General features: G+C 38.5%; 2 protein-coding genes and 1 long non-coding RNA gene across 11 annotated transcripts; 2 read left to right on the plus strand and 1 right to left on the minus strand.

Moving 5' to 3' along the window:
- The first annotated feature begins 1,589 nt into the window (after nucleotides 1–1,589).
- Nucleotides 1,590–6,032, plus strand: EVX2 (even-skipped homeobox 2). The gene is made up of 3 exons (XM_058176548.1): nucleotides 1,590–2,013; nucleotides 3,351–3,601; nucleotides 5,358–6,032. The coding sequence occupies exons 1-3, from the start codon at nucleotides 1,590–1,592 to the stop codon at nucleotides 6,030–6,032; spliced, it is 1,350 nt and encodes a 449-aa protein (XP_058032531.1).
- A 38,307-nt stretch (nucleotides 6,033–44,339) lies between these two features.
- Nucleotides 44,340–66,043, minus strand: LOC131201842 (uncharacterized). Its single transcript, XR_009156019.1, has 3 exons — nucleotides 63,766–66,043; nucleotides 50,725–50,829; nucleotides 44,340–49,352 (listed from the first exon to the last, which is right to left on the minus strand). It is a non-coding gene; the product is annotated as an uncharacterized LOC131201842 (long non-coding RNA).
- Nucleotides 63,234–119,714, plus strand: LNPK (lunapark, ER junction formation factor). 9 transcript variants are annotated; one of them, XM_058190083.1, is made up of 15 exons: nucleotides 63,234–63,409; nucleotides 66,472–66,608; nucleotides 70,850–70,974; nucleotides 71,632–71,722; nucleotides 75,328–75,372; nucleotides 76,663–76,850; nucleotides 80,215–80,273; nucleotides 86,429–86,469; nucleotides 97,233–97,316; nucleotides 97,397–97,448; nucleotides 99,161–99,388; nucleotides 105,728–105,833; nucleotides 107,251–107,321; nucleotides 113,247–113,417; nucleotides 118,752–119,714. In XM_058190083.1, the coding sequence occupies exons 4-15, from the start codon at nucleotides 71,696–71,698 to the stop codon at nucleotides 118,949–118,951; spliced, it is 1,272 nt and encodes a 423-aa protein (XP_058046066.1). In that variant the 5' UTR covers nucleotides 63,234–63,409; nucleotides 66,472–66,608; nucleotides 70,850–70,974; nucleotides 71,632–71,695; the 3' UTR covers nucleotides 118,952–119,714. The 9 variants fall into 9 exon arrangements, with proteins under 9 accessions (XP_058046066.1, XP_058046104.1, XP_058046041.1 ...); XM_058190121.1 differs by having other exon boundaries at nucleotides 75,331–75,372; XM_058190058.1 differs by lacking the exon at nucleotides 70,850–70,974.
- The last annotated feature ends 24,465 nt before the right edge of the window (nucleotides 119,715–144,179 follow it).

Here is a 144,179-nt window from a genome sequence, read left to right on the forward strand (position 1 = left end):
TTAAGCAAGTTAATCCCGTTTCGATTGAAAAGGGAGGAGAGATTGAAGAGAGATCTAGGCAGGGGATAAAGGAGGGAATGAATGAAAGCTTCCCTCCTTGCCACAGCTACATTCAAACAAGCCCACACACTTCTCCGCTGATTTAAATCGTGTTTTGAAGGCTCGTTGCCCCCTCCCCTTCCTTCAGCGAAAGGATGTTGTGCCCAAGGCGAAGGAAACACTTTAGGCAGACTTCCGTCGTTAAAGGGGTGGGTAGACCCGTCCTCTCTCAGAAAAACTTTGGAAGGGGAGGGGGAAAAAGGGTTTGTGGGGCGCGCTAAGGAAATGTAGGGAACCTGCTGAGATGACGCTTTACGGAGCCGTTCCCCGGCTGGGGGTTGCGCCTGATGCGGCCGGTCTGATAGGTAAGCATTTGCCGAGAACGTCTGGAAGGCTGAAGAAGGGGCGGTTTCGTGGCCGGCGGCCAGGGCGAGTCAGTTTCTTCCAGGAAAACCCGTTTTTTTGTTTTTGTTTTTTTTTAGGACACCGGGGAAGAGGGTCAAAAGCTAGCAGGGAGATGGGTGGGGGTTTAACAATCTCCGCCTCCCTCCTCCTTTGGGCAGGTTTTCTTCTCCCGGGTTGTCCCCAAAACCCTTTTTCTCAGGAATCACACGGATCTGTTTCCGCCGTTTATCCGGCGTTGCTGTTGGAGGGGGGAAGAAGAAAAAAAAACAACGAAAAAGAAGCGGCGCCCTTTAGGAGCTTAAAAAAAAAACGGGGCACACATTTACGCGGGTGCGTACACACACACACACACACACACACAAGCTCACGGTCTCCTCTCTCTCTCTCTCTCTCTCTCTCTCTCTCGTGCACAAAAGCAAATGGGGTGGGTGGGGGCGAAAAGGGGGGCTGGAATCAGGGCATAATGATTCACCTAAATGAAGGGGGAAATGTTGCTCAGTTCGTTTATTAATCAGGCTGCCAATTTCACCCCAGAGGCCAGATCTCAGCAACCCGTGCAGGTTCTGATCGACCGCCGGACGAGGACTCCTCTCTGCCGCCTTCTCCTCCTCCTCCTCCTCCTCCTCCTCCTCCTCCTCCTCCTCCTCCTCCTCCTTCTCTCCAGTCCTGGTCTTTCCGCCTCCCTTGTTGGATCTATTTGTCTGCTCTGAAGCCGCCTTCATTATCCGCTGACAGGATCTTGTATTTATTTGCTTATAAACCTGTTACAATAAATGATTATTCGACCAGCGTCATTCGTACCTTAATGACGAGCCCTCCTTTTCTGTGATGAATGACATTTCGTGGCTAGAAAGGATGTATAGGTCATTTTGACCAGTCATTCCCTTCGCGTTTACATCTCGCTCCCCTTTCTCTTCTTCTTCTTCCTCGTTTTGTGCTACCTCCTCCTTCAAAAAAAAGGAAAAAATATTTAGAGATATTTTCCTGGGCCGAAAGCGAATCGGCCCTTGTTGCCGTGAGCTGATTATTAGAAGGACCAACCATATATTTTTACACAACACACCTACAACCACGGACACTCAGGCACGCACGCCTCCATACACACTCACATACAGGTTTTTTTTTCCAGTGTGGGGGGAGCTGAGATGATGGAAAGAATAAGAAAAGAGATGATTTTGATGGAAAGGGGGCTGCACAGCCCCACGGCTGGCAAAAGGCTGGCGAATCTGACCGAGGCGGCTGGGAACGCGGTCCTGGAGGCCCTGGAAAACTCGCCCCACGGCGGCCGGCTCAGCCCGAGACTAACTTCCGCTTCTCTGCACAGCTCCATCGGGGACCTCCCCGCCGCTAAAGGCAAATTCGAGATCGACGCTTTATTCAGCCTTCAGCACCAGAACAGCGAAAGCGCCGTAGCGGCAGAACTGCCTCCCGCCGAAAGCCGGAAGAAAATTAGCCATTACTCAGAAGTGGCTGGAGAGGTAGACATGAACAGCGACGTGGAGGTAGGCTGCTCCGCGCTTCGCTCGCCGACCAGCCTGGCCTCCTCCCTGAAGGAAAGCAATAACAAAGGTAACTCTCCTCTCTCGCGCTCCCCATCTCACCCCGAAGCCGGATTTTAGCGAAGCGCAGCAGGATCGAACCCTTATCCTATTTTCTTCTTTTACTTATCCCCTTTCCCCAGTTAGGGAAGACATCCCATAAATTACGAGGGTATTAATTTGGAGATAAAGCGAAGGTGCTAGGTACACACAGCTAGCCTCCCAGCACTCCTAAGGAATCTGAAGCAAAAGGTTATAGAGTTGTGTGGTCGCACACAACTGTCCGCACTTAGCGATTCTCGAGTGGCATTTATACTTTGGATTCTCTGTGTCAAAGTGTGCACGGCAGGAGCGAAAATGTATGTGTACTTATTACACGGCATATCCCCACATCTGAGGATCTTTCGGGAGATCGGCTACGGGATTTTTACATGGCTGATCTAGAAATCCCAATGTCACCTATTTGCCGGCTATGTTTAATAATCTTCTCCCCCGATTTCGCAAGTATAAACAAGTGCTTTTTGCTGGATTTTGATGAAGTGTATTTAGAAAAGGAGTGTCTATACTGCTCAACTCCGAGGTCGCAATCAGATCCTGTTGGTATCATTGATGTAGCTCAGTTTATTCAGAGCGCAGCTGGAGGGGTCCTTTAACTAAATTATCTCCACATATGCCTGATTTTCTCTTCCGGCCTTTCATTGGAAACGCAGCATTTTTTTAAAAAAAGTTTCTTCTCCTCTATGCTCACTTTTTGCCTTCTCCCTCCCTCCTGTGCGACCTACTTAGCCCTGTTAACTTTGGCATCATAATGCCACAAACTCGTCCAATAACTTATTTTTAAAGCAGGGAAGAACACATTCTGTCGGACCCAAGCTGCACAATTAGAACCGTCAGAGGCTATGGGACTGTGGAATCTTTTGGGAAACAGATTTTAACAGGGCATTCGTTTGCAATCCGAATTGGGCAAACCTTTCCATTTATCTTCCTTTTGTATATCTCTGAAAAAAGTAAGGGGGAAAAAATCCAGAGCGTTGGGCCCCAGAAAAGATTAGCTGTAAGCCGCCTTTAACTGTTCCCATCGAATGTGTATTTTAGGCAGCCTGGAATCTTTTTATCAATAGATCGTTTTTGTTTTTAAAGGATGCTTAAATTTTCTTGATGACTTCTCATCTAACTGCAAACAAAAGCTAAAAGGAGAAACTTTCTATTGATTCTATTCGCACCGGCAATTTGTTTCCCCAGACAGCCAGCATTAATTATTGGGGGGCGGGGTGTGTGTGTGGATTGCAGGGGCTGAAATCCACCTGGCAGCACGTCTCCGGGACAATAAAGCAACCTCTTTCTTTTGTTACTTTTTTTGTCTGGAAGGCTATTCGGAGAGCAGTTCGACTCCCAGCACCACCAGCTCGTCCTCAGGATCCACACTGAGCAACTTGCACAGCGGAAGCAGCCTAAGCACTTCCAGCTCCGGGGCCGACCAAGTGAGGAGGTACCGCACCGCTTTCACCCGAGAGCAAATCGCCCGGTTGGAAAAGGAATTCTACCGCGAGAACTATGTTTCCCGGCCTAGACGGTGTGAGCTGGCCGCGGCGCTCAACCTCCCCGAGACTACCATAAAGGTATATTTGCCAAGGAAGAGGGACTCGCGAGAGCCGGGCCGGGCGGGGAGGGTGGCTGGCGGCTCAGGACCCGATTTGAGGGTTTGGGTAGCCACTTCCGTGTGTGTGGCTGCCCAGGCGATAATCCCGTTTCAGCAGGGCTTGCCCAGAACTGGAAAAAAAAAATGCCCTCCAGAGAGCTGGCATCCCCAGAAAGATGGAAGGAATTCTGATCAATGTAAAAAAGGGATTAGATAAATAAAAGGAGAGCCGATTGCTTTGCTATTTTAAGAACCTCCTCGATTTAAGAATCTACCGTGAGATAGATTTTCGTATTTTATTTTGTTCACCTTACGTTATTGCTTTTCATATTTGTAGCTATGTACACAAAAAAGAAAAAGAAAAAGCAGAGATAAAAGCAAAAACGGAGTGAATGAAATATCAATAATAAAAATAAAAGAAGCGGGGAAAGGTATTGGGTAATTAGCCAAGTCACTCTAAGAACTGCATATACACATTTTGGGTTTTTTCGTTCCCCTTAGTGTATTTTTATTATTTTTCCCTATAAGGGTTTTCCCTTCCTTTTAAGAGAAAGAGGGTGCTAAGCCATGAGGCCTCATGTAACTTTCTCCAGAAAAATGTAGATTGGCACTACAAATAAAAACAGATAAAAAAAAGAGCAGCATTAAATAATCTTGTATTAAACCTGTCTTTGTGCTTTTATACTTGAAGAACGGGAATCGTGCCTTCAGCCTAACTCTTCAGGAAGGCATTATGCGAATCATTTCCTAATAATAATTGCAAAGGGGACTGAGATAAAATGACAGTGAAAACTATATTCCATTTCTTATAAAGTATTCCCCAGCTCGAATCCCTTTTAAAAAAATATTATTATTTTACAATTTTAGTGGAAACTTATCTTAAAGCAGTTTTCACCTTCTGAAAAATTGACACTGGGTGATCATTTCAGTTCTGTATATGCTTACCTGTCATGGACAGAAACGAAGCTGAATTAATCATAATTGATTGGATTATAGGGCCAGTTCAGAATAAAGCAAAAGTAGAATTTCAGATAACTTGTAAGGTGGATTCTTGAGAATATATTTATACCTTTAAAAAAAAACACCAAAAAATAAACAAACAAACCACCATGGCTGCCCTTTTGCTAAGCTCTGCTGGCAGTGATTGTTCAAAAAAAATATAAAAAGCTTTTTGCGAACAGACATTTATGTACTTCTAACCTGAATTAGAATCAGAGAAGCCAGAATCTTATAGGAGGATCTCGAGTTTATTTATCCAGGATTAAAATGCAGGCAGATTCTTTTCGATTTTGGTAAGCCTTAGCTGAGGAAAACCGCCTCCACCAAGCTATTTTGAAATAGAAGCGCAATTCCGCCTCAGCTAGAACGGATGCGAATTGGTGGCAGAATTCGTCTTGGCCAAACGGCCAAACTTGTGAGTTCTAGTCCCGCCTTAGACATGAAAGCCGGCTGGGTGACCTTGGGGCCAGTCACTCTTCTCTCAGCCCAGCCCACCTCACGGGGTTGTTGCTGTGGGGAAAATAGGAGGAGGAGGAGGAGGAGGAGAAAAAGACTATTTTGTACGTTCAGGCCTTGAGTTACTTATGATCTAATAACGGTGGGATAAAAATCTAATAAGTGTAAAAAATAAAAAAAAGTGAGGACGGGAGGGAGCTGAGGCCGCCATTGCTCTCGCAGTTCTCGCCTCTCCCGCATTTCTGACTCACTCGGCGACTCCCCTTCCTCCTCCTGCCCAGGTGTGGTTCCAGAACCGGCGAATGAAGGACAAGCGGCAGAGACTGGCCATGTCCTGGCCCCACCCGGCGGACCCCAGCTTCTACACCTACATGATGACCCACGCGGCAGCCACGGGTAGCCTGCCTTACCCTTTCCATTCCCACGTGCCCCTCCACTACTACCCGCACGTCGGAGTGACGGCGGCGGCAGCGGCGGCGGCGGCAGCCTCAGGAGCGGCCGCTTCGCCCTTCGCCACCTCCATCCGCCCTCTGGACACTTTCCGAGCCCTCTCGCACCCTTATTCCCGCCCGGAGCTGCTGTGCAGCTTCAGACACCCGGGCCTCTATCAGTCGCCCGCTGCCGCGGCCGCCGCGGGGCTCAACAGCAGCGCGGCGGCTTCTGCGGCGGCCGCGGCAGCGGCTGCGGCGGCTGCAGCGGCCGCCTCTTCGGCCCCTCCCACCGGCTCCGCCCCTTGCTCCTGTCTCAGTTGCCACAGCAGCCAATCGGCGGCAGCGGCGGCGGCCGCCTTGGGCTCACGCTCCTCCAGCTCGGATTTTCCCTGCAGCGCGGCCGGAGCAGCGGCGGCCGCTTCGCAGCGCTCGGAGAGCAGCTTCCTGCCTTACTCGGCGGCCGTGCTCAGCAAGACCGCCGTCCCTTCCCCGGACCAGCGGGAGGAAGCTCCCTTGACCAGATAACCAGCCAACCACCACCACCACCACCCCGGCGGCCTCCGAGGGCGCTGATGGGCCGGAGTGGCCCGGGGCTGGAGCGAACCGTTTGGGTCCAAGGTGGGAAGGGAAGGAAGCCCCAGAGCCGAAGCTGTAAAAACAGAAGGCGTTTTTTCCCCCCCTAGTGCTGTTGTTAAACGATTCTGGCTTTAGGACGGCTCCGGTTTAATATGGAATCCCCACCCCCCGAAAAGGAGCGGCTGCGCTGTTGCAAAAGTTGTAATGGATGGATTTGGGGCCCCGGTAGACCAAAAACTATAAGCCCTCCTCTTTTCTCAGTGGAAGGACTGTGTGTGTGTAGAAAGAAAAGGACAAACAAACAAAACAAAAAAAGCGATTCCTTCCAGACATTCTTTTTAATCTTCGCGGGAGTCTTGGCTCTGCTCCCCCTGCTGATGGCATTGGGAACTGTTTGGCCTTTTTTTTTCCCCCCGGCGTTCAGCTGCCTTTTGTTTTTGTTTTTTGTTCGGTCTGCCTTATTGTTTCATCATCCAAAACGTGGTTTTGTAGAGAGCTTCATATTTTATCTCCTGGTTCCTTCGTCTTTTTTCCCCTCCCTCTCTCTCTGTCTCTTTTGTCCTGAAGCAAAATACCAGCAGTATCCATTTTATAGGAATTTGGTTGAGGGTGTGTGTCAAAGCGAACAAACAAACGCCGAAGGGAACCGGCCGCAAAGACGCCTTGTGGTTCAAGAGGAGTCGAGAGGGGCTGTTTTAAGGAAGGGGAAAATAAGCCCATGCTTTAACTGCCCTTTTTGATTTTTTTCTCTCCCCCTTTGAAAACGGCTGTTGTAGTATTGAGCGGGCCTCCAAAAAAACCCAAAAAAACCCCACCCCCACGCTTCTCCTAAAATAAAGCAAACGGGAGGGGGGGCAGGGGGGCCTTGAATGGATTGGTTAAAGGAAAGGCAGATTGGGACAAACAGAAGGGTAGTTTAGGGGGGGGGGAAACCACAGAAAACGCGGCGTGTTTGCCTCCGAGTCTCCTACTCTGCATTATCTGGAAAATACTTGAAACTTTCTTGGCATGTATCCTATCCTAAAACGCATCTTCTACCTAACTTTTTTTTTTTTTTATAAAAAGGTTAAATTCTTCCCCTGCCCCCCCCCCCAAAGAGGAAAAAAATAATATGCTTTATTTAAGCCCCCACCCAGCCAGCTACCCGCCCTCTGGCTAACAGAGAGCTCCCAATCCTCACAACTTTCCGTGAACTTGAGAGACGCATCAAAAACCACCGGTGTTACTGCGGTGTCAATTTTGATGCTAATAATGTGCAGATTATGACGAAAATTGCCAATCATGTTCTCTGATGGACCCTCCTTTGAATGCAGAGTGGTGGGGGGAGTTTCCCGCATGGAGACCTGCTGTCAAGTACTAACAACCCGCTAAGGGAAGTCATTAGAAGAGACGGATAAGAGGCTTGGTACATAAAACATTGTTCCTGGTGCAAAAGGCGGTAGGTTATTTAACGTTAGATCTGTTACCTTGGAAGTGATTTTTTTTTTTTTTTTTGCACAAGCAAGCTACGGTTCTGATCATCTCAATTGCCAATTTTCATTTTGGGAACTTGGACGCCCTGGGTAGACTTTTCAGTTGATATTCCACCAATGTGAAAGAGCCTCATTAAATCAAACTTGGATATTTCCATAATGCTCCTGGCAGAGTCACTTTATTTCTTCTACATAATGAGATTTTTTTTTCCTGAAGAGTTGAAGCTCGCACATAACTAGCTATTGCTTATTTAGGCCCCATGTGTAAGATGTGAGCACAGGCGCGCAGCCCATTCATTTCCCCCCCCTAATTTATATGTATTTCAGATAAGTGTCCTGAAATTTGCCGGTTTCTAAGACACTGGACTTGTTGGGTTTTTTTTCTTTTTCTTTTCCCAACCCCACATTTTGATAATGGACATTCAGGAAATTATTTTCCAGTCTGTACTGTTTTGTTCAGTGAACAAAAACCGTATTTTATTTTTATTATTTTTATTAAGGGGGTGGGAGTCAAAATATAGCAAGAGATTGCTGGTGTGAAGATAGGAGAGGAAGGATTAAAAACAACAGAGGTGGTAAGAAAAGAAGAGTAGATTATGTTAACAATAACATGAGATATATAGAGAACATTGAATTAAGGACTTAATCCTCAAATAATAAATATTTTTTTTAATGAAACAAGGATGAGACTCCTTATGCATCAAAAGAAAAATGCCAGCTATTGTCCACTGACTTTATATTTAACTTTTAAATTAATATATAATTTAATGCTAACTAATTTAAAAATGTGGCATTCTTTTATCAACATTTACTTTTTTTCCCTAATTCTCTAAATAGTTTGGTAATGATGGCCCTTACTAGATATAGAGAGAACAATTTTGGCAATAATGTTTACATTTTCCAAAATAGAAATAGATAAATTAAATCTATATATCTTGGAAGTGGTTGATAGGTTTGCTGGTAAATAAAATTAAAAAAAGAAACAAAATAATTTTATGTTAGGTCCAATGGATCTAGTTATAACGAAAAAATTGTGAATAAGTCCTGTGCTTCAGATATTCACTGGCTGTATGAATTCACTGTAAAATATTTTACAAATGTGCAATAACAACAAAGCTTTGTATATTATGTTATTTATTGTGTTTGGTCATGTAAAATAAATGTTATTTAAATCAAAAGTTACCTGATTTATTTAAGATTTTGGGGTGGAGGGAAAAGTCTTCCTGATATTTAGTTTGTTTGCTATTTTAATACAAATATATATTAAAATGTTACTCAGCCTTATGACAGCTTCTTAAAATAACCACTTTTGCTGCTTTTTCATACACGTATCAGATGGATTAATTCATACTAATTGGTTTTTTTACTGCAAATGCAGCACATTACTCATGTTTATAGCAGACATGCAGTGAGTCCAAACATTGGTTTAAATAATTGCCTGGCCCTATAGATGTGTGTTTACAAACACTATGTGCATTTTCTGTAGGAAAAACAATATTAAACTTACCACACTGTTCATGTACTTTCACATTTTCCTGATATTTTAAGTAAATATTAGTCACATCTTTTAGGACAAAGTGCAGTTTCTTTAATCTCCAAAGAGTACCGTTTAACAAAAATTAAAACCAGAGATAGTGGTTCTTACAGAATCATGCTGAAGACAGGTCCTTAAGACAAAATACAAGTCTTCCTTCCTTCCTTCCTTCCTTCCTTCCTTCCTTCCTTCCTTCCTTCCTTCCTTCCTTCCTTCCTTCCTTCCTTCCTTCCAATTGATATTTTAGTGAGAACATGTAAAAAGTCAGTGAGGTGTATCAAACAGTCTATTTCTGTTCAATTAAAAACATAAAAAAAACACCTTGCCGATGTCCCTTGCACAAAATTCACCTTTACCAACTGCTCACCATGGCATTAATTACAACGACACAGAAGCTATTGGGAATACAGAGGCTGCTATCACAAACCATTTTGGCCTGTAATTTACCATTATTATTGCATTAGCTCTAAATGATACAAGCTGATACTGTCTTTAATTGCAGTTTGGTTAAGTATATACTGGAGTGTTCCCTAGGGTTCTTTGTTAGATAAGCCACACACACGCCCCACTTTCTCTGTGTGTGTCTCTCCCCCCCACACCTCCTCCCGCTTATTTCTCCCTGTCCTCCCCCCTTCTCCTCTTGCTCCCAAAACACCCCCATTAAAGAAATACGATTATAGCAGCACATTTGGACTAGTGATGTATCACCCTGCTTTTCTGTGCTCTTTGCTAACGCGGGGGTTGTAACCCTTAAAAACAAAAGCATTGAGATAGATGGGAAAGCAAACAGGAAAAGACAGTGCCCCCCAAACCCTGTCCGAAATAACCACGTATTTTTCCCCGTGATTGTTGTTGTCTCGAGGGTGCGAAGAATGAAAAAATAATTCATCATAAAATGCAAGAAGACTGTCTGTCATCACCCCTGAATTGTTTCTGACAAGAAAATAAATCTGTAGGTTGTTTAATATATTTTATATTTTCTTTATTTCGGCGCTAATAGAAAAACCAAATTAAATGTCCACCGGCGAGATAGAAATGCAAAGATCGATGATCCAGCCCCCCCTACTGTCCAATCGCCCCTATTTAATTGACTGTATTTTCTGGGTAATTGAACTGCTTGTTGTAAATTGAAGATTTTATAGAAACGACATGAAAACTACATTTACTGACACTCATCGCATCTTTGACATTGATTATCTGATCAACGCATGTCATGCTAACCTCCAATTCTTCATTACACACTGTTTATGAGCTGTTACAGAAGAACTTGCTTGTTCCAGGGTGATTGATTGCCTTATTAACGCGTGTTCTTGTAAGTGTGACCGAACTGATTACGATGCATATGTTTAGAATAATGTTTCATTTAGCTGACTGCGAATAATGCAGGGTGACAGCTGCTGCGGGAGGACAAAAAATCCGAACTACAGGGAGCATTTGGGACCAAAAAGCCCAAGTTATTTAAGGTGGAACCAATCATCCAGAGGGAACCTCTGGAACGACTGAAGCGCTTGACAGGGGCTTCCTCGGCGCGGACAGTCTCTCCCCCTCCCCAATAAATATATCAGCGTGTGTTATGGGAAACAATAGTCAGATATGGAGAGGGTGGGCCAGGGACAAGTGGAACTGGGCTTTAAAGCAGAGATTTTTTGTTGTTCTTTTTCCACCGTGCGTGTTATGTGCCCGATTTACAAATAAATGTCCTCTCTGCTCCCACATATTGGCAATTCCAAAATAAAACCTGAAGTTTATTTGGTGTAGGTTTCCTTTAGGTGAGGGGGGGGGCCATAAAAGATGTCAGCTTCAAGTTATGAAGGGTAGAACCAAGAGTAGTTTGGGTTGGGGGATCTGGCCAGAGAAGAGGACTGGCAAGAGGCAAAGCTTTTGGTTCCTGCCCTTGTCGCTTATGAATGTGTGGCCTTTTGATACATCCTTAGTCTTCATCTGCAGAGTGTTTTTAAAGCCACCATTGATGAAGACACGAAAAAGCAATATACCTAGCTGGCTAAAGGAAACCACTTCCCTGTTCTAGGATCTTTTCCTTCGCTGCACTTAAAAGGTTGACAGGGCAGTGAGTTTGTTTTACCTATCCAATGGTTGTGCTGCAACACTTGAGTTTGTCCTGAAGAAGTCCCAGAAAGTTTATAAAACAATACTTTTCTTGCCACCCAAGACTCTTTCTCTGGCTGGGCAACCAAAACTGAATCCAGCATGACGACAAACATCTCGTCCTCTGAAGGTGGACTATATTCCACGCTTTCCCCTCTGAAAACAACAGCTGATCTTTAGGGAAGCGTTGAAGAGCCCAGATTTGAGTTGCACTGATCTGAGTAGGAAATTTTTGAGGACAGTAGCCCTACAAGCCACTACCCTATATGCTTACTCACAGAACTAAAGTCCCTTCTAGGTGGATCTTATACATCAGGGTGCCTATGAATGTCGAGGCACAATGGGATTCTCTACTACATCCAGTGGTGAAATCCAATTTTTTTATTACCGGTTCTGTGGGTGTTGCGTGGTGTGGCTTGGTGGGCGTGGCAGGGGAAGGATATTACAAAATTTCCCCATTCCCTCCCTACTCTGGGTCCAGCCAGAAGTGGCATTTTGCCATTTCTCCGAAGTACTCAAAATTTCTGCTACCGGTTCTCCAGAACCTGTCAGAACCTGCTGGATTTCACCCCTGACTACATCCATTCAGAAGCTTCCCTTTCTCTATTTATTCTCATGTAGGACTACTGCCCTTGAAGGAGGAAAAGGGAAGGCAAAAGAGCTGAAAGAGAAGAGTGGCAGAACCCTTTCTTGTTTATGTGAACTTTCTTCTGTGATTAAGCTACCCTTTTTTATTGGGTGTGAAACTGAATTGTCTCCATCAGGAATCCAGTATCTGTGTGTCTCTGCGAGAGGACGCATTTCACATGTCTTCAAAATAGCATTTCGGTTATTACCTGGGCCAGAACTCTAGATCATCCATCCTCCAACCGGATGTTGATTAGTGGACATGAAAAGTTCCATTCTAAGTATATGTTCCAAAAGCATCCATTTCACTATGATGTTTATACCAAAAGTACCTACATGACCATTAAAAAGTGTATCTAAAAGATTTTAAAATGTGAGGCAGTTTTCTGAAAGGAGATAAGGGGCTATGAAGGAAAATAATGTCTAGATTAAGAACAGTCACCTGAAAGTTATTGACAGTGTAGTCAAAACCTAAAGCAAGATTTTTTTTCCACCAATAGAATTTATTTTCTCTTAAGGATGGAAGTCAAGACTAAGTCTAGGATTGAAGTCTAAAGTACCTTAACTTGCAAGCCTACATAGAAAGTAAATTAGAAGTAGAACAGACTTGACTCAAATATGATTATTTTCTGTACATCTATTTTGCCTTCGGAATTTGATGCATCACAAAGTGGCTTATAGGTGCAATCATAAAATATAATTACCCCGTAAGAAAAGGAACCACATCCAGTTTATTAAAATAACAGCATAAAATTTCAGCATTAAAATTACTAAACGATAGGCATGGTTTCCTATAAAGTTGTCCAAAGATTTACCAAAATAAAAATAATTTTGAAAGGTCTCCTAAAATCTAGCAACATATATATATGTTCTCTCTCTCTCTCTCTCTCTCTCTCTCTCTCTCTCTCTCTCTCTCTCTCTCTCTCTCTCTCTCTCTCTCTCTCTCTCTCTCTCTATATATATATATATATATATATATATATATATATATATATATATATATATATATATATATATATATATATTTGTTCGGGGGTTTTCTCCCGTGATGTCGCCAAGACACTTCCAACGGGAGAAAACCCGAACAACCAAATACCTACATATATATACCTATATACATATATATACCTATATATACACACACACACACACATATAAATATATATATATATATATATATATATATATAGAGAGAGAGAGAGAGAGAGAGAGAAGGTATTCCTGAGGTATGAGGCCATCACAAAGCAAGCACTGGTATTAATTTCTTAACATTTCACATTGCTGGGGCCCTTCTGTGGTCTACGTAGGTTCAGTTCTCCAAAGAACCCATTCAAAGCTACCAGTATATCATATCAACCCTTCATGTCTATTCAGGAAATTCTCTCATTGAGGTTAATGGGACTTGCTTCAGAGAAATAATCAGTGCAAACCTGAGACTTGAGAACAGGACGGTTTGGGCCAACATCTGACAAGCCACAGATTCCTCTTCTCTGGAAAAGATGGCAGTCACAATGTTCATCCATTCCCAGCACTTTATTTTTTATTTTTATTTATTTTATTTTGTCACAACAATATATGTAGGTACTTTAGACTGAATGAATCCAGTCTTACTGCAGGTGAGGTCTGGATTGTAGGAAATACCTAAGAATTCTTACAGAGATGAACACATGACTTTATTAAGGAGGCCCCAAAACCTCCTAGAGAGACAGAGTTGTGTTTTTGTCTTCTTGCCATGGTTTTTTTAAAAAAACATTGAGTATCTCCCTGGAAGGAACCCATTTTCCTATTTGGGTGGTGTTGGTGGAGGAGATGCTGAGCCTATTATTCGCTGGGCTCCCTTCTGCTACATTTCTCCTGCCCTCCAAAGGCAGGGAGCCAGCCCTCGTCGTGGGGATAAAACGGGTTGCAACGGGTCTCTGCTTGGACAGTGGCAAAGTGGGCCTGAGCGTTTCATGTTCCTAGGAGCCCAGGAGAACGATGTGTCCACACCCTCACCTTGCCCGTAGATGCCTTGGTTGCTGGCTCCCATTCCGACGTGCTTGGAGGAAAACTCAGAAGAAAGAAGGTGTGCCTCTTTAGGGGAGAGGAGCTTCCTTTTGTCATTCTGGAAGCAGCCATCCCCTTTCCCTCTCCCGTCTGTCCTCCTTGCATGATTCCTCATCTCCGCCTCCTCCCCCCGCCCGTCCGTTTTATTTTAATAAAGTCATCCTCGGGCATTATTTACAGGCGCTTATAATTTACCTACGCTATTTGGCAAAGCAGCCGGGGTTGGGGGGAGGCTCCGGGAAGGGGTGGAGGTGGGGGGAAAGGGGTTGTAGAAAAGCAAGCGAATGAATAAAGACTTCATAACTGCTGGTAGAACAGACTGGCTCCTGTAATGAAGAAAAGATTTATGTCACGTTATTTCAAGCCCAAATAGCGGCAGCCTCTGTTTGTCTCGGCCCAGCGCTTCTATTTAAATGTTACTTTCATATATTATGTGGCATTAATTTAACTATAGCTCATTAAGGCAGAATGAAATGGTTAAATTAACTTATCAACCCATAATGATGATGAATGAGGTATTAATTCAGATACAAGCTGGGCAATTTGCAAGTTTACGCATTCTGATGGTTCTCAAATAACATTTTGAATAGCGGGTCAGCGCCTCAATCAATTACATAAGCATGTAAAGTCGGTCCCTCGGAAAAAAAAAAAGAAAGAAAGAAGAAGAGAACCTTTTTCATGCATATGCATTAAAACATGTTCGCAATTACGCTCGGAAATTGCCTTCATTGGATTAAGCAGCAGGTTTGGTCGAGGGTTCTGGGCTCATTCCCTGCACTTCATATTAAAGAGCCGTTTGGGCTGTAAAAGAGCCAAGGATGGCGGGGGGGAGGGAAAGAGGCCTGTTCGTGAGGAACAGCCGCGTTTATCCAAAAGGAAGGGAAGGCGCAAAGACGTGCCAGCTCTTTAGAAGGGCACCATGCAGTCCCCTTAAACCAGCGGGGCTGATGGTTTTTCCGCTGGGCTGGATTTCGTTTCCCATTCAGGACACGCCGAAGGAGATCTGGCAGCGGCCAGCCAACCTGGCATTCTTCCTTGCGGGCACGACCTGCGGAACCCCGCGATCATTTTGCTTTGGCATCCACAGGCCACCCCACTGAGGCCTGGAGAGCGTCGGTGATCTGATCTGCCCACCCTGCCACTGCAAGCGTCGTTTTCTCTCACTCTCCCCACCACCTTGTAAGCTGTTCTCACCGCCTTTTTTTTTTTTTTTTTGAGGAAGAGGGGAAACTCTATTCTGACTTGGGTAGACTAATTCCACTGAGGTACCGGTTTGAGTTGGAGATAGAAAGCCTCCCCTACCCACTCGCAACCTCCCCCCCCCCCCGTATTGGACCCTAGTGACTTTTGGATATCACAACAGGTGGCAGGCTGCAGCCCACCTTCCCTGCTCTTGAGAAAGCTAAGCGGCAGAGCTAGGCTTGGTTAGAGGAGGTGGGCAGGAAAACCCCAGCCCCCCCCCCGAAAGCCAGTATGGGAAAGCCATAGGAACTTAGGAAGCAGACAGTTGCACACACTTCCACATCTGAAAAGCGAAGGTGCCCCTGGGGCCTCGGGCTGGTTTGGAGGAAGCCTTTTCTCCTCCTCCTCCTCCTCTTACTTAGTCCAACAGGCTTGACTGCTTTCAGCACAGCCTGTAGTTGTGCGGAATCAGAGACTGGATTGCTGCTGGGCTCCCAGCCCTGCACTGCCCAGTCAATTCTCCAAGGAAAGCAGATGGAGAAGTGCAGCTGCTGAAAACACAAGGCACTCAATTACAAAACTGGCTGCCAAAGCCAGACAGCCTTGGAGGATGCTTCTCAAGCACTGATCAGCTGCAACGCCCCCCCCCTTGCCCACATCAAGCCAGACCCACCGCCGCCTGTCTGCCAGTGGGAAAGGGGCCACCAAAAGAAGGGCACCTCGCCAGGGCTCTCCTGTGACAAAGGTTCATGGGAAATCCAACAGTCCGGAGGAAAAAAAAAATGAATGGGGATTTGTATCCTCCTCCGCCCCCACCCCCAGCACCTCCAATGATTCTCTTCCTTCCTTCCAGCTTTTCGCTGCTATCAAATCCAAGCATAAAGAATTGTATCTTGAGTTGTTGGTTGTGTGAACCAAACATATCCTGCTGTGTAAAGACAGACTGACAAACGGAGCTTGAGTTGGAGTATGTGTGTATTTGTGTGTGCCCGCACCTGTTTACAAAAAGGTCTGGTCACCTTATGTTTTCTCCTGTTAGGTAATTGTTTTAAAATGTGTGTATGTGTGTGTGTGTTGTGCAAAGTATCCCTTATTAGTGCCTTCTCCATTCAAGCCCCCTCCCCCCACAAAATCTGCAAATATCACGAGCCAAGTACCTGTCATTAGGAACCATACTGGATCCCATGAGCTGTTGCCAGTTTTGCTGAACGAAAAGCCAATGTTGATACTGGGGAGTGAAACCACAGGCCAGAGTCCCTCTACTACTGGTTCTCACCGGATAGGTTAAGGTTTGGGCTGCAAACTCTCATTGTCTTTGCCCCATAGGAGTGCAGGCCCAACAGAACTGGGTTGAACTGTCTCTGGTTTGCAAATTGCTGAGTAAGGCTTTGAAGCTGCAGTTTGGTAATTTCTCCGGAATCCATTCGGCAGCAAAAATTCTGTGTACTAATTTGGAGCCCAGACTGTTCTTCTAATTGACTTCCGCTCTCAGATGCCATGAAGGTAAGTGTGGGGTATCTGCAAATGAGAATATTAAGAGTAAGGGCGCCCTGTAGGACTCCTGTTTAAAAGAAGGGCCATTCAGCATTGTGAACTCAGATTATGTGATCTTTGTACATTCAGGTCCTTGCATTACGCCATTGGTCTTTCTAAATTTCTATTGGTTCCCAGGAAGATAGGCAGAAATAATAGGCTGGAAGGACATTTCCTTTTTCTTCCTTGGAGAATCCGTTGATTGGTTTTGCTTTCTTACCCCAAACTGCCCCATTTCTGTTTTAGGAAACACTGTAGAAGTTAGAGATATAATTCTTTTAAGGATATCAGTCCAACTCAATGGGGAAGATTTTTTTTATCTACACCCTTCAGTTTCTCTTGAGATGCTCACACCCAGGCACATAAACCAGCGATCCAAAACACATAAACCAACCATCTTCAAAATCTCACCCTGCTTGACCAAGCAGAATTTCAAAAAGGGGGGGGGGAAGAAGTGTGGGGGGGATGTACAGTGCCAGAAGAAAACCCACAAAACTTTTATTCCAAGCCAAGCTAAAGACTTGGTTCCAAATGAACTCCTGAGGGAAGGGTAGAAATACTCAGTGCCAGCTGTTTCATTCCTCCTCCTCCTCCTCCTCCTCCTCCTCCTTCTCCTTCTTCCTCTTCCTCCTCCTCCTCCTCCTCTTCCCCTTCTCGTTCCCCCCTCCTCCTCCTCATCTTATTCTTCCTCCTCTGCCTCTGCCTCTTCTTCTTCTTCCTCTTCCTCTTCCTCTTCTTCCTCCTCTTCCTCCTCCTCCTCCTCCTCCTCTTCTTCTTCCTCGTCTTTTTCCTCCGCGTCTTTTTCCTCCGCTCCTCCTCCTCTTCTTCTTCCTCTCCTCCTCTTCCTCCTCCTCCTCCTCCTCTTCTTCTTCCTCTTCCTCTTCCTCCTCCTCTTCCTCCCTTCTCCTCCTCCTCTTCTTCTTCCTCTTCCTCCTCCTCTTCTTCCTCCTCCTCCTCCTCTTCCTCCCCTCCTCCCTCCTCCCTCCCTCCTTCTCCTCTCCTTCTCCTTCTCCTTCTCCTTCTCCTTCTCCTTCTCCTTCTCCTTCTCCTTCTTTTCTGCCAGATCTCATTGAAAAGTAGGAAGAGGAGATTTAAAGCTACCCAGAGAAACTCCTTATTTAAAAGGAACCCTATTTTCCAAAGTACCAAAAGGCAAGACAAGAAACAAGGGTTGGAAATGAACCAAGGAGAAAAGCAACCCCTTATTTTATATATATATAAAATATATATATATATAAACTGTTAATGTTTACAAGCCATCTCAGAAAGTGAAAACCTTCTGAGTTCAAAGAAACCCGAAGGAGAACATATAGACTTTGTTCCTCTTTTGGTCTTGGTTAAATCAGCTGCCATTAAGCAGCTGGTGCTTCCTCTCTCTATCTGGTTCTCTGTGAATTCTTTTTCAATCCCGCTTTGCAAGGGATTCTCACGGGGTCCATAGTGATTCCTGTCCTGTTTGGCCTCTGAAAAGTACTGCAAACAGAATCAGCCATACTTAGCACTTGGGTGGATCTTGCTGGGAAAACCTAGGAAGAGTTGCTAAAAAGAAGTTTTAAAAAAAGGCAATGACCTTTTCCCCTCTTACTGTTGCATGGGTGCTCTCTCAGTTAGCTAGAAGTTGAACTTGTTTCCAAAAGAAAACTGCTGCTTTGTGGGGTTGTTTAAAGCAATGAGATTTCACCTCTGCTAAATATTTTCAAGTGGAAGTGGGGAGGCCTGTATTATCTGTACCTGCACATTCTTGGAATTGCTCCAAGAAGACTTTGCATGATGTGGTGTCAACTCCAACACCAAATGATGGAATGGATGAACTCTGTGGCCTTAAATGCAGCTAATTTTTTTTTATTCCTCACTTTTTATAGATGTAGGGAGCTCAAAAGTGGCAGCAACTCAAGGCCTCTAGAACAGGGGTCTCCAACCTTGGTCCCTTTAAGACTTGTGGACTTCAACTCCCAGAGCAAAGCTGGCTGAGGAACTCTGGGAGTTGAAGTCCACAAGTCTTAAAGTTGCCAAGGTGGAGACTCCTGCTCTAGAAGGCCTGTCCTGTTCTCGAGTCTCTGTCCTTCACATGACCACTTGACTTTTGCTTGGGGAGGGGGCGGCAAAGGCAGAGTTGAGGGAACGTCCTACTTGTGTGAACTGGATTTCCTGGCAGAGAAAGTAGGAAAGAGAATAGCTGTGTCAAGAGGAAGATTACTTGTGGCGATGAATACAATGTGGAACTGTCTTGGGGATTTCGAAAAACATTTGGCTTCTCGGTTGGGTGACATTTCCTCAGAGTGATGTCCTGTGTTTCTAAGCACAGGGTTCTAATTTATTAGGCTTGTAGCAGAAAGGCAGCAGCTGTTCCTATAGTCTGACTCTGGAAGAAGTCTCTTTCCACTAATGGTTCACCGGCCATCATTTGGGGTTTAAAGGAAATACCCAGTTAAAATTTTGAAAGAGGAACTTGTCATGATATTGAAGAGAACTCTGATTAGTTACTACAGGCAAATCAGAAATGCTGTGAATTAACACCTCTGCAGGACTCCAGTTTGGAGAAAAAAAATGAACTGAAACTCTTGTTGAACTACAGTATTTGCTGCCTAAATTATGTTTACAAATGGGATTTGGTAAAATCGGTTTCCAGTATTCCAGTTTACTGTTCCAGTTTACTGCTGCAGATTTTATCCTCACCACCCTCCTTCAGAATGTTATCTTGGCACTGCATAACCCTTCACTGGCTGCCTTCACCCAGTGTAAGCCTAGGTTTGCTTAACAAGGATTCACTGAATAAACAAGGCACTTAACAAGCTAAGCCATAAACTAAAGTTTGCAAATCTCAGTAGCTGGACATATCAGTATATTAACTTTTGATCATTCAATCTGATCTGAGACAGTTGATGTAACTACACACCGTTTATACATATGAAAAAGTTTTCCTTGAAACTTTTGTTTTAACATTTCAGTCCTCTGACTTTCATTCAGTTGGTGGGAACCACATTAAATTAGACCTCGGAATACAGTGAATCACATGGATTTGTGATTAAAGTCATGGTTACTGTGCCATAAGAACCTGCCAAACCTTGAACTAAAGAATAAACCATGCTTGAATTAACTATGGCTAAGCCCATAGTTTCTGTAATCGTAATCACTTTGTGTCTGAATGCAGAAAAACTATCTCCATGTGAAAACAAATCTATGTCGGGAGTCAATTGAGAAATATTGAAGAGAAAACCCAGGACATCTGATGGACTTTTAAGCCAACCAGAGTCACCTTGTAGGGGAGATGAGTGGCATAAAAAGCAAATAGATAAATAAATAAACAAATAATAAATAAGTGCATTAGGAATGAGGGAGTTACTGGGACAATACAGGTGGCCAATGAGGAGCCCTCCAATTGGTTAGATGGCCATTTCTCTCCCCCCCCTTCCCCGCTACTGGAGGAAAATACAGATCCAGGAAAAAAGACTGTTTTCTTTACGTGCCTGCTTGAATCACACAGTGAACAATATTTTTATATGGTGTTTGTCATATTCTTTTTCTAAGCTTGTAACTGATTTTTAAAATTTTTTATAGTATAATCTTATCCCTGCCTTCGGCTTCTTCTCGCTATTCCCACTATCCATTGGGGCTTGTTCTAAGGTAAGTGGTTTGTGTGTGTGTGTGTGTGGAAATGCAGTCCTTATGCCTTAGCCTTCTCCAAATAAGTGAACGTGTACACACTTTTCAGATGCGGTTACATAGAAAGCAATCTTAAAAAGTGTCCTCATCCCCATCCAGTTGTTTGCCCTTTAGGTTCTCTGACTTGTGGAACCAAACCTGTAGGGTCTACACATTTTTGGGGTGGAAATAAGCTCCACCGAACTCAAAGGGGACTTCTGAGTAGGCTTACGTATGTCAGAGTGATTAACTCTGTCTTTCAAAAGGAATACAGTAAATAGTACCAGTATTAATATTGTAGTCTTTCTCAATAAAAGGGGCTTATGAACCTATGATTATAGGCTTATGAGGAGAAATTAAAACAAAAAAACTCTGCTTCATTTCATATTAATGTGAAGGCAGAGGGAGACTGCAGATAGAAGAACGTTAAGTCTTTTGGGGGAGTAGGGGCAGTGGTGAAATCCAATTTTTTTTACTACCGGTTCTGTGGACGTGGCTTGGTGGGCGTAGTGTGGCTTGGTGGGCGTGGCTTGGTGGGTGTGGCAGGGGAAGGATACTGCAAAATCTCCATTCCCTCCCCACTCCTGGGGGAAGGATATTGCAAAATCTCCATTCCCACCGCACCCTGGGGCCAGCCAGAGGTGGTGTTTGTCAGTTTTCCAAACTATTCAAAATTTCTGCTACCGGTTCTCCAGAACCTGTCAGAACCTGCTAGAGTTCACCCCTGGGTATGGGGGTGGGAGGGTGGGGGACCTTCACGGAGAACGGAAGTCCTGCAAAGAACGGACCGAACCCAGGACTGTTCGTAGGATGTGAGTGGTTCGAAATTTAGCGCCTGTTTTCACAAACTTGGTGGAAATTCAGGGGCATTTTGTTGTAAGCGCTATTTGACGAAGCAGTAAATTTCGCCAGAATTCGTAGCGTCTTGTCGTCGCTCCCTGGTCTCGGCGCTTTGTATCCAGGAGTTTCCTTGCAACTTCGGACTCCACCCTCCGCAGCCGACTGCAATCGCACGCTCCCGGACCACTTGGTTGGAAGAAGGATGACCCTTGAGGAAGGCGACCCTTTCCTTATATGCAAACCTTGCCCACCGAACTGTGCCCGTCCTACACGGCTGCTTCCCTCCCTCTCGGCTGCTGCTCACCAGATGGGCTGGATTACAAATCCCACCAGGCCACGCTATGGGGTCCGAGGGTGGGAATTGCAGTCTAGATTATCTGCGGGGCAGGGAAAGGTCCAAGCGAAGAGCCTGGGGGTTACCTGGTGCCTCAACTCCGCACTCACGGAAATAGGAGGCAGTGCGGAGAAGCAACCGCTCCACTGATGAAAAAGCTCCGGACGAGAGTCCACTACGACTACAGTCTGGTGCTCTCCTTGCCACGTACTACTCTTCTTCCTTGCTCCGCTATTTTTCTCTAACCTCCCCCCCCGCCCCCCCTACTCCGTCGCATAAATCAGCGCTTAATGATCCCGCTCGCGACGGTTTGCTCTGAGATTTTTTGCAGCTCGAGCTAAATGCAGAATAACAATTCGGGAAGAAGAAATAACCTCAGTTCACCTTGCTTTCGTCAAGGGCGATTTTGACAGGCCACACAGGACTCACCTGGGGAATTCAGCGGAGGAGGAGGAAGGAAAGGGGGGGGAAAAAGCCAATACCACCTCCTGAATTGTTACCTGTAAAAAACCAGCGTAGCCGAACAGGGCGCTCTGTGCGTGTCTTACCCAAGAGGGGAAAAGTTAAGCGCTGCGCAGTTCGGCTCCCTATCAAATGGATACGTTGCAGAAGCGAGATTCGGGGAAACACACACACACACACAGTAGGATTTTCCAATAGCGTTATGGGTGCAAGAGTGGAGTTTCGTGGGAGAGACGTAACCGAGGACTGTCGGCTCTACAAACTCATTGGCCACTCAGAAGTCACACTTTGTAGGGTTAGCATAGGGTTTATTCAGTCCAATATTTTGAGTTTATGGTTCACTGAACCTCAGACTCTTAACAGCTAGGCTAAAATGTGTCTGACTACTGAGAAAGCCAATGTTCAGGTTGAGCACAGCCTTCCCGGGTTTTTAGGAAAGCCGGCTATTCCCCCAACCCTGTCTGCAGTGGACAGTGAACAGACCAACGCTTTGGGTAGCCCGAAGAGATTTTAGGAATGGTCCAACACTACCACTACTCCTTAAACTTTGGGGTTGCGGCTGGGGAGAACTATTTATAACGTCCATTGGGGGTGGGGGATGCATTCATAGATTCATTCATATAATATTGCTGTAAATTAGGGAGGGCTGCTTGGGACCTTCTGCGAAAAGGGTGCAGGTCTATTTTCCCGGCATTGTGATGAACAATGGAGACGCGTCTTTTTGACGCCCGCCCCCGATTGCATTCCAGAGCCCCCTGTTTTTGATCTGCGGCTGCAATCCATAAAGGCCTCTTTGGAATATTCTCATTGATCGCAAAGGATCCCCCAGAGTAGAAGAGAAGAGATGGGGGCTGCCGTCTGTGTCCAGGGACCCCGTGACTCTCATTAAACATCCTTAAGACAGCGCTTGAATTGGAAGTACCAGAGTCTTTGTTTCAATGGCTGAATGAGCTGACTATTATCTTCCTTTAAAGGGAAGGATTTAGCGAATGGCTCGGGTTTGGAAGCCTGAGAGCATTTTCTTTTAAAGCCTAACGCTCGATTCACACGCGAAATTCGAGGGAAAGGCAAATTAGTAAGGAAACGTTAGCAAATGGAGAGAGGCGGGTACTTTCCAAGTACAGCTGTGCACTCACATCAAAACCCCACTGAAAATCAGTGGGGAGGAGGAATTCCAAGCAACTCTGCCGGGAATAGCTCCCTTCTTACCGCCCTGTTGTCCTTTAATTCGGGGTAGAATCGGAGAGACTGGGATCGGGAGTGACATCTAAACTACACCGAGAAGTACAGTATTACTGTAGGCACTTCCTTCCAATTTCAAATAAATGTGCCTCAAATCGAGAGAATACTTCTCTTAAAAAAATCAGTGGGAGAAGTACAATTAAAAGCCGAGGAATTCACCAGACCGTGAGTTCATTTCTTATGTTTTCCAACTTGATTATCTATTTCCAGCGCTTAATGACTGAATTGATTTCGTCAGACCTCCTTTTAATGATTTTGGGGGGGCGGGGGGCCGAAGAGGCCAAGTATTGGCTCCCGCAAACTATCTTTACTTGCCGAGCAACCAAAGGCAATCCTGCTGCAGCTTTTTAGGGAGGGAGGGGAGGGAGTGGGTGGGTGGGTGGGTAAGGGAACGCGAGTGTTAACTTTGTTTCCTTCTCCTCTCTTGTCACTTTCTAACCTTCCCAACCGCAGGACTCAATTATAAGAGCTTTGATTACAACGATATATCTTTGCAGTCCTGCAAGCGCGCGGATGTCAAGGGTAATCTTTTAAAGAGGAAGCAGGGCAGAGCCATTCGCAAACGAGACGACCTGACAGCTCTTTGATGGCGAAAATGATGCTCGCGCTACTTGGCCGCCAAAGCAGGGACGCCCCGGAAAAACAAAACGAAACGAAACAAAACAAAACAGAACAAAAGCCACAGGACGATGACGTCATTCCTGCGTGGAGAAAGCTGCAAGTGGGAAGAGAGGGGTGGGGGGTTCCTCTCTCCTTTAGCCCCTTTAGGATCCCCACCACCACCACCACCAAGCGAGCCAGTGATGAAGATACTCGGTAAAAACCCACTAGTCCCACTTTAGGCATAAAAAACTGGCTGGGTGACTTTGCACCAGTCGATCTCAAGCCCAGCTCACCTCCCAGGGTCGTTGTGGTGGGGAAATTAGGAGGAGGGAAGGGTATTAGATATGCTTAACTCTTTGAGTTGTTTATAAAAAAACAACGAAGGTGGGCTATAAATAACTATAAATTAAATAAAGGCACAGAGATAATGGTGGTGTGAAGAACAAAATCTGATCAGAGAAGCAGTTAGACACTTTTAAAGTTTGGCCTAGCCTTTGCTCTAGGTGTATGTATTATTTAAAAGAGGATGAGCCAGCCCAGCCGGGACTGGCCAGTTTCTGGTGGGTCACTGCCCTCAAACCTATGTTCCAAAGTCTTTTCTGGATGGCATCTCCTAATTTTTTCCCCTGGCGGAAGTAAGCCTACTGAGATTTATTATGCTTGATGGATCAGAATTGCTATCCCCTTCAACACAGTCCCCATATAATAGAAGAGGGCTCATTTAGAATAATGAAGGCAGTCAGAGCATGGACTTTGGGATGAGTTGACCTTCAGCACCCCTGCTTCTAAACACCAAGCTTCCCACTTTTAATTTCACTCAGAAAGTTTAAATCATCTTATTACGAATGGGCTAAGAAAAAAAAAAAGGACCAGTCTATGTTTTCCTATGAAGCTCTTACATAAGGCAAGGCAGCCTTTCCCAAACTATTTTTTCTGGCGGAAGTAAGCCTACTGAGATTTATTATGCTTGATGGATCAGAATTGCTATCCCCTTCAACACAGTCCCCATATAATAGAAGAGGGCTCATTTAGAATAATGAAGGCAGTCAGAGCATGGACTTTGGGATGAGTTGACCTTCAGCACCCCTGCTTCTAAACACCAAGCTTCCCACTTTTAATTTCACTCAGAAAGTTTAAATCATCTTATTACGAATGGGCTAAGAAAAAAAAAAAGGACCAGTCTATGTTTTCCTATGAAGCTCTTACATAAGGCAAGGCAGCCTTTCCCAAACTATTTTTTTTCTGGAAATGCTGGAGTGCAGATTCTGCCAGTCTCTGGCTTTCCCCAAGTCTCCTAGATGGGTTGGCCTGCCAGTCTCATCACCTGACCCAGCAGCAGCCACAAGGGTGGACATCACCAAGGTACTTAGTCCAACATATCTGGACAGCAACAGCTGGGGGAAAATTGAAGCACAATGCAGGACCACCAGAATATTTCTCTCTCTCTCAATGTCCTTTCGATTCAACTGCTTATCCCTCCCATAAATAATAATAGAGTTGTTTCTATTGTCTCAGCAACTGAGATGAAGTTGTCTTGGTGAACAAGTGCTATAGTACAAGACATCTGGGGATGCTAATTTGAGGAACCCACAGGAAAATGGTACAATTGGTCTGGATTTTAAACGATCAAATTAGACAAGCACATGCTTGCGATACCATTTCCACTGAGTCTTGCACTCCATCCAGAAGAACACGGGGTTGTTGTTTCCCCCCCAACTCTACACATTTTATTGTTTCTTCTCTACCCCCAAGTGAGAAGAAAGCCTCAATGATATCAGAAGCAAGATACAATTCAAGTAGCAATTCTGCTGCAGCTGCTCTCCAAGCCAGCTGCAGGATGTTGTAATGGAAGCTTCACCCACTTTTATGCATACATGTGATGCCAACAAGGCGTGTTCCAAAGTGGCAGAACATGCACTGGGATAATGTGTGATGTTGCTTTCATCATTGGCTCCCTTGACACCCCTTCTGGCCCTGTAAACTGTTTCCCTGAAATTTCTGTGTAAAGTATTTCAACTTTGTCTAAAAAGTGTTACCTCCTACAAAGAGGAGCAGAGGTCTCCATTTCTTCTCATACCTCTAAAAAAAGCTGTGCCACAAGTTACGGTGTTGCTGAAAGGAGCTGAGCTGGAACGTAAGGGGGAAAAAAAAGAATAATGTCTCCTTTGAGTCTTCCTCCCTTTGTATATAACAATGGGACAAAATTGTCTTGATAGCTTGTTTTCTGATATGTCGTATCCCCATGATATTGCTTTCTTCTCAGCCCTAGCTCACCCATGAGACAGCCTGAATTTCTGTACTGGTCTTATTGTAATATTTCCTCCTTTTCCAACACAATCCAAGGATAACCTCAAGGGGTAGGAACTCTTATTGGGTATCGTCACCCATTATCCTGGAGAGAAATCAAATGATTGGCAGGGACTTGGAACAAAAGCCAGATAGGGCTTGGTTTCTTGCAGGTCAAGGGAGCTAAAGCATTTTTTTTTCAAGCTAGGAGTGAAGTAGGCATATTTTATTTATTTTATTTATATTTATTTATCAAATGGAGGCAACACCCATCTCACTATGTATCAAATTTAGGCACCGCCCGTTCTTCACTCTCACTGTGACTCAGAATGGTTTATAGATAAAAAAGTTATAAAATCATAAAAAGATACAGTTAAAACAGAATTAAAATTAAATGACAAATAGATACAAGCAAGGATACAAGGAACACAGTCAGGTCACCAACCACCCCCAGGTTGCATGGCACTCTTTAATAACCACGCAAGTTGGCAGAGCCAGATTTTCACATGTTTTCAGAAGAAGCGATAAGGAAATGAGGTTATATTATTCATTGGGTTTTTAAAAAAAATTTCGTCTTTCCCTGTGAGCTCATGATGGCAGATCCTCCCATTGGATCCCTACAATGGTCCTGTGATCTGGGCTAGGCTGAAAAAGAGTAACTAGCTCAAAGACACCAGGTGAGCTTTATGGTGGAGGGAGGACTTAAATTTGGTCTCATCTTAAAGCCCAGCATCTTAACAGCTGTATGTTACCTCTCCAATGAGCTGGCAAGCCTTTCCAAAGTGAGGCTCTGCAGCTGGTTTGGACTACAACTCCCAAACAAGGTGCTGTGAGTATGACAAAAGTTCAGAAATATGGAAGTTGTTGTCCATAGAAGCTGGAAGATGCACCACTGAGTTAAGTGTCCTCTTTCTGCTTCCCCCTGAATCTTGTTGAAAGAATTCTAGAATCTAGAATCCTCTGTCAACAACAAAATACCTTATCCCACCAGACTTGAAATCCTGGGATTAGAAAACTTAGAACTCCGCCGACTCCGACATGATTTATGTTTAACACACAGAATCATCTATTGCAATGTCCTTCCTGTTAAGGACTTCTTCAGCTTCAATAGCAATAATACAAGAGCAAACAATAGATTCAAACTTAATGTCAACCGCTTCAAACTTGATTGTAGAAAATATGACTTCAGTAACAGAGTTGTTGATGCCTGGAATGCACTACCTGACTCTTTGGTCTCCTCTCCAACTCCTAAAAGCTTTAACCAAAAACTGTCTACCATTGACCTCACCCCATTCCTAAGAGGACTATAAGGGGCGTGCATAAGTGCACAAAAGTGCCTACCGTTCCTGTCCTATTGTTTTTCTTTCAATATATGTTCCTGTATATAATGTTATGACAAAATAAAAAAAAAATCTCTCTTAGGAAGTTTGTCTGACCAATCTCTCCTTATTAGCAGAAGAGTGAAGGCATTTGTACATATCGTACTCAGAGAATCTTTTCTATTGTTCTGAAGATGCCATTTCTATGAACTCGCACACACAATTATAGGCCTCTTTTCTAGGAAATTCAATGGACTTGATACTCAACCATGTAACCAAATTAATCAAATGCAACTTATCTTCAGACCTTAGTTGGTTTATAGTAAACTAAAGCCTGATTAGTTAATTGAGCCATTTTCTGAAGTTACACCACACGTTCAACCACATTGGGCTAAAATATGGTTGGCTTCTTTGCTGCTCAGCCCTTCGGTCAACCAATCATATCTGAGCCTCCCATGTCACAAATGGATCTTCAAATAGATATGGCTGGAAGAGGAGAGCAGAACTTCATACAAGGAGACTGTCAGGTTTCCAAGTGATGAAATCCATTCAAACAAGAAACATGCAAAGTTCATCTTTCAAAACAATTTTTTTATTTAGGTAGGCATCACATTGGCAAAGACTGTTGTAATTCCGGATCTGATACAAACCGGATATGCACCACATAATATTGAAAATTAGAAACATCCCACAAAAGTCACATTCCCCTGTTGTGACCTAGGCCCAAGTAGTTATTACCAGACATAATCAGTCCTAAACAAACATAGTTTATTAGAACAGCTGAAAATTACTTCATTCTCAGTTTAGTCCAAATTAATTAAAATAAAATTCTTCAGAAAAAGTCCTTTGGCCTTATCACAAACCTTTGTCTTCTTTGACATCCTGCCAAAGGCTTTTCTTGGCAAAGTCCCAGAAGTTCAGAAATAAGAGACGCCGACTAGAAATCAATGTAGCAATGTTGCTTTCCTACAAAGAGCCCAAGAGCCGTTGCTGCTCTTTTAAGTCTTATGGGAGTGGCCAATCATCTCCTGACCTTACTCCTGAGTTGTCCTTTTTGCTTTAGCTGCTCTTGCCTTCTGGCAGCTCTTCACATCCGTGCACTAGGAACAGGCTCTTCTTATTCCTCTGCCTCTCTGCTGTCCACCTCTGGAGGCTCAGAGTACACGCATCGCTCCCAGATGGCCCTGGTCCCATCTCTGCCTCTGACATAGACCCCTCGTCTGGGCCTTCCCCAGAGTCCAGGACTGGCCTATGGTCCTCCCCAGCCTCCTCACTGTCCGCTGCTAGGTCTGTGGCTGCTGGTGGACCACAACATTCCCAATGAACGTAAAATCCACATTGCCCGATGTCATCAAACTCCACCTTTAGCTCTCAGCAAGGGCAGCCTCCATTCCCACAGGAAAGAAGATCACCTAGTTAAAACAAGGCTCATTATCTATTCCCGCCTCCTACCTTAAGAATGTGGCAAGCCCAAACCCCCCCCTTACAAAACAGAGAGAAAGAAAATGAATAAATGAGTATAATCTAAAGCTAACTAAAATGGCTACACATATATCAATTTCAAGTTCGACAGAGACTTGGTGCCAAGGCTCTAGTCATAGAAATGAGTCGCTCAGGTCAGTTTGTTGTTTTAGCACAATCTCTGGAAATCTCACTTGGGGACTATTTTTAACAGGACGTGGTTCGGATCTGTACATACTGAGTGAACCTCTCTGAAATGCATTCAAGCCAGTTTTGTTGCAATCCACTGTCTGTATTAAAATTAATTGGACACCTGGCTTAGTGTGTTAAAGGACAGGTGGATACCTGACATCTTCAGTTGAATTCAACGGGATGCAAGGAATTTAGATTAGGGCATTCTTTGGTAGTCATCTGGAAATGGGGGTGAAAACCCAGTTTCTGTCACTTGTTCTTGTATGAATGAAATAATCCAGTTAAAAATATACCTGCCTTTTCGCAATATTTCATCATAACTTATCCAGACATCAGTGGTGGTACATTCATTGAGAAGACTATAGTTTTCTTCTTCCTCCTGTCTTACCCTTTTATTTTAGACCCTGCATAGTGGTTTCTGGGTCCTCATTTTATCGACCTCAGAAGGATGGAAGGCTGACTCAACCCTGAGCTGGTGAGAATCGAACTGACAAACTGCTGGCAGCCGGCAGTCAGCAGAAGTAGCCTGCAGTACTGCATTCTAACCACTGTGCCACCACGGCTTTCTCCCAAATCTGGGGAAGAAGATGGAAAAAACTGTAGCCTCAAGGAAACTCCAAGGCAAGAAGAAGATGAGAAATTTAAGAAGCAGAAGGACAGAGGATACGTTTCCTGTGTGGATTTATGTGCATTTTTCTTTCTCCATATGTAAATAGAGGAAGGGTGGGGAGGGCAGTGCTGGGGGGGGGGGCTGGAGGATTGGAGGAGAAGAAAAACTATTCTATATTGACAATGAGTTGGCAGTCTAGAGAAATCCAAATGTTCTTTAGAAAAAATGCCTTTTGTTCATTAACCAAAGTTTGCTGCATTATAAACTTCTAACCATCTCTGCCCCTAAATCACATTATGTAAATTCTGGTGGTCTGGAAATTTAAGGCCCTTTCAGGCCAGAGCCAAACTTAACTAAATTGATATTTCTGAACCACAACAACTTTAAGATGTGTGGACTTCAGCTCCCAGAATCCCCCAAACCAGCCATGTTGGCTGCAGAATTCTGGGGATTGACGTCTGCATAGAAGATGGCTACTGTGGTGAATCATTGATACAAATTATCAGTAGTGGAAACATGTAAAAAATGCACAGATGACCAATGAATTTCTAGAATGAGTGGACGGACATCATAAAATAAAAAAAATAAGGAAAAGACATAAAAAGAAAACATATAAAGAAATCCATTAGAGAAAAAATTGGCATGCGAAAGAAAAATGGGTGATAAATAAATAAAATAAAACTGAAGTACAGATAGTCCTCAAGTTACAACAGTTCGTTTAGTGACCGTCGAAAGTTACAACAGCACTGAAAAAGTGACTTATGGCCATTTTTCACACTTACGACCGTTGCAGCATCCCCATGGCCATGTGATCAAAATTCAAATGCTTGGCAACTGACTCATGACGGTTGTAGTGTCCTGGGGTCATCCGATTATCTTTTGTGACCTTCTGACAAGCAAAATCAACGAGAAAGCCAGATTGACTTAACAACTGTGTCACTTGCTTAACAACTACAGTAATTCTTTTTAACAACTGTGGCAAGAAAGGTCGTAAAATGGCAAAAAATGTACCTAACAACTGTCTTGATTAGCAACAGTAATTATGGGCTTAATTTTGGTCATAAAGTGAGGATTTACCTGTACTTATTCAATTTATTCAATATAATTGAATATTGAAATTATTCAATATAATTTACTATAATAATAGTAAAATTATTCAATATAATTTTGGATTGGGGGCTATTTTAGGTGATTGGCCAATAATTATATTCCTCAAAACAATGCAAAAATGCAATGGTTACTGTGCAATAAGTTTAATGAGTCATGTTTTTAAAATATTTCTTAAACTAGTACACACAACACCTCTACTGATGTTTTATGTTATACTAGTTTGGATTCAGGTAATGGAGGTGCCTTTTTAAATCTAAAATGTTTAGCAGAATATTATGGAGATATGAATGAGGATGTTGATAAGGAAATGGTCAGGGTAACATTCTATATTTATTAACCTACCACTGGTTTCCGAAGAATCATCTCAACTGCATTAGTAGACTATGTACAACTCTGCCCCCCAAAATCTGGAATGCACCTCCTATTTTCTGCCTAGTGACACAGAGCTTCTTCTAGGGTTGGACAATCATTGTTGTATAGCAGGAATGAACACTAGCTTTATACCATTTTAGTGATGGCTAGGTGATTTTCTGAAAATGTTCTAAGTTACCAGTGTGGAAATGGCCCATGATGGCCATTATCCAGATTTAGATAAAACCTTCCTCTATTTTGAACTTGGTCCACAAAAATTTTGAAGCACTTTGATTGACAAGCAGCAAAAATGTCCTTCAGTTCTGATATAGATAGTCAAGAGGCCTTCAGTCAGACGTATTTTGTGAATATTACTGCTTTTGAAATCCAATACCGATTTGACTGTTTGCTTTATGTGTTTATATTATTGCTTGTTTCTTTTATATTTATATTGTGGACACTTTATTGCATTTTATAGATGTGTGTAAACTGCTGAGGGCTTTTTTTTGATTGCAAGGGTAGATAAGGGGCAGGTATAAATCTAATACATATATGCATACATACTGTAGCACATATTTGACAAATGTGCCCCTTATTTTACAAATGTTCCTCAAAGCTGAATTTCAAAAGGAGAAAAATTAGTGCTTAAACATTGCATATGATTTGGAAGATGAAGACAAACTTTGTTTTCCAGGCCAGATGCTTATAATCCCTGTCTAGAACTCACTTCTAAGATACAGCCAAGAGGAAAGGTCAGATATTACATCCCAAAGCTAAAGAAATGATACAGGTGTCACTTCATAATGTAACTTGCTCAATCAAGTTAACCTTGATTCCAATAACTTTGTGGAATATATTCATGAAGTTTTTTTGGTAATAACACCTGTAGAAGTGGGCTCTTGCCTTTTTCGGGTGCTTCTTTGACTTCCCAGACTAGTTTGTTTAACTCCAATTAAATTGCTGGGGTTTGAAGTAAAGGCCCCATGGGATTTATTAGAATTATCAGTCAGTTTGTATTTGTTTGCTTGAAATAAGCTGCATTGACTCTAAATGTATACAAATTACCTCCTGACACAGCACAGCTTTTTGCAGAGGGATTTATCCTCTAGGGAAAATATGTTCTCTGCCCAGCACCCAGTTCCTACCAGCATTGGAATCAAATGCTGCCTTTACTTACAAATAGAAGAGCAAGAAAATGGTAAGAAAATGGCAGATTGCTGGAATTCTCCCAATTAAATAGTCTCTAGCATTGTTCTTGTTGTAAAAATACGAGTGGCGAAAAAAAGTTGTGCCTTTGAAGACATTTTTATGGTAGGAAGCGGGCAGTGACCTTTTATCCTTTAAAATCTGTTATTTACAAGTGAAGTTGTTGACTCTCTAATTGCAATTTAGAAACCAGCATACAATCTCATTTAATCTCTGACTATTTGCTACATTTCAGTTTCCGAACACATTTTCGTTTCCATAGGGATCGTCTATACTTGCTGGAAGTTAATCCCAAGGTAGATTATAAATGCAAAGTTGAGGGAATTGGAGGGTCTAAATGTAAAAAAGATCCCAAACACTGAAAAAAAATATATGGATGGATTAGATAAAAACAACCCTTCATTGTTTTGAAATTGGCTTTGTAATATTAAATCGAACAGGATGGACACAAGAAGACCGAAGAATGACAAATGATTAAAACTAGAATTCTCAGAGAGCTTGACCAAGTTAGAAATTTGGGAGTTGGGGCTAGTTTGGCTGTTTACACGTGTGTGTAAATGCACCCAAAGAGACTTTAAGAGAATTAGCTATGAATGATACCGCAGTTAAATGCACAAGTATTTACTTCTAAATACAACTTTATATAAGTATGTGTTGAAATCATGCCAAAATCAGTGGAAGCTATTTTGTTTTTAAAATATTTATGTAATTGTTAAATTATCAATAGGCTGTTATTACTGTTAAGCAGGGTGGCCTGCTTAAATGCCCACTCTGACAAAGAGAATAGAGTGGAAAGAAGGCATGGAAAGAAGGTAATGAGCCCTCCCACCAGAAATGGTATTCAGCTGGTTTGGATTGGTTTGGCAAACTGGTAGCGGAGATCGCGGGTGGGTCCGCCCACCCGCTCCAGCTCTATGCCATCCTATTTAGCCACATTTTTGAGGCCGGGCACATGTGTTGAAGGCCAGGCGCATGTGTGAAAGACATGCGTTCGAAGAGACCATGTGTGTGCACAGTGAACAGGTGGTAAAAATAAGTGAAACCCACCACTGCCTCCCACCCCTCCATTCACACATTAACAATGGCAGGAGTTGTAACTAAAGGATGTTGGCAATCCCTCCTTCATTCCTAATGGTCCTTCTGTTCGTTGGTGGATCAGACTGTTAACAGGAATGATCAAAAACAAATTAATGAAGTAGAGGGTGAAATGAATGCTATTGAGCATCAAATAATCTCCAGCTATTGTACGACTATTTAACTTGTTAACCTCATACCAAGCAATCGATATTTTGAATTATTTCCCTGTTGGCAGCTTTAAAGAGAACATCTTGAAAAATTGATTAGTGTCAAAATTACAGCAGCTCTTTCCAAACCATCCTAAAGCCTTTTCTTTCTTTCACCAACTATCCAAATGGTCAATTTCCCCTCCATACAACATTATCAACTTCGCTCTCAATGCAAAGTCTGGGATTTCTAGACACTCTGAGGGAGAACAGCTGCTCAAAATCTTTTTCTTGGTGTTTGCATATGCAATACATATTGTCATCAATGCAAATTCAATATTTTGGTGTTGCCTTACATTGTTCAAATTAGAAGCTTCAGGGCCAGCCACCTTTTAAAAATATATATTGTATTGCTTCTATACTACACCAGCTATGAGTACAAAGGACATGTTTTTTTTTTTTGTATTTTTGCCTTCTTTCTCCATATTCTTGCTTGAGGATAAATCTGGTTGAGATGAATGGAAGTTTGGTTGGAAGTTTGTAAGCATGCAAAGGTTACATACATAAATAAGCAAGGTGGTCTGGTTAGCAAGATGATTTTTTTAAATTTGCATTTATATCCCACCCTTCTCCGAAGACTCAGGGCGGCTTACACTATGTCAAGCAATAGTCTTCATCCATTTGTATATTATATACAAAGTCAACTTATTGCCCCCAACAATCTGGGTCCTCATTTTACCTACCTTATAAAGGATGGAAGGCTGAGTCAACCTTGGGCCTGGTGGGGCTTGAACCTGCAGTAATTGCAAGCAGCTGCTGTTAATAACAGACTGTCTTAGCAGTCTAAGCCACCAGAGGCCTGATGCTCAGAAACTGATGCTTTCCCCACTTCCATAGGATCATTATTACTAATTGCCCAGGATGAAGAGTCTTAGATAATTCTTCCTTATTTCCAAATATTATGTATTGTATTTGTATTTATTACATATTTGTATTTGTATTTATTATATATTGTTATTTTTATTTGCAACAGCTTATATTTTTGAAACTACTTTTAAAAAATTGCAGTCTTGAAAAATCAAGATATTAAGAACTGAAATAAATAAATAGGTGCTTAGTAAGTATTATTCAGTGAATAATGTTACCTTAAATAAGAAATGAAAGAATTCTATTAGAATCACTTTAAAAAGGAGGAGAATGAGTAAGGTTAAGACAATAGTGATATGTATGTTATTTAGAAGGAATTATAATATTTAAGAGAACCACTTCGGTGTAATGGTTAGACTTGCAGGGGTGTCAAACTGGTGGCTTGTGGCCCGGATGCATCACTTTCAAGCCATGCCCATCCCGGCTCCACAAAGGCAAAAACTACTACTACTACAATGCTCTCTACATGGGGCTCCCCTTGAAGAGCACCCGGAAGCTCCAACTGGTCCAGAATGCGGCCGCGCGGGTGATAGAGGGAGCACCTCGTAACTCCCATGTAACACCTCTCCTGTGCGGACTGCACTGGCTCCCGGTGGTATTTCGGGTGCAATTCAAGGTGTTGGTTACCACCTTTAAAGCGCTCCATGGCTTAGGACCGGGTTATTTACGGGACCGCCTACTGCCATCAACAGCCTCCCATAGACCTGTGCGCTCTCACAGGGAGGGCCTCCTCGGGGTACTGTCGGTTAAACAATGTCGACTGGTAGCCCCCAGGGGGAGGGCCTTCTCTGTGGGGGCTCCTGCCCTCTGGAACGAGCTGCCTCCGGGACTTCGCCAACTCCCCGACCTTCAGAGCTTCCGCCGTGAGCTGAAGACTCTGTTATTCCATCGAGCAGGGCTAGCCTAAAAATGTAGTTTTAATGGGGTTTTAGTTTTATTACTATTGTTAGCTTTTTAGTATTTCGGCCACAAATTATATTAATTTTATTGTGTTTTTTAATTTGTATTTATCATGTCTTTTAAACTGGCTGTTAACCGCCCTGAGTCCTTCGGGAGAAGGGCGGTATACAAATTTAATTAATAAATAATAAATAAATAAAAATAAATAAATAAAATAAAAAAATCAAGGTGTGACATCACGTGACGCGATCGAGTTTGACACCTGTGGTTAGAGCCTCAAGCTAGAAACCGGGAGATGGTGAGTTCTTGTACCACCTTAGGCACAAAGCCAGCTGGGTGACCTTGGGCCCTCTCTCAGCCCTAGGAAAGAGGCAATAGCAAATGTCTTCTGAAAAACTTTCCAAGAAAACTGCAAAGACTTGTCCAGGTAATCTCCAAGAATTGGATACAACTGAATGGAAGAAAAAACAAGTATTTAAATAAAAATACTATAATTTAAATATCAAGACAATATGTGTAATGAGGAAGATTGTATCAAGATGGCTTAAGTTAGGTCTGCAGTCCAGATGTTCAATGTGAAATGGCAACTTCTAGGATTCTATTCTCCAGCTTCATGACATTTTAAAATTGGGCACTTTTTTAATACAGCCAGGTAGCTACACCAGGAAAATGTTTGGGATACTATCTGGGATTGAAGAGAGCTGTTTTCTGGCATATTTGGAGAGCATCAGTCTGTTTAACTGTGAAATAAAGAGCTGCTTTCTCGCAAACTTTATAATTAGTGTATAAGTAGAACATATGGTCATCCTTTCATTTTTACTTCATTTCAGCTTCTCATTGCTAAGCAACATTTCCCCAACAATAGATTTTCTACAAAATAAGCCGAAGCATTACTGAGCCATATTGATCACATAGAATGTTACATAAGCAGGGTGCTTCACACCGTGGTAAGTGTTAAAAGTTAAACTGGCAATAGGTGGCTCTCCAAATCTTGCTGAATTTTATTTCTTAGCAATTCTCAATTAATTTTATTTTATTAATCAATTTAGAAGCTGTTAGCTTCAGTGTGGTTGTTGGTGGCTCGCAATACACACACACACAATCACACACACACACACACACCCACACACCTGTATTCTGCATGAATCAAGAAGAGGGCCGTGAAAATATTTGCAGATCACTCGCATCCTGGACATAAACTGTTTCAACTCCTACCCTCAAAACGACGCTATAGAGCACTGCACACCAGAACAACTAGACACAAGAACAGTTTTTTCCCGAAGGCCATCACTCTGCTAAACAAATAATTCCCTCAACGCTGTCAAACTATTTACTAAATCTACACTACTATTAACCTTCTCATCGTTTTCATCACCAATCTCTTTCCACTTATGACTGTATGACTGTAACTTTTTGTTGCTATCGTTAAGGATTAAATTGCAACCTATGACCATCATTTGTGTTGTAAATGTTGTACTTTGATGAAGGTATTTTTTTTCTTTTTCTTTTATGTACACTGAGAGCATATGCACCAAAACAAATTCCTTGTGGTCCAATCACACTTGGCCAATAAATTCTATTCTATTCTATTTTATACAACAAATGCAATATAATTCAAAGAGACAAGGCCAACAAAAACAAATAGGATAAGAACAAAATAAAGAATAAGATGGCAAATCCAGTGAACACACCCACCCCAACACCCACCCCCACATACACACATTAACAAAATTCAAAAGCAACTCCAATCACTCTAGCCCAGGAAGTAAATTATCAACATGACCAATTACTTAGGCTCCCTACCTAGGCCCTGAGAATACTTGCAGTCTCTATCCAAGAAGATAAGATAGTTTTCCTTACAAGGTCGTATATATTTTCTCATTTGATAATGAAAAGTAGGTAGCAGTTCATTGAAACCAATCTCAGAACACCTTATTTGCCTGCCTTGCTGTTCTTTAGAGAACTGGAGGAGTGGCCTTTCAAAAATGGAAGGTTTACTAAATATTCGTGTCAACCAATGTCACCATAAATTGGGGTCAGAGTTCTAGCTACAGCCCATTTTGTGGTCACCATTTGTTTAGATTGGTTTAGTACCTCTGCTGTTGTTTATGTTTTACACAGTGTTTAGGTATTCATTCGTTTTCATTCATTTCATTTATTGACTCAATTTATACATCTGCCTACCACAAATTCATGACTCTGGGTGGCTAACAACAGTAAAAAAAAATCATTAAAACACATAACTGTACTGAACTTGTGGAAGAAAACAGTGCAGGTGTTCCTTCTCAATGCCTAGAGTTGCTATTGGGATATGGGTGGCTACATAAATCAAATAAATATGTAAATAAACAAGCAAATACAAGCTACAAAGCACGTTCTTCTGTTGGACCCATCAGATTTGTTGAACATGTTTTCATCTACTATACTAGTCACTTCATTTACTTGGAAAGTAATAAGGATTGGCAGCAACAACATACACACCAATAGAAATCTAAATGCTTTAAGTGCTATTTGTTATTAGTCAAGAAAGGCACCAAAAGATGTGCAGAGGTCACATGTATCAGCTGGCTTGGGATCTTTTAAGTTTGCAGATCCTGAAAAAGCATTAAACAACCGGAAGAGGGACAAAAAGAGTTCAGTGACAATTGGTACTCCTCCAATGCTGCTGGAAGCCTTGCCCATCACCAAATGGCACTCTATTGTATTACCATTGGTCCCAGTGGTGAAATCCAATTTTTTTTACTACCGATTCTGTGGCTTGGTGGACAAGGTGTGGCTTGGTGGACGTGGCAGGGGAAGGATACTGCAAAATCCCCATTCCCTCCCCACTCCTGGGGGAAGGATATTCCAAAATCTCCATTCCCACCCTACTCTGGGGCCAGCCAGAGGTGGCATTTGCCAGTTCTCTGAACTACTCAAAATTTCTGCTACCAGTTCTTCAGAACCTGTCAGAACCTGCTGGATTTCACCCCTGCATTGGTCCCCAGATTTGGAGAAGAAGTGGTGAAAGGCTAGAAAGGCCTCCAGGATCACCAATCAGTGACCTATGCATATCTCTTCACTTTCATGGCTAAGAAAGGAAAAACACCACTGAACATGTGGGAAGAGCAACAAAATTGTCCCTGTGATTTGTTCTAAAGAAAGGGAGAGGTTGATAAGATGCTATGGCATGTTGGCTTCGGCAAGAAAGAGGAAATCCCAAGAGCAGGCATACCTGAAGACATCACTTTCCCAACCCTCAGCTTCAGAGGAAATATTGCAAAACTGCCTTGCAGCATTTCCTCTAGAGAAGGAGTTGAGTATATAGGGAATAGGGATCTACAAAGTTTCAGATTCAGAGCCAGAAGGTGTTTTGGAGAACATCTCAGTACATGTATTGTACATAGGCAATCTATAAACGCTTAAATCAAAAACACTTCCCCAGGGTTGTGCTGCAGGGATAGAGAAGGGAGTTATATTACGGTGTATTTGGTAGGTCTGAGAAGAGGAATGATTGTTGGGGTGGGAGATGTTAGTGGAATTTAAGTCAATCTGCAATCTAAAAGAAATAAAAAAAATATTATGAACATGAGTCATATGCATACAAATGGGAATAAACATAATACACTGATTAATATTTGAACCTGTCAAGTTAAGCAAAAAATATTTACAGAGAAACAAGCCTTCTTGATTTATTCTTCTAAATATGTGTGTTGGGATCACTGACTAGTTGAATCAATTTTAAATTTGAATAATACCCTGTGTAAATTGAAGAAAGTATTATTGATAGATCTTGAAGGTACAATAAATAATAAATAGGAAAAGAAGGAAGAATATGCCATTTCAAGAACTACACGTTAACAATTTTAATAACAGCTGTAAACAGTGCAACTATAAAATGACAGAATTTTTGATCCTGTGATAATTGAACTTGAGGAATTTTGTTAAAAGAAAGCTTCCTGTTTCCTACACCTTCCTAGGTTCCCTAAAATATATCCCAGGGCTGTCAGGATCCCTCCCAAACAATATGGAATGGACTATGGACAGCTGCTGAGAGAGTAAAGAATCCTTAACTGATTTGGCCTTAGTACCTTGGTTATGTGGCAACCTCAGTGGTGAAATCCAATTTTTTTTACTACCGATTCTGTGGGCGTGGCTTGGTGGGTGTGGTGTGGCTTGGTGGACGTAGCAGGTGAAGGATACTGCAAAATCTCCATTCCCATCCCACTCTGGGGCCAGCCAGTGGTGATATTTGCCGGTTCTCCAAACTACTTAAAATTTCTGCTACCAGTTCTCCAGAACCTGTCAGAACTTGCTGGATTTCACCCTGGGCAATCTCCATTGTCTTTTCTGATCTTCTATAAATACTTGTTAACTTCCAAATCAGTACTAAATGGAAATCTAAATCATTAGGAAAGATTATTTTTTTCCCCAAGAAAACTTTTCCTGATCTGAAAGAAATTAGGTAAAAAGAATCTCGCCATAAAATGGTGCAGGATGGAGTTTGAGATCCAACCAGTTTATCATCTTCCAATATTCTCCCTTTCCCTCCAATAGCCAGCATTCTGTAGTCATGGAGGAGGAACATTCTGTCCTTGTCAGTCAATTCTAGGACTTTTGATCTTCTCCTTGCTTGAACACATGCAGAAGCTTCATATGCATGGGATAGTCCACTGATGTCTCTGGTCATTCTTTCTGAAGGATTTAAAACTGTTTGAGAAAACTCTCAACTGATCAAAATTGCTTGAGATAGAAAGTAGTTCTGCATCATTCATATAGTCTTGCATGAAAAAAGGACAATTGCCGAACACTAAAGAGATTATAATTATTGCCCCCCTATTTTCTACCACAAAAATAGCAGATACATTTAAAATAAAAGGTATATTCTGCATCACTAATTAAGAGGAAACCTAAAGTCCTTCTATTCAAATGGCGTAATGCTCAGTATCTTTCATCATTTTTTTTCTTATGGAGAAAATGGCTCTTAAACGATACAAGTTGTTTTAACATTTACATTTGCTTTTGATTAGCCTTTGTAACACTTCATGTATGGCTGATGTTTGTCCAAGAACTGCAAGTAAAATGACACCCTGAGTCACTCATGAAGAATTTATGGGAAAGATCATGACAAAAATAGTATCCCTGTTGAGTGGGCAGGGACTATAGAATTTATTGGTTTGCCAGAAATACATAGTTAAATTTATCTATAAAACCTGACTTTGATCTTGTTCTTGTGTTCCCCAGCCTTGAGCAAACAGACTGTCCCTGTATTCTACCTTCAGAAGTACTTGGTTGGGGGCTTTCTTTGATGATGACTTAAACTAGACTTCATCAATCTGGCACCTTTCAGATATGTTGGGGGTGCAACTCTCAGAAGTCCCAACCAATGTGTCCAGCTAAAGACAATGCTGATTGAGAGCTTTGGGAACCACAGGCCCAGGGTAGCTGGAGGGAACCAGGTTGGAGAAGGCTAATTGAAGCGATATTTCTTCATTAACCTATATAATTAATTCTGCAGTTGGGTCCACTTCAGCAATTTGACATGATGTTATAAGTTTGTATGACAGTTCATCTCACAATTGGTGAATGGAGACCATTGTTCTACTTTTCTTTTCTTTTTTTAAAAATAAGTTAGAATTTCTTTAAAAAGGAAACCTCCGAGTTTACACCATTCCACCATTGCTATATTTAACTCTTTCTCAAAATTGAAAACCCTAACTCCTTTTGTGAGGGAGGCCTGCGGTTTGAAAATGTGGTTAATAATATAATAATAAAAACCTCCATGAATTCTGGCTATACTATAATCATGACTTTTTAAAAAATTTACTTTTTCTTATGGTCATCCACTTTAGAGAGTCAGAAGACTCAGATCCTGTTGGCCTTCTGAGAGGCCTTTAAGACCTGGTTTTTTCTCTGAGTCCTGGAGGAGACGGTCTATAATTATTGGAATACTGAATGTTTGTGGTTGGTTTTAATTTATATTATTTTTCCCCTCTTTGTTTTACCTTGTTGGTCTGCTTTTGGATTTATTCCTATGTTAGCCACTCAGAATCACAGTTTATGATTCAGGCATCCATATAAATAAAATAAAATCAACAAATAAAACAATCCAGTCTGTCCCCCCCATCAGAGCACTGAATAAATACTTACAACTGCACAATTCATTTATTTCTTATTATTAATTTGTATGGCTGTCCATTTCAAATTCATGACTGTGGTTGGCTAACGGCAAGTAAAACTACATATAAGTAGGTTAAAAAAATAAAACAAGAACACGTATAATCCATAGTCAAGGTAAAAACAAAATCAACTACGACAAATAAATACAACCACCACTGCTATGCATCCAGATCCCCGGCCCAGTGACAAAACTTATATACAGTATACAGTATATGTATGTATGTATGTGTATGTGTGTATATGTGTATATGTATGTGTGTATATATATATATATATATGGTATGTGTATATGTATGTGTGTGTGTGTGTGTGTGTGTGTGTGTGTGTGTGTGTGAACACACATACCAGGAGTGAAATGCTCCTGGTTTGGACAGGATTGTCTGATCTGGTAGCGATGGTGGCGGGTGGTTTGGAGAACTGGTAGCCCAAATCCCTGGCCCACTGCTCATGCCCACCCAATCGCCCGCTTGCCTGCTTGCCGCTTCCTTCCGGCTCGCTCGCTTTTCCTGCTTGAATGGTAGGACTAGGTTGTAAAAATGCTTTTAAAAGGTAAAAAAAGGCTCTGATGATCACGGCTGAGCCGCGCAATTGTCAGAGCCTTTTTTTTTACTTTTAAAAAGCATTTTTTTACAACCTATTTGGCGGAATAGGTTGTAAAAAAAGGCTTTTAAAAGTAAAAAAAAAAGAGGCTCTGACGATCTCAGCTGAGCCGCGGGATTGTAAGAGCCTTTTTTTTAACATTTTAACATAAAAAGAATTTTTTAACAATCTATTCAGCCAAATAGGTTGTAAAAAACTGCATTTAAAAAAAGTAAAAAAAAAGACTCCGACAATCACAGCTGTGGTGCGGGATTGTCTGAACCTTTTTTTTTACTTTTTTAAAGCATTTTTTACTACCTATTCACCCAAATAGGTAGGAAAAAAATGCTTTAAAAAAGTAAAAAAAGAGAGGCTCCAACGATTGAATGCGCGCTGGTTTTTTTTTGTTTACATTTATACCCCGCCCTTCTCCGAAGACTCAGGGCGGCTTACAATGTATAAGGCAATAGTCTCATTCTATTTGTATTTTTTTTTTTTACAAAGTCAACTTATTGCCCCCCCAACAATCTGGGTCCTCATTTTACCTACCTTATAAAGGGTGGAAGGCTGAGTCAACCTTGGGCCGGGCTCGAACCTGCAGTAATTGCAGGCTCTGTGTTCTAATAACAGGCTTCTCTATTGCCTGAGCTATCCCAGCCCAAGTTTTACTTCCTTCCCATGTCTCCTTTTGGCATGCGATGTGCGTGCATGTGTGCACACCTCGCATTTGGTGCACAGTGCACATTTGGCACGCAGAGCGCAGGCACAGCCACCAAACCGGTAGTAAAACGGTTCAGATTTCACCACTGACACACACACACACACACACACATATATACACATCACACACCACACATAGACACTGATTTCTCTTTAGATCAGATACACCTTTCTTTTTTTAAAAAAATAATAATCATGCAGTTTTAGTAAGGGTAACAGATCTTTCAAGAACAATGTAGGGAAGATTTGGGAAGAGAAAAAAGCTATAATCAGAATGAAAAGGGACAACATTATCGATCCAGGTGCAGGCTAAATCTTCTTAGCATGAAATGCTATGTCATCAGCATTTTTACTTAAGCATTTCAAATCAACTGGATAATTGGGTTAGTTCTTTCCCCCTTCCACTGTAGCTGGCATCTTGCCTTTTAAATCAAGGCCCCCTTCCTCTATTATCTGAACTGACTCCAACACTGAACGGGTTGAAACGGAGTGCAGAGCCTCAGTAACAAAAATGTTCTTGCTGTTTTATGATTAGGGCTGTATGCTTTAATCAGTAGATTAATCAACTATAGCATTAGTTAATTAATCACTGGAGGGCAAATCTGAGTCGGTGTGGAAAAATGTTCATTGCTGAAGTCAAAGCTGATGGGCAAGCTGAGGACTTAAAAAAAGAGAAAAAAAATAACTATCATTGATCTGTTGTGGTTCATTCCTTGGGAAAACTGCACACATACAGTACCCACACGTATGTATATGTTACATGTGTTTGTGTGTATGTAGCTGAATCTATATCTATATATCTATCTAGCTACACACAAACACTTATTACAATGCCTCTTTGGATATTCATCTGTCATTTAACTTTTCATTATTTCAGAAAGCTATATTGAGATTTTGGTAATGTGAATTGTGTTCAGTTCTTTATCTTACACAGCCATTTAGAAAGGCAGATGATAAATAACTACATTTTACTTACTTATTATAAGTAAATTTGTTGGTTGTGTGTGTATGCAGAGAAAAGGGGGTTGGAGAGAGAGCCAAAGTATATAGGACATTATGAAACATTTACAATTTCTACCCAAACCTGCTACTTGAAGCAACAAGCCCAGTCCAAAGCTTGAGAGCCTTCATATGTTCCTGATTGCAGTATGCTCATGTAGATGCAGAAGAGATTTCTACTGGGATTTGCTGAAAATTCAGCTGAAATTTCAGTGAAAGTATCTGCAATTGATATAGTGAAGTCCCTGTGTAGACCTTAGTGCTTCAAGCAGCTACACAAAGCACCATGGCGAATGCTTTGCAGAATCCTAAGAGTTCATGTATATGCAAAAATCAGTTAAAAATTCGTTAGTTATTTACATATTTGAAACATCTATTTTATGTCTTCTAGAAATCTGTACATGTGAACAATCCATTACGTCCACTATATTAACTCCATATGCAATTATAAGTACATTAATATGTCCAGAGATGTGAGCAAGATTAGACTGCACTTCAGCCTCATGTATAACTCTCTGCAGTGTGACAACAGATGGAGTAATGATAATATTATAATAATATTAAATATTTATATAAATATACATCTTTAAGTAGAAGAAATGGGGAGTGTTTTATAAATAGGAATCTAGAGCAAGTGTGTCCCATCCATGGCTAGTGGGCTGCATGCGGCCCTGGACAGCTAGTAATGCGGTCCCACAAGATCGTAAACTTTTAACATTACTATGTGATTTGTATACATTAACTATATTATACGGTCTATTTTATATGCGGACCAAGACAATTTCTCTTTACTCAATGCGAGTCAGGCAAGTCAAAAGGTTGGAGACCTATGATTAGAGCAATTAGTTATCTAAGTATAATATTGAGTGTGCTAAGCACGGTATCTACCATCATAATCCTAGTCATAATCTTTTTTAAGCAATGATTTTAATTAACAGAAAGTAAAATAAAAATGAGTCACCAAGCAGAAAACTGAATGAAATACAAAAACTGTGGGCTTTCAAAATGTTTATAGACCCCTCACATCCTGGACATAAATTGTTTCAACTCCTACCCTCAAAACGACGCTATAGAGCACTGCACAGCAGAACAACTAGACACAAGAACAGTTTTTCCCCGAAGGCCATCACTCTGCTAAACAAATAATCCCCTCAACACTGTCAAACTCTTCACTAAGTCTGCATTACTATTACTATTAAACTTCTCATTGTTCCTACCACCCATCTCCTCCCACTTATGACTGCATGACTGTAACTTGTTGCTATATCCTTACAATTTATATTGATTGTTTCCTAGTATGATTCGATTGCTTATTTGTACCCTATGACTATCATTTAGTGTTGTACCTTATGATTCTTGACGAACGTATCTTTTCTCTTTATGTACACTGAGAGCATATGCATCAAACACAAATTCCTTGTGGGTCCAATCACACTTGGCCAATAAAGAATTCTATTCTATTCTATTCTATTCTATTCTATTCTATTCTATTCTATTCTATTCTATTCTATTCTATTCTATTCTATTCTATTCTATTCTATTCTATTCTATTCTAAACTAATACAAAATGAACAACCCACAAGGAAAGTCAAGGAAAAAACTAGAAAGAAAGTAAAAAATGATACGTAGCAGAATAAATTCAATGGGCCCCAAGTTTTAAAACTGACCACATGGAAACCTATTGATCAGATATTCTCCAACATTAATAAAAGTTCAATTTGTGTTGTAGAAAGTGCATACATATCCAGGATTTTCAAAGCAGATACACCAAAGTAAATCAACTTCCTTAGCTGCAGCCCACAATTAATAAATCTAAATGTGTTAGTCTTCAATAGGTTCTAAATTTTCAGAATGTAACTTGATATCACACATTTTTGATCTTATTTTTTTCTCTCCAATACTCTCTTTAAACCACAACGGTGTCTTTGTAGAACTTGTCCAAACATATTTTATTTATTAGTGTCCGTTCCAACATACAGAGATCAAAACCCAGCTATTGTTGCACATCTTATTGAAAAATTCAGAATATTTTATGAGTCTGTAATTTTTAATGAAGGAAATCATCAGATGTATAACCAAAAGAAGTACTGAGTCCCTGTCAAGTTATTAAGAGGAAGAGACAGCAGCTTTCTAGTTGTATCCATAATGCTTTTTTTTTTTTTTTGTTTACATTTATACCCCGCCCTTCTCCGAAGACTCAGGGCGGCTTACAGTGTATAAGGCAATAGTCTCATTCTATTTGTATATTTTTACAAAGTCAACTTATTGCCCCCCCCACAATCTGGGTCCTCATTTTACCTACCTTATAAAGGATGGAAGGCTGAGTCAACCTTGGGCCGGGCTCGAACCTGCAGTAATTGCAGGCTACTGTGTTCTTAATAACAGGCTTTACCAGCGTGAGCTGGTAAATAAATAAATAAATCATTTATTTATTTATTAAATGAAATAAATCATTTAAATTCCACAATGCAATAGAATTCAGAATAGAATCAAAATGGAAAAATTCCCTCTCTGTATAAAATCATAATTAAGGTTTTAAAAAGTAGGGATCTGACTAGCCCTTAAAAACGTATATTTTCAAAGCATTCTCTGTTTTAATGTATTTGACAGCATTTCCCCTTTTCTTTTACAAAATCTTTCACAACATGGAGGTTTTAAGATTAGTATTTAATGCCAGAACATGGCCCTGCTGAGAATATAAAAAGCTTGTACTTTGCTGGCAGGACCAATAATGGCTGGAGGTGCTGATCTTGCTGAAGCCCTGACACTAGCTAAGCTGATAACATTGAAAGTGATTAATGAATGATTGAAAATTCAATCACTGCAGCTCCAGGAAGAATCTCTTATTTAGAGGCTGTGGCAGAAAACTAGGCAGCTTGTAAATGAGCCTCTGATCATTGTATTGATAGGTACGCTACTGTTTTCCAAGGCTAGACGGAGAAGGAAAAAGTATAGGCCAAGCTTCAGTAGGTAGCAACCAAGCTAAGAAATATCTTTCTTACTGCGTACAGAATGCCTGTCACTTTTCACCTCTTCGTTTCTCGGGTCCAGCTTTTGCTAAGAATGTTATTGTCTTAATACCAACATTCTTCACCAGCCTGAAGTTACTGCTGAAAATCTTTCATAGGTTTTCTGCGAAAGGTAAAATGGAGAGAGGAAGCTATGGTTTCATATGATGCCACATGAGAAAAGTGGAAGGGATTGCAGATGAAGTTTAAGCCAATTTACCGTCTTTAGATCTCAAATTGCAATTAATTTTCATATGTGCAAATTCATTTTCAGTATTGTATACCACCTGTAAATACATTCCCTTTCTTCCCTTCTAGAAAACAGGGACCGTAACATTTTTTTAAACAAACAGTTCTCTTGTAATATTATTTTCAATTCCAATGACCTAGATAATTTTTGGAATGTTCTGGCCTCTGTAGGTAATGCTGAGCCCATCTATTGCAAATGAATGTTATAGATCCAATGAAGGTAATTTCCAAGAAAATATATTTTGTAAGCAATTAAATTCATTTTGTTGGAAATTACCTCCACCAGATAATGTTCATCTCGGTTTTAATATCCTAAACCTAAAAATAATTCGTTGGACATAAATAATTTTGTCAATAAAACTTAATACAGTGCGACTATAAACTATTTTGATTTCAATACATTTAACACCTCTTTCCTGGCCATATCAGAAATATGCAAACCCTCATCCCACCATACTGTTTTCTTTCCAGTAATATTAGTTCCTCAGATTGCTATGTTATTTTTATCTTTTGTGTTATTCAAAAAGTATGCTGGGAAGCAGTCAAGGAAGTATAATTTTCCCCAGTGATAAAAATTATCATATTAGGAACAAAGTTATTACTCTCGCTGATGAATTAGTTTACCTCACAAAAAGTATAAATTTCTCAGATGTATGATTAGAGTGGTTACAAATCAAGATTCTATCAATTTAATAGAACCCAAGTTTGCGTGCCAGATAAAACAAAGCAGTCAGTGCTCAACTTGTAACAGTACTCTATGATAAAACATTCCAGTAAAATGAATGCTTATACATGTAGAGAAAGTAAAATGCTACAGTAGTAGCAGACTCCTTAGATTTTATAGTTTGAGGATTTAAAAATATGCATAGTATGGTAGGGTAATAAAGTTTTCTTTTTTACATTTTATATTGATTTCCCCCCTTTGTTGAATACTGTTTTTTTCCCTAAAGTTATTGTCAATAGATTTTTTTTGGTTTAGTTTTTATAATCTCCATTGATAATATTTATTACTGGGAAAACTAAAAACATACAGTACTTCTCCAAGGCATCCAGACAGAGAGATATTTTGATACATGGATGCATCAACTAAATTCATTATATTTACGGTATTTTGAAACAACACGGCTGCAGTAAATACATGACTGCTTGGCATGCTTGGATTAGCTCTGCTTGTTTGGAATCAATTCCTTCCCATGGCATAGATCTCATCTAATTCATTGTGGGTACTGTTCCATTAAGATAGAGGCAGACAATCATTTGGGGCCAGAGATTGTATTTTTCCTTTTTTTTAAAAAAATGTCTTTGGCATCCAATGGTTGCAGCAATCATGGCAGATAACCTATCTCTGTCACGACAGGTACTCCTCAATTTATAACCACAAGAATTTCAGTTGCTGAGTGATGCGTTTGTTACGAGAAACATCACACATTATCTGATTTTACAGCCATTTTATGCAAGCATTAAGCAAATCACATGGTTGTTAAATGAATCACACAGTGATTAAGCAAATCTGGCTTCCCCTTGCCAGAAAGTTGCAAAACACGATCATGTAACCACAAGATGCTGCCACCATCATAAATGTGAGCCCACAGGGCAATCACATGACCAAGGGTTGGTATAACTATTATAATTTTGAGGACAAGTCATAAGTAACTTTTTACGAGGCTGTCATAATTTTGAACTGTTGGTAAACGAATAGTTGTAAGTGAAGAACTACTTGTAAAATGGGCTGGGAGAAATGTTCAATCTTCTGTGATGCTTTTCAAACTGAATATAATGGGCGTAATAGACACCATGAGCCTCACAAAAATTCCAAAATCTTTCCAAAATTTGAAATGCACTCCCCTTCGTCGTCGTCTTCTTCTTCTTTTTTTTTGCCAAAAGAATCAGTTCTGATTTTTGGTTCTTTATTAGAAAATCACAAAAGATATCCTAGAATTTATTCACCATTGCCATAGAAGAAGAAAAATGTCCTGTTTTCATTTTTTACAAAGAATAATCACATGTAATCTTTGGGCTTCAGAATATTAAAGTCTGTACTTATCTTTCATGAAGAAAAATCAACAAGCATATTAAGGTTATCACAGCCCTGCATCTTTTAAATAACCATAGGAGTTCACTATGGTGGAGGGCACAATGGAGAGCTCTTGAACATAACGGTGGAAAATCACCTTAGAAAACAGAGGAAATAGTTTTTCTCTGATGTACCCATTGTTTGCTTTGACCATATCCAATTCTCTCTTGTTCCTCTTGCGTGGAACCGCTTTAGTGTTTCATGAGGTATGCTTATCTCCCGATCACGAAAAACTTGGACTTTTGTGGCAAACATATATTCTTCTCTTGTGAACTATAAATCAAATTCGTAAAAGAAAGTCATGAGGGGAAAATAAACTAAAATTTAATTAAAAGAAACCTTAATGGAGAGTGATCAGCTATTTAAAAATAAGCTACATAAATCATGGAAAAAATGTAGTAATGGGAAGAGTAAAAACAAAGAAGAGGTGAAGTTATCTCTATTCTTTGAAAAATGTGAGCATGTTATAATATTTATATCTAGTCATTTTAAATAAAACATGGCTGCATTGTTTTTAAGACATACACACACTTTTATATTCATTCCTAACCTTTGTTTACCAAATTTTACCAACATGGTTTTTGTTGTTCCTAAATAGAAACTAGGTTGGGGGTTTTGTTTTTGAGAAGAAAAGTCTTTTGACTTTATCTGAATGTAGATATATTAAAAAAGGCATTTCCAAACAAAAAAGGAGTCTTTTATTAAGGTTTCAATGGGAAACAGTTATACTAACCCCAAACTATAATCAAACGTAAAATTCTGATGAGGTTGTTTCCTTGTTAAGCTTGTAACATTTTACACTCCTCTAATGGCCTGAGGTTATAAGCAAAAGAAAGTTCTCAATTAGAGAATTTAGACTGGTTGCCCACATACCTGATGGCAAATTATACTACACAGATGCAAAACAGTACTTATAAAAGAACTAAAAAATATTTCTTGGTTTTTTCCTCTATCTTTTTTTTTGGGGGGGTGGGAAGTGAATGGATTATTCCATGAATTGAACTTTCTTAACCTTTTATGATAACAGTTTTTTTTTTAAGGGCAACAATTTGGTTTCCACTCTTCTACTATTCTGCTGACCCTTAGTTGGCATGTACAAATATAAAAATATAAAATGCTTTTCAATAAGTTTTTATTAAAAACAGTTTCCCTTCTCTTGTCTCAAAGAGCTCAGACAGAGTGAGGTATCCTGTGTTATCATGATAACAGATACTCTGTGTGTGAGGCCTTTCTCAGAGTCCAGGGCTGTCTTTTATCATGGACTTTCTCCTCGGTTATTTCTTTCATTTAAAGGAGGAACTGTTTCTCCCAAGCCATAAACACCTATTAAATATTCCCCACCCTTTCATACTGGGGCTGAGGGTCTTAACAGTCTGCAGCTGGGTGGATCATTTTATCTTCATTTCAAAGGGAAAGCGCTCCAACATGTAAGCCAGCTTATTACCAACTCCCCTTAATGGACATTATCTTCAATAAAAAAAGCATGTGATTATGTCTGCGAAGAGAGAAAGGTTCCTGTCCTGTAATCTATATTCACAAATGGGAAAATCAAGTCCTGGCATTCTGGGGTCCAGAGTGCAATCAAATTGGACCAGCTGGGAAATAGAATCGGTGTCCTGCTAAGTGAACCTCTTGGGTGGCTTACTTTTCACTGGGAATTTGCAGAAGGGAGAAGACATGGTGGATCGGGGTGGCCTTGCTTAATCTGATGAGAGGCTCAAAGGTGCTGACATGGCTGCCATCTCGTGTTCTGGAAAAAAAAGAGTCCTATTTCATTATTTCACTAAGGGTATGTATATATGGGTGTGTATATGTGAATGGATGGATGTAAACTTAGGGGATGGCTTTAAGATTGTTTGACTTTGTAGAAAATAATGCCTTTTCTTTCTTCATAAACTGTTCAATTGGCATATTCATTTGTATGGTCAGGCAAATGGGCATCTTTTATTTCAATGAAAGCCCCATGTTTCTTAAAAAAAACTACAGAGTACCTAAAAGTTTCAAGGAACAGCAAAAATATAGTAAAACTCTTGCTAGGATGACTCAAATAACAAAAATGGAACGGAGTTTAGTTATGTTAACTAAAGTCCAATTGAGTTATATTGAATTGCTTGTCTAGTTTTATCTTCTAACAAATTATAAAAGTTCAGCCTATGCATATTGTGCAAAAGTTTGCCTTACTGAAACCCCCCTCCCCCACAATTATGTAGTATGACATTAAGTTATAAGCAAACAAACCATGTTTAGAGTTAGTGTGATGGTTGAACCAATGAAATAACTAGAGTTAGCTGGGAGTAAGTACAACAAAAATAGTGCTGAAGAAACTGTTGAGAAAATTCTTGTCCATATCCATGTTATCTTGATTTCTTGAGAAGATAGAACAGCACCTTGTGTGTTAGGAATGAGATTTCTGGATTAGCAGGTTGACATCTTGGAAATGAGAACTAAGGTATTAGAAATTGTTGGATACATTATCTCTGTCCACCAAATTGCCTTTTTAATGGTGCTGAATATGTCAATTCCTGTTGGTTGTCTCTCATTTTCTATCTCTCCGTCTGCTGGTCTTTTATCCCACATTGTCAGTTAATTATATATAAATATCTCACTATATTTTTGCTAGCTGAATTGAGTTCTTCGATTTTGTTACAAACTAAACTGAAAATTACTCACAGTAATTATTGAACAAAAAAGTGTGTGGGCCCAATAGGGAGCAAAACTAATCTCTGATCACTCCAGTAATAGAAATATCCCAAATTTCTTTCCAGGAATTTGATATAGCATACAGCAGAACAATGCTTAGAGGTCATAGGTTATTGATTTTTATTAGGAAATTTTTATTAAAAATCCTAATTTTGGAACATTTTTTTAGCCTTACAAATATAACAGATTTTTTAAAATGGCTGTGAATAATGACCAGAAAATCTCATCCTTGAAAATGGGAAAGACTATGGCATCTGGAACATCAAATGGAATTTGAAAAGCTGGACCTCTCAGAAGATGTCAGGCAGCTTCGATGAACTAGAGTGGATTGCTGAAATCTGAAATAATTCTGAGGTTGAATTTAACAAACTGTAAGCCGATTGTTAAACTGTACTTCAGGAAAGAAAATAAAACAGATTAAAATGTTTTTACTAAAATAACATTTCAAAGAGTATATATACAGTTCTGATAAAGGATACATCCCTTTTAAGTCCTCTAATAACATATATTGATCGGAATGATTGCTATGGTTTGGCTAAAATGAAATCTTTGAGAGGCTATAATCTTTATGGATTAAAATATTTTTATAGTAATAGGGAACCTTTCGATAAAGATCAGATTGAGTGACAAATAGATGATCAATTACCATGGCTCTTCTGGTATCAATTTAAATCTCTTTTGGGCAATAGAAATATCAGAGATTCAGCAACATGGATCTACACCAACTTTGAGAATTTAATACTTCATTATTTAGAACCACCAAAAGGAACAGTTTCAAAAATTTATAAGTTATTATTGCAATCAGAAAAAGGGGAGCCACCATATGGTTTAAAAGAAGCTTGGGAAAGTGATCTTTGTAATTCCATGGCAGAAGTTGTGGAAACTGGGCAGATTTCCTTCAACTTTGATTCAAAAAATATAGCAGAAGATTATACATCATTGGTATCTGACTCCTGTTAGGCTGGCATATATTAAACAAAATAATCTTGCCAATGTTGGAGAGGATGAAAAAAAAAAAGGAGATAAATCCCCCCCCCAATTTTTCATCCTACAATAAAGTTATAGCCTTTTGATATAACAATTTCGAGAAGATAAGCACCGTCATTAATCAAAGAATTGAATGTTCCCCAGAGCTAGGCTTGCTACATTTACTTATAGACCCAAATCCTAAGATTAAAAATAAAGAACTCAAAATTTATTTAATCTTAGCAGCAAAATTAATAATTGTGCAACATTGGAAAACTCTCGATAATATAACAATTGAGTTGTGGATTACTAAGACCTTTTCAATTGCTACATTAGAAAAAATTACAAAGTTAAATTAATAAGACATCAGAGGCAGGAACTAACAAACTTGGATGACTTTTATGGTCTAATTTATTAGCTATAGATTACAATCTGGTATTACACACACACACAAACAGAGCATAATTTTATATGTATAGTACTTGTTCCTTTAGTCACATTACAGTAGATCTCTTTGGCATTTTTAATATTTTTTTCTTTTTGATTTTTTCCCTCTATATTATCTTGAATTTACATAAATGTAATACCTGATTTTGTTTGGCAAAACTAATACAGATAATTTAAAAAAAGAAATGGAGATGGTTGGTTAAACAGACAGGCATGTTCAGAAATGAACAATCATACTTTCATGCAGAAAACTCATAAATCTTAAATTACTGGGGAATTTAATGGAACATGCACCAAAATATCTCTCTATTCCGGAGGCATTAAAAATAGTGTGAACGTTTCTAGTGATTTAATCACGAAAGTGTTATTAAAATCATGACCAGAATATTATATATACAGTACGTATTAGAGTTAATCAAACTTCATGATGAGATTTCTCTTGGGAAAGTAATTGCAAAACTGGAGGCATAGAGCATATTTGAATAGTTTGCAACTGTACAGAATTCCTTAACAACATAAAAGAAAGAAATGGAACATGTCATTATTCTAATAAAAGATGACCTATTAAACGAAAATGGAGATTTTACAGAACTAAGACTCATATAAGAGAAATGTAATGAGATCAAAATGACTTTTCTAAAAGAAAAGTCAAGCCTGTCCAAGGATTGCAAAAACAAAGTATATACAAATAGAGTATTTATATTCACATACTTGAAATTGGCTATGATTCTGAATTTAAAAAGATAAGACAGATTTTTGTTGGATAGTGGTACATCATCAATTTGTCTGTAACAAATATATTTTTATGAGCATTGACAAATTTTACTGTGGAAAAGTTAATTGAGTAAATGGAATGTTTATAGACATATGTGGAAAAGGCAGCATTAAACTGCAATGCCTGCTAAATCATAATGAAAGCAGAGATACTCTAAGAAACATATTATGCACCTGAATTGGACGCAAATATGTTATCTATGTAACATGGTTGTAAAATAAATGCTTAAAAATAGATTTTGCACTGTTACAAAGGACCATGAAATAATATTGGTGGGAAAGGAAATTGAAGCTAATTTGCTAGAACTATGCTTCCTGAAGCAAACAGTTCCAAGATATATGCATAATAATAAAATGGCACAGAATATTTAATCATAGAGATGAATCTGGTTTTTAGAGAATAAAGGATGCAGACTATTGGAGAAGAAATTCCAGAGTTTCTTAGCATTCTACTTCCTTCTCAGTCACCCAAGTGATGAGGTTCAAATCTGTTCCTTTTATTCAATCAGGACAAATTTGTAAAGACTCCATTACCTTTATTAAGAGTGCAGAGTTTGGTCAAGCACACAAAGAATATGTTTCACAGGATCTTCTTGGGCAAGATCACAAGCACACATATCAGCAAGTTTTTATAATCATTTTCACACAAAGAGTTAAAGACGGTATAATTGCATTGGCAATACATAAATTATTCCATATGTGATCATTTTCAAACTAATTTGGAAGTTCCCTGCTTATAGTTTATCTAGGGTATGCATAACTATGTGTAATGCCTTTGCAATATACAGCGGATAACAATGGAAATTTTTCTATTCTGTGTTGATAATACCAGTGGTTTTCTACGACTATGACCTTTTCATGGAAGAGGGGAGCTTGTGCATGCTATTATATATGATTTTTTTAAAGATATTCTGTTCCTTTCTGGTTGTCCTAGTTTTGTATTTCAGAACAGTTACTTTAACCATCAGTGTCAGCGCAGTACTAAAACATTATGGCAGCTTTCTTGCCTTTTTATTCCATACATCCCTTATAGGACTGGACTCTATATTTGTCCTTACAAGAAATAAAAGGAATCAAAATGTGATTGTTGCTTAAAAGCAAAAAGAAAAAGAACAAACTGAATTCAAAGAATTGGACCTTAGTTTTTTAAATGATTGTCAAAATCAAAATGAAGGACAGTTAACAAAGCGTAAAGTGTTTAGTAAAGTGTTTAAGAAACTCCGATTGTAGTTTAATAGAAAAATAAAGAGATCGAACTCTAATAATGGAGAAGAATATTGCAATCAAGATATTTTGGGAAAAAATACAGCAGAAAATTATAGTCTTGAACAAAGCAAGGCTTCAGAAATAAAAATAAAAGATTGCTAAGCACAAAGAGGTGTTAATTCAAGGTTACTAAACAATTTTGAGAGAAAGCAACACAGTTACTTAACACTAAACCATTTATGAACAAAACAACCAGATAAAATCCAACATGAAATGGAATTATGGAATAGGGACCATTTCAACTATGGAATGGAAGCAAATCCTGTCTCTCATGCCTCAAAGTATTTGGGTGCAAAGCTTATGCATATATCCCTGAAGAGAAAATGAATAAACTAAATTGTCTAACTCAAATATAAATAATGCTGAGATAGCAAGTAGGAACAAGAGGCTGTAGAGTTTTGCTTTTAATAATTAGAAAACATATACAGTCATTTGAATGATAAAGGATAACTGCAGTATTTTGATATTAGAACAACCCAGTTGAGTTTTACCAGTATGTAGCACTTGAATCTATTAGTGAAACTTACAAAGAGTAGCAAATAACAACATTGTGTGATTGGAAGAGGTTACAGAATATTAGTCTAAAGAAACTGAAATAGCAACAAATTCAGAAGGGGCCATGACCCAGGCCCAGAATTACATTAAGAAGATCCAAAAGATCTAATAAAAGGAATCCTTCTCAGGAGAATATATTGCACAAATAGAACAAGGGGGGTGCCAGATCCCAGTTGATGAAAAGTTGTACAGAGATTGCCAGCAGCCAAGGCACAAAAGTAGAAGACAGCTGCAGGGGAAGATATGAAAACCTTGCCTATACTTTGCCTGCCTCCACAAGGTGAGAGAAGTGTTGGGACCCAATGCACAAAACAATTTGTGGTGTTTTTTTTAATCCATTATGGCACACAGTTCAATGCGCAAAGCTGTCAAGGATGAGAATATTGTATACATCATCCCTGTCCATCAAATTTCTTTAATTTCTTTAATTTAGTTGTGTTCTTTCTTGTAGCTGTGATGTAATTAATGCACTGTAAATCCATGCTTGTTCTTTGTGTCTCTTTCTCAGCAGTTCTTCCTTTTGACTTTGCCAGTTAATTCTTTTAATGTTTGCTGATAAACATCAAAACACTCCCCCCCCCCTGTGAGTGGTGCGTGTGCTTGCTTTGATCTGGATATAGAAACTAACCTGGAGTGTGTTGGTTACAAACTAAACTACAAATTACCCACAGAAATGAAGATCCACAGTATGAAGTAGATGTACTCATATAACAATATACAAATTAGTATTTGGCATGGTGAAACTGTTACTCAGGAAACAGCCTACCATAGCAAAGCATTGATTATATCAGAGAACTGTAAGACAATATCCATATTTCATAGTGTTTTATCAGGAGAAACATTTGCTTTAAGTTAGTTGCACAAATAAGATTATCAGCTGCTGTAAGATATTTTATTTTACCCTTCCTAGTGTTTCATTTATTTTTTCCAATAGATGGAATTATTACCATCTAAGGCTACTCGTCTCCATTACTTTTCATGTTTCTCCATCCTTAAAAGGATTTCTTTTCCTCAATAATATTATGGATAGAAAAGATCTGCTAATACAACCACGAGATGCATGACTGTTTGAATTCTGTCCACAAAAAATGAGCTGTTTTTTTAAAGAACATGATCTGTGCAAATAGCTTCTTTCAGATTTGAGAAAAATACACACTAGCATTAAATACTACAACTTGCAATCTTACTTGTACAGACATTTTCACTTACTGCATAAATTATTTAAGAGGCGTTAAACAATTATACCTATATATTTTTTAGAATATATCAACACAATACAAAATCAAAACTAAATTATTATTAGAGATTATCTTTGTTAGGGGGCTGGTTATTAATAGCCCAGGATGGAAATGGATTCTTGTTCATATCCTGGTACTAAAAAATCTGCTACATTTGATGTTGACTAATTTTATGGTGCTTTAACTTTTCCTGAGGGACGCGGTGGCTCAGGGGCTAGGACGTTGAGCTTGTCGATCGAAAGGTTGGCAGCTCAGCGGTTTGAATCCCTAGTGCTGTAGTGTAACGGGGTGAGCTCCCGTTACTTGTCCCAGCTTCTGCCAACCTAGCAGTTTCGAAAGCACGTAAAAATGCAAGTAGAAAAAATAGGGACCACCTTTGGTGGGAAGGTAACAGCGTTCCGTCGGCAATGACTAGCACGTATGTGCGAGGGGAATCTTTACCTTTAACTTTTCCTGATGGCTTCAACCTTGCAGATACCAGTTCAATATTAAGCATCAGACATTTTGGGGACAGAAAGAAACAACAAAGGTGTAGTTCATTGAAAACAAGAGAAGTCTGCTTTTCACTACATTTTCTTGGACACACATAATCTGGCTATTGTAACATTTGCATTGGTAATCTTAAAATCAGATTCATTTCATCTGATCTGGTATTTCAATGGACCCAGAGTAGTGCAAATGCTGACTAACGTATTGTGAATATGAATAGATCACCTGGCTAGCATGACTATATGCCGAGGCGTTTAGAATGCCATTACCTTCCCACTGAAGTGGCACCTGTTTATATGCTTTCGACTGCTAGCTGGGCAGGAGCTGGGGCAGGTAATAGGAGTTCACCTTATCACATGGTGCTCGGGTCTTGAAACCCAGGCTGTTGGCTTTCCAGTTGACAAGCTCAGCCATTGAGCCATTGTGCCTTCTAATCTTTCAATAAAGCATACAATAAAGCAATAAACATATGGCATACTTTTTCTTCAAAACTCACCAAAATGAAGATACCTGCTTGTTGAACTTAAAATGGGGAGGGAGCACCTTGTCAAAGAATAAGTCCTTTTCAGATTGTAAAACATCTTATGCAGTTTTTTAAATCCAGGCCAATATATTTATCATTCAGAATGTTAAAAGACCAATCAAAATGCAATACTCGGTCTGTGTGTGTTCTGTAGGTTGTGTATCCTGTAAGTATATGTATCTTTCTGTGCATATGTATATACACATTCTCACACATAGAATAAGAATGGTAAACTCAAATGTGTGGTAGAAAGTAGAATATCATCTATAATTTTTTTTTTTTTACTATTATGGGAATTGAGAGGCAGCCTTCATTTTTTCTTAAAGTTTTATGTTGACTAAAAACAACAAGACACTTTCTGAATTAATATACTTTTTTCAAATAAGGAAAAGTATGTGGTACTGATTAATCATTTTGTAAAAATTCATAAAACACCAAGAAAATAATGAAAGTATTTGGGGACTTATGCTTTGGTATAAATGGTAGGGGGAAATACACAAAACCAAAACTCCAGTTTTCCCCATGCAATTTGATTAAAGGTTATTGGCCTTAAAGCAGAGTTTTCAATTTTATGAGCCTACTAAAGCTAAAATTGAATTTCATATGGAAAGTATATACAGTTCTGTTTGATATTTGCGTTGTCCCCTCTCCAGATTTATTTCCATTTTGTTTAATTGAAAGATGAAGCAACTTAAATGTCCCTTTGCATGTCTTAGTCCTTTATATGAAGGATACTTACATTATCAAGATATTTAAATGGAACAATATTCTTGGGTAGTTTGTAGAAACTTTAATACATATATTTTGGATATATGAAAATTAGGCTTTTGTTTTGGGCCAATTTATTACTGGCCTAGTAATAAAAAATACGATACATATCATTTTAGATTGGAAGAGTTTAATGCAGGGCCTACAGTCTTTTCTCTAATAATTACCAAGTTTGACTTCTAAAAAGCTTTTCCCAGTTTGTAAGAAATTAATAATTTACAACAAAAGGCGTATAGATTATGACAACAGTTTTATTGTCTTGGACTTCTTATGGTCTTATATCGGTGAAATTTAAGTTTTAAAGATATAATGAATAATGTATTTGATGTAACAAATGATACAATGGAAATTAGTATTTTAATTTTGTATCATGTGATAATGCAATTCCAAAAAGTTTAATCCCAGTGGTGAATTGTGTTAAACTTTAGTCTACATTTTTGGTGTTATATACAGCATATTTTCCAATTCCTCATATTTTTTTACCAGTGTGTATATTTGAGCAATTCTAAAAATTTGCTGCAGGAGAAAATATGTAATTCCTCTAAAATATTAATGAGTTTTACCTGGATTACATGGGTTTTTTTAAAGCCAGAACACAATTGACTAGACAGAATAGGTTTCATCGCATGGACATGGGCAGGGGAATTAAAACAGAAGTTCAGTTCTCTACTAGGGGAATGGATAGACTTGAGGTTTCTCTCTCTGTGTGTGTGTGTGTGTGTGTGTGTGTGTGTGTGTGTGTGTGTGTGAGAGAGAGAGAGAGAGAGAGAGAGAGAGAGAGAGAGAGAGAGACGGAGGTTCTTACCATAAATGAGATCTATCAGCTATTACAAGATCTACCATGCTGGATCAGGAGAATCAGTAATCCATAAAATACATCAAAGGTGCTAAGGTAGACAGACAGTCAGTCAATCAATCAATCAATCAATCAGTAAGTAAATAAGTTTATTATTGTAACCACTGGTCATTACTGCCTCCCAAATATAGCATATTGGAAACCCTACAGCATGTTGGAAGCTAGAAGTTAGCATTTGTAAAGGAAGACATTGTCAACAAAAGTACAGGCTTTCCCTATGACTCAAGAACAGAAGGAACCTAGAGATGATGGTCAGAGACATATGGCCAGATTTTTTTTTTTAGATTTTAGTTTTTTTAAAGATTTTTTCTACCTTTATTATTTTTATAAGTAACTCGAGGCAGCAAACATACTTAATATTCCTTCCTCCTCCTGTTTTCTCTACCTGTTCTACCTTTCACTCTGTGAAATGATTGGGCTGAGAGAGAGTTACTGACCCAAATTCTGATATGTTTTTCATGTTTAAGGCTGGACTAGAAGTCTCCTGGTTTCTGGCTTGGTGCCTCAATCATTAAACTGACTCACTATTTGCTCCTTTTCTGCTACAGGACATACTGTAGCAGAAGAAGGAAGATAGCAAAGCCAGAAGAATCAACTAATGTTTTATCATACATTCCAGACAAAATTAGGACAACACAATTTGAGATCATCCAATACCATAGGATGAGATATTATCAATATGAAGATGATAAACTCTATTCCTGGTCATCCAAGCGATGCTGAGGCTGCCCTTTTGTGGTGCCTGGAGATTATAGGGGGCTGTATGTGGGACAACAGGCTTCAGTTGAAGACAAATTTGCTGTGATTCAAGGGACCTCAGGATCTAGTTGTTTATTATTTGTAGTTCTCGATGGGGTTGTACTATCTCAGACACACCTGGTGTGTGAATTGGGGGTTCTCTTAGACTCACAACTCCTGCTTGAAGAACAGGTAGCAGTTGTGACTATGAGGGCCTTTGTGCAGCTTTTGAGTTGTGTGTCAGTTGCACCCTTATCTGGATCACAAGGCTTTGTATAGAGTCACTCATGCCCTGGTCACCTTTCAAATTTGTTTTTTTTGTTTTGTTTACATTTATATCCCGCCCTTCTCCGAAGACTCAGGGCAGCTTACAGTGTGTAAGGCAATAGTCTCATTCTATTTGTATATTTACAAAGTCAACTTATTGCCCCCCCAACAATCTGGGTCCTCATTTTACCTACCTTATAAAGGATGGAAGGCTGAGTCAACCTTGGACCTGGTGGGACTAGAACCTGCAGTAATTGCAGGCAGCTGTGTTTTAATAACAGGCTTCTTACACGGGACTACACTTTGGAAGCTACAGCTGGTACAGAAATGCAGTGGTACACAGTTCTGGAGGCCCCTAGGGTGGCACATATAACATTACTGTCGTGCGAGCTGCATTATTATTTATTTATTTATTATTTATTTTATTAGATTTTTATACCGCCCTTCTCCCAAAGGACTCAGGGCAGTGTACAGCCAAATTATAAAACCACACAATATACAAATTAAAACAGAAACTTAAAACCAAGCATATTACATAAATGGCCGAAATTTAAAACAATCAATTTAAAACCCTAAAATTCATAAATAACCCCAATTAAAATTTAGTAAACTTTTAAGCCAGTCCCGCTTGAATAAATAAATGCGTTTTCAGCTCACGGCAAAAGGTCCAAAGGTCAGGCAATTGGCGTAAACCAGGGGGAAGTTCATTCCAAAGAGTAGGAGCTCCAACAGAGAAGGCCCTTCCCTTGGGGGCCGCCAGCCGACATTGCTTGGCGGACGGCACCCTGAGAAGACCCTCTCTGTGTGAGCGTACCGGTCGGTGGGAGGCATAAGGTAACAGCAGGCGGTCCCGTAAGTACCCGGGCCCTAAGCCATGGAGCGCTTTAAAGGTGGTAACCAAGATCTTAAAGCGCACCCGAAAGACCACAGGAAGCCAGTGCAGACTGCGCAGGATTGGTGTTACATGGGAGCAACGTGTGTCTCCCTCTATTACCTGCGCAGCTGCATTCTGAACTAGCTGAAGCTGAATTAGTTACCAGTTTGCTTTTGAGTCCAATCCATGGGTCCAGAACATCTAAGGAGCCATCTCACCCCAATTCTATTCCACCTCTATGGGCAATCTACTAAGGAATTCTGGTAGGTAGTCAAGAGTCTTTTCCATTGTAGCCTCTCTTATCATTGGAGGTGAGAATGGCTCCCACCCTTCTAGCTTTCTAGAAGGGTTTGAAAACTTGGTTTAGCCAGTTGGCCTGGGCCCCTGAGGAGGGCATTCACTGCTGGGTAGTTGATGGGGTGAGAAGATTGTTTGTTTTCTTGATTCTAGTTTATATAAAGCCTTTAAAATTTTCATTATTTTGATCTTTATCTTTTTACTCTTTGTAAGCCACCCAGAGACATTAGAGAAATGGGTGTCATATAAAATAATGAATGCATGAATGAATTTGGTGATGACTTAAAAGAGAGAGGGGGTAGCACAGAAATAGCCATTATCTATTTCTGCTAATCCAAAAATGTCTCTTTATTTCAATAATCAGGAAAGTCCTTTTCAAGCACCCTAGAATCAGTACCAAGCTAGACATGTGCTTCAAGTCCCCCCCTACCAAGCTCACCTCTGTGCTGCAGTGCCACAAATATTGGGAAGGTATTATGCCCACTACCACTTATCACTGTAGCTTTTATAGATCTATATCCAACAGCTGGATGTGTGCTTCCAACACCCCCTTTGTGTCTTCAATGCTTTAGCACCAAAGACACGGAAGAGGCTTTTTCAAACTAGAGACATAGCTCTTCTGTTCTATTCTAACCTAACCACACCTTATTATTCCTTTTTCCCCATTATATTTGTTTTGATTTTGGATTGCAAGCTGTGTGGCCCGAACGCCTTTTCCTAGTAAAATGTCGTAATAGCGGTCCTCGTAATAATGGGGAGCGATTTTCCACCGCGTCCGCCCACGCAAAAAAGCACATCTACATCTGTGCAAAGGCTTTATAAATCTATGCTCATCGGTTGGATGTGTTCTCTAAACGTGCCCTTGCATCTTCAATGCTTCGGCCGACCAAACGCGGGGTTGCAAAGCCAGGGTCTTCTCCTGTTGGGTCTCCTTTTCCCGCCCTGTTCATAAAAGTCACCGCCGCTTCGCTGCCTGTCACTTTCCGCGCTTCATTCTGATGGTAAAAAAAAACCAGACACACGCAACGCCCAGGATTCTTTTTAAGCCCCGGTACTGGAGGAGTTAATTGTTATCTTGGTTTCTACGCCCGTCCGTTCCGAAAGTCGAGTCTTGGAAGTAAGAACTTTCTTCTCAAATTCAGTACTACACCACTCTTGCTTTCTAAGGCAGGGCGATATACTTTTTAAAGCTCCGCTACTGTACGTCGACTCCCAGAGAGGCAGTCAAAGAAGCCATCTCTTCTTACAGTCGGACTTGAAAGCCCGCCTTAGCGGGAGAGCGGGCGAATCACCAACGCCAACAACGTAACCCACGCCCGAACGACTCGTCCTCTTCCAAGATGGCCGCACGGCGCCCGCCTTGCGTCATAACCGCCTCTCCGCGGGGCGGGGGCGGGGGGAGAAGGCGGGCTTGCCCTTTTCTAGAATGGCCGCACCGCGAGCGTCGCCAGCCTCCTCGGACTGAGAGGCACGAAGGAAGTTCGACGGGAGGGGAGGGTCAAGTAGCCTCCTTTTCCTCCTCCCACGTCGAGCCCGAGCGCGTCGGAAGGAAGTTGCGGTGGGGCGGGGAAGGTGCGTTTCCACCTGGGGGGGAGGGAGGGCGAGAGAGAGAGGGAGGGGGGCGTGTGCTCCTTCTGGCCGGCGGACGGTTGGCGATTAAAAGAAGGGGGAAAAAAAAAAAACTTTATAGAGAAGGAGCGACGAGACAGACAGGGAGGCGTTGCGGCTTAGTGGCGCCCGGAGGGACACCTGCCGGGGCTCTTTGAAGTTTAATGCAAGGGAGAAGCGAGGGAGGTGAGTGAGTGGCTTTGCGGAGTTAAGAGCAGCTTGCTTGCCCGCCCTTGGCCCCTTATTATAAAGCCCCCCCCCCAACCCCATTCCTTATATTATATGACACGATGTTACATAGCCCCACGAGGGTCACCCACCGCGTCCTGCGTTTCCTTTGTGAGAGGCTGCCGTGGGTCGGTTGGGAACGCCGGGCGGAGGCTGCCGAATGCCCTGCAACGGGATGCCAGGCACGGATACGAGCGGCACGAAGCTTTCCCTGCGGAGGCTGCCGCAGTGACCACTGAAGGATGGGCGGAGGGCGTGGAGGCGAGCATGGGGCTCCTCCATGCGCCCAGCTGGGGGGCGAGAAGAAGGAGGTGCATAAGAGCACCAGCGTGCCTACCGTCCCTGCCCTAATGTGCCCTTTAATTGCATTCGTTTTACGTATTCAATTCATGCTTATACTTGTAATATGTTATCTAATATGTACTCGACAAAATAAATAAATAAGTAGATTTAAATAAAGTTGGTGCGCCTAGTCTAGGCTTCTGGAATACATCAGGCCTCAAGAGCCTGAGTATAGATATGTGGCATTTTTAACACTGAACTTGTCGATCAGAAAGGTCGGTGGTTCGAATCCCTAGTACACGCATGAGCAGGGGGTTGGGCTAGATGACCTCCAAGATCCCTTCCAACTCTGTTACTGTTAACCTGAAACTAGCACTTTTCAATCTTATTCCCCTTTCCCTGGATATTATATTAAAGTAATCAACCTCCTTTAAAAAAAAAATGACTCAGGTTGAGAATCAATGGTCCTGGCATGTATTCAGGTATGTCCATATAAAGCCCGAGTATAAGAATTAAAACTAAATTTTTGAGTTATGTCACAGATACATCTTAAATCGTAAAGTTGTTAAGAAAAGGAGAGGAGATGTCAAATAGTTCTCATTGTGGGAAAAGTATGCAGGGTGAGCGGCCCCTCTTGTCTTACTTGTTTGTGAAATTCCATCCAGTTTTGTTGAAATCAAACAGGAGTAAAGTAACTCTGGGATTGTTTTTTTTTTTTTTAGGATTTCAAATTAGGATTTTTAGGATTTCAAGTTTATAATGTTACGGTCGACCTTCTGCAAGAGTCTGAAAATGTGGATTAGTGCAGCTGTGTATAATCTTTTCATTTGAGGTGGCGGGTGATGGAGGAACTAGTTGCATATTGCAGTGGAGAAAGGGAGGTGTTGATTTCTGCCTAGGAACATGTAAATATTATTTTGTTTTTTGTTTAACATTATGTATTACAGAATCTGTTCTCAAATTTCATTTATAGTCACTATATGATTAAGGTTCCACTTACTTACTTACTTATTTATTTATTTATTTTGTCACACAGTATATATAAGCATAAGCATGAAATAACTATACAATATATAAGCATATATATGTATGAGTATGTAATAACTATATTTAATTGGATATAACAAAAGGAAACAGTAGGATAGGAACGGTAGGCACGCTTGTGCTCTTATGCACGCCCCTTACTTAGGATATAAACACGCAGGACCTCATTGCTTGTCAGTATTTGAAAATATTTGGCCATGCAGTCCAGACACTATGTTCCTTCTCTGGAGTTTTAACATTTCAGAATTAAACTATTCTGGCTATAATGCTTTAGCTCCCGAGATGGCAAGGCACCCTCTGCCATAGAGAGAAACTAAGCTAATATCTGCAGCTGTTGCTTCTCTGTGAAGAGAGTAAAAAGGAATGTGTGGGGCCTATGACAGGGAAGCTGGAAACAAAGTTCTTCTATTTTCCCATCACTTCCATCCCAAAGTAGGGAATAAAAGCCTTGAGCTCAGAAGGTTATATACTTTATCTTCTGACCCACTTGGAAAATTAGGCAATAGGAAGAGAAGAAACTAAATTAAAAAAAACCCATCCTACCTTTCAGCTTTCTAATGAAGTTAGTAATTTATTTCTCCTATCCTTTTTGGATTGCTCAGTTAAAGGCATATTCATCAGTCATTGCTTCTTTGCATTAGTCATTTATCTAGTTCACCATTTGTTATCTAGCCAAACTTATTTTGAGGAGTTGTGGCTTGACTGATTTAACTGTGAAAATATTTTTCCAGTATCTCAAGAGTTGTTTCTTGATTTAGGTAAATATAGTTGCTTCTTGAGTTGTTGCTGAAATTGAGTTGTTTCTTCAATAGGTTAAAAACTGAAAGGGTTGTAACGTGAACACAGTGATGCATTCTGTGTGATGTTAAAACAATTAACTCCATTCTCTGCCAATTTCTACTTTTAGTTCCAAAGTAGAAAATATTTTTCTTTGCATGATAAGATATGACAAGAAATGGATATTTAGTAGAAATGCCACCCAGGGCTGATCTTTTATTTTTTTGTGTATTCTGCATTGCTGAATTTGTTTATGTTAGATAAACCATGTTTTATTGAGCCTTGTGTAGAGTTAGGCTCAATAGATATTAGCTATTTTCTCTTAATTTAGTATTTCTCAATGAGGCAACTTCAAGATGTGCAGACTTCCAGAATTCCCCAGCCAGCATGGCCATAGTTAATTCTGGGAATGGAACTCCACACATCTGAAAGTTGCTCAGGTGAGGAAATGTTACTTTAGTTCTTAAAGGTATACACTGCTGGGCCTAAATGACTTAAGATGCATAGGCCTCTCCGGGGGAGACTGAACATGTGATTAGTATGTTGCAATGACAGCATAGAGCTAAAAGTTTGTTTCCAATTTAAGTCATTTTGTATTCTAGAGAGTATGCTGTTTGTGATATATTCTGATAGTCATGGGGGGAAGGTTACCCCGAAATTAACTTTTTTTCCAATTCTGCACTTTTTCTAAATAGGACTTGAAGTTGTAGGAGACTTCTTACTTGGATAACTTCTTGCATTATTAGTGGTTCTTCAGAGAATGATTTCCCCTCTGGTCCAGCAACTAGGGAAACACTTGGATGGAAAAGGAATAGCTGATCAAAAGTACTTGGTAATAACCATTCTAGTGGGCATAGCTCATGTTTTGCATGCCAAAGGCATCTGGATCACACTGAAACATTCAGGGGTTTTATCATTTGCTTGAGATCTGGATTTAGCAGATTTGAACCCACTTGTGCACTACTGTGTATATTTGGATTTCATTTGAAACCTGGTGTCAGAAGCATATTGTAATTGAAATATATTACTTTTAAAAATAATTTTAATACATGTGTTAAAAAAGATAAGGTAAAAATTAAATTTAAAAAGATAAAAAGTAATACAAAATAATATGAAGAAAAAAAGAGCCAGTTGATTAGGGCAGGGGTCCCCGGCCTCCAGGCTGTGGCCTACTACTGGGCTGTGGCCTATTTGGAACTGGGCCATATGGGTGGCTAGCCAGAGTGTGCACGCACAATTCAACTTGCATGAGCAGCAGGCCAGTGGGTACCTTCATGTGTGTTGTGTGTGCCCATCACTCGCACAAGTCAAGCTGTGGCCAGACACCCCCTCGGCCCAATTCCAAATAGGCCACGCCGCTTAGTTCCCCTCTCCCCCCCACCTAGGCTGTCAAACCGCAAAGGTGGGGATTTCTGGGTTAAAGCACCAGGCTAGAAATCAGAAAACTATGAGTTAGTTTATTTATAAAATTTGTTGGCCGCCCATCTTACCACAATTATCTCTGGGCAGCTTCTAGTCCTGCTTTACACATGAAAGCTATCTGGTTGATTTTGGGTCAACCGCTCTTTCAGCCCAACCTACTTCACAGGATATTGTAAAGAAAGTAGAAGTAGGGAGGAGTATTAGGTATGCTTACCTCTTTGAATTATTTATAAAAATAATAAAGGCAGGATATAAATAAGGGAAAGAAAGAAAGAAAAAGAAATCAAAGAGAAAGCTAAAAGACAAGAAAGGAATAAAACTAAAAATAGAAAAAAAAAGATTCAAAGAAAAATATTAATTGAACTCTTTCAAAGCAATTGTAAATAGACTGGTCTGCTCAGAATCAGTTTGGTATATAGTGGTTAAGGCATTAGGCTAGAAACTAGGAGGCTGTGAGTTCTAATCCTGCCTTGGGCACCAACCAGTTGGGTGACCTTGGGCCAGTTAACCTGTCCCAATCTTAGGAAGTAGGCAGTGGTAAACAATTTCTGAAAAATGAAAACTTGCCAAGAAAACTGCAGGAACTTGTACAGGTAGTCTCCAAAAATTGGATACAATTGAAAGAAAGACAACTAAATGTTTTGTTCTTGCTTGGAGAAAAAGCTATTAACTAAATAAGATGCTGAATATACATCCTTTCATTTTTTTATAATATACCCTTTTACCATTTGCTTTTTTTTTTACTAATACATGTTTTCATGTATTAGGATATTATGAATAGTAGCTCATTCTTTCTGTCTTGAGAAAAATCTTTTTCTCATGATACCTCAAGACCTACTTAAACTTCAAGAATTAGGAAGTGAGGCAATCTTAGAATCAATCATTTGTAGCTGAGTTCTAAAAAGCTGATAATCCTTTCTGTGAAAAGTACTTCTGGTTGCAGCCTGGTTTTCTCTGTTGCATTGTACCTTACAATTGTGGCCATATAAATTGTAAGGGGTGGGTAACTCTTGGCCGGCTGTAAATTACTACAGGTTGGCTGTGTTTCAACAACAACTGAAATGATCAGGAACCTCTGGTGCATGTTGGTAAATATAGAAGGTCCTGTTCCAGTTTAGCAGAAGCAGGGAGAAGTTTTAATGATTGAATGACTCAATCAAGACACTCCCAAGAGCTTCTGCAAATATTCTCTTTCTTCTGGTTAGCTCCCTTAATACTTCCCATCATCTGATTAACTTGTAAAATTGCAGACATTGCTGGAGGGGAAAAAGTAATCACCAAGTAATATGCTAATTTGAGCTTTCATATTTAAGCCAAAAGGGAAGAGGATAAGCGTGTGTTTTGTGTTTTATGTTTATGCATGTGTCCATGCATAATTCTCATAGAGTTCTCTTTAGTAAGATTTACTGAGGTAAGAAGTTCCCAAAATTCCAGAAACTGAATTCTTTTCCATTTATAACCAATGTGTGCCCAAGTACACTGGGCTGAAGACTTTTTCATTTCTTTATAACATCTCTCCTATGATCTAGTGGGAAGAATCATTGGGAGTTTGGCAGCATAGAAATATAATAAATTATTATTAATGTCTCTGGTCACAGGGAAATAGCAGCTGGATATTTATATATAAATATTCTAAACCCTAATCAGATTGGGACTTGGATATTGCGCACACACACACACACACACACAGACACAGACACACAGATACATACACACACACACACACACACACACACACACACGTGCATATCATATATGCAGACAGGTTTTTTTTTATCTTGAAGATCAATCTCGAGATACTGGAATAATCTGTAATTTTAGTGTTCAATAAAGTCCTTTCTTAGGATAATAGTGGGCAATATCCTGTTTATCACCAAAAGTTATGTGAAAAGAATCTTGGTTTCCCAGGAAACAGAAGGAAATATTTATTTTCATCTGATGGCTAATTAATTATTCCCCAAATCCTGAAACGAGAATTTGATTTTGGCTTCTTTGAATTTACTAAATTGTCTCAAGAAAAGTATAAACCACTCAATAGTGGCTTATACTAAGAAGAAGAAGAAAACACAGCTTTCTGCTCTGTTGGGAAATTCCTCTCTTTTTTCCTGTCCCTTTATCTAAAAGAAACTAAGCTATTTCTGTCACACCAAGCCAACAAATAGCAGCCCAGTATTGCATAGGAAGGTTACTTTTTTTAAAAAAACTTTCTCAGTTTTTATTTTCTCAAGAAAGCAACTTTTTGTTCTCTTTTTAAGCCAAGCTTTTCATAATTCTGCATATTTAACACGCAAATGTATGTATGAATGCTATATTTCTAAACTTCTTGATTCTTTGTTGTGACAAAGAATGGTGCAACTTATTTTAATTTCCACTTTTTTCTTCTATTCCTAACTCTGTATGCCATTAAAGTGAATCATTTCTTTAAATCCTCCAGTTCTTCCTTGACCTTGTTTTTTGATTTTTTCACTGAGTGTATTAATTTTTTCTTAGATGCTTAACTAAAATTTCTGTATAACTGAATTGTAACTGGTGAACATAATGTACTTATCTGATATCCAGCAATCCCAAGTTTTATTCAATAAATTGAATTGGTTACACTTTTAATTTTTGGATTTTAAACAGCTGTTTAATAACATTTATTAATCTATAATATTCAGAGGATACAGAATTAATACTGGAGGAGGCCCAAGCTTGTAATAATGGAATTATAGAAATATTGGTTTGCGTTTTTAGCCTATCCATATTTTTAGTTCCTGGTAGATGAAAAAAGAAACAGAAGTTTTAAATGTTTATACTTCATGAGGTGAATGAGGGACTTGAGATGCTTTCATTTCTATTTAAATTAAGTATCATTGAGTTAACTAACTAGGTGTCTATATATATGTCAGGGATGGCAGTTTCCCCAAGGGGCCATATGAGAACTGGGACCGTTTTGAAACCAATAGGCTTCTTGTTGCTTTTTGGCAGAGATCTTATTGGTCCCTGTTGTGTCTGGAGTTGAGCTTCTTCTTGGTAACTGTGACAGCTGGCACTGACATGTTCAGGGAGGAAGGAGGAAGGAGCCTCACTTCACCTCATTTTAGACCAACCAGGCCCAGCCACCACTGTTCTGCTGTGGCCACCATGCTCCTGCCATGCTCCTGCTCACTTGCTACCTAGCTCTTGGCTGTGCTAGGCCTGCTTGCCTACAAGAACACGCTTTGACTGAGGTGGTAGTGGATGACCGAGCCCAGGTCCCCTCATATGATGATCACCATCAGAGCTTCCTCAGGCTGCTCTAGGTGAGGGGTGAGCGCTCTGAAGGTACAGAGAAGCCCTTTCTTCCCAGACCTTCTTGTAGCCCCCCAGCCAACTGAAGGAGAGCACAGTGATTGCATACAACTGGACCAGCCCTGTGGGATTCTTGTTTACATTTGATTTCCAATTTCTGACTGACCTCATGCAGATTGGACAGGGACAGTCAAAGGGCTTGGAGGTGCCTTGGGGATGTAAACTGCTCAGACCTTACACACACACACACACACACACACACACACACACACACACACACACTGAGTTTGCTGTTCAGCTTGCAGTAATTTTGCTCAGTTCATAAAATCTATTCCACAACTTGCATTATATGCCCTCACTTGATTTTTTCTTTTGTTGAAGGCATCTGTCAGCAGGAGAGAAAATGGAATTTTCAGTGATTTCCCTGCAGACTCTCCCATGGCCCCTCTCGCATATCTCTACAAGGATCTGAATCTTTGGAACAGATGAGAATGTAGGGGGTTGCAGTGAGTGAGGGAGAAATTGCTGAAAACTGTACCTCCCTTTTGCAGAAGAAACAAACTTGCTTTTGTTTCTGTCCCAGATATTCTTGATTATTATGCCAAGCAACTGTAGCACCATTAAAATATTGGGTGTGTGTGTGTGTAACCAAGTTAATTTGAATTGTTGTATCTTATGCCATATTTGCACGGCTGGAGGTCTTTAATTTCAATAATGCCTTTCTGGGATTTGAATGAAGTTCATAATGTTCACATTGAAATTCTATTGAAATATTAATCAGCTCTCAGACTCTCCATTCTAAAACTGCAGTTGCTAATGATAGTCATCTAATTGGTAGTAAATGTTTTATTTTTATTTATCTAGTATTAATTAAAGAAGGGATGGAACTTTATCTAGTTTCCATGGCTACTTGAAATTTTAGAGTGGATTTCTTTTGGAAAGCTTTACCTAATAATTTAAAATTCACAGACAAATGTATACTCTAGCACAAAACAAATTATATATATGTAAAGTGAAAATGTGGAAGTGTATTTGAAAACTATCCTATGTGGCTTAGTGAGGAGTCATTTGGATGACTAGAATATAGTTTGAAATATCTTAATACTTTTAGAGTTACACTGTGGGTGAATTTTTAATTAAAAACACAAATGCTTTACTTCTAGCTGTGAATTCCATTACAAGATTGGTTATAAGTTACCAAAGCAACCTATCTCCACAAATAAAGCAATGGGTGGAATCATTTCCAGATGGCGGGTAAGTAAATGTTCTCAATTGGAGGTATATATTTTTGTACGGCAGGAAGGAGAATGTCTCAGATGAATTTTTAAGTTGTTCTGTAATGTAGAACAACTTGGTGAGTTTAGCTACAGGAGAATTATATTTATCAGTGTATCGGTTGCTCTTATTTCTATTTGTATGATGAGTCTTCCAATGGAGATAAGCAGCTGGAATGTTTGGATTGCAGAATGTAACCAATCTCTTAAAATCAGAAGGCTATGCATATCTTTTATGCAGAATTAAATTGTGTCTATTTATTGTGGATTAAGATGATCCAGGTCAGTGGTCCCCAACCTGTCTGGCAGCAGGGACCTATTTCGGAAGAAAAATTGTCTTCCATCGACTGGGAGATAGGGGATAGTTTCACTTGCAACCTAGATCCCGTGCATGTGCAAATGAAGCTTTGTTCACTTGCCTGCTGCTTGCGCGGCTCAGTTCCTAACAGACCACAAACTGGTAGTGGTCTGTGGATTGGGTTGAAGTGGGGTGTTGGACCTCTGCCTAGATGATGTAGAAAAAAATATGTCGCTAATAACCAAGGAGCTGTCTAGAGAAAGGGTGAAGACAAATCTGTTATGTTTTAGCATTTTGCAATACGAGTTTTGCTTAATGAAAGACCACGTATAACAGTCAACTTAGTTTATGGAGTTTCTCCCTTTTTCGGAATCATTAACAAGAATAGCATTTATATCCTGCTTCCTTGAATTTGGAGTGCGTCTCATGGAAAACTTTGATAAGAATACACAAATATCAATGAATTTCCAAGTTGGAGATGTAATAAGAATAGTAGCTTGAAGGTATTTGTGGTTTATAATGAACTCTGCCTGTTAAAATGTATAAATCACATATAGGGAATCATGTTTATACTTTAAACATAATTTAATAATCTTATTAGTCCTGCTTTAAAAAATGGATGTCATTAGGTTGTATTTATGTATAAGGAATATGTTTAGTTTTAAATGCAAGCAAATGTTATTTTTCAGATCTGTATAATCTAAGAAAGGGCCTTCTATTAAAATAGTTTCTTGGTACATATAGAAAAATGATTTTTTTCTATTTGTGTGCAAATGTATATGGCTGTGAAGTGTTGAAGATAATACAATAGGATGTATCTGCATATATTTTTTGCTATGTATACATCACATTTATATCCCACCCTTCTTTTTAAAAGCTCTCAGAGCAGCATTTATAGTATTAATGTAATGTATTTGCACATTAATCCTGGGAAGTAGGTTCTGGTTGACAGATACTGAGTCACTGAAGGCCACCTGCAAATTTCATGGCAGAATTGAGATTTTGAACTCAAGTCTCTCTGGCATACTACATCGCCAGTTTATTGCACTGATTGCACTGTTGAAGGAAGAACTTACATTTACTGCAGTTTGATCTACTGCATTGTAACTGTAGAGACTGGAAATTTCTGTGACTGAAATTTGTCCTCCACCTGATACAAATGCACAGAAATCTATCACTAAATAAGTATCCCTAAATACTAGTATTGGAAACAGTTTTCTGTAATCCCTCCCCCCTCTCTTTCTCTCTTTCCCTCCCTCCTCTCCCTTTCTCCAGAGCCTTCAGACAAGGGTTTATATACTTCTTTTCATTGGTGTGCAAGATCACAGTTAAGATTAGTATGACTGGAAAAAACTGGGGCACAGATCGAAATGTATTTTGGCCCCTAGGACTTTATAGATATGTATTAATTATCTAGATATTTAGTGATTAGATATCTAAATACATAGATATCTAATAAATATCTTTAGATATTCCTCAATCCAATTTCCTCTTTCTTTTAACAATTAGAATGTTGAAGAAAAAGATTCAGATTCACATATATATGTAGAAGACTAGGAAACAAGTTTGTATAAGAGTTTCTGTGTAGAGATGCGATGAACATAAATGTTCATTTGCGTTCCCATCATTCTGAAACATTTCCTTTCCATTGTAATTTGTCTATGTGAATGTGAGCGAACAGGAGGGGAGAACTTTCAGGATATATATTATTTATGTGGTTGCATACAATATTTGTTTTTCTTAGGCGGTTAGAGCCACCTCTTGTCTTCTTTTCTGTTTTCTCACTATTGGAAGGCTGGTGTTGGTGGTTGGATCCTATGGCTGCAGGGCTCCTTCAAACCTGTCTTGGCATGACCCTTTTTGTTTCAGCTTCATTGGAGCACTGATAACAAGTGGAGCAGTGACAGTTTTCCTGAGACTTTTGGCCATGTCCTATATTTATAGTTTGCAGGCTTGCAAAATCGTTTTGCTTCTAAAGTGTCCTCGCAGAGATACAGATAAAGAGGACAGATTTTATCTTTAAATAAATTTATTTAATTCTGCATAACTAGACAAACCTGTTCAAGATTCAAGAGGACTGTATCACAATCCTTACAGCAAAGTGGAATCTTCTGTTTGTATTTATGGAAAATATAGAAAGATAATTAATGTCTACATTAAAGTTTACTAAAATTTACAACTTGATTAATTACATTTTTCCATATACTAATTTTTTTTTAAAAAAAATCTTCCATAACTTACTAGTTTTTTTCACTTCTTAAAATTCCTATTAAACTTTAACGTATCCTAGTCAAGGAACATCTCTCTCTCTGTCTTCTCTCCCCCCTCCCTCCCCCCTCCCTCCCTCTCCCCCCAAGCATTCACCAACATTTTAGATCACCCAGAAGTCAAAGTTACTTCTCTACACACCTGGGAAACTGCTTCATTTGGGAGGGTCTCAGTCAAGTGAAATTGTTTCTTCAATGATCTGTCCTTTTACACCGTAATATTGATTTTGAGAATATTTGCTGCTCAAAACATGCAGTGCCAAGCGACCTGTTATGCAGTTTGTTCTCTTAGAAATTGGACCCCCTTTCTGCAAATTGCAGTTTCTGCTTCCTTACTGTATTGCATTTCTTTCTCATGTGATCTGTGGAGGCAGTTAAAGTTATGGGAAAAGTTACAGTGCATGTGCTACAAATGCTTCTTCTTATGTGCACTTTTGGTCACTAGCTATGTATCACCTTAGCCTGAGGTGACTCTGCTAAACAAATAATTCCCTCAACACTGTCAAACTATTTACTAAATCTGCACTACTATTAATCTTCTCATCGTTCCCATCACCCATCTCCTTCCACTTATGATTGTCTGACTGCAACTTTGTTGCTTGTATCCTTACGATTTATATTAATATTTTTTCCTGACTGCTTATTTGTACCCTATGACAATCATTAAGTGTTGTACCTTAGAATTCTTTCTTTTATGAACACTGAGAGCGTTTGCACCAAGACAAATTCCTTGTGTGTCCAATCACACTTGGCCAATAAAAAATTCTATTCTATTCTATTCTATTCTATTCTATTCTATTCTATTCTATTCTATTCTATTCTATTCTATTCTATTCTATTCTATTCTATTCTAGGGAAGTAAGTTATATAAGCAGAGAAAAAAATTACAAGGGAGTCTGCTATTACTCAAATTATTACAACTCTACCCTTCTCCAAATTTCTAACTTTTGTTCGTTTGATAGTATTTATTATTTAATCTTTTAGGGTAATATTTCACAGCTTTTTCCTTTCATTTATAAGCAGGCAAAACCTTCCACTGTAGAAGTGTTGGAAAAACTTGATAAGGTAGGATTTTCTTTTAATACTGTTTTTATGAGCTGAGAGGCTTTAATTATCTTTTTAGGTGTCATGTTATATGTAGTTTAAGTTGGAGAATATAAAAAAAATTGTGGATGATTAATGTGTCTTTTCTATGTTACAAGCATAAACATTCTAGGTAGAAGCAGGCTATTTGAGAATGAATAAAAATGGAAATTTATAAAATGCTGAATTTTAGGAGGAAAGTGCTTTAGGAAGGGGAAATGAAAGAGACTATACATTCTTCACTGTTGCCAAAGACTCCCTTTTTCCTAGAACGGGACAAATGATTAACAAATTTATTTACCTATTAAATTTAGTATAAATACTTCCATGTAAGTAATACTTATGAGAGTCAGTTTGGTTCAGTGGCTAAGGTATCAGACTAGACAATGGGAGACCATGAGTTCTAATTCCATCTTGGGCCCAAATCCATCTAGGGCCAGTCAAAGTCTCTCTGCGCCTTATGGAGGAGGCAATGGCAAACTATTTCTGAAATCTTGCTAAGAAAACTGAATGGATTAGTCCAATCGGTGACCAAGGTGTAAACATTGACTTGGTGCCACAATGTAATAAAAAATAATAATTAAGATAGTAGATTAATCTATGTTGGTGCTTATTCAGAATTAAAGCTAGTCCTTGTTTAGCAACCTCAATTGGTTCCGATGACATAGTCGCTAAGTGAACCACATGACTGAGAGACAGAAATGCTTTGAAGCTTACTGGTTGTTGGCATCTCATTTAGATAAAATTATTCTCACTCCAATGTGTGTTTTTATCAGGTGCAAAAATTTAGGCGTAAATCTGGACATTTATCAGAAAATGATTTTTTTACTAACATTTATTACCATCAGTTGCTATCTGAGGCAGCTGCTAAACATGGACTACCCAGTCAAATGCATTTATTTATTTTTACATAATAAACTATATTTAAAAATAAAACTGTACACTTTTGAGCTTTCTGGTTTCTGCAGTTTCTACAGGTATGTTGGATATTCTTGAAGATAATTCTTCTTTATAACTTATTCTCTTTTAATGTAGGAGAAAGTAAAATGTACCTCATTATTTTCTTCATCTTCTCACACAGATGTTTCTCTATACTGCCTCACTCCTTTGTATATGTATGAAGTGAGGGTTATGCATGTTTTTGAACACAAACCATAAACAGGTTTAGAACGTTATTCAGTACATTATCTCATTCTTAATTTTTCAGATGAAAGTTTTAGAAAGTTAAAATGCTGCCAAGATACTCAAATATAAATATTTTTATATTTACAGGATATCCAGTCACTGGAAGAGTTCAGAGAAAAAAATCAGAGGCAGCAGAAGCTATGGGTTGGAAGATTTCTTCTCTATTCATCTGTCCTTTATCTTTTTATTTGCTTAGTTATTTATTTGTGGTATCTTCCTGATGAATGGACTGCTCGATTTATTATGACTCTTCCACTTTTTGCGTTTCCTCTGATGTAAGTAAAATATTCCTGTTTCATAGCTTTCTGTTATATTTACAGACTTTATGAAGAACGAGTTGAAAAGAATGCTATGGGTTCTCCTTGAAATAGTGTTATCCTGAGCTCTCTGCAGCTATCCAGTACTTGTAAGCAAGGAGTTAGGAAACGGTTTTTTTTCCATAAGCTAAGCAGGACCTCTGAGAAGTTTCATAATGAATATGGAAGCCTAGTAGCCTTCTCTTGTTATTTTTGAACAAGACATGCTCTAATATATAATTTTTGCCACGAGATAGATGGTAAATAAATTTAACAAATAATGATAATTTTATATTCCATTAATTTGTGTATTCACCATCTGAAGTGCTATGCCTGTGTTATGGCAATGAGTATGTCCCATGAAAGTACCAAGAAATAGTTTCCTTTGCCTATCCTGAATTGCCCATTTTACAACTTATTGGATGATCCCAATTTCTAATATTGTAAGAAATAATAATAATAATAATAATAATAATAATAATAATAATAATAATAATAATAATATTTTCCACCTAAATCAAATAATTCTAAAGTTGCAGCTTTTTCTGCATGGTGCTGCTCCGGACTCTTAGAACTCTTTTTTTTTTATTTACAGTAGCCATTCTGAGATACAAAATCCACGCTCTGCATAGTTTTCACAAGATACATCATAGATTTGTAAATTTCTTCTAGGAAGGAAATATTTTGTTCAGGCTTATAAAGTTTTCTGAGACTAAGAAAATAACCTTCCATACAGAATGGGCAACTGTTTGGCCAGAGCATGCATATGATACTAGACAAGGCGGGTCCATGGACTGCATGCAACCCAGAAAGTTAGTAATACAGCTCTAAAACAGCATAAACTTTTAACGTTATTATGTGATTTATATAGATTAACTACATTACATATTGTATATGCAGCCTAAGACAATTCCTGTTCATTCAGTATGGCCCAGGCAAGCCAAAAGTTTGGTCACTTATGTCCTAGACCAGGGGTGTCAAACTCGTGTCGTACAGTGGTGTCATGTGACGTATCACGGCTTTTCCCCTCTTCGTTAAACCGGGCATGGGCGTGGCCAGCGCGTGATGCATCTGGCCCGCAGGCCATGAGTTTAACAGCCCTGTCCTAGACTAAGGTTTGGTGACTCCTGAAACACTCTGGAGTCTCTGACACAGAACTATACTGATTGCATTTATGGCAATCACAATTGTCCATTACTACATGAGAAACTGTCAGGAATGCATGAGGTCAGTGAAATCATAGAGGAATCATGAGTTATAGGAACCCTTGGAATAATTAGACCAAGACCAAGGAACACTGACTCTCAATCCAACAGCCCTGGTCAGGATGGTCAGAGACTTCTTAGAACTCCATTTTCTCTTATCTTCTAATCTACTTGCTCGCCTGCCTTCTCTTAACACATTCGTATAGCAGTAGCAGTAATTGGATAGAATACAGATCAGTTTTCTCACGCTGGTTTATGAGAAGGATTTTAAAAAAAAAAAAAGCCTCTGGAAAGAGAAAGAAAACCCCCAAATGCTACTCCTTTGTTTCTTCTTGTTTCTGTGGTAGTAGGTTACCTACTTTACAAGATCAGATAGAATTAATCTCAGTTGTTTTTCCCCTGCTAGGAATGGCTAGCTGTTGACAACTTGTTTTTTCTTTCAGTCAAAATGTGAATCTATGTGGAATATGTAGTTTGATCTGGTGCTAGTTCTGGAGTCTTAAGCAAAGTAAATAGTGCCTGCCTTTCTTGGCCTGCAGTTCCTAGAAAAATGCTGCCTTGGGCTACTCTCCAAGGGTCTGATAGTATTACCAATGCTGGCAAAGTTTGCTGGTTTTCAGGAATATTTTTGCTGCCTAGCTAAATGCATGCGTTCAAATTAATTTTGAAAGTAAGATAATGAAGGCACTTTCAGTGATTTTGCTTTTTATATTTAAAATGTTCAGCTTAGCTATTTTTAAATTCAAAACATTTATAGAATTGCCAAACATAAATGAGAAAAATATATAGAAATATCAGAAATATTTATATTCCTAATAAACTTTAATATGTAAAGCTCTTTATGTATTGCAAACAGGCAAAAAAGGCCTCGCAAATTATAGAGTAAAATTAGGGCTACTCAGAGATCAAGGTCTGATCAAACTTCAGAAAAGTTTTACAGTTTCAAAATTGTTATTTTTCAAAATATTTTTATTAAACATTTTAGATTTATTTATTTATTTAGTATGGCAAAAATGTTAAAAATCATTTAAAAACATTTTAGAAAAGGTGTACTAAGATTGTATTATGTTTTCATTATTGTTGACTACCATTTCCTACATTCCAATAAAAGCATTTTTTTTCCTCTGCAGAACCTTATAGTTACTTTGATTGTACTGCTTAAGCGTCATAATATAGGCTGGATTTTCACATCAGATAATGTAGCCCAAGTACAGGGTGTGGGCTGTGGATACTGAGATGATTATGCTCACTAGAAGTATACCTATTTACATAGAAAGAAAACTCCAGAACATTTTCTGATGTTATATTTTCTGGAAATTGCACACTTCTGGAAAGAGAATATCTGAGCTGAAAAGTTCAGATGGCTGCAAGATTGCAGCAAATCTAATTAATATCTATGTTTCTGCCATCCAGAGGTAGACGGCTGAAATGATTTGGAAAAGTATTGATTCTGAAAAGCTTAGTATGGTTTTTCTGTTTCCTGTTAATCCATCTGTATTGTGAGATGGTTAAATTGAAGTATTACATTTGCTGACAAAAGCTGTTCAACATTGCCATCTTCTTCTTAGTTTCAAATACAGCACAAGGGTGCTATTTGGTTCATCGTAAACAAAAGTTTGTAATTGTAATTGCATGTTTTGTAACACAGAAATTTCTGTATTATAAATGTTTCCATAAAAGAGAGGAAGAAATATAGAAACTGTATTATACTCCACCAGAACCAAATTCTGGTTTTATTTGACATATAATGATGGAACTTCAATAAGGCAGCATATCTTCCTTCCATAGAGCACCTTAATTGGATGCAATTTTATTAAGATAGGGGATGGATCAGTAGTTGGTTTTTGCTTTCCAATGACAGTCTGCAGTCTTTGCCTCTAATACAAATTTTGCTGTCTTAATGTTCTTGCTTGAAACAAGTCCTCTCAGTGAACTTATAACATGAAATGAAGTGGGTACCTAAGCACATGACTTCCTTGTCATTAGCTTCTTTTATTAAAATTGGGATTAGTTACGATGCATTATAGATAATAGTTAAATTCTTACAAACAGTGACAATGTTCAGTTTGCTCTTGTCTAGATTTTAATGCTGGATGTTCTTTCTCTCTTTTACCCTCTAACTTTTCTCTTCTCTTTAGTGTTTGGTCTATAAGAACACTCCTCATCTTCTTTTTTTCAAAAAGAACAGAAAGAAATAGTGAGTATCTTATTTTTCTTTTTTCTAGATCATGTAAGAATAAACATGGTATTATTTATTTATTTATTTATTTATTTGCATTTATATCCCGCCCTTCTCCGAAGACTCAGGGCGGCTTACACTATGTCAGGCAATAGTCTTCATCCATTTGTATATTATATACAAAGTCAACTTATTGCCCCCAACAATCTGGGTCCTCATTTTACCTACCTTATAAAGGATGGAAGGCTGAGTCAACCTTGGGCCTGGTGGGACTTGAACCTGCAGTAATTGCAAGCAGCTGCTGTTAATAACAGACTGTCTTACCAGTCTGAGCCACCAGAGGCCCTATAATTATATATATTTTATATATATAATTATATATATATAATTATAATATATTAATGGAGTGACATTGTATACAGGTAGTACACACTTAGTGACCCTAATTGAGAACATCAAATCTGCCGCTAATGGTTGCTAAGTGGAAAATTGTGTGACTATGACTATGCTTTCTGGCTGGAAAGAGACAAGACTACTCAGTTAAACATGTTCAGACTTTATTTGCTCCTAACCACTACCCCACTCTTTGGAATGCTCAAGTGCCTGCTTACTGTCTTGTCCACATCAAAAGCAATGCAGTTGTGCCAACTGTCTGGGGCTGGAAGCCATGGATATGCTACGCAAGTGGCTTAATTCTCTTTAAATCTCTTCCTCTCCCATCTCTTTGCTCTGGAGTGTTGGGGGAGGGGAAAAAAAGCAAGAAATTTCTTTAAGAAATATCTCCTTTACCTGACCCTTTCTCTTTGCTGTTGTGAACTCATTGCTTTCAATGTGTGGAAGACCATATTACTCTCTTGAAATCTCTTTCTCTTCAGTATCTCCACTCCACTGTAAAGTTAAATAAATAATGGAAGAATATACGGCCTTGTTTCACTCCTTTGCTAACCTGAAGCTATTCTGTATTCTGGATTATTGTTTCCTGACCCATGCATAGGTTTTGCATGAAGACAATGAGATGTTCTAGGATTTCCATTTTTGTAAGCAAATTCCATAACTTGATGCAATTGACACAATCAAAATCCTTTCTATAATCAGTGAAGCATATGTTGACCTCTTTTGAATATTCTTTAGTTTTGTCAATTATCGAGCATGCATCAGCAACTATGTCTCATGCTCCTCAACCTTTTCAAAATCCAGTTTGAATATCTGGCATCTCTCTTCCCTTGTTGAGTTCTAATATGCTTTGAATAATCCTATTCATTATTTTGCTAGTATCTGAAATTAAAGATGTTATATGATAGCTTGCATATTTTGTTAAGTTTCTTTTCTTTACTATTGAAATATAGATTGATCTTGTCCAATTGGTTGGCCACTGTATTGTTCTCCAGATTTGTTGTCATCGTTTGATTACAACCTTTATTGATTTTTCTGTTTTCCATATTTCTATAGATGCTACCTCAATTCTTTTAATCTTCCAATTTGGTAATGACTGGAGGGCTGATTTGGTTTTGTGGACAGATGTCTTCGATTTTGAGATTTCTATTGTAGACAATTTTCAGCATTCCTCATCTATCTTTGAAATTTAGCGAACTTTGGGAAAACTTCTTGTTTTTCCATGTCTCTTTCCATCTTTACTGCCTTTACAGATATTATTCTTGTCTCTTGTTTCTTGTCTCTTCTAACAGTTTTTTGAATTCTTTGTTAAGTTCCTTCCTGAAATCTTTGGCTTCACTACTTCTTGGCAATTTGCACTGTTTGTTCTGATATCCAGTGTGCTTTTTTGGTTTTTTTTATCTTTGGCAATCTCTTTTCACATTCATTTCTAATGACTTCTTTAAATTCATTCCAGAGTTTCTCTGGTCCCTGATGAATGAGGTTCGAACTTCAAAGTGATTGTTGATGTTCTCCTTGAAAATGTTGGGTATATGCTCAAGATCATATCATGGGAAATGGTTGGCTTTCTTCTTCTGCTTTAGCTTAACTTGGAAATTGCCCATGAGTAGTTTGTGATCTGTTTCACAATCAGTTTCTGGCCATGTCTTTGCTGTTGTAACTAAGTCCTTCCACCTCCCCCTACCATATATATATAGTCAATTTAAGCTCTCTTAACTCCATCTGGTGATGTCCATGTTTTGGCATTGTTTTGGTTGTTTGAAGACCCTGTTAGCAATGAAAAATCATTAGACTGGCAGAAATTATTAAGTCATTATCTCCTTCATTTTTGTGTTTTTAGGCCATATAGTTCAAATTTCCATGTGTAGTATGTGCATGTGTGTGTGTGTCTGCATGTGTGTGCTTGTATGTGTGTATTTAAATATGACGTAAGACAGCCTATTGATCCTGGGGAAAAGGTACAAACAGCTGTAGAATATGTTATTTTCATATTCTTACATGGTCCATACTATTATTTTCTTCTGTAAAATGTATAAAATATATATAGTGCTAAGCATCTTAAATACCAAACTTCACAATATTCACAAACTTAAATTAGGATTAATGAGCAATCAGTGTAGAGTAGGAGACACTGAATGTAATAAAGCAACCTGCTTGTTAAACATTCAGCCATAAAACTGAATTATATTATATTAATTCAAAAATTTAAGAGCAAAATTAAATTCTACAATTATTTTTTTCAATTGAGGTAATTCAAGGAAATTGGGGTTTTATTCTTATATTAATAACAAAAAATAGTGTTATTAAAAATAGAAGAATTCTGCTTTGTTTGTGAGATCCTGTTTATCCAAAGAAAAACTAGTAAATTTGTTGGGTATCAAGTCAGAGTTCCTTATATAGTGTACACCACCAATACCACAATCCTGGTATTTTTCATGGAAGTATCCTAGCATGGAATACTTGCTTATCTTTTGGGATATATGAGAGGATTTACCAAGCTGTTTTCAATCTATTCAAATTTATTATTTACTAGTACATATAATCGTCCATTGCCCATTTGTTGAGGAACAGGAACTATAGGCAATCAAATGCACATTATTTTTATTTTCCTGCACAATAGTTTCTAATAGCTGTTTCTTCATGCATTTTTTTTTAAAGAATTCATAATGTGTGCTCTTTTCTGGATCATGAGATCAGTCACTTACACCCTGCCATTTCTTGTTTGGATTACCACAATGCTCTCTACGTAGGGCAATCCTTGAATAGTATTCTCATATTTGTGATCCTGGGAGGCTTACAATTAAAATATAAACAGTATTAAAAACCACAGAATAAAACAATCATACAAATTATACAAAACATTAAAACGGTTAGAACCATGCAGTTCGTCATCAGGAGATCACAGTTGTTCATAAGCTGGACAACCATTTTCATTCTGATGCTTATTTGTATATATTCTCATATAATTGTCTCATTGTATATAAGTCAAAACTGATTTTAAATTAATTTGAAAGTGATTTGCAATATTTCAGTTTGCTTTCAATGTTCAGTGTGAGACCAAATAAGCTCCATAGCAAACCAGCATATTATCAGACAGAGAAAAAAAATCTGTCTCCTTGAAGTTAACAGCACTTATTATTATTATTTTTTTGACTGCAATTAGGAGACTGTGGAGAAGAAAGGGGATTGATCAGAGTTAACATAATGTGAAGGGGCTATCCTCTTGACAAGCCATAATGTAAACTTCAAACACAGGAGTGGCTGCACTTTATTTTAATAGCCCCTCAGATCTGATTGCCAAAAATGCTTTGGAGAAAGCAGAAACAGATATGTAGCACGTATCTATAGCATCTTAAAGGAACTATGTCTTTTCCCGGGATCCACAGGAAAAGCAGTTTTTGTGTGAAGCATCTTTTGAAGATTAAATTTTACGTGCTACACAGCTATTTTTACTATTACATTATTTTTTAGTATTATTTACTATAGTTGGTACAGGCTAGCATAGGGAGCATGGCATGGGTGTCATGATATCGTAAAGATGGCCAGGGTGATTTTTTCCCCACTAGTGTTGTTTTTAATGGGGTGGTTTGGCTCCCCAAGTAATTTAACATATAATAAGCACTGAATGCATATACATATTTCTTCTTATGGCTACAAGGTTTGAGAGCTGCATGTACCTGATAGGCTTTTGCCAACAGGTTATCTGCTCTTAGATAAACTACACTTAAAATTTACAGCAAGTTGAAATAAAGTACTAGATATTTAAAGGTTACTTAAAGGAACTTTTAAAACTTGTTATTAAAATATATTCAAATGAATTGTTTATAGAACATTCTGACTTTACTTGTAATGACTCTTAGGTTACACAAAACCATTTGGGCATATCCATGACTGTTTTGGGTTTTCTGTTGAAGGCAGCATTCTATTTAGTGTGCATTATATATGTTAGAGAGCAAGTGTGGTTTGTTCTTAATGTATCCAGCTAGAAAGTGGGAGACTGTGAGTTCTAGTCCAGTCTTGCACACAAATCCAGCTGGGTGATTCTCTCCTAGCCCTAATAAGTAGGAAATGGCAAAATCTGGAAATTCTGAAATCTGGCCAAGAAAACTGCAGGGGCTTGTCCAAGCAGTCGCCACAATTTGAAAGCATATTGTAAGTGTTATAAATGTTACTCTTGAACATGATTCGTTTTTCCAAAAAAGATGTTTTGAATCCTTTGTTTTCTTGGTAGTATACATTTTTGAGGTATTTAGATTTAATACAGGTGATGCTTAAATACTTCCAGTTGATGTACTTATTAAACAGTTTATGCAACAATCTCTTCAGCCAAACTAGGTGAGGATAAGGAATATAAAAAATATACTCCGAAACAGGAGTTTTACCATAGCACCAACAATGTTCTTTTAAGCATAATTTGAAATTGTTTCCACTGAGAAATGCGTCTAAGGCATTGGTTTCAAGTTGATGAATGTACTCTTTCTTGCTCATTTAAAGAGAGAGGAATTATTGTTGGCTGAGTTTTCTGCAGGCAAATATTTTAAGACATTGTTGGCAGGAGTAATCTTATTATAGAAAGGAGTTTAATCTGAAAGGAATTCAGCATGTTATTTAAGTTCTTACGATGTGTTCCTAATTCTGATGGTTTAAAACTAAAACTAAAATCTATTGTGGTTTTGGGAAATAGGAAATTGTGGTATTTGTATAGTTCACTAATCAATTATTGAAGTTTAGGTATAGAACAACTCTTTTCAAAGGAATTCAAAACAGTATGCAGAATATATACATCTTTGCAGTACTTTTGTGAGCTCATGGTTTACTCGATCCCATTTCTTGAACTTCTTGTTTAATTGGTGATGTGAAACTACCTTTCCAACTTCATTTAGCATGTAATAATTAAGTTATAGTAGCATTCTTTCTTTATAATCAGTCCACTGCATTTGAATAGATTGTAACAGCTGTTTATTCCAGAATTTGAAATTATGTGGGTGCCCTTGGCATAAACCTTGCATGCATTAAGCCTCTCAGTTCAGTTCTATTTATCTTGACAGTAGCTTTGAAGAGATCCAGGGATGTTCTTGGGCCATCTGTATTAGAACTCTTATTATACTATTTTATTATAGTATTTTTTTTCAATTGCTTTGAGTTAAACATTTATGTTGCAGGGACTTCACAAAAATATTTCAGACATTTAAAGTTATTTTTTTCTTTTTTTCCAGAAGGGTTAAAATATTACATTATTATGCAATCTCTTATACGGCTGCTTCTCTTCCATTAGAATTCTTGACGAATGTTTATTTCTTAAACAAAATTGGCTTATTAATTTTTTATAGCATTGAATATCTGCTTAATTCTGGGATTGCTTTTTAATATTTTAAAACTATATTTTTATTTAAACTTAAGCTTATGTTCTTTTCCCCGTCTATAATGTTTCTATGATAGTAGCTTCATATCAACTTTAATTTCTTGCCTTGGTTATAAAGATATTATGACATGTGAAAACAATATTACTTTTAATATTAGTTTACTTGGTATAGCATTGCATAAAAACTCAAAGTTACCATATTCACTTGCACCAAAATTGATAAGCTGCTGATTATGAATAATGATGTATCTTATTGAATAGCCCATCAGTTAGCCAGAAGAGAATGGGTAATACTCCATTAAAACTTTAACCTGATCAGGGTGTGAAGAAAATACCTTTTCCAATATTTTCTTTATTGTGGGAGTGGATATGTTTGTCCCATTAGTATTAAAAAATTATTGTAAATATTATTTTCTAGATGAAGCCTTAGAAGATTTAAAATCCCAGAAGAAAAAAATAGTAAGTCTCTATATAAATATGTTTCTTGAAATCTTATCTCTGTGTTTTATATAACATTCACTTGGTTGCAGATATTCTTAAAAGATATGTGAAATGCAGTTAATATGTTCAACTGATTGAGCTATTATTGTCAACTGTACATGGAGGAAGAAAAATATCGTCTAATCCACACTATATTTTGATGGATATTCATCAACAGGATTGGAGTGGGGGGGGGTAGAGACTGTACCATTTATGTATTTGTGATTATTCAATGTTTATTACAATCAATATAATTTTAATGAGATTTCTTTATCTGATCATTTGTGCATTTTTGGCACATCTCCATTGAGAGTTGTGTCAGTGACAAGTCAATTGTCAAGCACCAGGGAAATCAGGAGATCCAGGCAATTCAAATGTGTATAAAGATTTATTGTAAGCATTACATTAATCTACATTAATTTGAACTACTAATGCTCAAGGGAAATTTGCAGCAGTTAAGAATAGAAAGGAATTCAAGGTGGGCTGGACTTAGATCTCTTGTGGGCATGAATGACTAATAATGCATTTGACTCCTCCCTCAGTCTCAGCCTGGTCATCTCCTACATCAATTGTGACATATTTCTGTGAGCATAATGTCTTGATCTGGAGCTGTTTGTTCTTTATTCTTTAATGTTTATTTAAATTAATAATAAGTTATAGAAATCTACCAGCATTTTTCTAATGTATTCAGCAAACCATTTTTATATTAGTAGCTTAGCAAGGTTTTGCCTTTAGAAGTGATTAATGTCCCTTATAGTCAAGGAGATATGGACAAAAATACAGAATAATAAGCTCTTTCATTTTATAAGTTGTTATAAATCCATGAGATAAAGATTAAATTACACCTATCATTGCCAATTAGGTCATTATCATCCAGAATTTACTCTTAATATAAAAATGCCAGCCTATTGTGTAATGGGCCTGGCAGAGGGAAAGAATAGGGAGTTCATCTCTTCCAGGTCTATCTTCCATGTTCAATCCCTATCCAGGTTTGTTGGATAGGGAGGATAAAGGGCAACTGTTTAGCCAGTTCTGCTGTTCCATTTAATGGAGAATTTGAGCAGAGTGAACCAGAAGCAGCAACAGCTTGATTGTAAATAGCGGCAAATTCAGAATGCATTGCATTGAACATGAAACAAAACACATTTGGAGCAACATCCCATAGTGTGGCTACAGCTAAGAATGCATACTTCATAGATTTCACTGTATATATTTGTGAAGTAAGTTTGCATTGTTTTTTTCATACCAAGGCATCTATTCTATGAGGATGTGAGAAAGGGGATGACAGAGGAGTTAATGAATTGGTATGAGCAATCTGAAGCATTCCTTGTAGATAAAGTAACTTGGATTAGCTTAACGCCACCTTAACTTGAATTCCAGTGTTGAAGTAAGGTGGGAGGATATAGCAATAGCCAACACTTAACCTATTGTTTTGTATTGTTTCTAGCTAGTAGACTCAAAGTTGTAGACAAGTGTCTGAAAAATTGAGGGCTGCAACTTTTTTGGATAACTCTTGCCCTTTCCAACTCCATTGCTTCCTGGAGAGAGGGGGTTTATCCATCCCTACCTTAAGGAGATAGTAATAAAACTGTCACTTAATATATATTCCATTGACAGATTTTACTTTGCTAGTTATTGCCATCTATTGGGCTGGTGCTCATTTCAATTTCAAGGGTCATTGAGTCAGCGCTGTCTGAAGATGTTTCCGCTGTCATGTGGCCAGCATGACATCACAGAGTGCTGTTACCTTCCCACAGAAATGATCCCTATTTACTTACTTGCATTTGCATATTTTTGAACTTTTAGATTGGCAGAAGCTAGGATGAGGACAGGAGCTCATCCTGTAACGCATTGCTCGGGTCTTGAATCTGGGCTGTCGCCTTTCCAGACAACAAGCCCAGGTCTTATCTGCTGAGCCATTGCATCATCTTAGGTACTATTAGCAAGTCCGAAATATATGTCAGAGATGCATGCAGGTGATTTACGGCAAATCCCTGAATACTTTTAAATAAATGTGTGAGATTGGTCTCAGCTTGAAGAGTGAATATACCGTAGTATACAATAACGTATTCTTGTGCAATTCCTCACTTGACATAGCTAGATGCATATCTTTTAATTAGCAGATATAAAACTCAAGTCAATAACAAGTTAATAATTAGTATCTTTAAAAGTAACCAGAATGATTTTCTTCATTTATAATTTGTTGTGTACTTTCTGTTTTTACATCCTCTTTCTTCTTCATGCTCAGCAAATAAGCACACTGTCAACTCTAATTTCACAATTTCCTCTACTTTCTGCTGTTTCCTGTGCTTTGCCCCAGCTTGACTGATAATTTGTTATCTATTATTTTTCTCTTTTAAATTATATATCATTTTTATTAAAAAATTTCAGTAATATAATCTAATACAAAGTAAATTAAAAGAGAAAAATGTCATAAATTAAGGCAAATATATGTGTCCAAGGATAATGTTTCAGGATCCAATCTGAGTCAGTCACCAGGATTAGAGATTTACTCTTCCTGGCTTGTGCTGGAGCCCATCCTTGGGGAACATCTATCTCTCCAAAATGGATGCAATGGGCTGTTCTATGCATAATATTTATGTGGAGCCTGGTTGTGCATGGCTTTTAGTTGTTAATTGAGGGGTTGTTGGCCAGTTATTAAGTTGTTGATTGTTGTTTCCTTATGCTGCCCTGGCCTCAGTTCCTAAGTACTTGGTAAACTGTTGTAAATCAGCTTTCCTGTTGACTGGCAAAGGACCTGTTTCCCCAACTTCAGTCATCAATGGGCAGATTTCTCTCCCCCACTTCCATCATCAGAAGAATTTAAAATAAATGAGAAAGAAGTACACCCCCCGTTTAAGCAAATCCATCAACTTTTCATTCCTAGTGTCAGCAAAAAGTCTGTAAAAAGTTATCAGAATTTCATTAAAATGTCTATTTTAACTTTAAAAAACAACTTTATATTCTTCTGATTTATTTCCAAAAATATTAAACTTTAGTTCATTTGAATATTGTCATAGGAATTGAGCTCTCTTCAATTCCTTTTCGTCCCATTGCATAGGCTTTTTTCTCACTATTAAGCCTCTTTTGTAAATTTAATGAAAACACCCAGATCATTCTACTGGTTTATCATTTGCATTTCCTGTTTAATTTTTAAAGCCAGTTCTTTTGTATATCCTGTAAAGAATTTTTGTATGGGTTATTTTTTTGGTCTACCATTTTAAATACCTTTGCAATCTTATAATTCCCACCTTTTTAAATCCAATATTTCTAATTTCTGCATCAAGCAAAAATGTTTCATCTATTGTTCCTTCCTTAGCATCATTTAAACTTAGTTTAAAAGCCAACATCATTACTATTGTATATTGTTTTGGGTCATTTTGTAAATCTCAGTCTGAATCCAAATCAAAGGCATTTTTTCTTTAGTCTTTTCTAGTGTCCATTTTAAATAATAAAGCCTCTAATCTCTGTTATGATTTACAGTAGACAAAATAATTCTGCTTTTTACTAAAAGCTATTTATTTTATATAGTTTTACAATAAATCTTACAGTTTCAATATTCCAAATTAGTCTGGATCCTTAATTCATTTATAATACTCTTGGTTCAAAAGCTTATTTAGTCCTTTGCCATTTATTTCAAATTCATTCTTAAATTTATAATTAATTTTTCTTTTGCTCAGAGATGAAGATAGACTCACCAGGTGGCTTTTTAAACTTATTGTTCCGAATATCTCTGGTAACTTCATAGTAACTAAACAGCCAGTTTCTGAAAATGATTAGAAATGATATTAATAAATTTAGTGTTCTTTAAAAGGCTTTATTGCAATTGTGAGCTTGATGATTGATCCCTTTGTCTCCTGGCACTCAAACCCAAGGGATACTGCTGCCTGCAGTTTCTATATAAGGACAGCTGTCCAGTCCACATGTGAGTGATCTCCCATCTTCTCTTTGTCCATTCCAAAGAACTGGTCTATTTATCAGTTCTCCAGTCTCTGCTGTTCATTGAGATATGTGTAACTTGCCATGCCTTCACTGGAAGTCAGGTCTGGCTGTTATCCATCACTTTTCCAGTTTACCAACTTATTGTTGTCCACAGCTTAAGGTCTCATCAATTAAACAGTGTTATCTAATGGAATCCAGGAAGTGTACTTCTCTGCCATGGAGCCTGCCCTCTGGAATTATATCCCCTAGAGATCTGGATGGCTCCCACCCTGATGATTGCCAGGAAGCTGTTAAAGACCTGGCTCTTCTCCCAAGTCTTTGGGCAGGGGAAAGGTTATAGGACCCTGTTGAATTTTGATGGGAGTCATTGTTTACATTTTTTTTTGTATTTGTATTTATTTGTCAAACATGTATTTTATGACAGATACAAGTGTAAACATAATTATACATACATGAAAAGGATACAAATAAAAGAAAACATTAGGACAGGGACGGTAGGCACGCTGGTGTGCTTATGCATGCCCCTTACCCACCTCTTAGGAATGGGGTGAAGTCTACAATAGACAGTCTAAAGTTAAAGTTTTGGGGATTTGGGGAAGAAACCACAGAATCCGATAGTGCATTCCAGGCATTGACAACCCTGTTACTGAAGTTTTATTTTCTGCAGTCTACTTTGGATCGGTTTACCATGAGTTTGTATCTGTTGTGTGCTCTTGTATTGTTTTGGTTGAAGCTGAAGTATTCATTGGCTGGTAGGACATTGTAGCAGATGATTTTATGTACTATGCTTAGGTCAGACCGAAGACGGTGAAGTTCTAAGTTGTCTAAGCCCAATATTTCAAGTCTGGTGGCATAAGGTATTTTGTTGCAAGCAGAGGAGTGGAGGTCTCTTCTTGTGAAATATCTCTAGACTCGTTCGATGTTGGTTATACAGTGCGGGTTCCAAACAGATGAGCTGTATTCAAAAATTGGTCTGGCAAAAGTTTTGTATGTCCTAGTTTGCAGTTCAATATTACTGGAGAAGAAGCTACGCAAGATTAGATTAACAACTCTTAATGCTTTTTTAGCAATGCTCTTACAGTGAACTCTGGCACTTAGATCATTTGAGATGAGTACTCCAAGGTCTTTGACAGAATGAGGGTCGTCTGTTAGGTCGTATCCATCCAGCTTGTATTTTGTGTTCTGATCTTTTTTGTCAATGTGTAAGACAGAGCATTTGTTGGTTGATATTTAGAGTTAGAATAGAATAGAATAGAATTTTTATTGGCCAAGTGTGAGTGGACACACAAGGAATTTGTCTTGGTGCATATGCTCTCAGTGTACGCAAAAGAAAAGATACCTTCATCAAGGTACAACATTTACAACACAAATGATGGTCATAGGGTACAATTTAACACTTAATGATACAACACTTAATGATAAGCATAGGGTACAAATAAGCAATCAGGAACAATCAATATCAATATAAATCATAAGGATTACCAGCAACAAAGTTACAGTCATACAGTCATAAGTGGAAAGAGATTGGTGATGGGAACGATGAGAAGATTAATAGTAGTGCAGATTTAGTAAATAGTTTGACAGTGTTGAGGGAATTATTTGTTTAGCAGTGATGGCCTTCGGGAAAAAACTGTTCTTGTGTCTAGTTGTTCTGATGTGCAGTGCTCTATAGTGTCGTTTTGAGGATAGGAGTTGAAACAGTTTATGTCCAGGATGTGAAGGATCTGTAAATATTTTCACGGCCCTCTTCTTGATTCGTGCAGTATACAGGTCTTCAATGGAAGGCAGGTTGGTAGCAATTATTTTTTCTGCAGTTCTAATTATCCTCTGAAGTCTGTGTCTTTTTTGTTGGGTTGCAGAACCAAACCAGACAGTTATAGAGGTGCAAATGACAGAATCAGTAATTCCTCTGTAGAACTGGATCAGCAGCTCCTTGGGCAGTTTGAGCTTACTGAGTTGGCGCAGAAAGAACATTCTTTGTTGTCCTTTCTTGATGATGTTTTTGATGTTAGCTGTCCATTTTAGATCTTGCGATACGATAGAACCTAGAAATTTAAAGGTTTCTACTGTTGATACTGTGTTGTCTTGTATTGTGAGAGTGGAAGTATGGAAGGGTTTCTCCTAAAGTCTACCACCATTTCTACGGTTTTGAGTGTGTTCAGTTCCAGATTGTTCCGGTCGCATCACAAGGCTAGTTGTTCGACCTCTCGTCTATATGCAAATTCGTCATTGTCTCGAATGAGACCAATCACTGTTGTGTCATCTGAGAACTTCAGTAGTTTAACAGATGGATCGTTGGAGATGCAGTCATTGGTATACAGAGAGAAGAGAAGTGGGGAGAGCACACAGCCTTGGGGGGCCCCTGTGCTAATTGTACAGGTATTTGATGTGATCTTGCTTAGCTTCACCTGCTGCTTCCTGTTTGTTAGGAAGCTTGTGATCCACTTACAAGTCTGTTCAGGTAATTCAGGTAATTACAACTCTGTTCAGGTAGTTGCCAATTGTTTGACCATTCTAACACATAGTCAAGGCCTATGTTTGTGTTTGGGCCATTTCTGATTTCTTTAGTTTTTTTTGTACTTTTCAAAATGATAATTGTAAACCACCGAGAGTCAGTAGGAGTTGATAGCCTCTAAATTATATAAATAAACATGCAGGCTTTATGTTTTCTCTGTAAGACCAGGAGAAACCGTGGGTCTGTCATACTGCAACTGTAGATGCCAAAACCCAGAGCATGACACAAAATTCCCTTATTACCTCTCCTTACTCAGGCGGGGACTTGTAAAATTAAAAAAGGGCTCTTAGGAGAGCACATGCCATCACTGAACTGAATTTGGCTTTATTGCCAACCTATCCTTGTTTTGCTTCCCTTTTGCCCTCCCATTGTCAAAATTCCTCGTTCCCCTTTTCTTAACTCACCCTCTCCCACTTTTTTTCTTTCTGCTTCCTCATTCTTTAACTGTTCTTTTTGATTTTGGTGGTTTTCATCTCTCCCAGCAGTTTACTTGAGACAATTTTAGACGTAGTGAATTACACATTATAGCTTTCTGATTGAAGTAGATTACAAATATTTATCTGTTGTCTTATTGGCCCAGCCTTATATTTAAAATAATAAATTAACATTTTTGGGGGGGGGCAGTGCGTCTTACAGTCTGAAAAATATGGTATTCTTGAAGGTTGGCTGCAAGAAATTACTACAAATATATCTGCTAGTACACGTAGTCCTTGACTTATGACCATAATGGAACCCAAAATTTATGTTGCTAAGCAAGAGTTTTGTCCCATCTTATGACTTTTTTTGCCACAGTTTTTAAGTCAGGATATCCAAGGCGTTATGTAAGAATGTGCAAATCTTTTCACATTCATTTTTTAATTGGGGACAACAAAGTGATTGCAAAAGACACTAAAAATACATTTGCGGGAATATGCAGAAAAATAAAAAAAACAAGAAGTGGATAAATAAGCTTCTGCCCAGATTATCTGTTTCGATAATGCCTGTCAAATATTTTGAGAAGCCTTAAGAAATTTGATGGTTAGATAAATATAGGTGTCACTTTCTATTTGTGACTTCTGATTGTATGGCCTTTTAAGAGGATTAGAGAAACAGTTAGTATAGCCTTTGATAAGGGGTTTTGAAAGGGCAAAAATGTTTTGTGGAAACATTCTCAGTAACTTATAAGAATAAAACCTATGTTAAAAGGTCAAGGAAAATAACAGTATGTGAGCCAATGAATTTTGTATGACCTTTCTTATGTACTGTAGGATTTGACTTCCAAGAAACACTTGCACATATTGGCTAACTTGAGCAACGTGTTCCTTTCTGTAAATAAATGTTACATTCTGGCATTGGCCAAGAGTTCCAGACCAGCACTGGGTTGCATGCAATAGCTGTCCAGTGCTTATCTTGAGGTATGCCTAGAATCCTTTTCTGCTTTCTCCTACCCCACATATGTTTGATGCCATCAAAGCTAATAAGGCCAGCTATATCTTTGGCAATACATGTTCAACATAATGTCAGATTTTTAAAAATTGGTCCATATAGAAAGTTGTATTTTTTTTGAAGAAAAAAAACCATTCTTGCACTCGGAATAATTCCACTTGCATTGAAAGAAAAAGCAAGGAGAAAGTTAAAAAATATGATCCAGGGGTCTGCAGGAAAAAGACATTGACAGAACTTTATCTAGTGAAGAGCCTCATTCTATTCTCTGAATAGAAATAGCACTTCTGTTGGTGAACATTCAAGATGAAACCTACTGTTAGTTGATTATAATCTAGAGTGTGTTCTAATTTTGAGATGCTTAGTGGGGTGAGAAATATGCTGTAGTTATATCTAAATCTTCACCAGACCTTTAAGCAATGAATACTACTTGAATGGTTTTTGTTTATATTTGTCTTTGTATTTTTTAAATTAATGTTATTTTTATGAAGTTCCAGTCTACAGTTTGCTTTCCGTATTTTAATTATTCATTGAGAATCACTTTGAGATTTGGAAAATTCAGAAAAAGTATAGAAGTACATTTAGTAGTAATAACTGAAAAAGAGATGTTTGGGGAATGGTTTAATCAAGGGGAAAAAGATAAAACAGCTGAAGTATGAGAAAGAAGTAGAATCTTTGTCTAAAACTTAACTGCAACTCATCCGTATCCATTAAACTGACGTTATTCCAAAATAACCTTCCCAAACTCCAGATGGTTTGTACAGTAATTCCCATTATTCACAGTTACATTTGGGAGCCATGTTAGCTGAGTTGGCTTCTTGGGTGTTTAGTTAACCGGGTATGTTAATTTAAAATATTTTCAAGACCTAAAAATCTGGAGTTCTTATTCTGAAGCTTTCCTTATTAAATAACAAATTTGTGGTCCTAGCAAACAGATTTTATAAACTTTCATTTCAAAATGTTTTGAACACAATATTTCATGAAATGCCCTAATTTTGAGTGCAAAATGGGCTGTCAGGAATGCTGCAAATATTTTATAATGCTCAAAACTGCCCCCAATTTTTTTTGGCAAATTTACAAGCTTAAAATGAAATATTACATGCTAATTATTTGCAGTTTGTTTTTTAATTTCTAATCATGTCAGAATTCACTGACTATCATGTGTTGAAGCAAGATGTAGTAAAAAAAAAAGATCAGATTATCCGTTATGTTATCTAGATGTAGTAATTTGCCTTGTTACAGAATCTTAGATACTAGAAGGATTTAAACCAAACTTTTGGTTTTAAATGACTGTTTGGAGAATTCTGGCATCTACAGCCGTCTTCTGTAAATTAGTTGATCTTAATAATAGATAATTTTTTCCTTACTTCTTTCAAAGTTAGCAGCAAATATTATTTGCTAAATAAATCCTTGATTCCTCCTTTGGAATACTATCCCTACATACGTTAACATTTAAATAATATAATAAGGTAATATAGGGCAACCTTTCCCGGTCTAGCACCTTCCAGAAATATTAAAGTTGCTAAAATTACTTGAAAGCGTACTGTTTGGGAATGCTAAGCCAATGCATCTGGAGAGTGCTTATTTTGATAGGGACTTGCCAAAGGTTATCCAGTACAGTATCATCTTTTTCAATCTGCATCTTTCCAGTCACCCTTCTACATCCCATAACGAAATCGTTTGATCAGTGTTTACATAGAGTGATTTTGGTGCCGCAATGAACATGAAATAATAGCTTATTTGAGTGGGAGAGGAAAAACTGCTGGATATATAAAGGGGAAGTAAATTTTAACAGTAAGAAGAACCTGAGGAGAGGGGAGCCATCAAAATGCACTGTAAAATGGTTCACATTCCTTGTGTATATTAGTCATCTGTCATAATTTTAGAACACAAATATTCGTAGTTAAACTTCTTCTGATGCTGGCTATTAACTGCTAAAATGATATTTTACTAGTGATTACTTTTTTAATTAAGCCCATGTATTAGCCATAAAGCTGCTTGAGTGCATTGTAAATAAAATGCTGTAATAATGAAGTGCTTTAATTACATTCCCTAAAGTATGCATAGTACTCTGTACATTTTTTATTTAAATTTTTAACATGTTTTATTTTTTTTTCCTGAAAGGCAGTTTGAATCTAGCCGTAAAAGCTGAAGCTTTAGCCTTTTAAAGTCATTTGAGCAATTCCATGGCTGTTCTCCCAGTTAGTGAGTTTTCATGGCATTTGCAGCAAGCTAATTGCTTCTGCTAATAAATAATCTAAAATCAATGCTGACAGCAGTTAATTGGCAGAGAGACTTTATTCTGTAAAGCACTTGGCTAACGACCTCCTTTAAATTAATAGCATTAAGTGCTATGAGGAAATAAATCTGAGGAATTGCCTGTCATTTGCTTGTCATGTCTAATAACTTCCAATAATGATAGCTGATAGATTTTTGCACATTCTATTATTGAAGTTGGTGCATGTAATTATTCTCCTCATTATATGTAAACAATTAGCAATATTTGGTGTTTCCTTGCAATAAAGCTGTTGAATACAACTAGAGGTTAGAAATTCTTTTTGAAGCTAGATTTTGTTTCAGTTGAGTGTAGACATGTGCATGTCTGTAATTGCATGTATTTCCAGTGACTGCAACTGTGGGACTTTTCACTGCTCTCCTCTCCCCTGCATTCATCTTAATGCTCTCTCTCACCTATTCTGGGGGATTCCCCAAGTTTTATGGATGATATTTTGGAGCAGGACAATCTATTCCGTTAACAAATGTTATTTCGTTGTACTCTTAATTTATGCACTAAAAGAAGTGCAATGGAATGTAAAATCTAAAGAGGCGTATCTTGACTAAGAGAACCAAATTTTATTTTTAGCTTGAAGAAGTGATGGAAAAAGAAACATATAAGGCTGCTAAATTAATCCTTGAACGATTTGATCCAGAAGCCAAGAAGGCAAAGGTAGGGTCTGATCTCTCTACTAATTTTCTAGAAAATGCACCATAGAGAAAAACACTTTATAATATTATTATAATTGACAGGATGTTGAGCCGCCATCTGCTGGAGCATCTGCAGTTCCAAGACCTGGTCAAGGTAATAGCTCTACAAAACTTCTGCTTCTCATAAGGAAAATTGTATTTACACAATGTAATGTTTATTCCAAGAGGTTTTGAATAATTTGAAACATTGCTCTGTCAGGAATAGGATCTGTTCCTAAGCAAGAGTTAGAATAGGAGTAGTTCTTTGTGGATGAGTGAAGGGAGCATGGTTAAAAGAAGCAGAAGATTCCTCCCTCTCTCTGATAGGCATGGTGAACCCACGAAATTGGTCGACACAAATATCAAGGGATGTATGTAGGTTTTCCTGCCTGGCTTGACCCTAGATCCCAGGAACAACAAACCCTTTGGCTGCAAATAAAATGACTTAAAACCTTTTTTCTATTAGCCATTTTTTCCTCTCACAAGTCCATAGAGTTGGCAAAATTCAGAAGAGAAATTGTTATACATAAATACAAAGACCCCCTCCTGTTTTTTCAGAAGTGAAACAATATTAAAAAAAATTTCATATACATCCGGCAGAGAAATAAGACAAAGCTGAAGTTGTATTTTGAAGCCATAGAGAAAATATTTTTTCATCATGCCTTTTCCTCTAGTCATTTGAACATATACATGGATCATTTTCTTAAAGAGCTCTAAATAGGATGCAGAAATTTGAAAATAAGTTGGTCTGAAGTTGAATAGTTCAAGGCAGAATTTGAATTGTGTCTCAAATGATACAGAAATCACATAAATTCCTGGACCCGTGGGTGCTAATGCTATTCTTATCTACACTAGGAACATTTTGTTCGGAGATGGTCCCTGCCATAAATAATGATACTGAATTCAGAGCTACTCATTGCAGCTTTGCTGGAAGGGCAATTCTAGTTCCACTTGTATATTCCCATGGTTGTAATTCTGTATGACTTAATACTTTATCAGTAACAAATGTGCACACTATATTCAAGTTGGAGTCTGCTGAACTATCATTTTGGTCTGGTTTTGATTCAATTGGCTGACTCCTATCTGATCCTCAGTCACACCAACAAAATGACAAGGTCAGAGCAGAGCAACATGTTGATGGCATTTCAACACCTACTTCGGAACTCATTATCTATGGCAAATTCCTGCAGAGCCAAAGGCAGTTTTATGTATTAAGGATGATTTAACAAGCCTCCCCTTCCCTTTGAATGAGAGGTATTATGATAACGAACAACTCATTACTAACTAGGTATCTGATCTTTTTTTGCATGGGCTTGAAGTTGCTGTTCAGCCCCCTCCCCCAACAGAAATGTAACCACAGCATCTCACTGTTCCATTATCTAATTAACCAAATATTTCTCTGAAGTCAAAAATTGGAGCAACTTGTTTATTTCTGCATTGATCAGATCTGATAACACAGGAAAATTTCACTGTGTTTGGTAGATTTTGAATAGGGGTATGTTTGGATAATTATCTAGTGGTCCGAAGATCATTTGATTTATACTTGAATATAAGAGATTTGCATTTAAATGTAGGTTATGCCATTTATACACTTCTTCAAAAACACCAAGAGATACATCATTGCTTCATTGTTGTTCAGGTGAGACCCTCTTATACAGTGGTAGGATTAAGTGCAAGAATAGATTGCTGTGCTAACTTTAGTGCACTCTTCTGCTACTTTTGGAGTGCAATTTTCTTTCTTCTGCTTTGGCTAATACAAATATGTTGCCTGTTCTTGAATCACTTGGAATGCTGTTCTCTAAATTAAGTATGTGAATGTTCTGTCAGAACTTCGACATCGGACCCCAGTGCGAGAAAATGTGCCTCCACCTGTCCCAGTTACACCAAAACAGGGATCTCCAAAAGCTATGGGTCTAGTGCCACCACCACCTTCTGGCTTGCCAAGAGACATTTCAGCACCCGGGGGACCTCCGGAGAGAACTCTGTCATCAGCCTCACCGCCAAATATGTTACCGCGACATCCTGGGTCCCGTACTTCTTCAATGCCTGGAATGGGTAAACAGAGCACTTAATGTTGTTTACAGTTTATACTGTTTCCTCTAGTTACCAATAAAACAGGCCATTTTCAGACAGTATGGAAATAGCATTTTGTTGGGAAATAGAAGAGCAGTTATCTGATTAAGCAGGAGTTCCATATTCAATTAGCCATAACTCTTTACAGCTGGCACCTTATGATAGCGAAGCCTATTGCCTGAGCTCATTTAACTGTTATGGCTTCTTTGTTTAAATGGCAATAAAACTTTGCAGGATTCTGTAGTCAACAATATAGCATACCTTTTTATGTTCTTGCTTTAGGCAAGCTCCAGGCTTATATAAATCAGGTACATAAGAAAACACTTTCAGAATACATTCAGTTTCATACAAAGCTCTGGACATATTTTTAATGCATGTTTTGACATTTATTTAAATTTTTCTTCTAAGCAAAAAATGCAGTGCTGTAAAGACTAAACCATAAAATACTCAGGAACTGAAGAGGATTTTCCCTGTTAGCAGAACTTTCTAAAATAACAAGCTGTTAACCAGGAGTTAATATCACTTAGCATCTTATTTGAAACATTTGACCTCAATTTGTTTTAACTGAACTCGGAATTTCTGTTTTGTAGATGCATCTTTTTTCAGATGTGTATATAAAACTTTGCAATGAGTACTTCTCATTTATTCAACAGCATTTATATTGATATTGATTGTTTCCTGATTGCTTATTATACCCTATGACTATCATTAAATGTTGTACCTTAGAATTCTTGATGAAGGTATCTTTTCTTTTATGTACACTGAGAGCATATGCCCCAAGACAAATTCCTTGTGTGTCCAATCACACTTGGCCAATAAAAAATCCTATTCTGTTCTATTCTATTTATAGGCTACTTCAAACTGGGGGGAAGTAGGTAGCAAAAAACAATTCAGTGTATAATAAAATTAAAAAATCATAAACATTACAGTATTTTTAAATTAATCCTTGATGATTCCCCAAACCATACTAAATACCAAAAATGTAGCACCAATTTTACTTGAGTTCAGAAAGCAAGGAAGTTTGCAGTTTCCCATAATTCAGGTATTCCACGGAGTTGGGCTGCTGTTGAGAGAAGTCTTGTCACCTGATTCATAGTTTAGATGCTTCCTGCATTTAATGCTAGTTTTTTTGTTTTGTTTACATTTATATTACATTTAGTTAATTCTCAGGTTGCCTTTGTCCATCTTTTCCTGCTTCTGGGCAAAGTCCAAGTATTAAAGGATGAGATTATTTTCCAAGATGGATAGCTGGCTCTCAACATCCTCTGTACCTTGTATTTTTTTTTGCCTGTCTTGCTTTAAATTATGACCTACTTTGAGCCCTCTGTTTAATTTCAAGCTGTGTTTATGTAGCATAGCTACTCCAGTATTCAGTATGCTTGATTTTCCACATGATTGTCCTGGAGACAAAGTTATTAACTTTACTATATAGTAGGTGACATTGTCTAAGCCTGTCTTCCCCTACATTGCACAAACACAGCTCCACATCTAGGCATGTTTATGTTGTCAGTCTAAATGGTACCTGACTATATCCAAAGAAGCTAAGTTAAACAGGACTTCTTGGTTCTTTATATAGAATGTCAGAATGTGATACTGCAGTGGAAGAAATAAACTGAAAGCACTTCATGCAAGAACATTTCTCCTTGAGAAGTGAGAAGATCTGAATACCAAGTTCTTGCCATCAAGAACTCCCACTATAGAAGTATTTAGTTTGCGTTAATTCTTTGTTTGATTTTACTATAAATAGGAATCATTTTATTGGAGCCAATTAGCAGATGCAAGTCTGCGTATCCACGGGAACGCATTGGTGCAGTAATGGGAAATGGCAGGAGTTGAGTCTGTGAGGAACTCTTGCAGGATGAGTGAATGATTATGAAGCCATGTATGAGGAAACTTTATATTTACTTACTTTGCGCTGTTTTGGGCTGTTGCTGATTTGGAATGGGGACTTTTTAGTTCTTTTAAAAATAATTTTTGTATATGGTGGTGGTTCAGCTCTCACAACCCCAATAATCTGATAGGTCACTTACAGATCGTCATATACTTCATAGCAATATAAAATTATTTTAACTTTTTTAACTTAACTGTATTAATAAAAGCTGAACCATACGTTTAGAGAAAGTGATTATTAATAAATTATTATTGTATTATTAATAATACAATAATAATGTAATATAACAATATAAATAGGTAATGCTATAACATTATAAATCCTAAATGTAGACTGTGAATTCTTTGAAGACAGCCACAGCTATTATTTCATGCTGTCACATGAAAATGGTGGCTCTAAATACAAGCAAAACATTATTTATTTTGGAGTTCCAATCAGCAAGCCAGATTCTGTTGATGAACAGGTCATACCTGTTGCAGAGACCTGTTTTTCAATGAATAGTTTGTGTCTTGTTTTTTTCACCTCTTTTTGGCCTTTGGGCACATTGAAATTTTGAAAGTGTGTTGCAATTGCCCTGAAAGCCCCATTTGCAAAATGACCATTGTAGTGACAGGACTCATCACAAACTAAAAATTCAAGTGTGTTGTGAAATTGGGAGGTTGCCAAGAGAAAGATTCATTGGCACAGTGATGCTAATTGGCATTGCTAAAGCTTCCGGATGTTAATAAAATTATCTTCTGAATTGTATTTTAAAAAAATATTATTTTGAACTTTCTTTCACAAGCCACACAGTGGTCTTCCAGCACATTGGCAATCTTGCTTCTTATTTCCCAGTAATGTCTTTTTTTCCCCTCAGCATTCAGTACTAATTTTGCTACATCTGTGTGTGAGTGTAATACAATTGCTGCCCTACTCTAAAATCATTTTTTGATCTGAAATTTTAAAAATCAAGCTCTGTCCTAAGCAAGTGATAGAAGATTTCCCTATTGCTCTGCTTTGATGTATTGATCCCATGATAGATCTAATGTTTGTCTGTGACAGACAGAGGCTAACCTGTGCTTCACTTTGGAGGCATCCAGCAATTGATTCTTTCCAGGATTCTATACAAGTTGGCAGTTCGAATGGGTGCAGCTTATCTTCTATGGATTTGGGGTGGGGGCAGTATATGCCAAAGATACATTTGAGGCAGGAAAGAAGAAACCTTAAATGAAAGGGAACGGTTGATAATGTTGTTATGTGGAATCTATTTGTCTTTAGTCTAGTAGGGTAGGACTATGTCTACTATGTCCTACTAAATTTCTGAATACTTTGTATGGGTAGCTTCAGGTGCCTCTGGCAGACAGATGTAAGACTTAAAACAGATGTAAGACTTAAAACAATGGAGGGAAGAAAAAATAATGCACCCTTCCATTTTTTTTAAAAAAATTACCCATATCCATTAATTGTAATCATTGTTAATGATAATTGTTAAATGTGATCAATTTTAAGTATATCTTTTGGCAATTAGGAAATGAACACCCTCAGTTAATTCAGTTTTGTAGCATATACAATGACAATCCTGGTGATGGTATTGGTACAGGAATTTCATTGATCATTAACACTGTATGTAATATTTAACTTATAATGCATCCTTAGCAGCATAAAAATAATCAAGTTTCTTGAGCTACAATTTCCCATCTTATGAGAAATAGCAGTCAAAGTCCATATGACTGCATTTAATTAGCTTTAAACTAGAAAAGATCATTCATTTTTTCATTACATTATACTTTGTGGAAGAGAATCAATTTAACATGTATTATTACAGAGCTTCCATATGTCTAAAAATTAATAACCAGCAGGTAGTTGAGAGTTTGCCAAGCTTTGCAGAAATAGCCAACCTGCCCACAATTATTGCTTTTGATGTTCCTATTAATTACCGTTGTCCATATCAGCATGAAGAATAAGAAGTGTGCTTAGATGGTTTGTTACTGTGCCAAGTAACTGGAGAGATTCTTGGGGCACATGAGCTCTTGTTTTAGGCTTCCTAATTGTAGTTAGGCTTTACTTTGCAATAGACAGTTCCAGTTGAGATTGCATTCAAAATGTGCATAATAATAATCATCTTGAGTGCTAATTTGTTTTTTGTTTTTGTTTTATTTTCGTTCTCTGTTCCTAAAATTATTTATTTGGAAAAATATTCCCTTTTGTTGGCAATTGGACATTGTTGGACTCTTATTAATCTGTGTAAAATAAAATAGAGTCTTATTCAATTTGTCTAATAATTATAATTAATGTTTGCAGTTTATATCCCTAAATTTGTTTTTTTCTATTTGTGATAGTAAAGTCTGGCAGAGTTTGGGCCTTAAGAATTCTTGACTTCAGGGAGCAAATACTTCAAGCTACTTCCTAATCTGACGTTCTCCAGATATGTTATATTACAACTTCCACAATTTTCAAGAAGTAATTCCAAAATATATTGTAGTCTAACAGTGTCTAAGAATTGACATTGTTGCTAGACCAACTTGCAAAGGAATGTGCCTTCATAGATTTGAATGGAAAACATCATGGGGAACCTAATGGAAGAAAGTCTACCAGTATTGCTTTGCTTGACTGATAAGAAATAACCATGTAATTTAAACATAAATTTTTAAACACTTTCATGATATTTGATCCAAAACCTGTTTCTTCTCAAGAAATCTATGCATGACAAATTTCCATGTATTTTTCATTCAGTATCCATTGAGAAACATTAATATACAGTCACCATAAATAGTTTGATTTTTCTGAATAAATATATTACCTGGTTGGTTGGTCAGGCTCTGGTCCATCCATCTGTCCTCCATCTATCCAGTTTATATTGTAGCCACCCACTTGTCAAAAGACTATATGGCCAACTACGGTTAAAAACATCAGCTACAAAGAAAAATTGTAAAAATAATAGGACATAAAAAATTAAAAGATACTGCATTGGGAACTAGTCAGCTTACTCATAATTGCCACAGCCTTGTGCGCTATCCTGGCTCAGTGTCTAGTTTGAAACTATTAGGCTTCTATTTAAAAATGTGTATGTTATATGTGTTACGCTAGAGCTGGTAGTCCTTTGGGACAAGTAGTAAGGCAGATTGTACCCAAAACAACAGTCCTTTAGAGGACAGCACTTCCTCCCACAAGGCATGGATAATAGCCATCCTTCTCCTCTAAATAAGATGCTTGAGAACACTCTTGATGACATTACAATTTGATTATCAGAGCACAGCATGTTTTACCAATCCTCAACAGCTGAGCCATTCTGTGGAGCATAATGGTAGCAATTGGAAATTAAGCCTCTTCCTTTCTGAATTAACATATTACACATTTTTGATGCTTAATTGTTGCTTGAATTCTTTTTTTTTTAAGTACTAGAGTAGGCAGATCTTGATCTGATCTAATGTACTTAAATACATACTTGCTTTTTTTTTAAAGCTATACTTTAAATATTAAGGTATTCGTTAATGAAACATTCATCAGTGAACTAGTCTTTCTGATTTAAAAAATCCCCAAGATTAAAATCATCACTGCATTAGAGCGTGACACTGAAATGAAATTTGAAAGCAGGGATTTACAAATATGCTGATGTTGTTTGTTAATATTAAAAATAATTATGTTTCATTTGACCCAATAAACCCAGTTCTTCAGGCTGACTACAAGGTGAGCTGCATATTAAAATCACTAAAACAGTAGAACACAATAATAAATACTCTAGGGAGGGAAATAAGAATATATAAAAGCTACTAGTCTAATATGGGCAGTTAAAATCAAAGTTATTTATAAAACACTTAGGAGAAGAAAAATGCTTTCGTTTGTCATTAAAATTTGCCTTGGAATAGGAGGGAATGGAGTCTTCAAGCAGAGCATCCTTCTGGATAGGAGATGGAGAGTGCTGCTCTTTGCAGCCTTATGGAGAGCTTGCCAATGATTGCTGGACTACCTCCTGTGATAATATTGGGGAGCAATTGTTACCTGGCAGTGATTCTACTGTAGTATTGTTAAGACAGGAATGGATGCCAAAGTAAAAGCATTCACCTGAGGTATGGTCAGATGTGTTCCCATGTGTAATCCAGTACCTGGAGTGAGGTGTTTTTTTCTACTCTGAATTCTGTTTTGCTCACAGAGCAAAAGCTGACTTCTTTCTATGTAGCTTCTTCCTGTTCAGGGGCTGTTTCCCATAATTAATGATAAGGAAGTGACCATGGGTCCATTTAGCTCAGTATTGTTGGCACCGATGGTCAGCTGCTCTTTAAGACCTTAAATCGGAACATTATCAATTCTTCCTGAAAAGGCCAGTACAGTGGGATATAATGTAATTTCTAGAATATGTTTGAGCCATTTTCCTATAGTGTGTCTCATATAGACTGAAACATTTTTATTTCCACTGAAGTTATATTAGATTGAAAGCTACTTTTGTCTTCCAGGCCTTCATCCTCCAGGACCCCCGTTGGCCAGACCTATCCTTCCTCGAGAAAGGGGAGCGTTAGATAGAATTGTTGAATATTTAGTTGGGGATGGTCCACAGAACAGGTAAAATATTGCTCATAATATAACTTGTTCTGGCCTATGGCTGTAATAAACTGAAACTGTTAACTGTTAACTCATAATATAATTCATACATTAAATGAATTTTATAGCCATGGCATGAAGTGGTAGCAATTTCTTACCTTACTTTGTAGATAACATTAGAAATTGATGTCTACCTACTCCATCTGAGATGTCTCTGAGACGTCTTCAATTCTTCATTCTTCAATCCTTCTGGTCCTTGAATTCCCTCACCACCATGCCCATTATTGAGAATTCCGGGGGTTGAGACCCAGATTTGCAGAGAGCATCTAGATTGGTGCTGCCAAATAACAGATATTCTTGCTGTGGTTTTTCTCCTTGGTTTTCTTGTCTCTTGTATAAGTTAGGGAAAGTAAAGAAAGCCATGTGGAATCGGGCTCCTTACAGTGTCAACCGAGATACTGTACAGATGGTTCTCACTTAACAAACAGTGGTTTAGTAATTGTTTGAACTTACAGTGGTGCTGAATGAGTGGCAGTTACAGTTGGTCCTGGTACTTAGGTCACTTGCATTGTTTCCACGATCATGTATTTGTAATCCAGGCACCTGGCTGGTAATTAAAAAGTCACAGCATTTCATGGTCCTATGATCATCATTTGCAACCTTTGTGACTGGTTTCTGACAAGCAGAGTCAATGGTGAAACGGGCAGAAGGTCTCACATGGCAACCACATGATATTCTTGCTTAATGACTGATTTGCATAATGATGGCAACTGGAATTTCCATTGCAAAGCAGTGTGGTTATATAACGTGCTTTATGTCTGCACTGCTTAGAGATGGAAATTCCAGTTCCAGTTACCATAGTTAAGTGACAACTACCTGTATACCTAGTCAGAAGTCAATGGTACTAAGTTCAATTAACTTTAATTTGATTGCAGCCGTTGTGTATCTTTCTAATAATATATGTAAATAGTTTCACAGCAGTTTTTTTTATCTGAGAAGAATAGCCACAAATTATAATAATATATAACTGATGAGGCCAGATATGTCAACTATTGCTTAATAGAAACCTTTACAAAAATTAGCATGGTGAGAGTTCAAAATAATGATACTTAAGAAACCAAATTGCAGATCCTAGACTAAAAATATTTAGATGCTGCCCGGAATTTGCAATTATTGTATATTTATAAAAAAAATCTATTCAGCACCCTATTTTGTCATCTGCACACATAACTTAAAGGCAGGAGATGATGAGGCAATAGGCACTTGAGGTTCCTTCAGATATTATACTAAATATGCGGACATTGTGGAGTGGAGTCCAGAGATCAGGTGTAAGTTAGAGGACACATGGGGATAAGCATATTTCTGAATTTTAATGCTGTCTGATGTGAGACTACTTGAATTGTTAAACTGATAATTTTGGCTCTGATCCTTTCTTTAGATACGCCCTGATATGCCAGCAGTGTTTCTCACATAATGGGATGGCTTTGAAGGAAGAGTTTGAATATATTGGTAAGAACAAATCTTTTTAGTCCGCTATATCAGTACTAACCAAGGTGCGCTTAGGCTTATATTTATATATCATATTGGTTTTTCCTTTAGATTAAAAACTTCGTTCTTTGATCTAAAAGTTCTTGAAATTGTTATTATTTTTTTTGAAAAGCTTAAAGAAAACTAATTATTTACCATGCACATATTTACCACACTGTTTGGGGGAGTAGGAGTCAAATCTATCTGGAAAGCACCTGATTGGAGAAGGCAATTTTCTGAGAACTGCAGGTATACAAGCTGGCTATAGAAATGAAGTCTTTTTTTCGTACTCTTAAAACTATTTTGGTATAAATTCCTTGAATTGTTTTAAAGTTTTAGGCCCTTATTTTACCAGAATTTAAACAAACAGCAGAATTGGTGGAAAACACTAGAAATGAAGCAGGGGCAGGCTCCAGGGTTATATTTTAATTTTATGTTAGTAATTTAAGGTAGCATAGCCATTGGTGACAGAGGTGTTAGTTTTGCTTCTTATCAGCAAACACAAATCAGCATGCAAGTAGTGCAGATACAGGGTCTTTTTCTCTTTCATTTGGATATATCCTCCCATGTGCTCTTAGCTTTGTGAGTATGTTCAAGACAATAATCAATGCACTTATGATGTTCCTGCACTATCAAGGTACCAGAATGTTTTGTTGAAATACATCCTCAATCTCTCTTCATGTATAGCTAAAATATTGACTTTTCCAACAGATTTCTTTTTCAGCTACATTGATGTAGGCTTATTAGTTTGTATCAGTTATACTCTGCATATAAATGACATATTAAATTTTATAGGCTGACATTTGCCTGCTTGCTGTAACTCTTTGGTTTGGGATAAGCTGTATTTTTCCAGAAATATATAATGCAGTATTTTCCCAACTTTATCTGAAACCCCACTTTAATTCATGAAATATTAACAGCAATGCTTGGTAACCAAAATTTAACATTTTATAAATATTCAGAATCTGTATGCATAGCAAAAGATTTGTGAATCAACTTATTGTTCCGGTAGGTGTTCCGGTAGGTGGGCCGGAATAGCTCAGGCTGTAAGGAGCCTGTTATTAGAACACACTAGCCTGCAATTACTGCAGGTTCAAGCCCGGCCCAAGGTTGACTCAGCCTTCCATCCTTTATAAGGTAGGTAAAATGAGGACCCAGATTGTTGGGGGGGCAATAAGTTGACTTTGTAAATATATAAATAGAATGAGACTATTGCCTTATACACTGTAAGCCGCCCTGAGTCTTCGGAGAAGGGCGGGATATAAATGTAAAAAAAAATAAAAAAATTGTTGAGTCCATGTCAACTTCAGTTTTTCCTCACTTTTTTAAAAAAATGAGGTTTATTGTGATTGATAGAATTTATCAAATGCTTACTACTTGTATGATTGAATTGATAATTTGTCCTAAAAGCATGTTGATAATCTGTAATCTGTATTCTAAAAAAATAATGTATCTTTTTAACTTTTAAAAGTTATTAAGTTTTAAAAAGATTACAAATAATACTTAAAAATATTTCCTGAAAGGCACTGATTATAATTTGTAACATTATATATAAACTATATACAGCTATCAAAAGGTGCTCTACGCTAAAAAAAATGCAAAATAGAAATTAGTAAATAATCCTAGTGTTATTATGTAACATTATGATATACCATCATCATTATTATAAAATATATATAATCTCAACAAAAAGATCCTGGGTATTGAATCTTCCAAAAAATAAACCAGTATCTTATTAAAATAAAAATAACCAGTATCCTATTAATCTCTTTAAAATATCTAATTGAAACAAGATAGATACATAAAGATAGATACATAAACAAGATAGACACATAAAGATGTTCATTTTTATATTATTTTCATACTAATTTTGTATATATTATACACATACATGCTTATCATGTATGTATGTCAAAAACCATTGTCATCTGGGCAATTTTGAAATGTTCCTATTCACTAAAATGGATATGTTCATGTCATGTAAATATTACATATTTTGGTTTTCTTCAAATATGTAATTTTTGAGCATAATTTTTAGCTTGGAAATATTTTTAGATGGATACTTGCAGATTCCATTTATGTTCTGAATTTTTGCAGAACAGACTACTTGAAGAGAAATACATTACAGATGATTCCCACATGCCTGGTATAAATATTCCCGCAAACACTCAGATTTGAATCTAAACTCCCTATAAAACTACAGAATATGAATACATTACCTGTTGTCTTCAAGATCTGAATTTGCTCTTCTTTAGTCATGACAAAACAGATTACTTTCTTCTTCAGAAGACAACATTTCAAACCATTAAAAATTTCAGGTCCTTTGTTGCATCTCAGAAACATTAAAAATCTCAGATCCTACTGCTATATAAATATAGCAGGAGACCTCAGTTGATGAAGAATGTTGACTTAATAATTTAAATCATCTTAAAATAACTTTATATAATGATCTTTTAGCCTCATGTCTTTATTGTCTGATACTGTTTCAGTAGATCACATAATTCCCTTTTTACCACATTCAATCCAAAGTTAAAATATAAAGATTGATCAGTGCATTTGTCCCACAAAGTAGCTTTTACTGTTTAAGTCTTAAAAATTTCAAGCTGTGGGGAAAACCCCTATTAGGTAGATTGCCATCTTTTTTTCCCCTTGAAGCTCAAAATCCAGGCAACAGTAATCGGTATACATTTGGGAGGTAAGCAAGAAGCAGAATAGGGTTTTCTGAATGAAGTAGCAGCTGTTTCTTGGGACAAAAAGTACCAGGCCTCTAATCAAGCCATTTGTCCTCTTCATCACTACGCCTCTGTCATCAAGATGGCTCCCTCTGCTTATTATCATTCCTATTTTACTCTTTCCCTCTATTTGCAGAGCTTTAAAGGGAAGAGATGCATAACTTTTAAATTTAAAGATAGATCAGTTAAATTCTAACTGCTTACCTATTTCTTCCCTCTGTTGGGACTGCAGCCAACGACTAGTAGAGAATACTGATAAAAGAATCTTTACTAAGTCAATATTTCAGTAGATAGATGGCTTATTAAAGTGGTGGCCTCCAGACATACGGCTGTGCTTATTTTCTATACAAATGGCTTAGCAGAGGCAAACTGCTTAAAACAGTAGGTAAATGTGGCCTCAAATTCAGAATGGATATAAAAAGCTGCTTTAAGATTCCTTTGTCCTTCTGTTCATTCATGGAATCCATACCCTTCAGTTGGACAAAATTGGAAAGTATCGGGCAACAATTATTGAACCAAGATAACTCAGATGGGCTAAGTTACAGAATGCTGGAACCCCAAGATTCCTATGGAAAAAAAACTTGGGAAAGTTGTGGCCGGTTCAGTGCCACCTCAGCTTTTGGCTATACTTCCTAGAAAGTGTAGGTTGCATGATAAAAGGTAAGATGGGAAGACTGTATGCCTGCCCACCTACTCCCTCTGGTCCCTGCACGCAGTTGGATGGTGGCAAGATCTGACAGGCAAATTGGCTATTTTGGAACTGAGGAGGAAATTTGAAATCCCTTACTAGCGGTGGGTGGTGAGAGAAGGATGAGGAAGTGACTTGAATGCCTAATGGTGAGGTAGGGCTAGCTGGAGAATGCCAGCAGTTGACAGCTGAGCCCTCTTCCTCCATGGAGAGCAGGGACATGTTGAGATGGGGATTGGGGTGGGGAGTGGGGCTACAGTTTTCCTCATGGTCCCTGACTCCCTTTGTTCCCCTTCTCCCAGTAAAGTAGCAGGCAGTTCTTAAATTGAGCTGAGGAGGAAGAAGAGTGATTTCTGGTGTTCCCTGCCAGCTTCCCACAAGCAAAGTCAATGAGAAAGCCAGCAGGAAGTCAAAAGTTCCTCTTGCTCCTACTGGTACACGCAGTTGGCTGGTGGCAAAGCCTGATAGGGTGAGCGATGACTGGCTGTTTTGAAATTGAAACTGAAATTTGTAATCTTTAAATGGTGGTACCTGCTTGCAAGTAGGGCTGTTTGGAAACTATCGGCAGTTACCAAGTGAGCTCTTTTCCTGGTGAATGAGGAAGCTGGCAGAAAATTGGAAGTTGATCCCTTTCCATTCCCATTGCTTTTTTGCTCATCTGTGATCACTTTGTTTCTCTGCTTAGGTAAGGAAATCTCTTTGAAAGGAGACGCAATAGGTTACGTATTGTCTAGTGCAGGGGTGTCAAACTTGATTTCATTGAGGGCCTCATCGACCTCAGGGGGCCAGTGGGGTGACACCAGGGTGGGCGTGGCCAGCTCAACGTAACTCGTCAAGGCCCTGTTTTTGACCCCTAAGGTCTCCTAAAACTTTCTGCCAGTGAAAATGGAGTTTGAGGGTCAGGCTCTGTTTTTGCTGGCAGAGGGCTGCAGGAGGCTGTTGCAGCCGAAAATGGACCTCACAGGGGCTGCGAGGAAATAGAACATAATCTGCAGATCACTGCAGAGGTCCTGTTGAAAAATGTAGCTAATGCTTAAATTATTGTCTGTAGGTCCTTTGCTTATGCAAAAGTGATCAGCATGGCAGAGATGTCAGGAAACTTTTCCTCTGACTACATCACAGAAATAATTGTCTGAACTATGGAGGAGGAACCCTTGAGAGGTCTGAAATATTTGGGAACAAAGGTCTTCAGACTGATGAAACAGAAATTGATGCATTTTCTGAACCACACAAGATGCATTTGAAAACAAAAAAGGAAGCATTTGAAGAAAATGCTCAGTGTGGCTCTATTATGCTTTGGGGTGTGTATGTTGCACAGAACACTTACACAGATGGAAGGAAGTATAAATTGAACTAAATATCAACATACCATAGAAGCTAATATAATATCTCACAATTAGTGAATAAATTCAAAATGAAAAAAAGTTTCAGCAAGATAGTAATCTAAAACATACCTCTAAATAAACCATGAAATGCTTACCAAAATTAAAGATATTGAACTCACCTTCACAGTACCAGAAGTTTGAATCTGCTCGTATATCTCAAAGCAAGAAGACCTAAGAATATTTGCAAGCTAGAAAACTTTTGCAAGGCAGAATGGGAGAAAATTCGAAAAGCAACAATAAGCATTTAGAAAAAATGTTTCTTACAAGAAACATTTGAAAGCTGTGATAACTATCAGCGAGGTATTACAAAGTATTGATTGGAGAGGTGCCCAAAATGCTACTCCTACCATGTCTGCCACAATCATTCTTTTCTTGTGTTGAATTTGTAAACGATAGCGCATAAGTTGTAAATATGTATTCAAATTTACATAAAGATGTATACAGTGTAGATGTTTATTTTCTCTTAGGGGTTTATGGAAACATACCATTTGACCAGGACTGTCTAAATGTTTGGGTACAACTGCAGTGTTGGAGCATGCCCAGAAAAGCACTGAGCTCTGTTCTCCCCTTACTTCTACTAATCTCACTTGGGCGAAGCATTTTCAGCATCCCTATTCAGGTTGAACAAGACATGACAAGTTGATTTACCTGAAATGGGAGGAGCTGCAGATACCCTGTTCTGAAACTAAAAAGGCTTTATATGCTAAAGCCGACACTCTGAATTGTACTTGGAAGCTGAACAATAACTAATGCAGTGCCTGCAAAATCATTCCTCTGTGGTATTGGCGATGTTCATTGTCAGCGGACAGTGACAATGCCAATGACAAGTAGAATGCCAATAGGTGCTCCCTTCTGCACTTTCTGGGTAGTCTTCAAAAATAGCAAAGTGCATTGTAGTCATCAGTTGGAATGGTAAATGAGGCCATGGGTGACTGATGTGGGGCATGAAGCTCCAGGAAGGGCTTTAACTAGTGCACTAACCAAAACTGGTGTCCTCAAGAGTAACATCAAAGAATAAAAATAAATTATAACAAGTGTAAACAAGAGCCCTGAAGTGAGTTTGGTGAGTTCATTCGATATGCCTATATAATCTTTTGTGCAGCCTTTCGGTGTGCCTACTGTTTTTTCCTGAATCCTGCAAGAAAAACCAGACCACAAGCTCCACGGCTTCCGGATTTCAACATTGAAAATAAGCCAGCTGCTGTGATGGAGAGCAGGACTGAAGTTCTGCAGTCGGAGGAGGAAAACATACAACAGCCTGAAACGGAAAAAGGTATGTAGATAGGAAACCCCAGTTATTCAATGAAAATAGAATCAGCGTAGTTTGTTCAAGCGATTTGAGGGATTTGCATTTTTCTTGTGAAGGTAACAATGAAAGATTGTCAGTGTATGTATGATACCACATATCTATAGCTAAAGACCACAAGTGGACACTGCAGAGAAATCTTATATATTGCTTTCTTTAAGAATGCTATCTTGGATCATATATGTATGATAATATATGTAGTCTTCTTTATTCCTTACAATTTAGAATTCTTGGTGGAGGGGGGTGATATTTGGAGGCAAAATGCAGCTACAGGAACATCTCAAGCCTTTTCGATTTTTCAGGAATAGTTTCTCTTTGCTATCTGATATTTTATTCTTAAATTTGTTTTTTTTAAAATAAATCTTGGGTTCTTCTGTTAATTAATTACCAATATTAAGAATTATATTCACTTATTAAGGGATTTGGGTCATCATGTGGTTACAGCTCATAGTTTGGGGCACATCATCAGGTTGAGGTGAATTGAAGGTCCAGATTTTATTCTAAATGAAAAAATTGGAATGTTAATTTTGATGTTTCCCCAAAGGATAGAAAATCTAATAAAACTGACTTGCTTAAAAATGGGGAATTCAAAGAGAGGTTGTCAAATTTAATTTACCAAAGTTCCTTTAAAGAAGTTTTATAAATTTGAAATGCATCTTGTATGCAGCTAACAGGAAAAAGAAGCATTGTAAAAATATAATTTAGACTGTTAACTATTGATTTCTTCTGTGATGAAATCACCCTGTGATGAAGGGATGAGGCTTTTGTGAGGCTTTAGGCAGAAGACTCTCTTCAGAATATACTGGAAAACATAACTGGTGATGATTGGTAGAAATAATGATGATGGCCAAAAATACTTTTGTAACCTTTTACAATGCTGGCTGATATTTTTCCATATGGCACAAACAAGCAATTTTTCAAAATCTGTAAGATAACTTACAAGGATGTAGGAAGAGCCCTTTCAGATGAAATTGAAGGAGCATCTGATACACGAACAAGGCATAAAGGAAACACTCCTTTCTTGCTTAAGGAGTGCTTGATTTTTCAGTGAGTAATGTTCAGCAGCAGATTTTATTTGGCCATAGTACTAAGCTATAATATGCATGTTTGATTTTTGTAAAGCCTAGTCTGATAAGGAAACTTAATCCAAAGAACACCGTGATTTCTTTCAGGGCAAGAAAACATACTTTGAAACTATGATTTGCAAATCCTTCTTTAGGAATCCTGGCTTGCAATATCTCTACTCAGAAGTAATCCTTATTTGTTTTTGTGCTCTTCCCAGAGTAGGGAGTCAGTAGAAGAGATGAAGGAAAAAGAAACCAGGAATTGACAAAACAGTCCAGTGCTTATTCTTCGAGATTTTCTTTGACTTCTTGGGGGAATCATCATTAAAACAAATCCTGGGTTAGCGTGTTAGCTATGAAAGCTGCCATAGACTGCTTCTGAAAATAAAGTTGGTATTTAACTGTAATGGCTGATAGCCGTCTACATAGTTTTGTTTGGTGACTTTTCCAAGTTCTTTGGGTTCTTCTGTTCATGTTCACTGCAAACACAAACATATTTTTATGTTAAGTCACTTATCTAGAACAGTATTCTTACTGTTCTTTTGTACCTAAAATCTTATTACTGAGAAGCAAACTTCCATGAATGAGATGAGCCTTGCTGAAAAGAACTAACATGGCTTCTGCAAACGTAGATCTTGTGAACCTTCTGCACTTTTTTTGAGGGAGTCAACAAGTACGTAGACAAAACTTCCCTCGAAGTGACTCTGTATTTCAGTTTTCAAAATGCTTTTAACAAATCCCTCACTAAAGACTCTTGAGCAAACCAAACTGTCATGGATTGGCAGTTGGATTAAAAATAGGAAACAGTGCAGAAATAAATAGACAATTCTCACACTGGCAAGTTGAGCAAAGTGGGGTTCTCTAGGACAGGGGTCTCCAACCTTGCCATCTTTAAGCCTGGAGGACTTCAACTCCCAGAATTCCCCAGCCAGCTTTGCTGGCTGGGGAATTCTGGAAGTTGAAGTCCTCCAGGCTTAAAGTTCCCAAGGTTGGAGACCCCTACTCTAGGAAATGTATTTGTATATATAAATGATCTGGAGTTTGGACTGAGCCTGAAAAGTGGCTGTGTGGTGATGATCTGAAGCTGTTTGGGTGGATGGTAAAATCAATAAGGGATTGTGAAGAGCTCCAAAAGAAATTTCCCATTTTTTTCCAAAATGGCAAATGTGATTTGACCTAAATGCAATGTAAAATGCTGCATATTGATCCAAGAAATTTAGAATCCAGATATATGTTATTGGGGTGGGAATTGGCAGTCACTAACCAAGAAAAGGTAGTATGTTGGAAGGCAGCCCAATGGAAAATGCTTTAAACTGCTGTAAATTGCAGCTGCTATAAAGAAGGCAAACCTTATACCTTATACACCTTATTGCCTTATACACTGTAAGCCGCCCTGAGTCTTCGGAGAAGGGCGGGGTATAAATGTAAACAAAAAAATAAAAATAAAAAAAAATTACACACTGGGTGTCATTAGGGGGGGAATTGTACTAACTTAATGTCCTTGCCCAAATCTGTGGTGAGACCAGAATTAGAATATTGTGTACAGTTCTGGTCACAGCACCTTTTTAAAAAAATGGTATTTCAGAATTAGAAGAAGTGCAAGAAAGATCAAACAGAATGATTCCTCATAAGATACTATAGTTTAGAGCAGCGCCCCCCTCCCAACCTTTTGGGCACCAGGGACCAGTTCCATGGAGAGAGGTTTTTCTGCGGATTGGAGGGGTGTGGTTTCGTGTGCTGCCTGTTTTGCTTGTTTGCACAACCTGGTTTCTGGCATGCTATAGCTAGGTGCCGGTCTACGGACTGAGAGTTGGGGATCCCTGGTTTCAAGTCTTTAGCTTGGAATGGAATATGGTAAGAGAAGGCATGCTAGAGGTTCTGTATTCTGCATGTAAAATACTGCATGGCATGGATAGAATGTGCTTCTCCCTCCTTTACAATAGTGGAAATTCAAGTTTACCTATAGTACTGACAAGCATTAAACAATCAAAGACAATACTTTTCCATACAAACATATTATTAAATAGGAATTCACTGCCAGTTGTAGAAATTGCTATGTGGATGCTTTGAAAAGGAACTAGATGGAATTGTAGACAGGCTATGTGGCCAGCTACTGCTATTGAGGACTGTTGAAATCTGAGGCAATATGCTTGATAATGCTGGTTCCTGGGAAGCAACAGTGAAAGGGGTTATTACCCTCCCCTCCATTAGTGATCAGCTTCTCCAACACATCAGTTGGCTTCTGCCCTCCTGATCGACTGCAGACATTATTTTGCCCATCAAACTAATAAACCTTCCCATTTTCTGAGTCCTCATGCTAATTCTTCAGTGACTGTAATTACTAGCCCGTGAAGGAATGTGGCCCGTGTATGTTCAGTGCAGGGAACAGCACCTACAGAAGAGTATTAATGATTCTGAGAGAATTTCAATACAGTGGAACCTCAGTTTGCTGATACTGCCCTTTGCTGTTTAATCAGCATAATTTATCCAGCTCTGCTCAGCAAGACGATGAAGCTTCACAAAAGGATTAGTTCTGCAGAATACCTTTCTCCTATATTAGGCAAGGCTGGAGGACTCTAAAGAGAATACAAATACTCCATAGGCAGCTAAAAGCAGCAGTGGTGTACGCCAGCCAGCTTGGCAGCTGCTTTTCTTTTATTGTTGTCACTACATTTAAGGATGTTAAAAAGATTTCTGTCCTTTGATTTTAACTGGTCTTTAAACCCCCCTGCAGTTCCCCCCCCCCACAAGCCTCAGTTACAGTATCACCAACACAATTATATTGTGGGCCGTAAATGACACTTAAAAATCCCCTCTGCTTTGAAAAAAGAATTTTCAAAGTTTGCTCCCCCAGTTTGGGGGTGGGGAGAAGAACCTTGACAGTCACATAATTTAGGCTGCTTTGTGTTACATTAAGCTTTTATGTTATGATTGATGATAATGATGATGACTCCCAATCTAGGTTGACAGTGTGATTGTTATTGATATTTTTCATTTAGTACTGTGTACATGTAGTCCTTGAATTGTGACAGTAATTGGGACTAGAATTTCCATCACTAAATGATGAGGTCATAAAGCATGATGTCACATGACCGCATCAGTTAGTAATGGCAAGTTCGGCAGTAGTTGTTGCCATTGTTAACAGAATGCCACCAATTGCTAGCTGAGGACTCATTCTGAAATAAGCCCCCCTCCCCACGCTTCACCCTCTCAGCCCCACGTTTCAGTAGGGTAATAGACTGCCTTCTCTTCAGTTCCCCCTCTCATCTCTGCCCTATTGACCCTCTTGCATTCTGCTGCCTCTGTTGGCCTCGCCACTCTGCGTTCGCTGGCCTTGCTGCCCCAGTTGGCCATCACCGTCTTCCTGATGAGCGCCTGCCCTGGTTGCCGATGAGTGCCTGCCCTTAGCCCTATGCGAGGTTGATTTTCTTCCCAAGGTTGCTCATGCCTGCCATTTTCCAAATAGTGTGCGCCATTCTTGTGGTGCTTTGGAATGCTTCTCAGGCCTTCTGAAGCATCATGAGATTGGCCTATGCACTTTGGAGAACGATGGATGTGGCCTTCTCATGAGATTTTCGAAGGCCTAAGAAGTCTTCCAAAGCATTGGGAGAACAGCCCAAACAGCCTTGAGAAGAAGGCCTAGTCAGTCAGCAGCTATCTTGCATAGGGCCAGGCTGGCCAGGCTTGTTAGCAGCGGGATGAAGACTGTGAAAGTCAGCTGGGTGGGCAGGGCCTGCAAGAGCACGCCTCTATGTGTGTGGTGCTAGGGCAGAAGTAGAGGCCCTGAGGCAGTGATGGCTGGCTGAAAGTGCAGAAGGCCTTGGGCCTTTACTTCAGAACCGTCACCATCACCACCATCAAGGAGTACCAGAGCTACTGAAAGGGCAGATGGGGGAGCTAGGTGCATAGGGGGTATTTGAAGTGCCCTTGTGTTCTGGTTATAAGTGTGGGAGGACTGCCAAATGCCCAAATTTTGATCAGGTGACGGGGGGCGGGCAGGCTCTGCAATGGCTGCAACTTTGGGGACCAGGATAAGCGTCGTTTGTTCAGCACTGCTGTAACTTTGAATGATTGCTGAATGAATGGTTGTACAGCAGGACTTCCTGTAGTATATTATAGGTATTGCACATTATGCTGTAAACTGTCTGGAATTGTATGATTAAAGTGGCACAGAGAGGCATTTGCAATGAATATATAAATAAGTACAATTTATATAATTAAAATCTGTGTCTCATAGGACCTTCAGAAGAAGCTCCCCCATTGACAGAGACAGAGCAGGAAAATAACAAGGCTTTAACAGTCAAACAAGGTGATGACACGGTCGAATCTGTGGAGGAAGAGCAACCAGCAAAGGAAACAGAAACAACGGAAACAACACCTACAACCACCCTCCCTCCTCCAGGTGACCAAAGAGAAGAAACGTCTGAGGGAGAATAAGTGCCTCATTGTTTTAGCTATGTGTATTTTTTTTTTAGAAGTTACTTTTTCAAGGACTGGTTCTGAGCTTAGACTGCCACTCCAATGAATGTTAAAAGCTGTGCGGATTGTATTGCAATATGTTTGAGAGGTGAGTGGGAGAATTAAAGCATTTCGGTCTGGGCTAGTTAGTTGAAGTCTAACTCAAACATTGATTTGTCTTTTTTTTTTCCTTTTGCGTACTTACAAAGAAATGTAAACATGCTTAAATGGGTATTTTCCATAAAGTGATCTGAACTATAGTATTATTTGGTCTTTGAGCAAAGAGTGCTGTAAATGACTAAAAAGATGTGTAAGTTTTGCTTTAATAAATTAAGGATTTTCTTTCCTGAAAATATCTATCTATTAAGCTGAACTAAATCAATTTAAATATCCAGATGTTTACAGGAGAAAGGGTGCTTGGATAATTACTGTACCAAAAGCAGTACCTTTGTGTCGTTAAAACTTTGCCACTCTTCGTATTTTTCCTTGAAAGAATGCAGTTAAAGAGGGCACTAGAATACGATGCCCCCTGTTGGGAGGCTCTGGGCACAGCAGATGAGCTGAAGATAGCATGTGAAATAGAAAGCCTAGTTTGTGTTTACATGAAGTGTAGGAATTTCAGCACTTGATTGTACTTGAATACTGAGCATTATTTATACTTGTACAATAATGATAATAAGTGAATTTTGTGTATTTTGTTAAGAGCAAATAAAGACTATATAGCATTAAGGGCTTCTCCAAAGCATAGTCTCATAATTGACTTAAATCGAGTCTCTTAAATTAATCATTTTATTACACACATTCTTGAATGTAAAACTAGTACATGAAAATGTCAATAGAGCAGCTACTCCACATTCTTGTATGTCCTATTATTATTGGGTAATCATTTACTTAGATTCCTGAAGGTCAAAAGAATTCCAGATTATATCACAATACCATGTTGTTTGCCACCATAGGTTATGTCCAAATCAGAGTGAATATGAACAACTATCTGTGAAGAAGCCTGCAATTACATTTGCCATTTCTGCACATGGTTTTTACCCCATCCAAATATTTTTTAAGGGACTAGATCAGGGGGTCTCCAACAGGGGTGAAATGTAAACTTTGTTACTACTGGTTCTGTGGGTGTGGCTTAGTGGGGCTGGTGGTAACGTGACTGGGTGGGCGTGGCCAACTTTTTTTTTTTTACTTTTAAAAGCATTTTTTCTACAGCCTCTTCAGCCGAAGAGGTTGTAGAAAAAATGCTTTTAAAGGGTTCTGACAATCCCTGCTGAGTTGCCTGATCGCCGAAACCCTTTAAAAGCATTTTTTTATAGCCTCTTCGGCCGAAGATGTTGTAGAAAAAATGCTCTGACGATCCCAGCTGAGCCACACGATCATCAGAGGCTTTTTTTTTACTTTTAAAAGCATTTTTTCTACAGCCTCTTCAGCCGAAGAGGTTGTAGAAAAAATGCTTTTAAAGGGTTCTGACAATCCCTGCTGAGTTGCCTGATCGCCGGAACCCTTTAAAAGCATTTTTTTATAGCCTCTTCGGCCGAAGATGTTGTAGAAAAAATGCTCTGACGATCCCAGCTGAGCCGCACGATCATCAAAGGCTTTTTTTTAACTTTTAAAAACATTTTTTCAGCCAAAGAAAAAATGCTTTTAAAAGTAAAAAAAACAAAAACCCTCTGATGATTGTGTGGCTCAGCTGGGCATGGGTAGGGGGGAGAAGGGGGGGCAGGGATTTTTGCTACCAGTTCTCCGAACCACATGCCACCATTGCTACCGGATTGGACGATTCGGTCCGAACCGGGAGCATTTCACCCCTGGTCTCCAACCTTGGTAACTTTAAGATTTGTAGGCTTCGACTCCTAGAATTCCTCAGCCAGCAAAGAATTCTGGGAGTTAAAGTCCACAAGTCTTAAAGTTGCCAAGGTTGGAGACCCCTGGATAATTCAGAACAGGGTCAGCAGGAAGTAATTTGTCAACAGTGTATAAATGCTAAGAAGAATTGCTGCATCACTATCGCTCTGAATACTTTTTCCACCGCTGTATTGACTCTTACCAGTGGTTAGTCACATCTCTTTTTGGTTTTCCTCTACTGTCAACTGAGAGCTTTTTCAGTCACTTCATCTCCCTTAGCTCTTCAGTAAATCTTTGGGGTTGGCGCCTGGAAGGAGACCATGCTAGTATAATCTTAGTTCACCTCCATATGTCAAAGATTAACCAGGCAGAGGCTAGAACTCCTTGCCAAATTGTCAAGGAAATGCCCAAACACCCTTTGGAAACACGAATCCATTAGATTTCTGGGGCAGATTATTTTAATTGGTACTCTGCTACTTCAAAAGTTTATAGCATCTGTGTATCCTAGCTTGATAAGCTCATGATTGACTCAGCAAAGGACTGATGATAATGACTTCCATCTATAAAACAAATTGTCTAGTTTGAAATAAAAGCCAAATCTAGTGCATGCAATCCTACATGTCCGGAGGTTACTATTTGTCATAGCGCTGGATCCACTACATCAGTGGTGGGTTTCAAAAATTTTTACTACTGGTTCTGTGGGTGTGGCCTGGTGGGCGTGGTTTGGTGAGCGTGGCAGGAGAAAGCTACTGTAAAATCTTAATTCCCTCCACAATCCAGGAAAGGATACTGCAAAATCCCCATTTCCTCCCAATCAGCTGGGACTTGAGAATAGATGGGGGCGGGGCCAGTCAGAATTTTTACTACTGGTTCTCCGAACTACTCAAAATTTCTGCTACCGGTTCTCCAGAACTGGTCAGAACCTGCTGAAACCCACCTCTGCACTACATCCTCCAGGTTATTAAAGTTGAAGTCAACTAAGAATAAACCCTCAGGAACTCCAAACCCCAATGGGGAGGAGGCACTACTAGGCAATTGGTTAGAGCAGTATTCCCTGTCACACAATCACAGGGACTTCTCTTCCCTGACCTTGATGTTGTACTGTTGTAGGACCTGAAACCAAGCCAGGCAGCTTTCCAACAGAGTTATATGTCCCATTGCCAAGTCTCAGTAATACACACCAAGTGCACACGCTCGTCCATCACCATATCATGGACAAATGTGTCTTATAGTACAATAAGGGAGTAGTGTTTATCAGGAACACTAGGAGACCAGGGCTTCCCAAAGTTCAGCAAGTTTGGTCTAGGACAGAGGCCTGTGTCATATCTTGTAATGTCTTGTCCAGTAGATTTGTCTCCCTACCCACCACAATAAAATTTTAATTCTCCTGAATTAATAGCTTGTCCATTAGTAAACATTCTTAGTACAAAAGGTTTTGCTTTAAGATATTGCTCGATTTAGGCCAAGGTTAGACAGAAAATAGAAAATAGCTTGGGATCTGCTGACAAATGCCAGAGTGAGTTGCCATGGATCAATGCAGGGTCCTACTTTATAAGCATTTAATCATAGGATAGGTAGTCCAACTTATGATCACAATTGAAACCAAAATTTTTGTTGCTAAGCAAAGTGGTGGTGAAGTGAACTATACCTGATTTTCTACTACAGTTGTAAAACAACTCACTGCAGGTGGCTGTTCAGCCAATAGCAATAGCAATAGCATTTAGACATATACCGCTTCCCAGTGCTTTACAGCCCTCTCTAAGCGGTTTACAGAGTCAACATATTGCCCCAACAATCTTGGTCCTCATTTTACCCACCTTGGAAGGATGGAAGAAGGCTGCGTCAACCTTGAGCGGATCAAGATTGAACTGCCAAATTGCAGGCAGCTGGCAGTCAGCAGAAATAGCCTGCAGTACTGCATTCTAACCACTGTACCACCGTGGCTCTTATCTGAGTTCTTCCCCCATTGACTTCGCTTGTCGGGAGATGCCTGCAAAGGCGATCACTTGCCCCCAGAATGCTGCAACCACTGTAAATACATGCCAGTTGCCAGGCACTGGAATTTTGATCACATGACTATGGGGATCCTGCAGTGGTTGTAAGTGTAAAGTTTGATTGTAAGTAATTTTTTTCAGTGGCGTTGAAACTTCAAACGGTCACTAAACTAATGGTTGTAAATCGAAGATTACCTGTGCTCGCTCTGTATCAATAAAACGCAGATGAAGCTCTGATAAAATTCAGTGATAAAGTTACACAAACATTCAGAAAAGCTGGAAGGACAAATACTTCATAATCTAAAGTCACATTTAGGAAAACTATTATATTTATTTGCCTACTCATTCGATTCTAAGTGGCTTTATATGGTAGTCTGTATACCTTTGGAGCTTGTTTATTCCATTTTGCCCATTCTAGTAGCCATTTATTCCGTCACTTTTGGCCAATTCACTGCTGCATTTTGCTCTTCAAAGCTGACTAGGGTAAAACCAAACCTTGGTCCATATTCCTGCCATTAGAAACATCATTTAGAATTCTTCTGCTCAGAACAAGCTGCATCAACTTTGTGCTTGATAATTCTGCTTAGCATAAAACAGCAGAAGGCACATCAGATGTTTTTAAAGTTTCATGTATTGACTCAAACCCAAACCCATTGGGTTGGTACAAACCATGGAAAGAAGAGCACAGTGTAATTGGCTTAGTAAAAATGATTTTTAAAAATATCCCCATAAAATGAAGCAGAGAAAGTGATTTTCTCAGCTTGTATGATCTCTAAAGAGGGATTGGGTCACTTAAATATTCTGTACATCTGTTCAAGCTAAATATGTACCAGTAATAAGAGAAGGAGTAGTTCTGTAAGCAGCAAAAGAATCTGTCTACGTGGCATGGGGTCCGCATTTCTATCCCTCCCTTCAGAAGAGTCAGGAATTTTAATCCATAGGATTTTTTTCCTGTATTTTCTTTTGTCAAATGCAATTCCATTTAATTAATTAGAAGTTAATTAAACCTTTTAATCCATAGGACACCTTGCTGTGTTTTGTTTTCATCTGTCAAATGAAACAATGCAATATAATAACAACAATGTAGGTCTCTGGGAAGGACTCAGTAAATGGATAAAAATGCCAAATCCAGGATAAACATCTGTGCAACAAATTACATTAATGCTAAAAATTTAAATCAGTTGATGCCTCCCCCCTCTCAAAGGAACATAAAAGAGAATTTACAAGAAGCAAACCAAAGGATTTTTGATGTGTTACATATAATTCCAACTATCCATAAAGTTAAAGCCTAGTCCAGAGTGATCCATATGCAGGAAATATAGAACTGTAACAATATAAGCAATATTGCTAGTGATTAATTATGTGACAATCAAGTCAAAATAAACTCTTACAAACCTACATAAATAAGGCTTTTTCCATGATGATCTGACCATAACTTGGTCCTTCAGGTCTTCCAATGCTGCACCATCACTTCCGTCCATCCACCATACAACCTCCACAGGTTGACCTGTTTCCTCCCTTCTTTCCTCTGTTCTAATTATTATAGACTTCTCAAAAGAGCTAGGTTTTTGTATAAGGTCCAAGGTATGATTACTGAGTCTTGAGTGAGAACCCTGGGCTAATTTCTTTATAATTCACTTACTTGTTTTCTTGGCTATCCAGGTCGTCTTCAATATCAAAAGTTAAAATTGTCAATACTCTATCCTATTCTGTAACATATTTTTGACTGCTAGTTCTTTCATTGTTAGTAGTTGTTCCTCAAGGTAGAAGCTACCCACACTTTAATATCTTCATTGTCCATTCTAAGGTTGGTTGCTGTACGTGGCCATTCATGTAGTACATTTAATCTTAGTTCCATGTTTTCACTAGTTGTGTTAACTGTCATTACTAAAATTTGCAAGTCATATGCACTTTCAGCTGTCAAGAATAGTGCCATCAGCACAGCGGAGGTCATTGGAATTTCTAATTTTTAAAACACAATCATCCCCATCCAATCCAGCTTCCCTACTTAACATAAAGATTGAATAAATAAATACACTCTACAGCCTTGTCTCACTCTTTTGCCAATCTAGATCCAGTTGGTATTACCATGTTCTGTGCATACTGTAGCTTCCTAACCTGTGTATAGATTTTTTTCATGAGGACAATGGGATATTCTGGGATTGCAGGATGCAATCTGGGTTGGTCATCGGGACCAGAGGTTTAGTCTTTGGAGCTGTTGGACTCATTGTGAAGTCCATCTCAGGGAACTTCTCTCCCACCAGAATGTGTGGGTTTCTGGGATTCCCATTTTTTCCTCAATGTATTCTTAAGGCTTGAGATGATCAACACAATCAACACCTGTTCTATAGTTAGTGAAGCATTTATTTATTTATTTATTTATTTGTCAACAAATACAAGAAAACAAGTAACAGTAGAGACAGACATGGACACATGAAAATTTTCTGGCACAAAAAAAAAGGATATAAATTGGCAAAACATAGCCATAAACACATAGAATGATTACATATAATTGGGAACAGTAGGACAGGGACGGTAGGCACGCTGGTGCGCTTATGCACGCCCCCTTAGGGACTTCTAACACTATATTGACTTACTATGAATAGTCTACCTCACACTTGCATTAAAACAGACTAGCTGTTCTCATTTGAGAAGCAACTTTATTGAATCAGGGAAGAGACGAAAGGAGCAGCTGCTCCTTTTATTTGTGGTTGAAAGCTCTTTTTATGACCGCTCGGAGCACACCGCTCCAGTACACCACCTTCCTTGGTGTGGACAAGAAATATCATCATCCCCATTCTAGAAGCGGATTTGTAAAATTGGAATGATGTTTTCAGTACCTCAAGAAAGGCATCATGCTGGATAGCTGAACAGGTGGGAAAGAAACAAGATGCTTACTTCAATAGTATAAATCATACTGATTCCTTTTTTTTAAATAAATGTCAATAGGTATTTTAGGCCATGTCATATTGTAACATAAATAATATTTAGGTAATGTAAAACTATTTGCATGTCTGTCTCATGATTGTTCTCAAGAACAGGGGTCTCCAACCTTGGCAACTTTAAGACTTATGGACTTCAACTCTCAGAATTCCTCAGCCAGCTTAGCTTTGCTTTGCTGGCTGAGGGATTCTGGGAGTTGAAGTCCACAAGTCTTAAAGTTGCCAAGGTTGGAGACCCCTGCTCAAGAAGATGGACAACATCCAGCCAAAGTTTAAAAAAATGAATTACATTTCAAAAAAAGGTCACATTCCTGCTTCTCCCATTAAAATCCATTTTACTTAAAATTAAAATTTGATTCGCATTAAAATGGCTTATTTTTAAAGTGCAACACCATTATATTTGAAAGCAGACTTCCTTTATTGTTACAGTGCAGCGAAAATATTATTGTGCTATTATAAAAGCCTTATAGTAAGCTGAAGTTTCTATCAGTTCCATGCTGGTTTATTTTTGGACAAGCTGTAGAAGAACACTGAGTTGATATTTCACGTTAAAGATCTAATGCTACTTGATCCCCCAGAGCCTGTCTTGCTGTCATGCTAACTATCACTTTAATAATGCTTCCATGGCTTCTGGGTATTTTCGGTGTACAGAAAGTGTGTGTGTGTGTGGGTTTCTTCCAGTCAATGCAGAAGCAAGCACAGCACAGAATACATGAACAAACCATGCTTAGCATAGCATACATACAGATGATCTAATCTAGTTAAGTCTATTGTGTGAACCAGATAGGATTCTCTTTTTGATTTTCCCTACCCTTTGACCATCTATAAATTCCCTTTTTTCCATTTCCTCCCACTTCAATCTGCTGGCTTTAGCCTGTGTTACAATTACAATACTCAGATTTCCATACTGGCTGGGAATTTGGGTAGGTATAGACAGTGTAAATGTCCCTGAAAAAACATTACACGGGCCAGAATAAATAAATGTGCTGCCATGAGGTGTGTGTGATGGTTTGTGAACATGAATAGATGAGCTAGTGAATTGGCGTGATTCCCTGCTTTTAATTCCCACATGCTATCACTTGAAATATATTGGAGTTTATTGCACTTGGAATGCTAGCAAGTGCAATATAGCAACTTCTAATGATGGGGTGGATCTGCCCTCTTCAGATCCATTAGATTGGTATATGCTCACTCACAAATCAGCTCTTCTCTTGCTGCAGCTTTAACTCATTGGAGCTTTAACTCATTTAGCATCCATGACAATGGTTCCCACACTCACACAGCCTATCATACAGAAAAATCTTTGTGACTGCCATTAAATGACTGCCACACCTACAATTACATGCGCAAGTCAAAACTGATTGTGGGATGCCATCACACTATTTAAATGTAAAGAGTGGAGTACAATAACAATCATCATGACTGAGTTGCCAGCATTATTCATTGGAAACTTTGCCTGAGGTTTGGATTTGAACGTAGTAAAAATTACTGGGACCATCAAACTGAGAAGGTTTTGGAAAATGAGTGGGTTAGGATTTTCTGGAATTTTAAGATCCAGACAGGCATCTTCCTCATAATGTGCCTGATAGAAGAGTTAATGAAGAAAGTCTGCTTCATTGTTGTTGCTATTCTGGATGATGTTAGGATTGAGGAAAAACAATTGGGAAAAATGACAAAATACTGGGTTCCAGATAGAAGTTGAATGCTTATGGAAAAAGGAATCCAGTGTTAAACCAATCTGGATTGGAGCCCGTGGAGCAATACCTAGAGGGAATCCTTCAATCCTTCAATTTCTAGAAATATTGAATTTATCAGACTTGAAAACCTAATTTTACAAAAAACAAAAACAAAACCCACCCTGCTTGGAACTACCTATATTCTAGAGCTGGGGTCTCCAATCTTAGCCACTTTAAGACTTGTGGACTTCAACTCCCAGGATTCCTCGGCCAACAAAGCTGACTGAGGAACTCTGGGAGTTGAAGTCCACAAGTCTTAAAGTGGCCAAGGTTGGAGACCCCTGTTCTAAAGCAATACTTTATTAAGAATTATTAATAAGGTTCATAGTTAGGACTGCAATGATTACAGTTCCATTAGTTTTATACTACGAAGATGTCAATTACCCATATAAGAACATCTGGAGCAGCACCTAAACAGAATCAACACTGGCAAAATAAAATACCCATCAGGCAATTACAAAAGGCAGCTTTAAAGGAACATCTGCAATGATACTTTTAACACCATCAAACTTCTGCCTATCCCAGGGCCTTTGGAAGGAGTCAATAGCTGGAGTAAAACACCAAATCTAGTTTAAACTTGCTGACTGTGCGGTCAACAATGATAACTTCTGTCTAAATCTTGAAAGTTTTCTTTTCTATCACATTTCTGAATTCTATTGTCAGCTCTTATTTTCTATTATGTCTCAGATGACAATGATGAATACGAGTTTAGGTAGTTCAGCAGAGCAACCCCCCCTTTCATACTGGAGAATAGTTACAATTTTGTTTATAAGAATAAAAGGTTTTAATGTAAATTTTAAGATGGAAGTTGCAGTCCTAACACAATCTGAAAGCAGCAGATTGGAGAAGATTGACCTATAATAGTGTGGTCCCTGCAGTTTAAGCCATTTAAAAAACTAATCCATAGTAATGTTTTGTTTTATCATTCCCACTCTTAAAATATAAAGTTACCATATAATCAGCTCAGGGGTTATAATGACCATTAGCCCATTAGCACATTTAGTTTCCAACTGCAGAGTTAATTAAAAGCATGATAGCAATGAAACTGGATATCCACGATTAATGTGTGCTCATAATGACCCCATCTATCTACAGTTTCTGCCCCAAGATGAATGACCAAGGGTCACACATACTTTGTCAATTAAAAAAAAATGAAACTTCTGTATTTCTGTGTTATTTTGGCTCAAAAATGATCATCTTTGATTTTTGTAGGTTTATTAAAAGTTGGAGTATATCCAGAGAGTAATACAAAAATCAAATTAACTCAATTGTGTTGCATGTGTGCACTGCTGCAATTCACATGAATAAATGCTGAATGATGACAATGAGTAGTCATTTAGTCTGTTGTAACACAGTTAGCGGTGACTAATGTTGTCTATTAAAAATTAAGTTTTATAACAGCGTAAGATTTTGTCAAACAGAGTCCATTTCATTAGATGCTTGAAATTTTATTCTCAATTGACATTGCAGAGGGACAGTCAAAGGAAGACTTTGGTACCAATGTTTGTTTCTTTTTTAATATTCATTTGCATTTCCTCTTTCAACCAAATTCTTAGTCTAAGAAGGGTAAAGGATAAAAATTCCCTTGAATCAATACTTGAATCAATAGGACATTTCATGGAACAGAAAACTAAGGGTATGGGGTTTTTTTAGGCGGTCTTAACAATAAGTAGCTTGCCATTGTCTTTTTCTAAGAAGCTGTTTCCACTACTTTATCTATCCTACATCTCTGGGATGTCCTGATGGATTGTTAACTGAGTAGTGACCAGGCTGATTCAGCTTAGTTTCTAATCATTGTTTCCAGGAGTTGTCACATCTAACTGCTTATTGCTCCTTAAATTGAGGAAGGGTCACAGAGCTGCCCAACAATAGCTAGTTGAAGCCCACACATTTCATGTGGGTTTTGCCTACAGCATAAAGTAGAAAACTTAGAAGAGAATGATTTGAGGCAAACCCAAGTCACACACATATTCTTATACTTGTAATTCATTGGTGTAGAACAGAGGTGTCAAACTCAAGGCCCGTGGGCTGGATCCAGCCCCCCCCCCCGTTGCTTAGATCTGGCCTGCGAGGCTGCCCTGGAAACAGAGAAGGATCGACTCTCAGTGTCTCTGTCAGTGAAAACGGAGCTCAGGAGGGCCCTGTGAGGCCCCCACCCAGGCACAGTTTTTGCTGGCAGGGGGCTAGCAAAAGAAACTAAAAACAAAAAAGAGAAATGTTTTCCCTTTTGCATTTGGACATGCAAGAAGGGACAGGAAAGGAGAAAGGGAAAGAGGAAAGAAAAAGAAGGGAAGATGGGAAGAGAGCAAGGAAGGAAAAAGAAGGAAAGAGGGGAAGAAAGAAGAAATGAGATGGAAGAGGGAAGGAAAAAGAAGAGAAGAGAAGGGAAGGGAAGGGAAGGGAAGGAAGGAAGGAAGGAAGGAAGGAAGGAAGGAAGGAAGGGTGGGTGGGTGGGTCTGGGGGAAGTCCTGCATTAGCACTTGGCCACCACAGGTGCCCCCGACATGAGTGATGTCGAACTGGTCATGCCCCTCCCCCCGAGGTCGAACACAACCCTGATCCAGCCCTCAATGAAATCGAGTTGGACACCACTGGTGTAGAATGAGCTGTTCTAAATGGCCACAGGTTTATAAATCATACAATTTTAAAAACGAGTTGCCCTCCCTAATTCTGTTTTTCTACAAGACTATTTCTTGTCCCTTTCAATAAGTATAACCCTATAGCCAAGAGAAGCCAAGTTCTGCTGACCTGAACTAGACTTTAATTCTCATCCTAATATATTTAGGATTCACTACCTGCTGCAACTTCATTAAACAGTAATGCCCCTGTTTTCCTTTACATAATCATGGTCATTATTATGCTGTCTGAGAATTATGGGATTTGGTATAATATCTGGAAGACTGCAAGTTGAAAAACACTAGTAAAAATTAACCCGGAGACCAAATAATCATTTACAACAGTTGAAGTAATTATATTTGGTTGGAATGCTCCAAATTGAAGAAGACTGAGCTGCTTCATAGTAGAGGGCCCTGCATTACCTACACTTGTGAGATAATGATAAAATGTTTGGCTTTCTTCTCAGGCAAAAGACATAATCCTTAGATGTTAGCTACTCCTTGCATAGGGAAGAGCTGCACTGTCCAAGGTTTCTCATGATGCCCAGACACTTCTGGAAAGAGACAACTTGAACCACAAGTGGGAAAAGAAGGAACCAAATGGACCAATGAAATATTATCCTGCAGTTAGAGCACCAGACAGAAAAGGCTCACATTCCACAAAGGAGTTTCAAGGAGCAGTCATAACCCTTTCCACAATATGGAATGGTACTGTTAATCTTTATCATCCATTCAGGTGTAGTTTGCTGTTCTGGACCTCCTGACCAATTTATTGCTAGAGGCAGCTATTTTTCCAGAGCTAGAATAGAATAAAATAATACAGTTGGAAGGGACCTTGGAGGTCTTCTAGTCCAACCCCCTGCTTAGGCTAGAAACCCTACACCACTTCAGACAAATGGTTACCCAATCTCTTTTTAAAAACTTCCAGTGTTGGATCATTCACAACTTCTGGAGGCAAGTTGTTTCACTGATTAATTGTTCTAACTGTCAGGTAATTTCTACTTAACCTAAGTTGCTTCTCTCCTTGATTAGTTTTCACCCATTGCTTCTTGTTCTACCCTCAGGTGCTTTGGAGAACAGCCCGACTCCCTCTTCTTTGTGGCAGCCCCTGAGATATTGGAACACTGCTATCATGTCTCCCCTAGTCCTTCTTTTCATTAAACTAGACATACCCAGTTCCTGCAACTGTTCTTCATATGTTTTAGCCTCCAGTCCCCTAATCATCTTTGTTGCTCTTCTCTGCACTCTTTTTAGAGTCTTTGTGCATTTTGTTTTTCTTGCCTTACTTTTTTCACTACTGAATTTCATTTTGTTAGATAGCACCCAATGTTCTGATCCTTCCCATTTAATTATGAGCCTCTTAATGGTTGGCTGACACCAACCAACATTTCTAGAAAGATCTTTAAACCAATCCTATGTTCAAGGAGCTGAATCCCATTACATTTCCATTTATATGATTAACTTATCCAGCTTTTAAAGAAACCCAGTTCTTGATATGCCTTTCATTCATTGACTCTTTGTGATTAAATGGATGCATCCCTATTGTTGACGCTACTGATCCCATTATTACTGCTCTTATAATTTTTGTATTACTTTACTATTGATATATGTACTGACTTGAAAGTAGGACTATTGTACTTATTGGGAAGATAAGCACTTTAAATTTTGGATAAATGAAAGAGAAAGCCCCAAGCATCTTTGTGATCACCATTGTGTTCTGCAATTGGGCAACCTCAGATAGAAAACTGTTCTTTGGTCTTCAATAAATTCTGATAAACCTGGGTTATCTATAGGCAAGCCTGTTGAATCCTGGCATGGGCCATGAGCTATTCTCTGATTCAAGATGGAAAAGGACTCTTAAGTTGTAAATGGGAAGGTGGGTTGTGAGTCAGGATTATTTCATTTTATGTGCAGAATTGCATCTTTGGAGAAGGGTCTAAAATTGGAAAATTGTAGACTTTTGTCCTGAGATAGCTTATCAGTAGAAGATATAAACATTTCAGGTGAGCTATTATAGCCTTATTGTCTCTAAATAGTGATTTATGTGCTTATTTCTGCATTATTGTCCACCAGGCACAGCCCCATGTCATTTTTCAGTTGCTTTTATTTTCATTAGTATAGCCACTTTAGCTTGTGATCACTGCAATGCATTGTATTAGAGCCCAGCAGTGACATCTAAGCCCTCTGAGTTGACTGGTTGACCCCTCCACTTCCGACACATTGGTTTATCTCTCCCCCATCCTGGCCCATGACTTAAAATTAGAAAGCCCTCTATTTGTTTCATGTACAGTATGTTGTGGGCAGTTTAAAGGCTGATCAGAATCAAATATTGCTCTTTCAAATTTGATAACGTATGACTACAAAACAGTGACCTTTGATACTCAGTAATACATCAAGATGACAAGAGCTGTAAGTGCTGCAATTACCTTTGCTACACGTTGAGATTGGGTGTTAGCTCTCATCTTGCAAGCAATTATTTCCAAAAATAGGAGTGTGGGCATGTGTGGGTACGGAGGAATCCTCTCAAGAGAAAAGGATCTATCAGTTTCACAAGTAATGAAAATGCAAAAATCGGGCACATCTTCATGGCTACAAAATGTACCTTGATATCTGAAATAAATCATCCTCCATTCCCACAAATGTTTAAAACACAAGTTCAAACAACCGCTGTCATAAAATTCTTCTGCGAAATTCTGTTCTACAAAGTTTCCAACACAACAAGAACATACATTCTTCAGTGATTTGGTGCAGTTTTAACTTCTGCTGGTAAACAGCTGACACCGGGCATTACATCGGCATTAACTGGGATGGGATGGTGTGGGGGGGGGGGAAGCCTGTGCTTGCAACTGGGTTAGACAATGCCTGTCTGGAGACTGAGACTTCAATCAAATACCCAAAGGGCTGAGGCTGGCTTCAGCAAAATCTTCTAGGATTTGCAGACATTGAAGATCCTTTAGAATAGATTGATTAATCTTGAGAATTCATGCCTATATGATATTAGTTGATTGAATCCTATCCCGTGGTCAGTGCAGGAATCGAAACAAAAGCATCTTTGCCAGATGACTTTCTGCCCTCTGCTTAAACTCAGCCAGTTATTTTGTATGTTACTGGTTGCACTAAGTTTCTCTTACTGATTCCTGCCCTCTCGTTGGACTAGAAAAATATTCTCCTCCTTAAACCTAAAGTAAGCCAGTTTTAATCAGTTTAGAACAGTGTTTTTCAAACTTGGCAATTTTGAGATGTCCGCACTTCAACTCCCCAATTTCCCTAGCTAATGTGGGAGTTAAAGTCTACATATTTTAAAGTTGCCAAGTTTGAAAATCACTGGTTTAGATCTGAAACTGAGCTCCAAAATCCTGTTCTGATGTTCCACTAGATCAAAATATTTAACTGGAAGTATCTTTGTGTAAAAAATCTTTCCAAATGTTGTCTTTTTTTGTTACTTGTAACTGCCAAGATTGAATGAGGGGTTTTCTTTTTAGTATCCCAAGCTATAGTCCCACCACGAACAGTTAACTCTAGTTGGTTCAGGAGATGACTTCTGTCTGAGAACTTGCCTAAAGGAGGAAGTTAGGAATCATTTTTTACCATTAAATTTCTCCCATAGGTCCCCTCAAAGTGTTGATCTTGGTATGTGATACCAAAGACAAAAGGACATTTATTTTTATTTATTTATTTATTTATTTATTTATTTATTTATTTATTTATTTATTTATTTATTTATTTATTTATTTATTTAGATTTTTATACCACCCTTCTCCCGAAGGACTTAGGGCGGTGAACAGCCAAGTTAAAACAACAAGTACATAGACAAAATTAAAAACATATTAAAAAACTAATTATAAACTGGAATTTTAATTGCAAATGTTCTGCAACCCAACAAGACAGAAACAGACTTCAAAGGATAATTAGATCTGCAGAAAAAACAATTGCTACCAACCTGCCTTCCATTCAGGACCTGTATACTGCACGAGTCAAAAAGAGGGCCGTGAAAATATTTACAGATCCCTCACATCCTGGACATAAACTGTTTCAACTCCTACCCTCAAAACGATGCTACAGAGCACTGCACACCAGAACAACTAGATACAAGGACAGTTTTTCCCCGAAGGCCATCACTCTGCTAAACAAATAACTCCTTCAACACTGTCAAACTATTTACTAAATCTGCACTATTATTAATCTTCTCATCGTTCCCATCACCCATCTCCTTCCACTTATGATTGTCTGACTGTAACTTTGTTGCTTGTATTCTTAGGATTTATATTAATATTTTTTCCTGATTGCTTATTTGTACCCTATGACAATCATTAAGTGTTGTACCTTATGATTCTTGATGAACATATCTTTTATGTATACTGAGAGCATATACACCAAGACAAATTCTTTGTGTGTCCAATCACACTTGGCCAATAAAAAAAATCTATTCTATTCTACCACTGTTTTTGTGCCATAACATTCAGCTGTTTGTCCACTGAAGGACAGCATAAAGCTAAGGAAGAAGGCTGAACTGAGTTCTCGTTGAAGACTCTCTGAAGCTTCTTAGCTATATCATCATTGTTCTCTCAAGCCAAGAGGTAGACAGCACAGGCTAGTCTTGCTGTGAAAAAATATTTCTTCAGCTCAGTGAGGTTGCCTACTTAATCATCTCGAGAAGGGCCATTTTATGTCCAACTAAGAGATCAGTGACTTTAAAAAAAAAGATTAATCTCATGCCAAAGCCACCAAGTTTTTTTTGTGTGCAAAGCTACCACTGATCTTTCTGGCTTCCCACAAAGTTCCTTAATGGTGCCTCCATAGCTTTCCCAAGCCATGGGAAAGTAGATGTTTATCTAGTAGTTGGACAAATAGTCCATCTTTGCATCTGACCAGCTGTTCTAGAAAGACTTCAAATGTCAAGATATACTAAATTGTTAATGCCAGCTGAAGACTGATCTCCACAAGGCAGAAACCACTGCCAAAGTCTCATCTTTCCTAAATTGGTGTCCTCCCAAGGTGAAGTTATCACAACAACCAGAAAGCAGGCAATAGCACTGCCAGCACCTGTGATTCTGATGACAGGGATCAGGAAGTGCCAGGAAATCCTCCACACATCTTCAAGAATTTAAAGGAACTCAAACAAATTTTCAGTCCCTAAATTTTCAGCTGCACTGTACAGAAACAGAAAAGCAAAATGGCTGAAACGGTCTTTGTGGTTTTCCGACAGATATTCTTATCTTGGTGTAATAACACATAATTATATAACATGAAGGTGACCTTGGGTGGTAATCGTTAAAACAGGAGTCATTTTCTGTTCCAGCTCTTTCTTGCAATGTCAGCACATCATTATTACTACCCATCTATTCCTTGGAGATGTGGAAAAAAAAGAAAAACAAACAAACAAACAAACAGGAGACATAGGCTGGTAATAGAATACCACCATGGCTCTAAATAAGGCCACTGAAAAGTATCCCAATATGAATTCTTGCAATGTTTCAGATTTTGTGATGGTTGAGTTTCATTTGGCCCTTTAAAAAAATATTCTGGCCCTTACTTTACGTGCCATTTAATGTACTTTCATAGAAGAAAGATAAACCTTCACTATGAATAATATGCAAAAATGAATAACTGTGAATGGCCACTTTGTCCATAACAAAGGAGAAGCAAGGTAACATATCTTAGCACTCTGTTTCCTCAAGTTGCAAATTAGTCATAGATACAGCTCTGTCAACTGTACCTGTGTTAACTATGCACTGATATGAATCTTACTTTCAGCATGCCCAAAAATGGAATACCAACTAGAAATTCTGCTGATCCTTGAAGTGATTGCTATTCATCTAAATAAAGTTTATAATTTCCCCAGAAAGATTACACTACTAACCAAAGCATACAAAACATTTGCTAGACCAATTCTTGAATACAGCTCGCCTGTCTGGAACCCACACCTTATTTCAGACATTAATACAATTAAGCGTGTCCAGAAATATTTTACAAGAAGAGTTCTCCACTCCTCTGATCACAACAAAATAGCTTATGCCACCAGACTTGAAATCCTGGGTTTAGAAAATTTAGAACTCCGCCGCCTTCGACAGGACCTGTGTTTAACTCATAGAATCATCTATTGCAATGTTCTTCCTGTTGAAAACTTCTTCAGCTTCAATCACAACAATACAAGAGCAAACAATAGATTTAAACTTAATGGTAACCACTTCAATCTTGATTGCAGAAAATATGACTTCTGTAACAGAGTTATTAATGCTTGGAACACATTACCTGACTCTGAGATCTCTTCTCAAAATCCCAAAATCTTTAACCAAAAACTCTCTACTATTGACCTCACCCCATTCCTAAGAGGTCTGTAAGGGGCGTGCATAAGAGCACCAGCCTGCTTACCGTTCCTGTCCTAGTGTTCCCTTTGATTGTATCAAATTCGTATAGTTATTTCATGCTTATGCTTATATATACTGTTGTGACAAATAAATAAATAAATAAATAAATAAATAAATAAATAAATAAATAAATAAATAAATAAATAAATAAATAAATGTGTATTGAATGTTATACGATGTGGCTGGCCTTTATGTGGCCATGCACTCATCCCAGGAAATGACTATAAGGAAAGGTATCCATATCTGTGAAATTATGTCTGGTTTTCCTAGCATTTTATTACATAGGATTTGCAATTTGCTCACATGCAATTAATGTTACTAAATGTGATTGTTGCTGTTGGACACTAAACCATGTGCCCTAGATCAACTTATAAACTGAGAAATGTATAAAATTCAGGATCTTCCCAATAAGGCCATCAAAACCAGAGTAATGTCTACAACTTTTGTACGTTACGGCTGTTGAATCCTTTCACTTGGGGTAGAATGGGAAGTGGTGCAGTTTTGTTAAAATACCTGGAAACAATTTATCTGTTTTCACAGAGGCCTCTTGGCTACCTGACTTAAATATATACTGATTGACGATTTATGTTTGAAAACAGAACTGATAAGCAGCATAAGTGTTGCTGATATTATGTTTTGTCATATCTGGCTAAAAGATTGAAATCCTGAGAAACAATTTTCTGAAGAAATGAAACAATATGCCCTTCTGAACTCTGGTGGGAAAATAGCCTCTCCGTTTGCTCAGAATATGAAACGGTGAAGCAGCGTAAGTAAAATAGACAGCCTTGCCAAGCATGTCACATTTCTATTGGTCCCAGCCAGAACGATGTTTTAAAAAGATTTTCTAGTTATTTTTCATAAATAAATGCTGCAAATAACATCTGCAAACTAACTCAGCTGAGGACGTTTTTTCTTCTTCTTCTTCTTCTTTTTGTCAAATTAGATTCAGGTTGTAGTTTTGTTGCTTTTTAGAGAAAGAGGCTCAGCCAACTGCCTTATTAAACTTGCAGAATTTCTAAAAAAATAAAAAGATTGAAGAGAAATAGATGATTCAGTTCATGTAACACTCTTAATTATAAGCGCCAAAGAAATAAAGTTGTTGTTATCATGATCCAATTCAGTAGCTTTTTAAAGTATGTTGCATAATTACTTCATGTAAAGGTTCCTGCTGGGCAGATGAGATATACTGTCCACTGTTCTCCTCCCCACCTCAGGGTGGGATGTATTGGTTGAATTGCTACTTATCCATTACCCCAAAAAGAGAAAATCTTCATATGCTAATTTATATGTAATATACAAATACAGAAATGTTACTATTATTTTAATAGAAATGTATCTTCCTCTAAAAAGGAGGACACAGCCATTTGGTCTTGTGGCAAGTCCAGCTCTTGTCATGTGCATATTTATGAGGGCAACTTAAATGTCCTTCAAGGTATTTCCTTTCTAAAGGTTATTCAATTTTACTGAATTGGTAGTCTACCAATATGGATTAAACCAATGCCTTTCAGATACGTGGACTTCAATTCCCAGAATTCTCAGCAACAACTATAGTGACTGGAGAATTCTGGGTTTGGAAGTTCAGATAATTTCCCAGTCTTGATGATTTCCAGATCAGTTGACATCAGCTCCCAGAATTTTCGTTAATTAACTGTACTGTCTGGAATTTTGGCATTTGATGTCCACACATCTGGGATTGGCCCAGATCAGAGAATACTGATCTGGGAAGTGCACTGATTGGAGGGGGTTAGTTCTAAGTGCTGGGTGTATACTAGCTAAATGTGTGGTTAGAAGGCCCAGATGGCTGAGCCAATATTCTGAAAGAATTGGCTGCATTGCTTGCTTTGAATTTGCAGGCCTATCCTATGCTTTTTAAGTACGCAGCACTGGTAGGTGGCGGTTTGGGGCAGTGATGTCAATTGGTATAGCTGGCAGTGGAAAGTGATATCTAAAGCTCTTTCAAATCCTCCTTGGAGATGAGGGGATCAACAATTTAGGTTCTGCTGTGGGGAGCCACACTTTTGGTCTGCCAATGCCTGTCAGTTGTTGACTGTGGCACGAAGTAAAGAGAAAGACTTCTTCAATTTGATCTGTTGATACATGCTTGTACCTTTCATGGTAACAATAAAGAAATGATTTTCCACAGCCTTCTGCCTAGATGCTTTGTCTTCAGAGAGTCCCTTTGTCTGTCCAAAAAATGCTGCTCAGAGGTATTGTATATAGAGGATGCTTAAGAGCAGGGGTGAAATGCTTCTGGTTTGGACCGGATCACCTGATCTGGTAGCGATGCTCCTGGTTCGGATTGGATCACCTGATCTGGTAGCAATGGTGATGGGTGGTTTGGAGAACCGGTAGCAAAAATCACTGCCCCACCCCCTGCCCAGCTGAGCCGCGCGATCATCAGAAGGTTTTTTTTTTTACTTTTAAAAACCTTTTTTCTTCGGCCGAAAAAAATGCTTTTAAAAGTAAAAAAAAACCCTCTGATGATCGCGCAGCTCAGCTGGGATCATCAGAGGCCTTTAAAAGCATTTTTTCTACAACCTCTGGCTGAATAAGTTGTAAAAAAATGCTTTTAAAGGCTCTGGTGATCCCAGCTGAGTTGCCTGATCGTCAGAGGCTGAAGAGGTTGTAGAAAAAATGCTTTTAAAAGTAAAAAAAAAAGTTGGCCATGCCCACTGAGTCACATTACACGCCCCCCACCAAGCCACACCCACAGAACTGGTAGTAACAAATTTTATATTTCACCATTGCTTAAGAGTAACATATAAATAACATTTTCCATCAAATATACTCTTTGGTTTTATCGCTTTAAGAAAAAAACATATTGTTACTGACTTATTTTTGTTCTTAATTTTTGTTCTGATTCCTCCATCATGCTTATAACATATAATATACCAGCAGGGGTAAAATGCTACCGGTTCGCTCTGGCTCAGGCGAATCAGTAGTGATAAAAACTACTGGTTCGGGCGAATTGGTAGTAAAAAAAAGCCACCAGTTCAGGCAAATCAGTAGTTAGCTACCAGTTCGGTCGAATCGGTAGTTAAAAAAAGCTACAATCCGACGATCAGCTGTGCTGTGCAGTTTAGCTTTGCTAGAAAGCAGGATTTCTGCTAGCAAACAGTATTGCGCATGTGCGCGTGTGAAGCATGCACCAAAAGGAGGCTTGGGAAGGTAAGTAGAACAGCGAGCGGAGGGATCAGCTGTGCCGCGCGGTTTAGCTTTGTTAGAAAGCAGGAAATCCTGCTTTCTAGCAAAGCTAAACAGTGCGGCAAAGCTGATTGTTGGATTGTAGCTTTTTTTAACTACTGGTTTGACCAAACCGATAGCTTTTTAAACACACACTGTGTGTTTGGTGCACATGCACCCAGCGCACATGCATGGCCAGCGAACCAGTAGCAAACCGGTTCAGATTTCACCACTGTATACCAGCAATACAAAGTGATGTTACTTAACAGTTCCAGAATTATTGTGGGTCTTTCTGGACCTTCCTGGCAGCTATCCTGGGATAATGTATCATTTAGATCTCGATCGCTCTCTCTCTCTCTCTCTCTCCCTCCCTCCCTCCCTCCCTCTCAGCTTAGCCAGCACAAATTGTCAAATTTGCTTTTAGACAGGCAGGACATCCACAGGAGGGGGTGTCAAATAGTAAAGATGGTGGCCAAAATTGTGCTATCTTAAACACACCCCTTTTCATATTTGTCATGTGTAAAATGGAGCATGGCTTCATTGGTCCAGTTGTGACTGCCATCTTCCCTTTTCTGACCATCCCCCTGTAGACTTCTTTGGTTTTAGAGCAATAGTGAGCTTCTCTTGACCCCTGACTGTTGGAAACTGCCTGACAGGATGATGGTATTAATTCCTAGTAGTTAGCACAATTGTGTAAAAGGGCCTTTTCCTTTTCCTTTATTCATTGACTATAGGCTTGATACATTTTCAGTAATAAAATCAGCCCATTGTATTTATAAGAGGCAGTGTTGGGTGGAATGATATGTTGGTGTATCTATCAACGTTGTAATAAATGTCTCTCTGATTCTTATAAGACTATTGAATGGAAATAATAGAAGCCTCTGTAAAGGTCAAAAGTGAGAAATCAGGAGGGAAAAATGGTGATTCTCTGTAGAGAATGGTTTGATGCTCATTGAGGCACATTATTTATTGCTGTGAGTTGGACTGAAGATAGATACATGTTAAACTTTCATTTGCAGATTCAGCACCAGAAACATCGCTTTACAAAATCAGAAATATCAGGCTACTGGTGGGAGGTCAAAAAACTTAATCTTAGTCATATATGAACTAATTCTTATTCCTTGCAGCTGCTATGAAAGTATCCTGCTAATGCTTTAAAAATGTACACCTTTTAACCATCTTCCATTAAAATAATAATAATAATAATAATAATAATAATAATAATAATAATAATAATAATAATAATAATAATCTGAAGCAAAATTCTGTCTCAGTCCTAGACTAGCTTACATAAAACAAGATCCACAGAACAGAACAGAATTTACTTTGGAATAAATATTTATATTATTTCTTGACTATTCTCTCCCTTTCTGCAAGAAGTCCTGGATAAATAAAGATTTAAAATAGAGTAGGTTAAAGAATCAAGGTCTCAATACATCGAGGAAGAATTTAGATATGGATGAGCATCTTTTTAAAGGCTGGAGCCTGCATTAAACATTTCTAGAGAGTAGTGGAGCAGCAGTGGATAAAATGATGAATCAAAGAGAGCAGGACTGATTTGCAGAGGTGAGTGGAGCAGGCATTTTGGTTAGAGTATTGTTTTACTTGGTGTACTTTTTTTAAAAAAGGAAATCCACTTCTAAAAAGTAGATTAAATGCTTTTTGCTCTGGTTTTGGTAGATTTCCTACCAAAAATGGGCAAGAAACAGTGTTTCAAGTTCTGTACTTTGAAGTATGATTTTAGGGCTTAAAAGCAGATGTGCATGTCCTATTGTTTCCTTTCATTATATCCAAATAATATAGTTATTGCATACTTATGCTTATATATATGCTTATATATTATATAGTTATTTTCATGCTTATGCTTACATATACTGTTGTGACAAAATAAATAAATAAAATAAATAAATAAATAAAAATCCTTACCAATCATCGAACCACTCTGACTTTAGCTGCAACATTAATAGTAAACTTTTGCATTGGTATTAGGCAAAAGTGTGAACTAAAAAGAACATGCTAGAAGAAGGCAAGGGCTGCACACTTCTTAATTGTTGCAAAGGAAACTATATGGAAGTATTCATGAACTCATCAAGAGGCTTGGCATTTCCTGTTAACTGAGGTCATGCATAATTCCATGACTAATTGTTCCCTCTTTCATTTTATGTTTTCCAAAGCTCTTTGTCTCCTATCACAGTGCATGTAGGCTAAATAGCATCTATAGCTAAAGGTGGTATAGATTCAGATCAAGAGTAACCCTCCAGCTCTGGGAAGAGTGAAAAGTGCAAAGAATCTGGGAAAGCAATAAGAAAACTGATTCCAAGACGGCTGGCTGATTTCAACTTCTTGCATTTTTAAAGCTGATTTACACAATGTGCCTATATGGTAAGTTGGTGGGAAAGAAGAACAGCAGGACAAAGACTTAACAGAGGCATGGAATTGCTGATGCATTTTATAACACTAATTTTATTTGCTGGAATTAAAAAAGGCTAGGTAAGTAAAATTAGCATTAAACCAGGAAGAGGCTAAATAGATTACTAGGACAAACAATACATGAGGTAATTTAATAGTGGCGGTCTCATCTAATCTCAGTAATTTCCATTATCTCGCAGGATCATTGAACCTCAATCTCTCTTACTTTTCTATTTTTTTTGTACTAGAACATCTCACTTGTTTTTTTTTGGAAACTTTCTCTAGCCAGGTTCTTCACAGTAGAATTCTGGTCCTGGTTACCTGATATCCTGGCTTAATGAATAGGGTGGGGGTTACACTCTAAAGATACTTATCCAGAAATCCTGTATGAATTTTTAACAGTGAACCTATGTTACTACGGTTTTGTCCTTGAATACATTGGCATGCAAAGCATTGCTTGAAAGTCATGGCACAAAGAAGAATGACAGATTTGGAATGAGAGATCCAACCAAGTCAGACGACTCCTGTTTACTTATAAAGTATATCCATCTGGTAGGGCAAAATGTAGGTGGAGGTGGAAAAGAGCATCTTGGAAAACTAATGGAAGGTATAGAAAGCATTCTCAGTGCTTTGTCTTCTGGATAATTTTCTGGAGAGTTCCTTTGGCTGTACCCCCATATTAAGGAGAAGGCTTCTACATGGCAGCCATTTTGAGAATGGCAGCAAAGACGGTTTGGGTACCAGTTAAAATAATTGACCAGAGATCTGCAAAGCCCCTCATTCAAATGTCAGTGTTGCCAAGATAGTACTTATATTTTTTTAATTTTAATATCACCATCCCCACTCAGATGTACAAAGGGGACAGAGATATATAGCAACATTGAGGCAATTGAAGCAAGAGGAAATTGTTCAGTTGATTACTGAAAAAAATTATTTTATTTTTGAAATGTACTGTTATTTCTAAGATTATTTTGAAAAGGAACCATAAAGAAAGACTTTCCATTTTTTAAATGTTACCCAAATACAAATATTTTGCTAATGTCCAAAATGCCCATTCTGGCCCTATGTAGAACAGGATGAAAGTAGACAAAATAGATGTGGATGCACACCCAGCCTTCAACCCAAAGAGTCCAAAGAAGTAAAGAACAAGTTATTCATGATTAGAGGTACCTGATTAGCCATATCACAGTACCTATGAGTGTTTTGCTCCCTTCCATAAAAATGAATTATTGCCTTTTTGCAGAGTAAAAATGATGGGCTAATCTTCCAATACTTCCTATGGTTTCTATACATTCTAGCCTAGTCCACGAAAGCAAGCTGCCTTTTGCAGGAAGGAGGTTGCACTATCTACCACCATCAACACTACCAAAAACGTTCTTCCAGATATTGACATTTAGCTCACTAAATAACCAGAGCCTAAGAAAGTGCTGAAAATGTTACAGAGACACTTGAAAAGTTCTGCACTTCAGAACTTTTGAAGAGAACAGATTTATCTGTTCAATCTGACCATCTTATCTTCAAGGCAATTCAATAAAGACCAGTAAAAATGAAAGAATAACAAATCTTTAATGACCCACGGATCACGGGGTAAACAGGGATGTGAACTGACATCTCCCAGATTCAATTTACAGGTAGTCCTCAACTTATGACCACCAGAATTTCAGCTAAACAAGTTGATAAGTAAGTCCCACCCAAATTTATGACCTTTTTTTTTTGCTGCGGTTGTTAAGTGAATCACTGCAGAAAAGTAAAAGATTGAAGTTCAGTGAGCCTACTAGATAATTAAAATTACCGAGATTAGATGAGACCACCATGATTAAATTACCTGATGTTGTTAAGGGAATCTGGCTTTTACCATTGACTTTGCTTGCTGGAAGGCACCTGGGAAGGTTACAAATATCCACTGTATGAATCCAGGGTGCTCCAACTGTTGTAAATACATGCTGGTTGCCAAACATCCAAATTTTGATCACATGATTGTGGGGAATGCTGCGATGGTCGTAAGTGCAAAGAACAGTTGTCACTTTTTTGAGTGCTGCGGCACTTAAGTGTCACTAAATGCATGTTTGTTAGTTGAGGACTATCTGTATATCTATTGTACTATAGTGATCCTTT

The sequence above is a fragment of the Ahaetulla prasina genome, chromosome 1 (genome assembly GCF_028640845.1).
Source record: "Ahaetulla prasina isolate Xishuangbanna chromosome 1, ASM2864084v1, whole genome shotgun sequence".
NCBI classification, from domain to species: domain Eukaryota; kingdom Metazoa; phylum Chordata; class Lepidosauria; order Squamata; family Colubridae; genus Ahaetulla; species Ahaetulla prasina.

Bases quoted from the DNA above. Each gene is read 5' to 3' on its own strand.
- EVX2 (XM_058176548.1), top strand. From the start codon at position 1,590: ATGATGGAAAGAATAAGAAAAGAGATGATTTTGATGGAAAGGGGGCTG. The intron at 2,014-3,350 runs GTAACTCTCCTC...TTTGTCTGGAAG, and splicing joins GAAGGAAAGCAATAACAAAG to GCTATTCGGAGAGCAGTTCG. The intron at 3,602-5,357 runs GTATATTTGCCA...CCTCCTGCCCAG, and splicing joins TCCCCGAGACTACCATAAAG to GTGTGGTTCCAGAACCGGCG.
- LNPK (XM_058190083.1), top strand. From the start codon at position 71,696: ATGGGTGGAATCATTTCCAGATGGCGG. The intron at 71,723-75,327 runs GTAAGTAAATGT...TTCATTTATAAG, and splicing joins GAATCATTTCCAGATGGCGG to CAGGCAAAACCTTCCACTGT. The intron at 97,449-99,160 runs GTAATAGCTCTA...ATGTTCTGTCAG, and splicing joins AGTTCCAAGACCTGGTCAAG to AACTTCGACATCGGACCCCA.